This window comes from Typha latifolia, chromosome 13, assembly GCF_019914945.1.
Source record: "Typha latifolia isolate L0001 chromosome 13, TyphaL0001v2, whole genome shotgun sequence".
Lineage (NCBI taxonomy): Eukaryota > Viridiplantae > Streptophyta > Magnoliopsida > Poales > Typhaceae > Typha > Typha latifolia.
This window is the reverse complement of record NC_133098.1, coordinates 7,685,494-7,808,202: the sequence shown is the minus strand read 5'-3', so window position 1 is coordinate 7,808,202 and position 122,709 is coordinate 7,685,494. Positions and strand designations below refer to the sequence as shown.

Sequence of the window (122,709 nt, the reverse complement as noted above, 5' to 3'; positions counted from 1 at the left end):
CCTTATGTTATAACTAACATTTTATATTAATAATATAATTATAGTATTTGAATCGTATCTATATTATAGACCTAGTTATGTAATCAAAAATAAAGAAAATTGATTCTAAACCTAATAAACCTTTATATTCTAATTGAATTAATTCTAATTAGATAAACAGCTAACATTATACTACTTAAATATTTTCAAATCCCGAACCCCCTTATGTGAGACCCTGTGGACCATAACAATGAGTTGATGTTTGACTGATTGACGTGAGAGATACGTGGTTTGTGTCTTTTGATCAAACAGTGAGTAGTTTTATCCCCTAGACGTCTTTCTCAAATTATGTTATATTATATATTATATACATGCATGTTTTGGCATCCAGCATGATTATATGATTTTATCTAGAGATGATTACAGTCGAACATATTTTATTATGCATTTGATTATGAAGATCTGGAATATGAGTACATTGGTGATATATATAGAGATGATTGGAGATGATTCTACTGTTATGATTGTATACCAAGTTGATCTGTAGCATGAGTATGCATGCAATAGATTAGCATGAGTATGCATGTGTTGACGATACAGTTGGAGACTACATTGCATCATTTTCTCTTAATTTCTATTCCACCTAAATTCCTGTTATGCACTGATTTATTATCGTACTAGATATATGCATATGATTTGTTATTTAGAAGGAAAACATGAAATGTGATTGATAGGATAGTTGATAGAAAGCATGAGAATACCCGAGTGGGCACGAGGGTTAGGACGTGCCTGGAGATGATTAATCACTCGACATAATCATGATCCTGTTGGCCTTACGTCTGAGGTCGTTAGTCTATGTGCGCAGCAGATATTCGGACACATGCCGTTCGCTAGGATATATGTGGCGAGTTATCCTCATGAGGTTCCTATCAACTATGTGAGTGCCCGGTCTGGATGGATGTTGATACCCTAGCGGGTGGCGGGGTATGGTTATATTTGAGATACTCTTGCGGGTGGCGGAGTATGCTCTAAGCGTTCGGACATGATGTTAAGACCGGGTACTGGGTGTTGACTGTGCACAGTGGATTAGCATGAGTATGCATTGTATACCGAGTTGATCCGTAACATGAGTATGCATGTAATACATTAGCATGAGTATGCATGTGTTGACGATACAATTGGAGACTACATTGTATCATTTTCTCTTAATTCCTGTTCCACCTAAATTTTTGTTATACATTGACTTATTATCGTACTGGATATATGCATATGATCTGTCATTTAAAAGGAAAACATAAAATGTGATTGATAGGATAATTGATAGAAAGCGTGAGGATACCCGAGTGGGCGCGAGGGTTAGGACGTGCTTGGAGATGATTGATCGCTCGACATAATCACGAACCTGTTGGCCTTACATCTGAGGTCGTTAGTCTGTGTGCGCACCAGATATTCGGACACATGCCGTTCGCTAGGGTATATGTGGCGAGTTATCCTCATGAGGTTTCTATCAACTATGTGGGTGCCCGGTCTGAATGGATTTTGATACCCTAGCGGGTGGCGGGTTATGGTTATATTTGAGATACTCTTGCGAGTGGCGGAGTATGCTCTGAGCCTTCGGACATGATGTTGAGATCGGGTACCGGGTGTTGACTGTGCACAGTGGTCTAGTGTGGTGATATTATATCGAGATGTTGGTGATGTTTATGATGTTGAGGAATGCATATGATTGCATTATCATTTGGTTACCTAATTATCGAGTGATCAATATGCATCATACATGGTTGCATTTGATATCATAGCATGGACATGGTCGGCATGCATCATGTGTCATATTTAAGAGAAAGTTGTGATGATAATATATCATGGAGATCTGTTTATTCATTGTCGAGGATTATATACTTTTATCAGTTATGACATATTATCTACTTTTAATTTATATATTATTGATGATACATCCATATACTCATTCATGACATGATGCTCTTGCTGATTCATATTATCCAGTACATGATTTACTCTCTGTTTGGCATCACTAATTCGGGGTAAGGTATATTCATTGAGCCTTTTGCTCATGACTCTCTTTATTTCTTTATTTTAACCCCCACAGATATTGTGGTACGTAAAACCGCCTTGAGATACCCTGATGAGATATTTTCGAACAAAGATGAGGTAAACTATAGATGATAGTTTATATAGAAATTGAGTTGTACTAGTATTTGATATTTGTACTCTTTTGTATTAGACGATGATCTGTATGATATAGGTCGAATCATGACGTACTCTTATATTAGTTGTTTTAGTTATATCTTGATAGTTTGTTGTGGCCTATGTGGGTCCTACCAGATTATGTAGTGGTTTAATATATATTATTGTAGACTAGGATATTCATATGTTAACAGGTTTATTTGGTTGATAGTATGATTTATCTAGTGATGGATTATGTGATCATGGATATGTTAGCAAGTTTTATTTGATGATGTCATGATTGTATGTGCACAATAGAGTATCTATGCGTGACGGGCCCCGCCTGACTTGTCGTGTGCGCCACGCATGCTGTGTGGGCGTGCACGTGCCCGTGCCGGGAGGGGGCATTACATCCACAGGCAGCGAAATTCATTATGCAATTGGATTATTGATTTTTTGCCTCTTATCTTCTCTCTAGACTTCTCCATCCTCCCTCTTCACCAACCTTCCACCTCTACTGTTGGCAAGGCCTCTCTTAACTTCTAATCTCCCTCGACTATCGAGCCACCCCTCTTCTTTGGGATCTCGACCACTTCGTTCTCTTCATCTACATCCTTTAACCACTTCCACAATCCACCTTCATCTCCATACCCATCCATAACCCTAACATCCACTCCACCCGTCACCACTACCATCACCCACATTATTCCGTGTTTTAGTCTCTGCTAAATTTCTAATCTGCGAAGGGAGTAGATATGAAAATTGTAGATCAAGAAGTTACGGATCTAACACAATAGGTTTCATAATTTTCTGACTACCGGAGAATATTTGATCCTATAATATATCTAGATCTTGAAGGAATCATTGCGTAGCTTATCTTTGGTTCCAGATCTTAACACGTGGTATCAGAGCTTATCAATTGGTATCAGAGCCTAACAATTGGTATCAGAGCTTAATAGTATCAGAGCATAATATTTGGTATAAGAGCCTATCATTAATATACCCTTTAGCGGATGGCAAGGTATGCTTGAGCCTTTGGGTATGATGATGAGATCGGATACTAAATGTTGATCATGCATGGTGGTCTAATACGATGATGTTATTCATAGTTGACATTGATGACTGAGATATTGAAAAATAAAGTAATTCTTTCATATGTTGATATATATGATTATCAAGTGGTCGTTATGCATCATATATGGTTGCATTTAAAATTGTCATACCATGGTCATGGTAAGCATACATTACATTATGATGAGCCCAAATTACAGTAGCTCTAGATGAAGGGAAAATAGGGGTATTAAGAAAAGGGATTTCTTGAGGATCTAAAACATGTTGATATATATTCAAGGAAGTTATAGTATGTTTGTATTATCAGAGACATATATAAGTTATTTAGGATATATGTACATGATCGTTTATGACATAAAATATTATCTATTCATATATTATTAAGGATATTTATATATTTATTCATGACATGATGCTTTTTTCTGATTCATATTATCCAATATATGATTCACTCCCTATTTGGCATCACTAATTCGAAATAAGGCTGAGCCTTTAGCTCATGACCTCTATGTTTTCTATTTACAAAAAGGATAGATGAACAATTTGAGTAGGATACTATATTAGAGACCTTGCCAGCATTTGAAAAGTAGAGTGCTGTTAGCAGTGTACGTTAGATGAGTTTATATTATATGATGTATCATATTTTATAAAGTGATATTTTTATCCTTATCATTACTATAAACATGTGACTTTGTACTAGATGTATATATATATGATTTGTATATATAATAATGAGATGCTCTTGATGTATGTAGTGGCCTATATGGAGCCCTTTTAGGGTGGCTAAGGACTAGGTGTTACACTTTATGTGGATGATATGATAATAATGGGTAGCAATATTAATATCATTAAAGCTATCAAGAACATATTGGCTAGCAAGTTGGACATGAAAGATTTGGGAGTTGCACATTTGATTCTTGCTACAAAGATAACTAAAAAAAAACGAAAGGTTATGTTATATCTCAATCACATTATATTGAAAAATCGATCAATAAATTTGATAAAGATAATAATAATCTAGCCAGAACACCAATAGATGTGAATCTTCATCTCACAAAAAATATAAGTGAATGTATATCTCAGCTAGAATATTCTCGGATAATAAGCAATTTGATGTATCATGAATTGCACTCGTCCAAATATTACGTATTCTATTACTAAACTGAGTAAATATATAAGTAATCTAGAAAATGACCACCGGAATGCGATAGTTAGGATAGATACCTAAGATACACTAACTTTGAATTGCATCACTTAGGATATACAATAGTACTCGAAGGGTATAGTGATACAAACTAGATTTTTAATATGAAGGACACCAAATCCACGAGTGGATATGTCTTTATACTTGCGAGGGGTGCATTTGTATCATGGAAATCTTCTAAATAAACATGTATAACTAAATCTACTATGGAATCTAAGTTCACCGAGTTACTTCAAAATTTCTTAGAAGATATATTTATGTGGTCGAAATCTGCGTTAGCAATTTGCATACATTGCAATAGTCAATCAGCTATAGGAAGGGCACAAAGTAAAATATCCAATGACAAGTCTCGACATATATATCATAGACATAATACTGTGCAATAATTGATCTCAAATGGTATAATATATATTGGTTATAAGAAATCAAAGGATAATGGTTTAACAAGAGATCAAGTGTATGCTCATCGAGCGGAATCGGTTTAAAGTCTATCACCTAGAGTAATTGTAACAGCCCTACTCGGCATGGGCACGTGCAAACCCATGTGCCCACTTGGCACGCGTGGCGCATGTAATAGGAAGGGTGGGGCTCGTCACACATAGATATACTTGTACTCAACATAGTTCATCCTAGGGATAAATCATACTATTAACCAAACAAATCTGTTAAAATATAAATATCTAAGTCTAATATAATATACACTAGACCACTATATAATCTGGCATGACCCACACAAGTCACAACAAACTATCAAGATATAACTAAAACTACTAATATGCAAGTACACTATAATCAAACATGTATTATACAATTCATCGTCTAATACAATGGAGTACAAATATTCAATAACTATACAATTTAATATCTAGATAAACTATCTTCTATACCATCTCATGACTATAGCTCACCTTATTTTTGCTCTAAAATATCTTTTCAGGATATCTTAAATTGCTATTACGTACCACATATCTTTGGGGGTTAAAAAAAATTAAAGAGTCATGAGCTAAAGACTTGATGAATAGACCGTACCCCAAATCAGTGATGCCAAATTTAGAGTAAATCATATACTAAATAATATGACTTAAAAAGAAGTATTATGTTATGAATGAGTAAATGAATGTATCCATAATAATATATAAATATATGGTAGATATCATGTCATAACTAATAAAGTATATATTATTCTCGACAATATATAAATTAATCTCCATGTCATACCATCATCATAACTCTCTCAAATATGACACATATTATGCATGCTGACCATGACCGTGCTATGATATCAAATGCAGCCCCATATGATGCATATTGACCACTTAATAATTAGGTATATTAGATGACAATAAAGTCATATGTATTTCTCAACATATCAGTCATGAATATTGAATCTGAATAATATCATCATACTAGGCGCACTATCAATACTTGAAATCCAGTCTCATCATTATGCTTGAAGGCTCAAAGCATACCCTATTATTCGCAAAAGATATCTCAAATATAATCATACCCCACCATCCACTAAAGGTATTAACATTTATCCAGATCAGACACCTTTCTAGCTAATAGAAACCACGTGAGGATAACTAGCCACATATGCCCTAGTGAATGGCATGTGTCCAAATGTATGTTGCGCACACAGATTAACAACCTCAGACGTAAGGCCAAAGGATCGCAACTATGTTGAGCGATCAATCATCCACCAAGCACATCCTAACCCTCATGCCCACTCGGGTATCCTCATGCTTTTTATCAACTATCATACCAATTATATTTCATACTTTCTTTCTAAATGACAGATCATAGCATTTTATCTAATACTATAATAAGTCATGCATATTAAGAATTTAGATAGATATAATGCGATATAATCTCCAATCATACATCTATCACATGCATACTCATGCTAGTCTATTACATGCATACTCATGCTAGAGATCATCTCGGCATAAAGTCATAACAGTATAGTCATTTAAAATTATCTCTATATATCACCAGCATACTCATATCCAAAATCAGTCTAATCGAATGAATGATAAAATATGCTAGACTGAAATCATCTCTAAATAAGATCATATAAACATGTTGGAGGCCAAAACCATGCATATATATAATTATATAATATATCATAATTTAAGAAAGACGTCTAGGGGATAAGACTGCTCACTATCTGTTTAGAAGACATAAAACACGTATCCCTCACATCGGTTAACCGAGTGTCAACTCGTCACTAGTAAGGTCAACAAGATCTCAAATAAGGGGGTTCAGAATCTAAAAAATATTTAAGTAGTATGACATTAGCTGTTTATTCAATTAGAATCCATTCATGTAATATATGATAATTTATTAGGTTTCATTAAATAACTAATTTATATTATATATATGATTATGATAACACTAATATGTTAATACTATAATTTTATATCTATTTATTAAGGACTCTAGTTTTCTAATCATATATTACCCATATAATAATTAATCTCTTTGATACAAAACATAAAAGACCACGTACTACCACTATTGTTGGGCTTGGCCCAGCATTGCTTGCTACAGTGTTGTGCCGAGCCCAACAATGTTGTAGAAAGAGAAGGAGAAGAAGCTGAGGAAGAAGAAGAAGAAAGAAGAAGACGAAGAGAAGAGAAGAAGAGAAGAAAGAGAGGAGGGGACCGGGCTAGTAGGGAGGGGCACGGCCAATGCTGGCTAGTCAGCGGCCGGCCTCTCACCGGCGACTCAGTTTCAGTGAACCCGAGAGTGAGAGTGAGAGTGAGAGTGAGAGTGAGAGTGAGAGTGAGAGAGAGAGAGAGAGAGGGAGAGGGAGAGGGAGAGAGGGAGAGAGAGAGGCTCGCCTTGGTGGCGGCAGGCCGACGGCGACACAAGGGAAGAAAGAGATAGAGAGAGGAGAGTGAGAGAGGGAGGGGGAGAGAAGAAGAGAGAGAGAGAGAGGTGGTGGGGGGGGCTATTGGCGGCTGCTACGAGCCCCGCAACACCTAGCTAGCCAGGCTGGGTTGGCTGGCCCGACGGTTAGGTGCACGTGGCGCACCCAAAGCTAGCCACGCCAGGTGAAAAAACTTCTCACCTGCTAGGCTTAGCTTGGGCACGAGGCCGGCCACAATGTGGTCGGTCATGTTGTGCCCAAATAGATTTTTTTAGGGCTGGGTTGTTACATTCGTGGCCTGTGTAAGCCTTGCCAAATTATGACCTGCTAGTTTATGTAGCTGTCTTATATGGCTGTTAAGGATCTAGATGTAGATATGTTAATAGGTTTAACTTGATGATGCCATAATTTATTTTGTGATTGATTATGTGAACACAAGGGTGTATCTGTGCATGGCGGCCTTGCCCGTCCTATCATGTGCGACCGCACATGTTGTGTGGGCGCGTTGACGTGCACGTGCCGATGCCGAGTGGGGGCGTTACAATTCAGGTGGTATCAAAGCTTAGGTTTAAGAATGATCTAGCAAATCATCAAGTATATTAGCTGTCAGTTTATTTTAGGATTACGTACTTGATCTTTACAAGTTGGATATTAATTGGTTAAGATAGAGGTCTAGGTTGTGATCTTGAGTTTCTAAAATTTTGATACTTGATGAAAGGAAATATTATTATATCATGCATTAATGTACTATAGACGATAGGTATTGATATTGATGTGTTATAATTTATGGAGTGTAATATTGGAGATGTATACATGTTCATATGATGTAGTCATGATACTGTGGCCTAACGTTCGAGGTTGTTAGTCTGTATGTGCAGTAGATATTCGGACACATGTCATTCGCCAAGGCATATGTGGCGAATTATCCTCGTATTTCTATCAGCTAGAAAGGTGCTTGGTCTATATAGATGTTGATACCCTTAATGGATAGCAAGGTATCATTATGATTGAGATACTTTTTGCGAATGGCAGCATATGTTCTGAGCCTTCGAGCATGATGTTGAGATCGAATACCAAGTACAGGGTTTTGACTATGCACAATGGTCTAGTATGATGATGATATTCAGAGATGATATTGATAATTGAGATATTGAGAAATGCATATAATTTCATTTCTATCTACTGTACCTGATTATCGAGTGGTCATTATGCAAGATATATGGTTGCATTTGATATCATAGCATAATCATGGTCGGCATGCATTATATGCGTCATATTTGAGAGAGTTATGCTGATAGTGTGACAGAGATATTTGTTTACACATTGTCGAGAATTATATACTTGATTAATTACAACATGATATCTACTATATATACATCTGATATTATCGAGGACATGATTATATGCTCATTCATAGCATGATGTTTTTTTCTAACTCATATTATCCAGTATATGATTCACTTTCTGTTTGGCATCATTGATTCAGTGTAAGGTCTATTCACTGAGCATTTAGCTTATGGCTCTCTTTATTTTCTTTTCTAACCCACTTAGATATGTGGTACGTCATAACAACTTGAGATATCTTGAGAAGATATTTTAGAGCAAAGATGATGTGAGCTATAGATGTGAGATGGTATAAAAGATAGTTTGTCTAGATATTGAGTTGTACTGTTATTGGATATTTGTATTCCATTGTATTAGATGATGAATTGTATAATACATGTTTAATTATATTGTAATCGTCTATTAGTGGTTTTAGTTGTATCTTGATGGTTTGTCGTGACTTGTGTGGGCCCTATCAGATTATAGCTTGTTATTCTATTTAGCTTTCTTGTATGGTTGTTATGGATCTAGATATGGATATGTTAAAAGGTTTCACTTGATTATGTTATCATTTATTTTGTGATAGATTATGTGAGCACAGGGGTGTATATAAGCGGCCACGTCCGTCCTGTCATGTGCGCCGCGCATGCCGTATGGGCACATGGGTGTGCACATGCCCGTGCCGGGTGGGAGCGTTACAAGTTGTGAGTTGATAATTATCGTAGAATTGATCATTGATTTTATTTATTTTATTAACTCATTCTTATCGTTTATCATCCGTCTTGACATCTTTCTCAAATTATGATATATTATATAATTATTTATATGTATGGTTTTGACCTCCAACATATTTTTATGATCTTATTTAGAGATGATTTAAGTTTAGCATATTTTATTATTCATTTGATTAGACTGATTTTGGATATGAGTATGCTGGTGATATATAGAGATAATTTTAAATGACTATACTGTTATGACTTTATGTCGAGATGATCTGTAGCATGAGTATGCATGTGATAGATGTATGATTCGAGATTGCATCGCATTATATCTCTTTTGACTCCTCTTCCACCTAAATTTTTGATATGCGTGACTTATTATAGTATTAGATAATATGCATATGATCTATCATTTAGAAGGAAAGTATGAAATCTAATTGATAGGATAGTTGATAAAAAGAGCGAGTATACCCGAGTGGGCGCAAAGGTTAGGATGCACTTGGTGGATGATTGATTGCTTGACATAGTCGCAATCCTGTTGCCTTACGTCTGAGGTCGTTAATCTGTGTGCGCAACATACATTCGGACACATGCCATTCGCTAGGGCATATGTGGGTAGTTATCCTCACGTGGTTTCTATCAGCTAGAAAGGTGTGTGATCTAGATAGATGTTAATACCCTTAGTGGATGGCAGAGTATGATTATGTTTGAGATACCCTTTGTGAATGATAGGGTATGCTTTGAGCTTTGGGACATAATGATGAGACCAGATTTCAAGTGTTGATTGTGCATAGTGGTCTAGTATGATGATATTATTCAGAGTTTATATTCATGACTGAGATGTTGAGAAATGCATATGACTTTATTGTCATCTAATATACCTGATTATTGAGTGATCAATATGCATCATATGTGATTACATTCGATATCATAGCATGGTCATGATTGGCATGCATAAGATGTGTCATACTTGAGAGAGAATGATGATAGTATGACATTGAGATTTGTTTATATAATATCGAGAATTATATATACTTTATCAGTTATGACATGATATCTACCATACATTTATATATTATTGAAGATATATTAATATATACTCATTCATGACATGATGCTTCCTTTTAAGTCATATTATTTAGTACATGATTTACTCTCAATTTGGCATCACTTTTTTGGGATAAGATCTATTCACTAAGTCTTTAGCTTATGACTCTATTTTTTTTTCTAACCCTCTCATATATGTGGTACGTCATGATGACTTGAGATATCCTCAGATATGTGGTACGTTATGGATCTAGATATAGATATGTTAACAGGTTTAACTTGATGATATCATGATTTATTTTGTGATGGATTATGTGAGCACAAGGGTGTATCTCTACATGGCGGCCCCACTCGTCCTGTCATGTGTGCTGCGCATGCCATGTGGGCGCATGGGCGTGCACGTGCCCATGCCAGGTGGGAGCGTTACAAGTCGTGAGTTGATAATTATCTTGGAATTGATCATTGATTTTATTTATTTTATTATCTCATTCATATCATTTATTTCGACCGTTAGATCATCATTATCTTCGTAAGAATAGATCATAGTCGTAGAACCTCCCAAGCTTTCAAACCCTAGACACCATCTTTATCCATGAGCTACCCTACTCTACGGCTATCCACCACCACCCTTTATCATCCGCCACCCTCTAACGACCACCGCAATATCGGATAATTATAATTCTGCCCCGTTCTGATCTTCCTTCATCTTTTATTTTAACTTTTTACCCGGATCTCAGGCTACCACCCACAAAAATATCATAATTTTCTTATATCCAGATCAATCTAGATCTAATTCATAGCTTTAGTATCAGAGCAACCATTACTCGGTCATTGGTGAACACGTGATCCAAGACAAATACGAGGGAGATTGTTGCCAAGGAGGACCAAGAGCTCATCTCCATATAGACTCGGTCTTCTCTGACGTGGCGATATATAAAGAATTTACGACCAAATAACTCGAAGGAGATCCAAATCGCCCTCAAGGACTTAATCCTGGCCTTGATAGAGGTCCTACTTGTAGCCCTCCACCACTGTCGGCCACTGCAGAACAACCACCACCTCCACCTTCAAGCACTAACAATGGTGAAACCGTGGAGACTATCCAAACTGCGGCAACCACCCCTCTTGCGACCTCAGCGAAGCACCCTCCATCCCTGCAGGTTGAGCCCTCCATCATAGCAACACCAAAGTAGCCCCCAGCAAACTCGTGACGTCGTCTTCCCCACCTATGGTGGAAGCTAGGGTCGAAAACCCTAGCTTTCCAGCGGGAGCAATCTAGGCCTTACCAACCCAAACCATCATGATCGGTCACTTTCTTGGACCTTCCGCACTCGAGCCATGGCTTAAACCACATGCATTAATACCTCAGCTCAAACCACCCATGGCTAGGGCAAACTATCGCTCAAACAAGTGGGCCCTAGAGTAGAATCCACCATGGACTCCTCCATATGGCAGACGAGACCCACACAGAGTTCAAGGACATGCATTTCAAGAGTGACAAAAGGTATGCAAACCACCATGGACACCTTAAGGGCAAGGTGGTCAAAAGCATCATGAATTGTTATGGATCACATGGGTTAAGTCAGTCAAGTCGAATCAAGTTAGTAAGTTATATTTTTTTATGGTTATTTAATTCAAATAAAGTGACTAATCCCCATGTGGATTCGATGTGCTAAAATTTTACTCCTATAAATAGGAGTTGACATAAGTTGATAATTATCGTGGAATTTATCATTGGGTTTAGTTATTTTATTATCCCATCCCTATCTTTTATTGCAGTCATTAGATCATCCTTATCTTCGTAAGAGTATATCGTAGCCATAGAACTTTTCAAGCTTCCAAACTATAGCCACCATCTTCCTCCACAAGCCACCCTACTCTATGGTCGTCCATCACTACCCTTGGTCATCCAGCACTCTCCGACGACTGCTGCAACGTCGGATAATTACAATTCTACCCCATTCTGATCTTCTTTCACTCTTTTATTTTTAACTTTTTACCCTAATCTCATATTTCTATAAAATGAAAGCCATTAGAACTCTAACTTCCAAGAGTATTACCCACAAAAATATCATAAATTTTTATATCAAAATCTGATTTGTAACATATAAGCTAGTGTTATGCTAAAAAGAAAATTCACAAAAGAATAGTATAAAAGAATATGGAGGCCTCAGTGAACCATTCATAAAAAGTAAAGGTAGCAAGAAGAGAATAACAGGAAGGTGGAAGAAAATCCATATACAGAACTACTTATTTTGTTCCCTCACAGCTTTGCCTTCAATCGAGAGCTATTTTTTTCCTCCTCCGCACCTGCTCCGGATCATTTATCATCTATCATATTGGCCAATCTCATGGCTTGCATTGTAAACTACAAACGACAACATTGCTGATCTGACCAATTGAATAAAAGAGCAAAGAAATTAAAATTGGAAGTTCTAAAATATATTTACTTAGATGCCAATTAAAGTATATCAGAAAAGTAGGAATTTTCTTATATGCATGCTTGTGAGTAGGGCTGTCAGGCTTGACGAGCGGCTCGGGCTTGGCTTGACCTCGGCTCAGGTGAAGATCGAGTCCGGCTCGGCTCGGTCAGAGCTGAGCCGAGCCCGAGCCATCGTAACAGGCTCGAAATTAATATCGAGTCGAGCCTGAGCTGGAGCCGGCTCGCTCAGGCTCGACTTGATAGGCTCGATAGTCTGACTAGCTATAACTAAGGACACGTGGGTGGCATAAAGAAATATTGCCACGTGTCCCTCACTAACCCATCCTCACTCTCACCTGTAACCCATTCAATATTCATCACCCTCACCTACCCCACCCTCACCCATCACTTCACCCTCCCCCCATCACGTCAACTTCCCCATCCTCAATTCCCTCACCCACCCCTATTAAGCTCTGATACCAGATGATAAGCTCTAATACCAGTTGATAGGTTCTTATACCAAAAGATCGGCTACGAAATAATTCCTTAAGATCTGAATTTATTGTACGAAATAGTCCGCGCAATCATGGAAAAATATTCTTCAAATATTTTTCAATAGTCATAAAATTATGAAACAAATTTAGTTAGATCTGTAACTTCCTTATCTATAACTTTCATATTTACGCCCTTCGTAGATTCGAAATATAACTAGGATGAAAATACAAAATAACGTGGGTGATGGTGGTGGTGACGAGTGGAGTGGATGTTAGAGTTATGAATGGATATGGAGATGAAGGTGGATTGTGGATGTGATTTAGGGATATAGACGAAGGGAACGAAGTGGTCAAGATCCCAAAGAAGAGGGCTGACTCGATAGTCGAGGGAGATTAGAAGTTAGGAGAAACCTTGCCAATGGTAGAGGTGGAAGAATGGTGAAGAGGGAGGAGGGAGATTAGGGTAGATAGATGATAGAGAGGCAAGAAATCAATATTCTAATAGCATAATGAATTTTACTGACATTCACATATATATAGAAGCTAGCCAACAAGTCCTAAAATAATAAGTAACCCTAATTCTAGAAGATTCCCGTCGATCGCGTTCGAATGCGCCTGATCACGTTCGAAGGCACCTGATCACATTCGAATGCGCCCGATCGCGTTCGAATGCGCACCATGGCATTTGAACATGCCCGATCGTATTCGAACGCACAAAATATGTTATCTGTATGTGCAAACGCGATGCAGTCGTTTGAACACAGGTGTTTAAATGCGACTTACAGGAATTTTATTTTAATGAAAATAAACAACTAATGCAGTAAAAAAATATCCTAAATAAACGTATCAGCCCACCACGCTTCCCCTACTTTGCTCTCAAGGTGTGAAGTCGGGGAAACGCTCCAAGATATTAGTCTCCAACTCCCATGTCGCCTCATCGGATGGCTTGCCTAGCCACTCGACTAGAATCTTTATCTCTAATCTGGTACCATGTCGTTGTTGGTGTCTAGCAAGTACACAAACTGGCTCAACGATCTCTATCTCCTCCAATGGCTCTAGTCGAGCTGATCCAACGATCTCATGAAAGAGAGGATGAACTCTCGACCCCTCCGGCAGCTCCAAACGATATGCAACCGGACCAATATGCTTCAACATCCGAAACGGACTAAAGTAGTGATAAGCTAACTTTTCTTTATGCATCGGATGCAAGGGCACCTGCCGATATGGTTGCACCCTCACAAACACCCAATTGCCGATGTTGAATTCCTGCTCCCTATGGCTACGATCATAAACTTGCTTCATGCGGCTTTGAGCAACTTTAAGATGAGCACGCAACCTCCTCAATGTGGCGTCTCTATCCATCAAAGCTAAGTCCACCTCCGTACGATATACAGATGCCCACTAGATCATAAGCGCGTAACGTCGGAGCCGTGCGTCCATACACCACCTCAAATAGAGTCATGCCAATGCTACTATGGTAGGCGGTGTTGTAGGACCACTCCGTCCATGGTAAGAACTCCAACCATCATCTTGACATCTCTCCCACAAAGCACCTCAAGTACTACTCAATGCCTCGATTGACCACCTCGGTTTGGCCGTCTGTCTGTGGATAGTAGGCCGAACTGAAGTTCAATTGAGTCCCTTGCAATTTGAAAAACTTAGTCCAAAATTCACTCATAAATACACGATCATGATCCGAGATAATCGTGCATGGCATACCATATAACCGAGCAACATCTCTAACAAAAGTTTCAGCCACCGACTTGGCTAAAAACAAATGTGACAATGCTAAAAAGTGCGCATACTTGCTCAATCTGTCAACCACCACAAAGATAACTGAATAACCACGTACCAGCGGAAGACCCTCCATGAAATCCATAGAAATGTCTTCCCAAACATGGTCCGGTATAGGTAAAGGCTATAGTAATCCAGTCGGTTCCAATGTGGTTGCCTTAGCCCTTTGACAGACTTCGCAAGCACGGACAAAACTCCTCACATGCCGTCTCAATCTTAGCCACGTGCAACTTTGAGATATCCTCCTATAAGTCCTCAAGACACCTGCATGACCAATCTCTAGAGTTTGGTGAAAGTGCTTCAACAATTTCTAACGCAATCCATCATTTGCGGATCCGCGGTCTAGCAGCAAACCGCCTCAATTCTCTAATTTTGGATGGCACTCCGGATCATCCAACACCTAATGCAACAACCTCAAAATATCTGGGTCAGATGTACATGCATACCTCAGCTCATCAAGGAAGGGAAAGGTAGGAGAAGAATAAGTTGCAAGCTCGGTAGTATTGGTTTAGCGCGATAGTGCATCCACCGCTTTATTTTCCGTTCCCTTTTGTATTATATTTTATATTCATACCCCAGCAATTTTGTGACCCATATCTGCTATGCCGAAGTGTGTATACGATGTCCCATAAAGTATGGAAGACTCTTTTGATCGGTTCGTATAATGAATCGTCTACCGATCAAATAAGGCCTCTACTTTGTCATCGCATGGAGAATTGCCAACATCTCTCTGTCATACATCGATAATTGCTAAGATTTTTATGATAAAGCCTTGCTAAGATAGGCTATGGGACATCCTCCTTGCATTAATACAGCTCCTATGCCAACACCCGACGCATCACATTTCATAATGGACTCTATGGTGCAGTTCGGTAGCACTAGAACGGGCGATGTCGTCATTGCTATTTTTAGTTTTTTAAAGGCTGAATTGGCTTCATCCATCGATCTAAAAGAGTCCTTCAACAAAGAAGTAAGAGGAGCAACGATCTTGCCATATCCGGTGATGAATCGCGGATAATATTCACTCAGCCCCAAAAATCCTCTCAATCCGGTGGTAGTAGTAGGAATAGGCCAATCGGTCATGCATGCAACCTTTTGAGGATCTGCCGCTACGCCTTCCGCTGAAATGATATGGCCTAAATACTCGACTTGTGGTACTCTCCATAGGCACTTGAACTTTTTAATCTTCAATTGGTTTTGCTTCAACAAATTCAGCACGTCATCCAAATGCCTCCAATGCTCCAATTCAGTCCTGCTATACACTAAAATGTTGTCAAAAAATATCAAGACATACCTTCACAAGAGAAGCCAAAATATATCATTCATGAGGCCTTGAAAGGTAGCTGGAGCATTGTGAACCAAAAGGCATCACCTGGAACTTGTAATGCCCGTCCAGAGTTCAAAACGCAGTTTTGTGTTTACCCGCCGGGTGAACTCTAATTTGATGATACCCGGCCCTCAAGTCAAGCTTGCTGAATATAGTCGCCCCTACAAGCTTGTCCAGTAGCTCCTCTATAACCGAAATAGGATACCGGTCCTTAATGGTAATAGCATTTAGTGCCCGATAGTTGACACAAAAATGACATATCCTGTCCTTTTTTCGCACCAATAGCACGGGGAATGAGTATTAGCTATGACTTGGTTGAATGAGACCTTGCTCCAACAGCTCGGCTACCATCTTTGAGATAACTTCTTTTTGCACATGTGGATACCGATATGGCCTCGCGTTCGCCGGTGCAGCCCCGAGTACAATCTCTATGCGATGATCCGCTGCTCTCCTCGGTGGCAACTCCTGTGGCTCCTCAAACAGTCCAGAAAAGTTATTAAATAAATTAGACAATTTAATGATAGTATTTGAACTCGTTTGAGGCTCATCTCCTACTGGTCCTAACTAGAGAAGATAAGCCAAATCATACGCAGAAGACTGTCCCACCATAGGCTGCATCGCAGGAATAGGTGAAGACCAAACGCCATCAAGCCGCACATCTTTGTTTCCTTGTTTAAATTTCATCCACATGCTCCAGAAATCAAATATGACGGGTCCCAAACTTTGTAACCACTGAGTACCAAGGACAATGTCCGCTCCTCACAATGCCAACGGATACAAGTCCACAATGATGTCGTGTCCTTGCACCCGTATACCGACCCGACAACACTAGCTCTCTGCCTTAATCTTTGTGCCGTCTCCAATAGCAATGTCAAATCCCGTGGTCGATTCAGCATCCAAACCCAATCTCCTCACTAACCTCTTATCTAGAAAGTTATATGTACTCCCCGAATCAATGAGGATGTGCACACAATGCTTTTTAACGAGTCCGTCGACTTTTAACGTCCTTGACGTGGAAGTACCCGAATATGCATGCATCGATATTTTAGCTTAGATATCTTCCTCTGCACCCTCCACAACGGCCTCCTCATGGACCTCCTCTAGACACTCTCCTTCATCAACAACCTCATCATCCTCCTTGAGACCATCGATGAGCATCACACTCCCGATCGGTTTAGAACACCGATGACCGGGGGTAAAACGCTCATCACATTGAAAGCAAAGGCCCTTCGCTCTTCTGTCCTCCACTTGGCAGTTGTGAAAGTTCGAATGGGGGGTCTTGTGCCTCCTCTAATATCGGAAGAAGGTCGCAAAGGTGGTCATGGTCGTGGCCTAGTACTTGTAGTCGCTGTCTTTGAACTTGCAGAATTTCTAGCTGGTGTTTTAGGTGCAAACCGCCCATCTCGGTTGCCCCAATTGGTTTTTGCTACCATCTTTAGAGCCTTATGCTTTTGCTCCATCCTCAAGGCCTTCTCAAAAGTCTCTTCAGGAGTAGTAGGACAAAGAGTATGAACATCTGCCTGAATCTCATCCCGTAGCCCTGAAATAAATGTGCTCATTAATGTTGATTCGGGCCAAGGTGACTCACAACGACTACTCTCTTTCAAACTCAGCTTGGTACTCCAATACGGTCATCCTCTGAACCATCTTGCTTAATGTGGCATAAAAATCTTCATATGCCGTTGTCCCAAATCTGCGTGTAATCCTCCTATAAAAATTAGCCCATTCGGTAAATCCTCCACCACGAATTACCAATCTATACCAATGCAATGCCATTCCTGGGAGGTGAAAGCTTGCCATCTAGGCCTTTGCATCTTCCACTGTACCTTGACAATCAAAATATTGTTCAACTTGAAACACCTAATCCGTCGGTTCTCCCCCGAATAGCATTATTGGGTTCGCAAAAGATTCTTAGTTCAGATCTAAACCTTTGTGCAAGTTGATCCCCTTCTCTAAATCTTTGAGCATGTCCATCACTATCTCCAAAGGGATTAACCTTATCATCAAAGTGCCAATCCTCCTCATCAACGAAGCGCACTAGTGCCGCACGCCTCTCGGGTTCCACTACCATCGGTCTTAGGTTTTGCAACGGTGGTGGGGAATGATGTGTAGGCATAGGTAAGAGGGGATCATTGATACTCGCATGACGCACCTGGACCTGTGGGGTATCAGTTTGATGAAGTCCAACCGCTGGTCCTTCTTGAAACTCTGATTGCCATCAAGGAGATGACGAATCAAATCGGTTCATGACATATTCCTTGAAATTATTGTGATCCTTTTGAATTGAGTCAACTCTATGCATCAATATATGGAACATGCCCCTAAGTTCATCCATATTCGCACTCATGGATGTTGGTTAACTCGGTCCTACCGTGGTTGCTCCAAAGGAATAGGCCTCATGGTTAGGGTCATCATGGATTGAGTCTTCCCTTGTCGATGTTCTCTCCATAGGTCTCCTTGTTGATGTCATCTTCTGATACCAATTGTTAAGCTCGGATACCAGATGATAAGCTCTAATACCAATTGATAGGTTCTTGTACCAAAAGATCGGCTACGGAATAATTTCTTAAGATCTAAATTTATTGTAGGAAGCAGTCCGCACAACCATGGAAAAATATTTATCAAATATTCTCTGTTATTCAGAACATTACAAAACTAATTGGGTTAGATCTGTAACTTCCTGATCTACAACTTTCATATTTATGCCCTTTGCAGATTCGAAACGCGACTAAGACGAAAATATAAAATAACGTGGTTGATTGTGGTGGTGATGAGTAGATAGATAATAGAGAGGTAAGAAATCAATATTCCAATACATAATGAATTTGGCTGCCATCCATATATATATAGAAGCTAGCCAAAAAGTCCTAAAATAATAAGTAACACTAATTGTAGAAGATTCCTGCTGATCGCATTCGAACGCGCCTGATCGCGTTCGAATGCACAAAAGACATTCTCTATATGTGTGAACGCGATGCAGGCGTTTGAACACGGGCGTTCGAACTCGCCCAACCGCGTTCGAACGCACAATATGCATTCTCTGTATTTACAAACCTGATTCAAGCGTTCGCAAAGGCGTTCGAACGCAACCCCACCTGCGTTCGAACGCGACTTACAAGAATTTTATTTTAATGAAAATAAATAACTATTGAAGTAAGAAAATTTCCTAACTAAACGTATCAACCCCACCCTCACCCTCACCCTCACCCTCACCCTCACCCTCATCCTCATCCACCCGATCACCACTCATAGCCTCACCCCATGCGCCGCCACCTCCTCCTCCTCCGTTGGCCTCCTCCTCGTCCACTCCGTCGGCTTCCTCCTCCTTCATTCACCATCTCCTCGTCATTCCCTCCTCCTCCATCCGTCTCCGACTCCTTCGGCAAGCCGCCGTCCATGTTGCCATCGCCCACACCGCCATCGCCTCATCCTCTAATGAAGCCCGAGCTTTGCTCGGGCTCGACTCGGGCTCGGTTAGGCTCAGCTCGAGCTCGGCTCGAGTTGAGCTAAGCCAAGCCTGAGCAAAATTATGAGACTCAAAAGTAATTTCGAGCCGAGCCTGGCTCGACTCGTTTACACCCCTACTTGTGAGGAATTTAATACAATAGTTTTAACATGTCTAGTTTTAAAACTCAAGTTAAATAGGGAATAACTAAGACTCCATATAAAACTTAATATCACAGCATTAAGCACTCTTCGTTGTATGACTTTCCATAAAAATAACATCAGAACTAGGAAAAATGAACTTTTTTTTGGATAATCTAATAGTTAGTATTTATTTGAGGAAGAAAATTCTCATGTTAGTATGGCATTATACTGGTTGGGCTTGATACTTTTTTTCCATGTTGTGCCGGTAGTGAGGCTTCTTAAAATATCTCCCATTTCTTTTCTGTGTATCAAGCTTCTTAAACTTGTTTGGAATTAACAAAATTATCAGCCCATGGATTTTCACCAAAAAAAAAAAGATAAAAAGAATCTCATGCATTATCCAAATTATTAGTTATAATCCTCCATTACAACCCTATCTAATATTATATGAATCATATACAACACTTCATTACTTACGATCACCATAATGTGACTAATTTCATATGAACTCAATTACTAGACGCCTATAAAAAACAAATCGTCACAAAAGCACCAAAAAAGAAGAAGAAGAAGAAGAAGAATTGAAGCAAAGTTGTCAGAAGTGTGTTATCTCACCATGGCGGCATTTGGATTCTTCTTCGGTCTAAATAGGTCTTAATCGAACCGATACCGCAACATTCTCAAACATGATTCGATCCCAAGAGTATTGAAAAAGACCATCTTCTTCTTATAGGCGACGATCTCTCCTCCTACTTGGACTGGCGTTTCACAGCCTTCAGGCTCCCAGTAGCCAAAAGATAACAGCAAATACTTTTTACACTCTCTTGCTCCTAAAGATCAAACGATACAAGCAAAAAAAGACCCAAAAAATACGAAGAAAAGATTGACAGACACGAAAGGTTTTCTGGGTCCAAGCGATAGACGTTCAAGATCTCGACGAGATTGGCCAGGAAGGAATGGCCAAAAGCTCGCTTGATCAGATAATGCTCGACTAGTTCTTGGTTGGTGGGCTAGAAGCGAAATCCTGGAGGAAGACGAACAGGCTTAACAGCATCTGGAGGAGGAGGAGGAGTCATTGATGATGACATAATGGATTTAGGTTTGTTTAGCGATATTGATTGATTCTAAGCTCCAAGGAGGGGAGATATGTATGAATGTATATTATAAAGGCAATGGTTGGATGAGTAATCAATCACTCCTATATTGTCTCCCACTAGGGCTATATTTGGAAATTGCCATACCTCATGTATGGAGATATACTAAGACCGAATCAAATTAATAATTTTCTATGCGAATAGTGCTTCTACTTTCGTGAGCGATTTTAATTTAGGAGACATTACGAATAATACTCTAAATGTTAAATATATTATAGAGATAATTCCACTTAGACTTTTGAATATTATTTAGTTTAGAGGTTTGTATTGTTTTTTTTTTTTCTTTGTTTAAGGGAGATATATATGGATATTTTTCTTAATTTAGGATAGATGTGAGTAATTAAAAAAGTTCAGTATATGAAAAGTAATAATAGTTCCTATATTCTACTCTAAAGCCCCTCTCACTTTGTTAAGAAATATCTGAGTCAAACTCTAAGTCAAATAAAAACTGTAATATTTTCCGAATTTACTGAAAGAAAAATTTAAAATTAAACTTAAGATTAAAGATCTTGCCGGATACGGTTTAAATGTGATTTTAGGTTAAAATTAAATTTAAGAATAAAGATCTTGCCGGATACAGTTTGAATGTGATTTTAGTTTCTAAAGAGTTGATTTAATATTCCATTCTATCGGAAATCGGTTATCCCATTTGTTTTGTTTTAGAAGCTTGATTTGGTCTATGATTAAGTAAGCATAGCCAAGTTAAAGGTCTATCAAACAGTAGGATGTGAGTTAGTATTCTTTCCAGTTTCATACGGGATTCAAAAGACTAAAGTTTACATGAGCCAGGCTGAACTTGGCGCAACTCCTGACTATTATCCAGCATGGGTTGGCTCATGTTTGGTTCATACAGATGAGTTTTTGATCAAAATACTGCTACAATAAAATATATTTCTCAAATTATAACATGGTTTAAAGTATTTTAGAAAATAGTACAATAAAAAAATTGCTCTCCCAGACAGCGACTCTCGTTCAATTACAAACCACAACATTCTTCAGTAAGGAAAGCTGTTAATAAGTCGCTCTTCAGTGAAGCAATTATATATATGCATCATACGATTCATTAAATGCTCTCAGAAAAAGCGATTTGATATTGAATCATGCTTCCAAAAAACATTTTACCAGCATATGAAATTTGCCATAAAACCAAAATAATATTTAGCAAATTTTTTTAAAAAAACAATAATACATCATAACTCCCAAAGTATCTATAAGAATAGGTCAAAATTAAAAATGACAATTAGATTCCTTGACTATCCTCTTGGTATATAAAAATGAATATGCAGTGGCTTCTTTCTCTTGTAAACAATAATTCCTCGTGTAGATGGCTCTTACATTAGTTTGGATGTAGGACATCTATCTTAGAAGCCTCTACCTCTCGAGAGGGTTTCCACTGAGAGAGAGAGCGCATGAGAGCTTACACTAAGAGAGAGGGAAGGAAATATCATAGTGATCGCCGCTAGAAAGGAATACCGTAGTGATTGTAGGGAAAGCCATGTAAATGTGCCAAAATTGTGATCATCGGGACAGCCGTGGAAATGCCAACTAGTCGTCGATAACTGGCCAGCAAACCACGGAAAATATGAGAAAGAGGGCAGACTTCGATTTAACCGGTGTGAGAGGAAGATGATGAGTTTTTTTTTTTGTTAAAATGATCAAGTGTCGTGGGCTTAGCTCGGCTGAGGGTTTATATATAAGTGGAAACGCTTTACGGGAAAGCGATTATTAAGTCCCTTTCTTGTTAAGTGATTCATTAATCGCTTTTTGGTAGAGTGATCCATAATCGCTTTCCGGTAGAGCGATTCATTAATCGCTTTCTGCTATAGCAATGCATAATTGCTTTTTGGTAAAGCAATTCATGAATCGCTTTTCCCTATTATACTACTTTCAAAAATACTTAAAATAGTGTTATAATTAGGAAATATATTTTAGTGTAGCAATACTTTGGTTAAAAACTATCCAATAGATAGATAAAGAAAGAGTATAGAATGACTTTTCGTAGTTGCATGATAGCTAGTTTATGCAAATGATATAAGACTCTATTTGACTAGGATATTTTTTTATCCTAGATATCCACAAAATAGAGATGGATTTAAACTTTAGGAGATGTTCTTATAAGAGATGACTTTTATGGGCTGTTTTACATGAACCAATTAGAGAGTATTCATGAGTTTTTGACCAAAAATACACTATTTGAAATTTATTTTACCAAAATGGACTACCACTGAAACTTATTATCAAAAGGGGTCAATCAATTGTAGCCGGATAAGGTAAGGGGTTACATTTTAATTTTTTGAGAAAAATGCTGATAAGGTAAGCATTTTCTCTGAAAAGTGAAACGCTAATCATCTTAACATTTCTCTTTATGCACTTTAGTTAACAATTGTAGTTAAGTTTAAGTAAAATGTCAAAAGTAAAACGCTAAAATTATTTTAGCGTTTTACTTATAAGTTCAGCGTTTTACTTATCTATGTAAAATGCTGAAAAGTTCAGCATTTTAGTTTGTAATAAGGTGAAGAGTTCAGCGTTTTGGCACATGGAGTGTTCCGAAAAACCTTCATATTACATGCTAGTTCAATTGCCAACAATTCTTCAACCTGACTCATTTGTTATTTTCATGTACAAACATATATAGCGCTAATGTACAATAATTTGGTACTATTTAATTTTGAGCATAAGCATCTCTTGTAGTAGGTGCACAGAAAAAAAATAAAATAAATAAATCTGTTTTTACGTTTCATATCACCAATAAGAAATTCTGACCAGTTTCCTTATACTATTTTTCACAACTAAAGCAGAACTTCATCGCAATATTCTAGCAATTAATATAACTAAGAGCTAACACTGAGAAAAGGGAAGGCTGATGGTCCAGAACTACAACTAAGGTGCAAACAATGAATTCCCACAATCATGATAGTATTGAAACAGCTTAACTAAAAAAGTTCAAGGGAACTAACAAGAGTACCTTATGTTTAAGAATATTAATTATCACACTGCAGGAGACATATTCTCTAGCATATCTCCTTCAGTCTTTCTTTATGCACTGCCACATCTATAAAATCTGACCGAAATTTACTACATAACTAGTGCCTAAGATTGCATTTCCGAAATCTCTTTTGTTGCAACTTCTTTATTTTTATCTCATTCTAGAAGGTAAAACTTGCATACTTTCTTTCTCTCCCTCACGAAAATAATAGGAAGGATAAAGTAAAGGTGACGATTCATTGAACCCTATGTAATACAAGTTGGAGAAAAGATGGCATTGGGTAAGTTCAAAAGCAAGAAACACATACTCTGCTCATTTGAACCTGTGGTAATTAATCAAAACGATATCCTTCAAACTATATGGGCAAACGAGAAAAGCATAATGACAGGAGGAAAAAAAATCAAAAAGGAAGTTGCAGCTTCAAGTAGGAAGTAAACCATAAGATACTCTAACATAAATGCAGCAGATAGGAGCTCTAAGCACTAGTGTAACAAAAAAAAAAAAAAAAAATCTGAGAAACATAATGTTTCTGGAAACTAAGATTAATCCAACATGTGAATCTGACATTCAATTACTAAAATGAAACACTGAAATAGAAACTGAAACTTGAAATACAAAATAAAATAATCACAAGTGATACTAAATGAAATAACATATAAATACAAAACCATATCTAAACTAAAACACTAAATTCAGATACTAAATGAAATTTGTTTATACATCAAAATATTCCAGGTTTATAAATAAGTATTTATCCTTTCAGTACATAAAATCGAATATGTTATGGTTCTTTTTTTTTCCTACCTGGGCAATCTTAGGTCATAAGAAGTAGAAGGCTTCTGCGTGAGTTGCGAAATAAGCATGTCTACATCTGCTCGTTGCTCATCTGTAGTAGTCGCCTCCCCTATAGCTAACTCCATAGTAGATATAGCATGCTCCACAACCTCAGTAGCATGCTCCGTAGTAGATGTAGCATGCTCCTCTGTAGTCTCTCTCCCCCTCCCTCCCCCTCCCTCTCCCTCTATCCCTTGCTCTGCCTCTATCTCTACCTCTACCTAATGGTACTAATTGATGCACTGTGGGAGCTGGTATTGGCTGATGCATTAGAGGAGCTGGTACTGGCTGATGCATTAGGGGAGCTAGTACTGGCTGATGCACTACGGGAGCTAGTACTAGCTAATGCTCTGTAGGAAGAGCATGTATACGTCACGACTCGTCAACCATATCTAATGCGCTAAGCACATGTCAACAATCCCGCGTGTTGATGTTCGACCACCATTGCTACTCTATGCAGTAAGTGCATTTGAACATCGACGGTGAATATCCAATAAAGTATGAACCTACACTAAATATATAATAGTTAAAACCTTTGATAATATAAAAAGATATGAACATAAAATATTTTAATTTGTACTAAGCATACCATAGCCTCAATAGTCGTGTTAGAGGGTGAAAACCGTATTTGTGGTCTATCTGATAATGAAGAAATGAACCGTCATGTGATGTATCTATACCATATCATGTAGAGATCACGATAGCTAATGGCTGCAACCACCTGTAATAAATCTACTAGCCTGACTTTATATTGCTCCCACATCCCAATGTATTTTGTGTGGTGTGCTTGCCAATCATAAGTGTTCTTACCACACTTATTGATAGAGTGGAGCTTGTCTTCTGTAGTACATAGAGAGGATTTATTGACTCCAGCCAAATTGGCACATCACTCTATCTGAAAAATGCCACTCAAGAAATACCAAAGTAGATGAGTGATACCCTCGTCCTCCATATATTAGTATCTTCTCTACATATCGTAGGTAGTCCAACCAATATTTCTTCTGTGCATACCTCTCATATAATCTACAAAAAAGTAAAACAAGTTTAATGTTTAATGTTACAAGTATTTTTACACATTTACAAATATTATCTATCATTGTCTTGCTAGCCTAGTTGATCTCAATAAAAATGCAACATGTGTGGTGCTGAATTTTGCTCATAAATTTGCTTGCACTGCTACTTGGCACCAAACTTGCAATTATTTTAATAAGATGAGATATATAACTACATCTTGTACTGCTAATGATATATGAACATATAAATATTTGTAAGAAAACAAATGGCCCAACTATCTCCCCCGCATCATGCCGACTAGTTTGACATAGCTTCCAGTAAAGTACTACTAATGTGGCACTCCCCTAACTAAGCATGCTAGTGTAGGCGAAGTCTCGTAGTAGACATACATCAAATGTACTACATCTCCAAACTTATTTGCAAATGTCAACCTCCCTATGATCACCAAAATGTAAGCCCTAGTGTACCATCGAATCATTTGATCATCATCATCTATAGGAAGGGCACCGAATGTCTCTCTCAACCACTGTATGGGTAACGACAAACCATGCCTTACTGTTTGAGGTGATACTTGTGGTACTCATCATGGTAGGTCCATGGATGCATAGACCTAACAATATCACAACATCTTGTAATATAACAATGATATCCCCAAACTTCATATGCAAAATTGTGAACTTAGATTGGAGACCATTTATTCATTATATATATATGGTGTAGACATATGTGAGTACATGGGAGCCTAAATTTCATCCTCCTTGTGACAAAGATTATTGGTCACCTTATGAAGATCCAAAATTATTACTTATACGACATCTGTAGGCAAAAAGGGCACAATCAACATAGTTATAAGGGTAAAGTACTCGGCTTTCCTAAATCATTTGTAAGGTGTTACATTATGTACATTTTTAGTTTAGAAAATAGTTATGATTAATTACCTTTTACATAACTTATTTCAATAGTATTTTAGTAAACTTATTATTCACTTATATTATCTAGACTTATGATGGCTGCACACGAGGACCCAGGCCAAGTTGATAATTTGTGTTGAGGTTAAAGAGATACTATAGGTCCGAGGTGATATGGAAGGGCGAGGTTTGTATTTATGATTATGCCTAACTTTTATTTTAGGGCTCAATTTTCTTATTTATATTTCATTCTAAAAAACCAGGGCATCTGGCATATAGGCATCACTTCACTCGTACTAGTAGACAGTGGAAATTTGATATCTTAGTGTAGATAGAGTTCTATTATATATATCGACTCGCTGGGATACACATCGATTGGGTATTAATCACTATATTAGTCGAGCATTTGCAGATAGAAATGCATACATTCCATGCCGCAAATACATGGGTGTATAGATATTTATATTGTTGCATTTTGTCACACGTGCAAGTCTGACTATTTAGATCAACAATTTGAGATAGTTCACCTCTCAAGTTGCACAAATTAGACCGTGTAGTGTTAATCCTAAAAATATCACTACAATGATTGAATTCATGAAGTGTATGCATTCTAGCATCCTCATCAGAACTTGCCATAATAGCGGTGATAGAAGGAGTAAAGTCTTGATGGTTGGTCATTGCTGCATCTCCTAATTTTTGTCTAGTATATGAGAAACTTACTGCACAATATTAAGACATTTCTACTAATGTCATTATTGACAAAAAGTGTGCATCTTTGATTACTTTGATAATTATCTCTGAAAAGTTTGTAGTACTAACACCATACCAATGACCACCGCCGTGACCTAAAGATCACTTCTCTAGCGGAATATCATCAAGCCATTTTTTTTCGTCTGGATTACACTAAGCTATTCTATCCATGTGAAAGTTAAACTTTCATATTTGAACATAGTTCTTTAAGCTTCTATCCCATAATTTCTTATTAATGTTGCTAACCATATGTTGGAGACAAAAAAGGTGATAGACTAACGGCTCAATCCATCCATTTCTTTCATCATTGATTGCTACTATAATTCTAGCATGACGATCTGAAATCAAACATATATTTTTCCTCTAAAGTGCAATCTAGAGCGCAAGCAAGCAAGGAACAAACCCTATCAGTATTCTCACTCTCGACAATAGTATATACAAGAGGAAACACACCATCATTCGCATTAGTGGCGACAATAATAAGCAAAGTCCATTTATACTATCTATAGAAGTGTTTAAATAACTTTAGTCCATTTACACTGAATTATAATACCAAAATCTCTCAATGGAAGAACCACGACCAAAACATATGTTTAAATAACTTTGTATTTGGTTCATCTGAATAGACTTTTTTCCACAACACAACTATACCCGGATTCTTACGTTATAGTTCACGTATGAATGATGACAATTGGTTATAAAAATCGGCACAACCACTAAATACAACTTCTATGGCTTTTTGTTTTGCATTCCAGGCCTTTCTATATGAAATTTGATAGATTTGATGGCAATATTTTTCAAAAATGTGAGTTTGCAACTAAGCAACACTAATGGTTGTGTTGTTATTGACAAACATTTTAGTCTCATATGCGACAAACTTTATATCCAACTAACAGTGATCTTTATTCAAAGAAAGATTGAGCAATTATGTGGACCTTTATTTTTAGTAATTTCTCACATTCTATGGCTCTTACGTAACACTGCTCGTAAGCTCCATTGGCATATATCCTCTTATTCACATTTAACATATAAAATGTTAGATTTAGAAGTCTTAACTTTGAATGAATGATGTGTACTAATTGTATTTCTCTTTCGACATATTTATACTCTTTACTCATAAATAGCATTCCAACACGCAAATCACTACCAATATACCTCGAAGGAGTAGGTAGGCCGACAAGTGGATTAATAACATCAACACTCTACATTGTAGAATTGCAACATTGGGTCAAAACTACTGATTGGATCGATTGCAATTCCATCAGACTCGTCATCAATTGAATCACCTACTAATAATGCATCAATATCCTCTTCATTAGGCATTTCAAACTGTTCGCTATCCCATAATATATTATATAATAAATCAATCAATAATGCGTGCAATAGCTATATCAACAGATTGATTATCTAAACCTATTTGTGATAGTTGACAACAACCTTCCTTACTTATATCAACAACTTCACTACAAATCCATGTGGTTCACTAGGGCCTTCATGGCTTGGTTGAGAAGACCCTCCATTAATTGGTTGACTTGGGTCCTTCATTAGATATTCATGTAACATCAACTGGTGTATCAATATGGTTGTACAGTGGAGCTTTAATTGGTATATCAGTATAGTTGTTTTCTTTGTTGATAATTGATGTTCTTGGGTCTGATTGGAACCCTACTAAAAATGCTTAACTTATTAGTATTTATTAATTAAAAACACTTAAATGATGAGCGTCTCATCTTATTTAAGACGCTATTAAATTCAACATTTATTTAGTATTAGACCACTATATAACATCGACGCACGAGAAAGGAAGGTGTCGCGTTGGTTGGATCCCTGATTAATACACCTAACTATTGAGTATCTTATGTAAATGAAAATGCTTAACTGATGAGCGTCTTATGCTAATAAAAATTCTTAACTAATGAGCATCTTAATGGCAACCAATACTGCTAAACCACCTGTCAACTAGAAATCAAGCCAAGGTAATGATTGGTAAATGCTGAACTAGTCAGTGTTTCTTTTTGCAATAAAAACGCTGAAGACTTCAGGGATTTATCAGGAGTAAACGCTAAATTAATAAGCATTTTTATTAGAGTTAATCTAACTCTTTTTGGTAATATATTTGGGCAATAGTCTATTTTGATAAATTAAATTTCAAACTGTGCTATTTTGATCAACTCAGTATTTGTTGCTACTTAATCTATTATAATTTATAAGATAAAGAGTTTCATAAAGGGTGTTGGTTGTTAAAAAGTTAAAAAAAAGGTCATTTTTAGAAACTTAACTATTTCTGATATTTGATCATAAAAGTAAATCAAAAATATAAATTCCTTACCTATCAAAAGCAGTTACACTTCTTCATTTGGACTTCCTTTTAGAAAGGGTCACTTTGTTGAAGTCTAACACACAGTCAACTACGTGCACTGGGGATTAAATCAGAACACAAAAGTTGAAAAAATGAACAAAAATCCTGGCTCATGTTCGGCTTCTTAAAAAGAATTCGAGCTCGTTTGCCTTGAAAACACCTCATCTCATTTAAATCCATTTGGTTATAAAATAAGCATAAATTTATTCTAATATAATAAGATGATTACTAATTTAATAATACACATTTCTCCCTCCCATTACTTTTGACTACCAAATTAAACCAATATAATAAAAAAAGTTATTATTCTACTCTTATAAAGACATCAGTACATCACTTCAATTAACTATTTATTTCAGTTCTCCTTCTCTCCTCACAAATTTTTTTTACTAAAATATCTCTTAATCCTACTTTCCTATCCTTCATGCGCATACATCTGCCACCAGTGACACATAAGTCTTTGTAGCTCATACCTCCCCCGGCAAAAGTAGATGGATTAAGCAAATACCAGGGGAGGAAGAAATACTGACCATTAAGAAGACTATTAGGTCACTGGTGACCAAACATCTAAAACTTGTATTCCTACGCCCTAGGATTTCAGTATAATATCTAATGTCATTCTACTTGCAGCCTACTACTTATCCAAAACTAATAGACAAGAATAAAAGAAAATGCACATCGCTCTTTCATGCAAACAATGGATACAACAAAAGTAATCTGTTTACAACTCAATCGTCCTTGTACTAGTGATTACAGTTGTATATATTAGATAAGTGCTTTTAATCATTCATATGGGTTTCTGAAGCTCTTGAGGAGTTCCGGTATGTCATAACCCAGCATATCATCAACAGCCTGTATCATCTTGGGCTTAAGTTTCTCAAACTTGTCGATGCTGTAACCACCCAACACCTCTCTGAAGTGGTCCACGTTGGGGAAATCTCCTATTGGTAGATGATATTCTCTTTGAACCTGTTTCAACAGCTATCAGTAAATATGGTTCAAATTATCTTATCCAAAATAAGAGTTACATGCTGGTTGATCTATGGTTTTCCAGAAACTTATTCAAAAACTTGTTATTAACACAATTAACAATAGTTGACAAATTAAAACTTGTGGGTAGCTGAAGGACCATCAGAAACTTAATTCACCAACTACAGATTTGCAGTTAGAAAGCAAAAGATGTTTGTGGACTTTTTATGCTGACCAGTAAAATATTTGATTTGAACGGGAGACGGCTTGGTGTGACGGTAAGGCCTGCCTCTAGCATCAATTAGGTCACTTATGGGTTCAAGTCATAGAAACAAATTAAGTAATAAAGATAAGGATGTGTATATATCTTCCCTCACACCTGCATAGAAAAGGGTACTCTGAGATGGCCTTTTTCAACAGACAGCTGAAAAAACTATATGTACCAGACAGGCCCACACAGAAACATGTACAGAGCAATTAAATAAATGGTATTATTTTGTTGTGGAAATAGAAATTTATGCGTAGGTGTCCCTTCTTGTTCCAAAACCATTCCTAATTCTCTATCGGTAATAGGGTTAGTCCATCAGCAGCATGCTGGTTCTCTTTGCCCCACCTCCCAATCTCTCACAACAGCTTCTCAAATCTAGCTCTTATAGTGTTTAAAAAAAATTTCTAAAGCAGAACTATTCACCCACTCAGGTTTCTATATCACAATCTGATGCGGGACACCAACAACAGCCTCTTCCAGAGCATAAGCACCAAGCTTTGGTGGTGATTATTATGTGGCTTCTCAACCACTCCCACCCACTCATTAATGGAACGTATGATAACATAATGCGGACATCACTGATAGGACTCGATAGCGTGTGTACCAGCACAGGAGGCGCCAACAGTTGATGATCCCCCTATAAAAATTTGGTTATAATCAATTTTGTATTTTTATTTATTTATAGTGTCTTTTGTTAATTTCCTATTTAGGATGTCTTTTGCTTAATTCAATTGTAAGTTTGTATATAGATCTGTTGTATTTTGTTTTGAGGTTAATGAAAATTATTTGGCTTTGTTCTTTTGAGAACCTTGGTGTGATACCATTTTTAGGATGGAGGTGTAAAACCCCATTCCTTTCTTCCCTTTGTTTGCTCCTCCATCTCTCTCTACCACGTTTTGCATCATTTTAGTATCAGAGCGAAGGATTCCAGTTTATGGATGTCCCTCGAATTCCACATCGTCTCACATTTATTTTTAGCACGACCTATCGCTCTACGAACACCGGAACGCCAAAAAATCCGACACACGACGTGCGAGGAGATTACCGTCAATGAGGAACAAAAGAAATCCGTTGTCATAGCGAAATCACCACATAAGATTTCAAAAGTTAATTGCTCTTGCATCATTCACTGATCTACTACTTAGATCCATCTTTATTTTTGTCATATATTGAAAAAAAAGAGAAGGAATTCTAAAATTTATTGAAATTTCAAAATTTAAAATTTTGAAATTTAAAAATTTACCTTTCTAGTAGAATCCCAACAAATTCCCTCTTTCCCTAAACTTCCTATCAAATTTCTTTTTTCTTCTCAACATCCCAACAAATCCTCTCTTTCCTAAACTTCTACCAAATTACCTTTTTTCTCCTCCCTCCAATATTCCAGTATTCCTAAACTTCTAACCAAAAACCAACCTCAGCCCAAACCCCCTCAACTTAACCAAACCTTTACCCAATAGACCCAACCCCAAAATACATTTACCAAATAACTCAAACCTAATCCAAACTCACTCAAACCCATTAGCCACCCAACCCAAATTCACTCAAACCCATCAAACAAATACTTCAAATCCAGCCCAACTCCAATAAACCCATTAGTTTGCAACCCAAAACCCATTAATCAAATCCCTTAACCCGTTAGCCATCTTCATCCTTAACCTTCCCTCACCTCACACCAAGCCCTAACCCAACTCCCCACCGATGCCGCCTCGACGTCGTCACTTTCCCGGCGATGCCGCCCCGACGTTGTCGACGATGTCGCTGCCTCAATGCTTTCCATCGACGATGCCGCTACCAAAGCTTCAGACTTCTTCGAGCTTCTCGACGACGACACCCTCCTTCTCTACCGCCATCACTCTCTACGCCGACACCCACCGTTGACGACACCAACCCCGTGCCTTGATCTCCCCTCCCTCACCTTCTCAACGATCGATCGCCGCCGCCAACACTTGTAACTCCAACGACCCCAACACCACTGGAACCACCGCCAATGCTCCCTACTGACGTTGCCTGCGACCATCATCGCGGATCCTTCTAGCCTCTCCACTACCCTAGATATTGCAACCGTCATTGCTGTTGTGCCACTCGTTGGTGCTGACAAAAATTGCGCAAGTAATAGAGTATAGAGAGAGGGGAAAAAAGGGTGAGGAATTAAATTTTATTTTCAGGAAAACAGGTACACGCTCTTTTTATAGTAATAGATATTTTCAGGTCATTCTTCTCTAGTATTGTCTATAAACTCTTATTGGTTCCTACTGTCTACATATAGTAAGAGATAACATAAATGCCTTACATGCTTTAGTCCTAGTATTAAGAGATGAATTGTGCCGAATAAAATATTAGCATTACATTAATTTTTGAAAAGAGGTTTAAAGGGTTTGACAATGACTAAATGCAACTTTTGTTTAAAAAACCATTAAATCTTGGCATTAATCTTCGAATCTCCATATTAGAAATTTTAATTTAATTAATTATTCAATTTAAGATATTTTTTTATCTGCATAGCATATCACATCAATTAGATTAAGACACTTGCATTTAGATCAAATTTAGTAGACATTTGCATTTTCTTAGGATAGAAAACTATTTATTTCTGTTTAAGTTGGCAAGCATAAATAAAATAAAATAAAAACAAAAAAATTAACTCATTCATTGCATGTTAGTGTATAACAACACGTAGAGGTAAGTTTTGTCTCCTCAATGAATCTAGTCCTCAATGAATTTATTGAGTCCAGCAGTAGCAGTATGGATCCCGAGCTTATTACGAAACTCGACGACATTATGAGTCAACTAGGTACCTTAACTCAACAGGTCAGAGATACTCAGGACACTCTGCTTAGGTATCAACGAGTGACTAATGAACGATTATATAGAATAGAAAGACCCCGTGACCCCGTGAGCATACCGCTTTAAGAATTTTCTATAATGACAATGTTAAGAGAAATGTGACAACTAATGCTAATAATGCAATGATATGGTAAGAGATGGCAGCAAATCTCAAATACTAAGCAACCAAACAAACTAAGTCCGATTTTACAAATTTTTTAGATGGGAAAAATATCAAAAAAATTTAGTTAATTGTAATGCAACAGCACATGCCACATAATCAAAACGACATTCCAAGTGTTACATAATCAAAACGACATTCCAAGTGTTAAAAGATTTTCCCTCTAATCAAGCTAGTTACACTATTAATATCAAGTTTAGTATTTCAACAAAAATGTAAAACAAAGGACTTATATTTGGTGGTAGCGGCACTCAATTATGCTTTCTAGGTTCAAAAGAAATATTTCCACATTAAAATTAAGATAATAGCTGATAAAGATGATTAAGTTAGGTCGAGGCAGCGCAAGTGGGGAAGTGGAGGAGGTGGTGGAACTGGATTAGCGGTTATCGAAGTCCTTCCGCAAGATCGAGCTCCAGGGGAGCTTGCTCGAGGTGCAGTTGTGTGAACATCACTATTCAACATGTTAACTCTCGTAAGCGCTAGAGAGCTGCACCCATAGCTCTCTAGCTTAATAAGGGTTTTGAATAGCCTTACGGAGCTATTTTTATCATTTTTTCTTATTAGACTATTTTTGACACTTACTTATTAGGGCATTATGGTAAGTTTGGTCTTTTCCTTTGCTTTGCCTGTTGATGGATTCCAACGTCAGTGGATTCTGACACCTCGGCTAGTGGATTCTCTGAATTGGTTACTTTTGTTATATTTTTTCTCAAATCTATGATCAAAGATTGTCTTGCATCAGCTTTGGTATCAAAGCCAGATTATTCCTAGCTTATGGATGCACCACCTATTGGATTCTATGTCGCACCGCATCTATTCTTCACCCAATCAATCGCTCCATGAAAACCGGAGCACTACGAAGTCCGACACACGTCGACATCGAGTTTTGTATTCAAGTTGCACGAGGAGATCACTATTAGTGATGGACAAAAAAATCTGTCAACATCACTAAATCTCCACGTGAGGTTTGAAAATCATCAAAAGTAAGTTGTATTATTCAATAGATCACCCCCTCCTCTCATTGTGGATCAAAAAACAAAAAAACCAAAATTTTGTTTTATTATTTCCTTTATATCTCTAAGTTTTGAATTTCGAAATTAAAATTTAGAATATATTTTTCCTTATTTATCTCAAACAGTTTCCTTAATTTTGGGGTTAATATCTATTTTCTAGTAAGTTCCTAAATTTCCCAAACATCCCATTTTTTAAATTCCTTTTTCAAATTTTAATATACACTCTTTTCCCTCCAAATCAAACCCAAATCCACTAACCTAAACTAAACCCAATCACCCAATCAAACCTACTAACCCAAACCCACTAAGCCAAACCCATTAACCCAAATCCTAAACTCATTTACCCAATCCCTTCTTTTTGCTGCTTCTACCGCCTACACCACCGCCACTCACCGCATGCCTCCTGCGGCCTTCACTAAAACTACCGCCGTCGCTGCTGCCTCGCCACTTTCCCACCTGCGGCTACACCACGGCCTCCACTGTCACTGTCACCATGCACTCCTCCATTGTTGTTGTTACCACTGTGCCTCCACTGTTGTCGGCCTTCTATTGGTCACCAATCTTTGCTGCCACCACCACAACTTCTACCACCACGCGCCCCTCCACTATTGCTGGTACAACCGTGCCTCCATTGTTGTCAGCCTTCTACTAGTCACCAATCTTTGATGCCACCACCGCAACTTCTACCAATGCTGCTGCTTATTGTTGTTGCTGTCGATATTGGACTACTACTGTCTTTCAGTGGATTTGCGAAATTCGGTAACATCCTTCATGTATTTAGTGTTACTTATCTATCTTTAATAGTGACCGTCTTTCTTTTAGTGTGGATCATAATCTTATACCTTAATTCATCTTAAGCTTGAGCTTGCTACTGCCTACCTGATTAATTTGCTTATTCAAATCAAAACAATTCATATTAACGGTAGAACTAGCTAGGTTAGAAGAAAAATCTTGACAAATCCGAGTCACTATCTCGATCTCGATTTGCAACTTTCTGTTGAATCTAACCAACTTTTATCAAAAACTCCATAAATGGGTATAAGTTATTCTGTCTATTACTCAGTGTTCGCAGCAATTTCCTAATTTGCATTGCATTATTCATTATATGCATTTGCTCCCTCACTAGTGAAACCACATTGCATAAACCTTCAAAGATATAGGTTAGTCTATAGCACACCATCCCAAATTGTTATGGAACCCAATGCTATGGAAGAATTTCGTAGATTTTTACAAGAATCTATTGAAAATATTACAACTAGATTGGAAGATTTCAATACCCGCCTTGAGGCTATTGAGCTAGGTCGAGAACAACCTGAGAACAACGGTGACGTTAATGCATTCAGCACGTGCAGTAAGCGTGCTGCCCTAATGTCGACACCCACCAACAAGCCCCTTGCTATCCTCACTATGAGAGAGGCCCTGAAAGAGATATCTCTAAACTAAATTATCATGAAGATGCATTTGATTTTCACATAGACAGAGGACCTAGAGGTAATACTGCCTTTAGAGAATTTTGAAATCCTAAATATCAACTTATAAAAAACATTCAAATGAATGCCCCTATGTTTGATAGTCGTTAAATCCTACTGTGCTTAATGACTGGCTCCGTGAGATGGACCGCTTCTTTGAGTGGTATGATATGCCAAAAATTTGAAAAAATAGGTTTGCCCAAATAAAGCTAATTAGTCAAGCCAAATTGTTTTGGCAAAGTATACAGCAAATCTTAGTGCGATGGAATCAGCCCCCAATCATTCATTGGCATGAAATAAAAGAAAATTTATAAGAAATATCTGCCACTCTTATCATGGTGACTTTTGGATCAGTGAAATAATTTAGATAAGAGAATAGGTATGTGAGTGATTATGTCTCCCAATTTAAGTATATGTTAAGGTGCAATGTTGTGAAAGATAGAAAATGACGATGAGTCATTTTAGGCATGGTCGTAACGATGACATCCGGAGAGAGCTAATTTTTCGAGAAGGTATCACCTTGGATCAGGCTTACATTCTTGCATTAAACCACGAGATGTAGTAGGTAGCAATTGCCTAGGCGATGAATTGAATGCACACCTCCCACTTATGCACCTGTTGGCACAAAAACTCAAGCAATACCTTTTAAAGCTATCCAAACAATTGCCCCTGTACAATTTGACAAAGAAAAATAGTCCCTCTACGAAGTTGCACATGTCAATGATTCACGTTGATGTTACAAAGGTAGGCACATTGGTCATGTAGCCTCAAACTGCCCTCAATGAGCAAGTTTATGAGCCTAACCCCAATAACGTGCGCGATGATAATAACGACCGTAGTTACGAAAACCAATACTGTTGGTGTCGTTTGTTGTGCTTTGACACAACCCAAGGAGACCAATGATTGGCCAAGAAATGCAATATTTGATACATACATCAAATGTGGGACTAAAAATTTCAAAGTGGTTATCGATAGAAGCTGTATTAATGTCGTCTCTTTTAGCATTGTATCTCGCTTGACGTTAAAATCCACATCTCACTTGAATGCTTATAAGGTATCTTAGATCAATAATTCTTCAATTGCAATCAGTGAGAGACTATCACTTTCTTTTCTTATAAGGAAGATGTGTGGTGCGATATTGTGCCGACGAACATAGAGCACATTATTTTAGGCCGCCCCTGACTATTCAATCATGTTTGACCATCTTGGGAGTTCCAACTCGTGCTCCTTCACTTTTGAAGTCAAGAATATTAAGATAAATCTTAAGCATCCTAAAATAACTCACAAGGATAACAAGAAGAATGCACCTAGTAAAAAAGGGTCTATACATAATAAATTCCAGAGAATTTAAGGAGGCAAATCAAGGCTCTTTTGTGTTTGCCTTGTTAGCTCATAAAGTTGGGAGCCCTACTCTCACACCGTCAGATGAAGAAGCTGCTCCCATACTAAATAAGTTTCAAGATATGTTCCCGGATGATCTTTGGATCAATTGCCTCGTTTGCGAGATATCCAACACGCAATTGACCTAATCACTAGAGCTTCTCTCCTAAACTTGCTACACTATCAAATGAGCCCCAAGGAACATGCTGAGTTGCATCGTCAAGTGCATGAACTTCTTAAAAGAGGTTTCATACATGGGAGCCTGAGTCCTTGTGATGTTCCCGCCTTGCTCACGCCAAACAAAGATAAGTCATGGCAAATGTGTGTATATAGTTGAGTGATCAATAGAATAACAATCAAATATCATTTTCTTATCCCGCGATGTGATGAAATGCTTGGCATGATGACGAGAGCTTCAATCTTCTTCAATGATGACGGGAGCTTCAATCTTCTCCAAAATCACCAAATCCAAATTCGCCTTGGAGAAGAGTGGAATGAATGGTTTGTGATGCCTTTCGGTCTATCTAATGCACAAGTACTTCCATGCGTGTTATGACATAAGTGCTTTGACCATTCATGGGTACATTTCTTGTAATCTACTTCGATAACATTAATTTATAGTCGATCGAAGGAGCTTCACTTAGACAATTTGTATTAAATCTACCTTGCACTTCATGCTGCACAACTCTATGCCAATAGGAAGTGCTTTTTTCTTGTGGATCAAATCATCTTCCTAGATTTTTGGTTAAATCTGAAGGAGTCTACCTAGACCCTAAAAAGATTAAAGCAATCATTGACTGGCCGGAACTGCGAAACATCTATGATGTGTGTAGTTTTCATGGTCCAGCTACTTTTTATTGATGGTTCATTCGAGAGTTAGCACTATCATGTCGCCAATCATTGCTTGCTGAAAAAAAAGGGTTTTCATTGGGGTAATTCTACAAGGCTTTTGAAGAAATAAAAAAAAAAAGAGATAGTAGCGCATGTAATGCGTCTTCCTAATTTTTCTAAAGCCTTTGAGATGGAACGTGATGCGTAGTGTTCTTAGCAAGGAACGCCATCATGTTGCCTATTTCAATGAGAAAATGAATGAGACCAAACAAAAGTATTCATTAGATCATTAGAACCAATTCTTAAATTCTTAGAAAAACTAAATACGGGACATGCTCGTTAGATCGAGTTTTTGCAATACACTTTTTTACTCAAGCAGAGTTAGGGTTGAGAGGCAGCCAATGCACTTAGTTGATGGGATATTCCAATATTATTTTAAGGAGCTCAGAGCTAGAAGTTGGATCACCAATTGAAAGAAAAACTAAGAAATCTACTCTCATTTTGGAGGAGTTCTCTAATTTAATAACGGAATTTATAATCCAAACTTGAATAAGGAGACTTCTTCAAATATTTGATTGCTTAAGCTACAACTGAGGATAATCAGGTAGCATTGAAAAGACCTGAAATGTCCGTCGACATCAAACACATCAAGCAGCGATCTTTTTCATAAGAGTAGTTACTCAAGCAGTTCATATTCAAGAGGTTGCTTAAACACTATAATCCTCGAGTGTTGAGAGACATTGTAAGTATTATTTTTATTGCTTAGTGAAATCAGATCGATCGACTTTAAGCAAGTCCGTAGTTTTTTTTCTCTTCACTATGCAAAATGTTTTCCACGTCAAAAAAATGTGGTCTTGTGTTAGTGAAATCAGATCAATCAGCCCCCTCCTCTCACCTTTTAGCATCGAGCAAAGTGATCAGAGGATGCGAGTAATGGTGGAGAGCATTGCTATGGAAGCCATCACCCTCCTCTTGCCTAGCCGCCTTGCATCGTCGCTGCCCTCTCTCTCTCTCTCTCTCTCTCTCTCTCTCTCTCTCTCAATGCCCTAATGAAGGTTGAAGATGAACTTTCAAAGCTATTAACGAGTCAAAATAAAAGGAACCGCAATGAGGATCTAACTTAAATTAGCAAATATTTGCTACTTAAGTCCGCAGCAAATCTTTTTTATTTCGACCCATTTGAGTCATCTTCCTCTCAAAAGCTAGGGCATGCTGGACAAAGGCAAGGGATAGCGATGATGGCCCCCTCAATCTTCTTTCTCAAGATGGCTATGGCACACAGGGCGAAGGCGGGGGACAATAGGGTGACTAATGATGGCACGATAGGTAGTCTCCCTCTTTCCTTTCTCTCTCCTCTTTTTTTCTCTCTCCTTTCCTTTTCTTCTCTTTCTTCTTAGCCATGCAAGCTATGTTGTCCAGGTCATGCTTTGTCACATTCCAAAGGCAAGGCAATTCTGTGTAATGCACTGTTAAATTTTTTATACATACTATATGTATATATCATATATGATTATTTTTAATTTTTTTATATATTTAAAATGCTAGACCATATAGCAAATTCTTACAATTAAGTATATATGTTCCAAAATTGCTTAATTATTAAGTTGGACATATTAAAAATATATTTATATTCTAATGTTTATAATTTTTTTCTTTTACTAAATAAATAAAATTCAACTTAAAAGTATAAATATTAATAATATAATATTCCATGAAAATGAGTACATTTTAAAACGTATTATTATCGTCTATGAAACACGAACACTTCAAATAGCATGCCGTGTCCGTGTCCGACACTTGTCATAGCGACACTCGTCGAACACTCATTGGACACGTGTCGGATACTTCTACGGCATATCCTATATTTAAAAAATTATAGAATAAATTTAGACACTCCTTAGACACTTTTAGACACCCTTGAGAAACTTTTTGGACATAAGATTTATCATACACTATAAAAGTTGATAACATAAATTATCAATTTTAGGAAATTCATGCATATGCTATAGAAATATAATGCAACAATCACAAGTTAGTACATACAAGAAAATTAATATTAATGCAAATTATTGTAAAATCATAGATTTGCCTATGGCATCCAGGTAGTTAAGTAATGGTAGTTAGTTATTTATTCTCAGGTAGTTAGATGTAAGAACCAGAAAAAAAAAGGAGTTGAAAGAGAAGGGTGCACGTGCACGTGCTCTGCATGTGCAACCCCCTCCCCTCTCCTCTCCGGCACGCAACAAGGCGCAGGGAGAAAATCTCGCTGAATCCAAATCCAATTCAGATTTGGGATCTTTGCTCTATAAATTAAACCCTAAAATTTTTCTCTCCCCTTAATCCCCGTCAGCCCCCCTTCTCTCTTCTTCCTCTCCTCTTTCAATTTCTTCTTTCTCACCGTCGGAGTCACGCAATGGAATCGGCTAGCCAGAGTGTCGCCGGAGCCATCGGAGACCACCACATAACTCCTTGGTAAGCCCTCTCCCACCCCTCAATTTTAATTAAAGTTTAATAAGGTAAAATAAAAATACCTAATTTTGGGTTTCTCGACTTTCTCGGCAAATCAGGCCGACCGACAGCTTCGGGTCGCTGCCGCCCCATCACTAGAAGCATATTGCTGTTGGCCTCGTGCCGTGGGTGTTCACCTTTGGACCCCTCGTGGCTCCGGTCGCCGTCGGCCATGAAATCGATCACTGTACGCGGGTTCTCCACCTCGCGAGGACGGCAGCATCATGTGGGTGTCAGGGAGCTAAAGGCGCGGCCGACGAACCGTCGCCCGCGGTGGCCGCCGACGTCTCTCTCTCTCTTCGATTTGGAGAAAACAGACTCAAACAACCCGAGTCTAGCCAAGTTTTTAGATTCTGGTCGGGTTGGATCCGAATCCAAGGGACCCAACCCGGTTCCATTAGTTTAATAGGATTGGGCCTAAGCCCAATCCATTTAGGAATTGGTTGGGTGGGCTACGGGCCAACTGCAGTCCAGCCCAACTGATTTGGGCTTATTTTTGCCCAAATTATTAATTTTTGGGTTAAATTGTAGAAAAATTTTAATATTTTTTTATTTAAAAATGTTATTGTTATTTATTATTAAAGGTGGTGATTTTTAGCACGTGAGCTAGAGATTTAAGATTCAATTGTCTTACCTAGACTCAGGTGAGTGGGTTCACTCACATATTTATTTTTATTATATTTCATACCCTTGTCAAGACCATGTAAATTTTCGTATACAAATTTATTTATTTCATCCTTACATGTAAAAATTTAATTGTTACATTTTCTGTGTGCATTTAATTATTATATTCAGTGCATCATCATACTTTGTGCAAATATTAAATTTAGTGAAAAGAAAAATGAGACTAGGTATAAATCGCTTGCGATTTTTCGTGGTGACTCAAGTCTATATGGAAGTCCAGGGGAAAGTTCTAAATCAAATCACTACGATGACTGTCTTAGGTGACTCTAGCGGGTTAGAAAACATTCCTAAGATGAATGAGAAATATCCTAGGTGACTCTAACTTCTCTCAATAGTTAGTGGAAAAGACAGAGTGTGTTGATCACATAGTGATACCATCTGATATACAGATCGTTGAATGATCCATTTAACACCCTTCCTTTCCCCTCCCCGAACCCCTACCATTCCCTTACTTTGAGGAAAATCGTTGGGTTTAGACATTACTTCAAGGATCCTTATTCCTCTGGATCAGCCATGAAGAAAAATTCCAAGCGTCATCTCGAGGTGATTTCAAATTGATGTGGATCCACAGGGAATAGACCCATTGAGACATATGACAGTATAAATATTGAAAAGATGTTAATATGTTGAAACTGTGCAAGGTCACAAGTTATGACTCGCTATTGTTATCATTGTCATTCTTTAAAGAGCATGCATATTGCAAATTGTTATGGATATTGTGGATTTAGTTTAATTTTATTCAACATTAATATAATTTAGAATTTATTTGGTTTTCAAGTGGATTCCACTCACTGAGCTATAGTTGTTGGCTCATAGATTTGTTTATTTTTTATTTTTTATATCTATCTCAGGTAATAGTCAGCGGGCGACTAAGCGAGACGTACCCGGACTCCACCTCCACTTAGGATCCACCTATTTACTTTTCCGCTCTTTTAGATTTTATGCTTTAGATTAAATGTTAAATTTTATTTCGTTTAGAGACTCAAAAACAATAACATTGTTTTATGTTTATTGCAATTAGTTTTAAATTTAATAAAGTAGATCTTCGTTTATTTATTCTTGCTATTGTACACTTAGAAAGTATTAGTAAGACTTCGTGTATCTCAAGTATATTGAGGTGCATGGCCGGTCATGATTCCTATCTCGGATCGTGACATTAGATATTTATTCTTATAATATAGAATTGTATTATCACGTATTAGCATTATCATTTTTGGCTTTATAGTATTGTATACGTTTTGTTTTTCTCTCATGAATAATTTATGCATGCTTGTGTATTTATACTATAAGTTTAGAAAAATATTTCTTTAAACGTATCGATAATATATATAATGCTTTTATTTATTTATTTTGTCGTGTCCTAAACGTATCGTGTCCTATTTTTTTAAGATTTGTCGTATCCCCGTGTCCGTATCGTGTCATATTCGTGTCCCGTATCCATGTCTGTGCTCCTTAGATTATCATTAATACTTAAATATAAATATAAAAATATCAAAAAAAACTCTTAATAATATAATATCTACTTGATATGATAAAAATTTGTTGTAAGTGTGAGAAAATGTTAAGTGCTGAATAACTATTTGTAATAATTTTGGAAAATGTTTCTGTCTATATCCACTTTTATGATGATATTCTGTGTAATTTGTATGGTTAAGATGATTACTGTGTAGTAGTGCATACTTAATATCTCTAGTATTACACACCAAGGGCGTTACAATTGCAAGTTTGCAACTGTATTGGCATTACAACATTACCAACACCGCATACATAGCGGACATGTATTGCATATCTGATTGTGAAACAATTGGATTGTTAGGATTCTAGGAACGATGATGGTAAAAAAAAGAAAAAAAATGGGGCTCGACACCTCCATTTTCAACTAGAGTTTCACACCCAAAACTCACATTGGAGATCTCAAAAAAATTTCATTTCCTCATTAACCCCGATTGAGTAAAAAGCTAGCTTATATCTAAACCTTATAAATGACAATAAGCAAATAACACCCCAAACAATTGCGAAAGAAATAAGTATAACCCTAAACACTGCAAATAGCAAATATATAATAAAAATAATTAACATAGGACTAATTTCTTGAAGGAGAAACTATATTGATTCATGCGCCTGTGTAATCTGTCACTGATGTCCGTATCATACTCCCAGAGTGGGAGATAACTCGACTCTGTCTAGTGTGTCCGCTACAGCATTTAGATTACTCTAGCCTCAATTTCTTGACACTCCAAGTAACTTTGATCGAATCAAATATCATCAGATTCAGGGATAGGTTTCACATCTCAACCCTCAAACAAGGGTTTTACACCCAAGCTTTTCTAATGATAAGACTTGTTCTTAGTGACTTCGAATAGTAAACTGAGATTTTCCTCATATTGCTCTAGCCCATTGAGCTCTTACCATTTTTAGTAAAGCTACGTATCATCATGCTTAGGGATAGGTTTTACACATTCACCCTCAAGCTAGGATTTCACACCCAAATCTTCATGATGTTAAGACCAAGGTTCCCAGTTTCGGCCGATCCCGATTTTGGCTGCGGTTTCGGCCGTTTCGGCCGAAACGACCGATCCCGACCGAAACGGGTGGGAACGGGTCGGATCCGGGTTGGATTCGACCCGGGGGACATCAATAATTGATGTCCCCACCCCCCACCTGCCTCTCTCCCTTTTCTCTCTCTCTCTTTCTCTCTTTTCCTCTCTTTCTCTCTTTATCTTTCTTTCTCTCTTTTCTTTCTTTCTCTCTTTCTCACGGATCTCTAACTCTCTTTCTCACCGGTGACTGAATAGTGAGTAGATCTCCATCTCTCCGGTGATCTCGACCTCCGGCGACGTTCTCCGACGACCTCGATCTCCGGCGACCTTCGGTAAGTTTTTTCTCAGTTTTTTTTTTTCCATTGTGCAGCAGCTGCACCTGCACCTGCAGCAGGTTGTCACGGACTAAGTCTTTGCGATAGACAAAGACCGCGCGGCACTCAACTTTCAAGTAGCAAAGTTAAGTCAGCCGTTCGCTTCACAAGCGATGCACCTGTTTTGGATTGCGACAAAGCAAAGACAAGCAAAATACAATGTATGGCAAACAAGTTTGCGATTCTCTATTAATTGGAAAAGAAGTTACAAGACATGCCAACGACAAGAATTTAAAGGGCGGGATAGCCATCGAGGGCAAAATGAACACCATTGAACCGGTGGCACTTCGGTTGCGAAGGCCGGCTCACTTAATGCTTCTCAATAGTTCTCCTATACTACTAAGTATGAGCATCCCCAATTCCGCAACCCGGGGTTCAAAGGTCTTGTGGGCGTTACGTTTTGAAAGTAAGCCCCGTTTGGGTTTTGGCCTATGAGTTTTATAGGCACGTGCGGGGAAAAACCCAAACTAGTGTTGCGACGACACTAATATTGCGATCCCAAGGTTGCTTTACAAGGAGCTCTTGAAGGAAACCAAAAGACACCCAAAAACATACAAAAGACATGGGGTTGGCATCCCATTTACATACTCAAAAAGTGAAAAATACAATAGGACTGACATTGCGAACAAAACAGTCCTAACAGACTCCCCCACTTAGACTCTCGGCGTCCTCGTCGAGGTGATCTTCGGCTGCTACCAAGTGATGTTTGTCTTCATCTTGACGTGCTTGCCAAGTTCTTCTTTCCGGAGGCTTGAACTTTGTCTTCTTCATGCCGCGAGAGATTCTTCAGTTCCCAACTTGCTTGAGACATTGGAAGTTTCTTCCATTTGACCAAGTATTCGGTCTCCGTTGCTCCATTGGGTCAAGTTCGCACTCTGTCCGCTAAGATGGTGTCAACCTGCCTTTCAAGCGACGCCGTTGTGGGGTTTGGCCGGCTTGACACATTGCGAGAAGGGTCTTCGCGATCGGCATGATACGGTTTGAGGCAACTCACATGGAAAACCAGATGGATTTTAAGCCAAGCGGGGAGTTGCACTCGGTAGGACACATTGCCTACTTTGTTGATGACAGGAAAGGGGCCTTCATATTTGCGAGCAAGTCCTTTGTGTACTTTGCGAAAGAACTTGAGCGATGCCGGTTGAAGCTTGACCAGCACCAAATCGCCTTTCTTAAAGTCTCGCGGCCTTCTATTCTTGTCCGCCCACTTTTTCATCTTTTGTGCTGCCTTCTCAAGATAGGCTTTGGCAATCTCCGCATTTCGATGCCACTCTTTAGCAAGGTGATATGCCGAAGGGCTGCTGCCTGTGTAACCCACCACCAAGGTATGCGGTGTGGAAGGTTGTTGTCCCATGATAACTTCGAAGGGGCTTTTGTTGGATGCGAGCTCATTTGCAAATTGTACGAGAATTGGGCAATGTCAAGTAGCTTGACCCAATCTCATTTGGTTGGCACTAACAAAGTGCCGCAAGTATTGCTCAAGAAGAGCATTTATTCTCTCCGTTTGGCCATCGGTTTGGGGATGAAGGCTTGTGGAGAAGAAGAGTTTTGACCCCAAGAGTTTGAACAACTCCGTCCAAAACCGACCCAAGAACCGAGGATCCCTATCGCTCACGATATTTTGTGCAACTCCCCAATACTTGGCCACATGCCTTAGGAACAAACGAGCTGCTTCATCGGCGTTGCAATGCGCGGAGCCGGTATGAAAGTCGCATACTTTGAGAACCGATCCACTACCACCAATGCGAGCCAATGTCCCCCGACCTTTGGCAAGCTCGAAATGAAATCCAAAGAGACTTTCCCATGGCCGCTCAGGAACGGGGAGCAGTTCCAACAACCCACAAGGCTTCGCGCGCTCCACCTTGTCTTGTTGGCAAATGAGACAAGTGCGCACGTACTCTTCGACGTCTTCCCCCATCTTTGGCCAATAATACGCTCTTTCCACAAGAGCTAAGGTCCGATGTATGCCCGGATGACCTGCCCACAAGGTGTCATGACACTCTTTGAGCAGTTCTCTTCGCAAATTGTTCGCCCGTGGCACATACACGCGGTTTCCTTTTGTCATGATGAGTCCCTCCTGGACCCAAAACCGTCGCGTCTTGCCTTCATCTACAAGCTTCGTGAGGGATTCCGCCATTGGATCACTTTGCATCCCCTCGCGAATCTTCTTCAAAAGCGACGCTTGCACTTGGCTTATACTCTCGTTTGCCACCGCTTTGAGAGTAGCCAATTCTGCCTTGCGGCTTAAGGCATCCGCAACTTGATTTGTTCGACCTGGTTTATATTCCAAAACCATGTCGAATTCCGCCAAGAAGTCTTGCCATCTTGCTTGCTTTGGAGAGAGCTTCTTTTGAGTTTGAAAGTAGCTCAAGGCCACATTGTCGGTCTTCACAACAAAGTGAGACCCAAGGAGATAATGCCTCCAAACACGAAGGCAATGTACGACCGCCGTCATCTCCTTTTCTTGCACCGTATACCTCCGCTCCGTATCATTCAACTTGCGGCTTTCATAGGCAACCGGATGTCCTTCTTGCATAAGAACTCCTCCGATGGCATAATCTGACGCATCCGTGTGAACTTCAAACGGAATGGAGTAGTTTGGCAACTGCAATACGGGTTCCTCCATCACCGCTCTCTTCAAATCAGCAAATGCCTTTTGACATTTGCTAGACCACTCCCATGAGCGGTCCTTCTTCAAGAAAAATCGTCGCCGACGCAGCCTCCGCGAGTAGCTTGCGATGAACCGCCGATAATAGTTGACAAGCCCCAAAAATGAGCGAAGTTCTCAGAACCTTCGAAGGGGCTTGCCAATCATAAATGGCACGAACTTTCTCCTTGTCCATGCGAATGTGTCCTCCGCCAACTTGGTGTCCAAGGAACATGATTTCCTCTTGTGCAAAATAGCACTTCTCCTTCTTCACAAAGAGGGAGTGTTCCCTTAGCACTTTGAAGATGGCTTTGAGATGTTGGATGTGCTCTTCCAACGTCTTGCTGTACACCACGATGTCGTCGAGGTAGACCACCACGAACTTGTCAAGATACTCATGGAACAGCTGGTTCATGAGTGTACAGAAGGTTGCAGGGGCATTCGTCAAACCGAATGGCATCACCAAGAATTCGAATGCGCCATAATGTGTCACACACGTTGTCTTTGCTTCATCGCCTTCCGCAACTCTGACTTGCCAATACCCCGACCGCAAGTCCAATTTGGAGAAGTACCGCGCTCCTCCAAGTTGATCAAACAAGTCCGCAATGAGAGGGATTGGGTACTTGTTTTTTATCGTCACTTTGTTCAAGGCGCGATAGTCTACACATAGTCGTAGACTTCCATCATGCTTCTTTTGAAATAGCACCGGCGCCCCAAACGGTGCCTTTGAGCTGCGGATCAACCCGCCTTTAAGCAACTCATCAAGTTGCTTCCGAAGTTCCGCCAACTCCGGAGGAGACATGCGATATGGTGCACGAGTGGAGACTTTGCCCCCGGTTCCAACTCGATCTTGTGATCCACCGCTCGCCGAGGAGGCAAGGTCTTTGGCAATTCGGGCGGCATGACATCCCCAAACTCCTTCAAAACCCTTGCGACCCCAAGAGGAATTGGGCCATTCACCAAAGGATCCGCCTCAAGCTTCAAGGCTGCCAAGAAGGTTTGCTCCCCTTCTTGACACCCTTCTTGGTGAAGTCTTGAAAGTTGCTTTGTCTCCTTTGTCGTCGTCTTCGCCACCTTAGGGACGACACAAGGGGACTCATCCCCCATCATGCAAAGAGCATTCAAAAACGGCATTGGCACTCCTCTCGCCGTTTGCAGAAATTCCATCCCAAGAATGACTTGGAAGTCATCCAAAGGAACCGCCATGAAGTTGGCCTTGCCCTCCAAGACCCAACCGCAACATGTACGTCCTTCGCTTGCCGGCGATTGGTTGAGACTTCGAATTCACCGCCTTCATTCGACTTGAGTCCTTTGAAAGGAGCAACCCAAGTCGTTGTGCTTCATGGTCCGCTATGAAGTTATGAGTGGCACCAGTGTCAACCAACGCCTTCGTCGACTTTCCATTGAGCTCAATGTCGACGAACATTAGCTCATTTGGCTTTCGGTTCTTTGAAGGCAAAGACTTCCGCTTCTCCCCCACTTGAGCCTTGAGTGCATTTAGAAGTCGCAATGCCCCCCCATGCGAGGGCCCTCCGTCGACTTCTCATCGTCGCTATCCGAACTTTGCTCTTGGGCTTGCACTGCATTGAGCGACTTCCTTTGCGGGCAATTCTTCACAAAATGCGGCCCTCCGCAAAGGAAACACCCCTCCTCGGGACTCTTGTTCGGTTTCGCACCCTTTTGCCAAGATCCCTTCTTCTCGCTTTGCATCACCCCTTTGCCTTTCGGCCTTTGGGGCTTTGCATTGCTCGTCGAAGGTTTCTTCTTTGGATTTTCAGGGGTTGAATAATCCGTCAAGCGCTCCGCCGCAGCTTGGGCCGCCGCTAAGTCAGGAATGTCCCGACGTCGCAACTCTGTTTGTGCCCAAGGCTTCAAGCCTTCCAAGAAGTGGAAAAGCTTGTCCTTCTCCGACATGTCCCGAATATCCAGCATAAGCGTCGAGAATTGCTTGACATATTCTCGAATCGACCCCGTTTGTGTGAGATGTCGCAAACTCCGTCTTGCGATGAACTCCACATTTTCGGGAAGGAACCGCACCTTGGCTCACTTTTCGAGATCCTCCCAAGTATTAATGTTGCGGCCACCTTGGATGTCCTCATAACGAGTCCGCCACCATAGCTTGGCATCCCCGTCAAGGTACATCGTTGCAAAGGTGACTTTGGTTTCTTCCGAGTCCGGTCGCACCACTCGAAAGTATTGCTCAACATCAAAAAGAAAGTTCTCCAACTCCTTCGCATCTCTTGCGCCCTTGTAGCAGCCGTGATTCCGGCACTCGACCCTTCCGGAATGTCCTCTCGTGTGCGCGGCGGGTTGCACGGTGCTCATGGCTCTCGTGAGTACCGTCACCCTTGCGGAGAGGTCCGCTAGATGCTCCTTGAGGTGTTGGACAGCTTCCTTGGTATTGTCTCGCAACGTCTCGACCTCGTCGTCGATGTGCTGCTGATACGCCTCCAAGTGATCCACCCTATCGCCGAGAGGGTATATTTGAGCAACACTAGCACTCAGTTGCGAGATGTGTCCCTCCATGTCGTCAAGTCGCTCTCTGTTACTTCGATGCCTTTCAGAATCGCTCAGATGTGGCTCCGTAATCAGCACCGCTGGTCCTTTGCCCAAATCTGCTGTATTTGCTGCTTGACTTGTCTCTCCGCCTTGCTTATGGCGCCCCATTTCGCAAGGATGTTGCTCTTATCGACCTGGCTCTGATACCACTTGTCACGAACTAAGTCTTTGCGATAGACAAAGACCGCGCGGCACTCAACTTTCAAGTAGCAAAGTTAAGTCAGCCGTTCGCTTCACAAGCGATGCACCTGTTTTGGATTGCGACAAAGCAAAGACAAGCAAAATACAATGTATGGCAAACAAGTTTGCGATTCTCTATTAATTGGAAAAGAAGTTACAAGACATGCCAACGACAAGAATTTAAAGGGCGGGATAGCCATCGAGGGCAAAATGAACACCATTGAACCGGTGGCACTTCGGTTGCGGCTCGGCTCACTTAATGCTTCTCGATAGTTCTCCTATACTACTAAGTATGAGCATCCCCAACCCCGCAACCCGGGGGTTCAAAAGTCTTGTGGGCGTTACGTTTTGAAAGTAAGCCCCGTTTGGGTTTTGGCCTATGAGTTTTATAGGCACGTGCGGGGAAAAACCCAAACTAGTGTTGCGACGACACTAATATTGCGATCCCAAGGTTGCTTTGCAAGGAGCTCTTGAAGGAAACCAAAATACACCCAAAAACATACAAAAGATATGGGGTTGGCATCCCATTTACATACTCAAAAAGCGAAAAATGCAATAGGACTGACATTGCGAACAAAACAGTCCTAACAAGGTGCTGCTGTGAGCTGCAGCAGCACCAGCTCAGCAGCAATGCTGCAGCAGAGACTTCTCTGCTGCTGCTGCACCAGAGATTATATTATATTTTAATTTTTATTTATGTTTTTTAATTGCAGAGCTAAAATATCAATGGCTCCAAAAGAGAAGTCATATGATACCGACATTGGGTGGCAACATTGTAGCACTATTGGGCAAGATTAAAGGCGCGTTAAATGCAACTGGTGTGGAAAGGAAATGAGTGGTGGTGTCAGCCGTTTGAAAGAACATTTAGCTGGAAGACAAGAAAATGTAGCAGCTTGCACTCAAGTGTCTTTGAAAGTTAAAAAGCAGATATTGGCTCATTTAATTGGCAAAAGGAAGGATAAACAATCTGCACAACAAAGAGAGTCAATGATTCGTGAAGAATTAATGCATAATCCTGTACACATTGGTGATGATAGCAGTGAGCAAAGTGAGGAGGATGAGGAGGACAGACAGATGAGGAGGGCAATGAAAGAGAGCAGAAATATGCATAGAGAAGAGGAAGAGATGAGAAGAAGCACTGGTGGTAACTTTCAGAGATCTAGATCAGTTAATATACGAAGAGAGAGAGAATATGGGGGCAGCAGTTTTACCCATAGGACTCCTGGTGTTACAGCAGAGTCTGAAAATATTGGACCAATGGATAAATATCTTCAAAAAAAAAGGGGTCGTACACAAACTTCAATCAAGACAGCTCTCAAAATAATTAAAAATGCAAAAAACACATTGGTAAAACTATCTCTAAATTTTTCTTCTACAACCATATCCCTTTCAATGTAGCTGATAACCCTTACTATCACACTATGATGGATGCTATACAATCAGTAAGACCTGGTGTTCCCCCTCCTAGTTCAAATGATATTGCTACTAAATATCTTGACTTAGAGGTAGATGAACTTCATACTTATATTAAGACATTTAAACGGTATTATGATGAATTTGGTTGTACACTAATGTGTGATGGGTGGAGTACACAAAACAGAAGAAATATAATTAATTTCTTAGTGTACTATGGCATGGGGGCAATATTTTTGAAGTCTGTGGATGTTACTGCTCATTTAAAAAATGCAGATTATATTTGTCAGTTGATGGATGAGGTGGTACAAGAAATCGGTGAAAAAAGAGTAGTCCAAGTGGTTACTGATAATGGGGCAAATTATAAAGCTGCTGGAAATTTACTAATGATTAAAAGACCTCATTTATATTGGACGTCATGTGCTGCACATTGTATTGATCTGATGTTAGAGGATATTACAAAAGAGCCTGAAATTGACATGGTCATATGTGAAGGTCAGAGGTTAACAAATTTTATATATAACCATGGTTGGGTTCTTAATTTACTCAGACAGATTACTGGTGGTAGGGAGATCATCAGACCCGGCGTCACTAGATTTGCCACTCACTTTTTAGCCTTGGAGAGCATCATGCGCTACAAGGATGATATTATGTAGATGTTTACATCACAGGATTGGTCTATGAAAATTAAGAATATGAAACCTAAAGATAAATTTTTAGGTGAAACTTTGAAAAATATGGCTCTTGGAAATACATTTTGGGATAATATTACAATTGCCACCGCAGTATTTGAGCCTCTTGTCAAAGTATTAAGACTTGTAGACAGTGATGACAAATCTGAGATGGGTTTCTTATATGAGGCAATGAACAAAGCTAAACAATCAATAAAAAAAATGTGGGCCAAAGTTATAGGAAGTGGTGGAAGATGATTGATTCTAGATTGAACAAACAACTACATAGAGATATACACGCTGCTAGTAAGCATGCTTTTAAGTTTTAAGTTTTAATTTACTTTTATTTATGAATATTTAAAAATTTGAATGCTTACAAATTTTAAATTTCTACAGGGTATTTTCTTAATCCAAGATTTCAATTCTCTAAAAATGTCAATAATGATAGTGAAGTCTTGTTGGGGGTTAGAAAGGTAATCAGCAAGCTTGAGCCCGATATTTATAAACAAATCATGTGCGATAAAAAAGTGAGTTATGATTCAATTAAATAATTTTCTTATTATTTGTTTCAAGTTTTAACTTTCAATATAATCAATAAGCTAATAATATATTTCTGATTTCAGGTGGAGAGATATAGAATGAGAGCTGGGCAATTTAGTACTGCTAAAATTGTTGCAGCTATATCTCATAACACTCAAGCTGAATAGTGGTCTATTTATGAATGGGAGGAGGCACTAAATTTGACGCCAATAGCAAAGAAGATTTTAAGTCAAACTGTATCTTCATCACAGTGTGAAAGAAATTGGACTACTTTTTCCTTAATCCACACAAAAACACGCAACCGATTGATAATGGAAAGATTGGAGAAGTTCGTTTTTTGTCATTATAATATGAGATTGAGGGAGAGAAATTTAAGAAGAAAGGCAGAAAATGAACAAGCGATTGATTTAAATCATGTTTTTGATGAAGAAGACCCCTTGACTCCATGGATCGAGAGAAATAGAGGACGAGTTATTAGATGACGAGAGATAACCCATGGTTAGATGAAATATTAGGAGAGACCACGACGAGGGCAGAGGCTGGTACGAGTCATTCAGCAGCGAGAGATAGTATACCTACTAGTACTAGTCATAGTCCTGATGATACATATGGTGGTGAGATCGTTCCATCTACATTTATTGAGGAAAGTCAAGGAGGCATAAGGAGTGAAGACAGAGAAACTGAGGATATATATATACATATCAGCAACGTCGTCATGAGATGCATTTTGGTTCCTATGATTATGGTACATCGAGTATTTATTGTTTGGAGCCATCACAAGATCCATATGCTAGTTATTATCCTCAGTATTCTCAGGCACAAGATCCAAATGCTGGTTATTATCCTCCTCAAATGCAAGTCACAAAACAAGATCCATACAATATGACTAGTATGATGGAATCACTTTTTGGAGCATCAGGTCCCAGACATCAATATTTACAAACTTATAGTGATTATGATGATGAAGACTATAGAAATTTACAAGAACCAGCTCGGTATTTAACAAAGTTTTAAATTTTGAGTAAGTTAATACATTTTTTTTAAGTTTTTAGACTTCATATGTTAGTAATTTTTGTTTTCTTATTTTTTGTCATTTTTTCTAAATTTTTCTGCATTTTTAAATAATACTTAGAATTTTCTATAATTAAAAAATAGTCTGATACGGCCGATACGTATCGTTTTTCTGGACGGCCGATACCGATCCCGATCCCAATACTGGGAACCTTGGTTAAGACCTCTCCTCAATTTTAAAAAGAGCATCGATAAAGGAGATAAGAGAAAAAGTTGACAGGAACACAAAAGTGATGGATAGGAGTTGGCGTCTATAAGTAGGCGACAATAGGTGGTGGAGTTCAGAGAAGATGGCGTTAGCGATGACGAAGGGTGGGTCTAGCGATGTCGGCATCGGTGCATAGCGACACTGGCAATGACGACATTAGTGAAGAGCACTACTGGTGGCAATAATGTCAATAGAGAAATTGCTGGCTATGGGGAGTTTGGTAAAGGAAGGAATTGGGTTGGGATTAAGGTAGTTATAAATATGTTGAGGTTGAAGATGACTCAAGTCTAAGGTGGGAACGAGGTTGGGGTTAAGGGTAATGGGTCCGACTGGGTTAGGCGCTAATAGATTTGGATAAGGTTGAGTTGGTAAGTTGAATTGGTTTGGGTTTAGGTGGGTTTGAGTTCAGGTAGGTTTAAGTTGAATAGGTTGGAAAAGGTGACAAGAATTTGGTATTTAGGGGGAAGTTAAAATGTGAAATTTGAAAATTGAATACATGAAATTTGAAAATTGAAAAAATTTTAAAATTTGAAAATTCAAAATTCTTTGAGATGCAATATTTTTCTTTTTTTTCTTTTGCTCATCTATAGCAAAGAAGGTTAATTTAAGGTGATGATGGACTACTGGATGATGCACGAACACTCCACGTTTGATTAGATCTTTCTTTGCAATTTCATAATGATAACTAATTCATCTCGTTCCTCCGCAACGGCGATCTCATGCGACGATAATCCAGCATTCGTGATGCAAGTGTCGAACGAAGGACCGACTATACATGGTGGAACTGGTGATAAAGGTAGGAGAAGATGAGTAGCACGGGTAAATTAATCGATGACAAAGATAGAAATATAGTTTGGAGAAAATTTGAATCTTAAAAAAATATTACTCTAACATCAAAATGATGTGAAACAATTGGATCGTTTAGGATTCTAAGAACAATGATGGTGAAAGAAAAAGAAAAAGAATGGAGTTTGACACCTCCATTCTCAACTAGGATTTCACACCCAAAACTCATACTAGAGATCTAAAAAAAATTCATTTCTTCATTAACACCAATTGAGTAAAAAGCTAGCCTATATATAGACCTTACAAATGACAATCAGCAAATACACCCTTAACAATTGCGAAAAAACAAATATAACCTTAAACGCCATAAATAACAAATGTATAATAAAAATAATTACTTTACGACTAATTTCCTAAAGAAGGAATTGCACTATACATGCGCCCGTGTAATATGTCACTGATATCCGCATCATTATCTATCGCCCTAGCTTTACATACCTATATCCCTACTTTTGCATCCCAAGCATCCACGCTATAACATTGCATATGTAGTGCTCTAGCATAGCAAATGTATCGCCTGCGCCCTTGCATTACATACATACCTCCCTACCTTTGCATCCCGAGCATCTATGCCCTAGCATTGCATATGTAGCATCATAGCATTGCATATGTACCGCCCTAAATTTGCATTGCATACGTACTGCCCTAAATTTGCACACCAAGAACCCTAGCACTACGTACCTAACAATATTGCACACCTACCAACCCTATAATGCATTGCATATATATGTAATGATAATACATTTTTGCATGCATGTATTGCATAGATAGAATATCGTAATTTCTATTTTATCTATCTCCTCGATCTACTTTAAATCAAATCGAAAAGTATTTCAACAGTTTTTCCTTATTTACCTTCACTTTATATCACATTGAATACAATTATTACACCCTTCTTCTAGAATACAAATAAACATAGAAATAATTATTCCTAGAATAAATCCCTCATTTTGATAATAACAAATAGGAATAGATTTTCCTATTTCAACCCTATTCCACATGTGAACGAGGCAAAAGTTTAGAGAAAATGATAGAAACATAAGAAACTTCAAATTACCTAATTAAAGTATTGCATATGTGGAGTTGGTTTGTGGTTGCAACCACCACTATTGCCAGCAGTGGCCACATCCACCTAGTCCCAACAGGAAAAAATTGAGAGGAGAAAAATGACTCACATGGTCAGAGCTTAGAACACTTAGATAGAGCTTCAAACTCGTCAGGTCTCCCTCTAAGTTGGATCTACTTGTGATTTATTGTGTTACCCATAATTGGTCAAATTCTGAGGTTTGTACATGGAGAGAAAATAGGGAATTGGAGAAAGGACATATTATACATTGATCACTTGATGTCTCAGGTAGGATCCCCATCAGATCCAACACAAAATCAATCAAAATTAGCCCCAAGTTCACTTCAAGAATAATATATTTTTCTTCACTTTATATCACATCAAAGTTAATTATTATACCCTTATTTCATAATACAGGTGAACATAAAAATAGTTATTCCTAGAATAAAGACATCATTTTGAAAATAACAAAAAGGAATACCTATTAGAATTGACTTTATTCTTAAAGTAAACGAGGCCTAAAGAAAAAATAGTAATTTGGCCATTTCGGCTCATATGACCACCGAACATCACTAGTATCAATCAATAATACCGAAACCATTCCGAAACAGCAGACGACCATGCCTAGTATCGATTAATACCAAAATCTATTCAAATTAGAAACTTATCCAGTTCAACTATGATCAATTGTTAAAACCAATATCTCCGTGAAAGTTCCATAACTGGGACGAATTAGGCTATTTTTTCGACCCAACCTCCAGAGTAGCCCCCACAAAAGTGTGGATGTAAGATAAGTTTAGGAAGGCTCAAGAGATAAGTTGCATGATGGAGTGATAGAGCTTGGAGAAAAAAGCATGGCCTTCACAAATGAGTGAAGGAAGCCTATGAGTGGGATAAGAGAGAGAGGGAAGAAGAAAAGAAGATAAAATCTAAAAGATAGTTGTTAGGTCATGAACTTGAACACCGATCTTCCCTGATGGTCAAGCTAAATGAAGATTGCAAAAAATAACAGCGCGTAGAACTTGCTTCCTCTATTTAGGAATTTTGAAAAATCTGTCAATGCCAAATTATTTCAACATGTGATAATGATCTGGACCAAGCCTATAAAAATAAAATGTTCACATAAATTTAGTTTTTATTTCTTGATAAAAACTATTTGGACGAGTGAGTTAGTCTAATATAGGAATGCAAAAATTGATGGCACCTGAATATGGACAATTATAGTCCTTCCATATGCTTAAAACCAAAGTTTCAAAATCCGATATCGCGATTGAAATCGGCCGTTAGAAAAAATGATACATATCAGCCATATCGGCTGTATCGGTCGTATCGGTTGTTCGTATCGGATCGGACTATTTCTAATTACGTAAAATTCTAAATATTATTTAAAATTCAAAAACATTTCTAAATATTTATAAAACATACAGAAAAATAAGAAATAAAAATTAGTCACATATGAACTTTAAAAACTAAAGAAAAAACTCACTCAAAACCATACTAAATTGACTTGAATTAGACATATTTTTATACTCATAAATTATTACTGCAGAATTACATGAAGAGATAGATATCTCTTCATTGTTGTTCTATAGCAGTAAAAAGGAGTTCAAAATGGGTGAGAAAAAAAGGAAACAAAAACTCATCCGAGCTCACCAAAGTGTGGACTAAGGGGGCTTACCAAAACGGCCACCAAATGAACTCGGTGAAGTGTGAGAGTGAGGGCAGTGTGTGAGAAATAGAGTAAAAACTAAAAATTTAAAAAGAAAGCAATCGATGACATCAATTATTAATGTCACCTAGATTAGATACACTTAAGATTCGACCTAAATCTTAAAAAAAATTAATTTCAGTTGACATTGTTGTTTTCAGCTGATATAGCCGAGTTTCGGCCGATACAGCTGAAACTAGCCTATACTGGCCAAAACCGGTCTGATTTGGATCGGTTATTGCCAATCCCAATCTGGATCAGCCGGTCCGACTCAAACTCGGCCGATTTTGGGATCAATGCTTAAAACCCGCCAAAAGTGTCGAGCCAAAGTCTCAACAATAACATAATCTATATAACAAACATGTCACCTAAATCATTTTCTCTGTTTGCGTTTGTTACTTGGAATTTCAAGAGTAATGTTATATAGTTCAGTAGCCCAATACCTTCGCGAACTCCTCTTCTAGGTTATCTATAAGTCGTTGTTGAACCTTAGCCTTGCCCATCATTGCCGGCATCTCTTTCCTTAGGTGGCTGACTATATAAGCATGAATTTTGGCTGCTCTTGCACGTTTAACAAACTCATTTATCTGCAACGGAAAGGAGGTAAAGATTCATTCTCTGACCAGTAGTTCAAAGAAATATTTTATAAATGACAACTGAAAAAGTTTACCCTGCGGTCACAAGCCTTCTTAGGAATATCTTTCAAATCAGAAAGGAGGTCATCTTGCTCTCTCTCAAAAAGCTCCTTTCCAAGTGGGCCAACAGCTGCTTCATTCACTGGCTTGTCATTGAATGATCTGTAAATTATAAAATAAAATGCAGAATTAGTAAAATAGAATGAAGATTTTAATGTGACACAAGAATCTACTACTAGTATGTAAACCAATATAATTGAATGACCTATGAGTAACAATCATGAAGTGTGGAGTACGATATATTTTGAAGGTGAACAAAGAAACTGATAACATTTAGCCTGCAATTACAATCATCTTTTTTGCAGAATCAAGAATATTTCTGTAATCTTAACAAATTAAAGCATTCTCACGAAACAGATAACTACTATAGATAATAGAACGTAATAATTGCACAAGAAACTTTTTGTACCCAATATAAACACGGACAACTTCAGGAGTGTTCAGCACTTTTCCAAGGGACCACATTAGTGCACCATATACTCTCATAAGCTGTAACAATAATGTAAGAATTGGTATATATGAGCAATATTCACTGATAAACAAACAAAATCATCATATAATCCCATACCTGCTGAGTATCAACCTGGTCTGCCTTATTTAAAACCACACGTATCTTGTCATCATGGCCACGGAGAGACGCAATTACACGTTTGAACTCATCACTTATATCAAGTTTATGAGGATCAAAGAGAAGAAGAATAAGGTCACACTTAGCTGCAAACCATGATGTAACACCAGTAAAATCATAGCTTCGTTGGGTCCGTTGCTTTTCTCCAGAAAGAACTCCAGGGGTGTCAACAAATGTGATATGTTCCAGTAGCTTCAGAAATACAGAGTGACTATTAATCCGCATAGCATTTGAGAACATTTCGCAACCAGAATTATTCTTACCGGATGTGGCATCTGGGAGCACTCAAACTTCGATAGGAATGCAGTTCCAAACATTGTAAGTCCACTATAAGGCATATCTGCTTGCACAGCAATAGTATTTCCAGGAATACTCCGTTCATCAGGTCCTGACTGGAAAAGAAATGAGAGAACTTAGTTATGCTAGATATCCTTTCAGATGTTTCAAACACCATTATACTGTATATTCATCTAGATATGAAACGAGGTTTTTAGATTCACAGCACATGCCTGTCCTGACAAACCACCAACATGAGATGCCAATATGCATCATGTCATATCAACATAGGCATGATAAAGAGGGACAAACAAGAAGGGAGACATTAGGGAAAGGGATACCAGCAGCGACAGAGTTCCATCACATATCAACATCTAATTTAACTTGTTAGTATTTAAGCCATATTTGCAAAAGGCTCTTCCTTTTCCAAAGTTTAAAAGTTGTCTCCTTTTCCAGATTTAGTTCCAATAAACAGCTCCTATTCATAAGATATTCTTTTATTGGACAAAAAAAAAAGCCATTTAGGTGATTTTTTCACAACCGCACAAAAGAGTGTGAAGTGCATTTCAGTCAAAAGATTGTATATCATGGTTCCTGAAAATTTCATTCTACACCAATTGATGGTGGCTTTCCAAATGTGCCTGATAATGAGTCAAATATGGAAAAAGTAGGAGATTTTCTGCAATTAGATCAAAATGTAGGAGATGATAAGCAAAGACCTACGTATTTATAGTGAAAGTAAGAATATGGAAATGTTGAATTTCCCCAACAAGAGAAGCTAGTTCGGGAGCAAAATTTTCATTCATATCCCAATTTCCCTAACTTTACATGCGTAAGAAAAACTCCCATCTCTTGGAATAAAAATCTTCCAAGAACTAAGCTATCAATCAGCAATTTTATAAGTGCCACTACATGCTTATTAAATAGCACTTACATGAATAAAGTCCAACAGGCTTACATATATCAATGTCATATGTAAACAAAGACAAAAAAACAGCAACCGAGAATTATTTTTATTAAAATTTTCTTCAAGAATCCTAAATTTCATATGAAAAAAATTCATCAACAAGGAGCTTCTTCAGCCTAGGACAACAAGGTCTGCCACAAATTTTATTGCATTAAACTCTATGCTGCAAAATAAAGTAGAGCTAAAGGTCAGGTTAATTCCCAAGAGTGGAATAATTGTAGAGCTTAAGGTCTGGTTAATTTCCAAGAGTGGAATGACTCTTGAATTTTACAATCACAAGATGGCAAGATCACTTAAAGTACTATATTAGTCATTAAATTTTGGGACGCAATTTAAGAAATTGTTCGCATAATAGAACCCCTTGATATTGTTTTAAGAATGTTTAGCAAAGAGAAGAGACTGAAAATAAAAATATCCCTAGTACTTCCTGTAGCAAGCAAAGAAAGAAATTATGAGGATTGCTAGAGAGAACAAGACTAAGCCCTTCATTGATATAATCAAGCAATGCTGAGATTTTCATATGAGCAAAGAGCCAAATATTACACATGGCAAGTATATATAATTATGCACTGTATAAAGTAGTAATAAATATCTACTTACAAGTTCTTAAAAAAATGGCATGTTATTACCTCAATCCAAAATACCATTATCAATATAATTTTGCCGGTGAAGATGACTTGCTTTGTGCACTACAAAATTGTATTTTTCAACTATAGAAAGATCCTCATGAAGCAGAAGTACATTTAAGAGGCCAATGGAAGTTTTGGGAGGTCTCCAATGGAATATACAAGACTAATATTGATACTTAACTAAAAAACCTACTTATACTAAGCTTTAATCTCTTAGACCTCTACCAACTCTTTGATGCATATTGATGTCACAATTAAATGGTAATTGAAGTTTAGAAGAAAGCAAACTTATTGTCCACATCCTTTCCAAGATGACTCCATATAGTGGATTTTTTGCCTCTTATCTTCTCTCTAAACTTCTTCGTCCTCCCTCTTCATCATCCTTCCACCTCTACCGTTGGCAAGGTTTCTCCTAACTTCTAATCTCCCTCGACTATCGAGCCACCCCTCTTCTTTGGAATCTCGACCACTTTGTTCCCTTCGTCTATATCCCTAAATCACATCCACAATCCACCTTCATCTCCATATCCATCTATAACCCTAACATCCACTCCACCCGCTACCACCACCATCACCTGCATTATTTCGTGTTTTCGTCTCTGCTACAGTTCGAATCTGTGAAGAGCATAATACGAAAGTTGTAGATCACGAAGTTACGAATCTAACCCAATTGATTTCGTAATTTTCTGACTACCGGAAAATATTTGACGAATATTTTCCCACGGTTCGCGAACCGATTCCCGGTAATATATCTAGATCTTGAAGGAATTGTTGCGTATCCTATCTTTGGTTCCAGATATTATTAATTTGGTATCAGAGCAGGCAAACCTCAAATCTCCATTAATGGTTGAAACAAGGAAGATAACATCAACAAGGAGACCTATGGACATCACACCGACAAGGGAAGACTCAATCCACGATGACCCTAACCGTGAGGTCGATTCCTTTAGAGCGACCACGGCAGGACCGAGTCAACTAACGTCCATGAATGCGAAAATGGATGAACTTAGGGGCATGTTCCATACATTGATGCATAGAGTTGGCTCAATTCAAAAGAATAACAATGATTTCAAGGAATATATCATGAACCGATTTGATTCGTTATCTCCTCGACGGCGATCGAAGTTTCAAGAAGGACCAACAGTGGGACCTCATTGAACTGATACCCCACAGGTCTAGGTGTGTCATGCGAGTGTCAATGATCCCCTCTTACCTATGCCCACTCATCATTCCCCACCTCCGTTGCAAAACCCAAGACCAGCGGTGGTAGAACCCGAGAGGGGTGCGGCACCGATGCGCTTCGTTGATAAGAAGGATTGGCACTATGAGGATGAGGTTGATCCCTATGGAAATGGTGATGGACGTGCTCGAGGATTTAGAGAGGGTGATCAACCTGCACAAAGGTTTAGATCTGAACCAACGATCTTCCGCGAACCTGACAATGCTATTCGGGGGAGAACCACACGCTTGGACTTTCCAAAATTCCAAGGCAGTGATCCAACGGAGTGGATGTTTCAAATTGAACAATATTTTGATTGTCAAGGTACAGCGGAAAATGCAAAAGTACAGATGGCAAGCTTTCACCTCCAATGAACGACATTGCATTGGTATAGATCGGTTATTCGTGATCTCCCTCATCCGGTGGATTTACCAGATGAGCTGATTTTTGTAGGAGGATTACACGCAGATTTGAGACAGCAGCATATGAAGATTTTGCTGCCACATTAAGCAAGATGGTTCAGAGAACAACCGTATTGGAGTACCAAGCTGAGTTTGAAAGAGTTAGTAGTCGTTGTGAGCCACCGTGGCCCGAATGGACATTGATGAGTGCATTTATTTCAGGGCTACGGGATGAAATACAAGCGGATGTTCGTGCTCTATCTCCCCGGTCATCGGTGTTCTAAACCGATCGGAAGTGTGATTCTTATAGATGGACTTCAGGAGGATGATGAGGTTGTTGATGATGGAGAGTGTCCTGAAGAGGTCGTTTTGGAGGGCGTGGAGGAAGATATCCAAGCTGAAATATCGATGCATGCATATTCGAGTAGTTCCGCGCTGAGGACGTTACGAGTAGACAGACTCATTAGAAAGCATTGTGTGCATATCCTCATTGATTCAGAGAGTACACACAACTTTCTAGACGAGAGATTAGTAAGGAGATTGAGTTTGGAGGACGAATCGACCACGGAATTTGACGTTGCTATTGAAGACGGCACGAAGCTTAAGGCAGAGAGCTTGTGTCACCGGGTCGGTATACAGGTGCAAAGACACGACATCATTGTGGACTTATATCCGTTGGGATTGCGAAGAGCGGACATTGTCCTTGGTACTCAGTGGTTATAGAATTTAAACCTATCACATTTGATTTTCGGAGCATGTGGATGAAATTTAAACAAGAAAACAAAGATGTGCAGCTGGATGGTGTTCAGTCTTCGTTGATTCCTGCGATGCAACCTATGATGGGGCTGCCTTGTGCGTATGATTTGGCCTATCTTTTTTAGTTAGGACCAACAGGAGATGAGCCTCAAACGAGTTCAGGTACTACCATTGAATTGTCTAATTTATTAGATAACTTTTCTGGACTGTTTGAGGAGCCACAGGAGTTACCACCGAGGAGAGCGGCGGACCATCGCATAGAGATTATACCCGGGGCTACACCGGCGAATGTGAGGCCATATCGGTATCTACACGTGCAAAAAAAAAATTATCTCAAAGATGGTAGCCGAGATGTTAGAGCAAGGTCTCATTCAACCAAGTCATAGCTCATATTCATCCCCCGTGTTATTGGTGTGAAAAAAGGACGAGACATGGCGTTTTTGTGTCGACTATCAGGCACTAAACGCTATTACCGTCAAGGACCGGTATCCCATTCCGGTTATCGAGAAATTACTGGACAAGCTTGCAGAGGCGACTATATTTAGTAAGCTTGACTTGAGGGCTGAGTACCATCAAATTAGAGTTCACCCGGCGAATATGCATAAAACTAAATTTCAAACTCCGGATAAGCATTACGAGTTCCAAGTGATGCCTTTTGGTCTCACTAATGCTCCAGCTACCTTCCAAGGTCTCATGAATGATATATTTCAGCCTCTCTTGCGCAGGTATGTCTTGATATTTTTTTACGACATTTTAGTGTATAGCAAAACTAAATTAGAGCATTGGCGACATTTGGAGGATGTGCTGAATTTATTAAAGCAAAACTAATTAAAGATCAAGAAGTCCAAGTGCCTATGGAGAGTACCACAAGTGGTGTATTTAGGCCACATCATTTCAGCGGATGGAGTAGCGGCGGATCCTCAAAAAGTTGCATGTATGACTGCTTGGCCTATTCCTACTACTACCACCGGATTGAGAGGATTTTTGGGGCTGACCGGATATTATCGATACTTCATCGTCGGATATGACAAGATCGCTGCTCCTCTTACTTTGTTGAAGGACTCTTTTAGATAGACGGATGAAGCCATTTCAGCCTTTGAAAAATTGAAAACAACAATGACGATGGCACCCGTTCTAACAATACCGAACTTTACCAAATAGTTCATTGTGGAATATGATACGTCGGGTGTTGACATAAGAGCTGTCCTTATGCAAGGAGGACGTCCCATAGCCTTTTTTAGTAATGCTTTGTCACAAAAATCTCAACAATTATCGACTTATGAGAGAGAAATGTTAGCAATTCTCCATACGGTGACAAAGTGGAGGCCTTATTTGATCGATAGACGATTCATTATCTGAACCGATCAAAGGAGCCTTCCATACTTTATGGGACAGCGCATACACACTCCGGCACAGCAGCGATGGGTCACAAAATTGCTAGGATATGATTATGAAATCCAATACAATAAGGGAATGAAAAATAGAGCGGCGGATGCACTATCACGCCAACCCAATACTGCCGAGCTTGCAACCTATTTATCTCCTACTTTTTCCTTCCTTGACGAGCTGAGGTATGCATGTACATCTGACCCAGATATTTTGAGATTGTTGTAGGAGGTGATGGATAATCTGGAGTGCCATCCCGAGTTGGAGAATCGAGGTGATTTGCTGCTGGACCGTGGATGCATTCGGGTGCCTGCAAATGATGGATTGTGGCAGAAATTCTTAGAGCACTTCCACCAAACTCCAAAGGTTGGTCATAAGGGTGTCTTGAGGACTTATAGGAGGATATCTCAGAGTTGCACATGACCAGGATTGAGGAGTTTTCTCTGCGCTTGCGTAGTCTGTCAAAGGGCTAAGGCAACCACATTGAAACCAATCGGAATACTACAGCATTTACCTATACCGGACCGTGTTTGCGAAGATATTTCTATGGATTTCATAGAGGTTCTTCCCCTGGTACGTGATTATTCTGTTATCTTTGTGGTGGTTGACAGATTGAGCAAATATGCGCACTTTTCGGCATTGTCACATCTGTTTTCAGCCAAGTCTGTAGCTAAAATTTTTGTTAGAAATGTTGCTCGGTTACATGGCATCCCACGCACGATTGTCTCGGATCGTGATTGTGAATTTATGAGTAACTTTTGGACTGAATTTTTCAGATTGTAGGGGACTCGATTAAACTTCAGTTCGGCCTACCATTCATAGACGGACGGTCAAACCGAGGTGGTCAATCGAGGCATTGAGCAGTACTTGAGGTGCTTTGTAGGAGAGATGCCAAGACGATGGTTGGAGTTCTTACCGTGGGTGGAGTGGTCATATAACACCGCCTACCATAACAGCATTGGCATGACTCCATTTGAGATAGTGTATGGACGCGCGTCTCCGATGTTACGCGCTTATTATCCAGTGGCATCTGCAGATCGTACGGAGGTGGACTTAGCTTTGATAGATAGAGACGCCACACTGAGAAGGTTGCATGCTCATCTTAAACTTACTCAAAACCACATGAAGTAAGTTTATGATCGTAGTCATAGAGAGCAGGAGTTTGACATCGGTTGTTGGGTGTTTGTGAGGGTGCAACCGTATCGATAGGTGACCTTATGTCTGATACGAAACCAAAAGTTAGCACATTGCTACTTTGGTCCATTTCGGGTGTTAGAGCGTATTAGTCCGGTTGCATATCGTTTGGAGCTGCCGGAGGGGTCAAGAGTGCATCATATTTTGAATGTTTCATTGTTGAGAGAGCGCATTGGAGATCATGAAATTTTTAGATCGATTCTACCGGAGCCATTGGAGGAGATAGAGATCGTAGAGCCAGTTCGAGTACTTGCTAGACGCCGACGATGACATGGTACCAGATTGAAAATAGAGATTCTAGTTGAGTGGCTTGGCAAGCCATCTGATGAGGCGACATGGGAGTTGGGAGACGATATCTTGGAGTGTTTCCCCGACTTTTCACCTTGAGGGCAAGGTAGGGGAAGCGTGGTAGAATGATACACTTAGTTAGAAAATTTTCTTAATACATTAGGTGTTTATTTTTATTAAAATAAAATTTCTGTAAGTCGCATTCGAACGTAGGAGGGGTCGCGTTCGAACGTAGGAGGGGTCACGTTCGAACGCCCTTGCGAACGCCTACATCAGGTTCGCAAATACAGAGAACGCCTATTGTGCATTCGAACACGGTCAGGCGAGTTCGAATGCCTGTATCACGTTCGTACATATAGAGAACGTCTTTTAGTGCGTTCGAATGCGATCGCGCGCGTTCGAATGCGATCGCGCGCGTTCGAATGCGATCGCGCGCATTCGAACGCGATCGACGGTAAAGTTCTAGAATTAGGGTTTCATATTGTTTTAGGACTTGTTGGTTAGCCTCTATATATATGTAGATGACAGCCAACTTCATTATGCTATTGGATTATTGATTTTTTACCTCCTATCTTCTCTCTAGACTTCTCTCTCCTCCCTCTTCGCCATACTTCCACCTCTACCGTTGGCAAAATTTCTCCTAACTTCTAATCTCCCTTAACTATCGAGTCACCCCTCTTCTATGGAATCTCCACTACTTCGTTCCCTTCGTCTATATCCCTAAATCACATCCACAATCCACCTTCATCTCCATATTCATCCATAACCCTAACATCCACTCCACCCGTAACCACCACCATCACCCACATTATTCCGTGTTTTCGTCTCTGCTACAGTTCGAATCTACGAAAGGTGTAAATACAAAAATTGTAGTTCAGGAAGTTACGGATCTAACTCAATTGGTTTCATAATTTTCTGACTACCGAAAATATTTGACGAATATTTTTCCACGGTTGCGCGGACTGATTCCTGTAATACATTCAGATCTTGAAGGAATTGTTGCGTAGCCTATCTTTTGTTCCAGATATTATCACGTGGACATAGAGATACTTAGATGGAGCACCATGAGGACTCAAATTAGGGTTTCAAGCATCTCATGTTAGCTGAGGTCATCGAAGTCTGACATGGAATAAGAATCTAGAGGTTGAACTAGTGGGTCGTCTAAGTATTGGACGAGGTACTAGTCGAGTTGGATCATTTTTGTGACCAATTGATCCCTTAGATGTAGTCGATAACAACCATTAGAAGACAAGTCCAATATTGCTTCTCCTTTCTACAATGATATGCCTCGATCTAGAGATGATAATAGTGATGACAATGATGAGACTCAATCTGACTATGATGACGGTGATGGGAGTGAGACATACACCCCTCCCTCATACAAAGCTTCTCAAAGAGGCATTGATTTTAGTTTCAATCATAAGCATATTTTGTGCGGGATGATCATGCCTCCCGATTCCTAGAATCAAAGATACCAAAGCTATAGCAGCATCATTATATTATGCATGAGCCTATACTTATCATAGCCTATCGTTTGTGTGTGTTCAATATGATTATCATGTCATATGAGAATTGCACAATATATGGAGAGTCAATGAGGCATTACAACGAGCATTACTATCAATGGATAAGTTTTGAAGATTATCGACAGTATTTGATGCAACATATCGTCTCATTTTTATGCCAACAAATAAAGTTTTTAATCATCCTCATTATTTTAATTTCAACTAGGTATTTATTCTAATTTTGGTTTTTAATTACTAAATATTGTCAATTAATGAATGTGCTCAGTCATATTATATGTTCAATCATATTTTTAATTGATTAATGCTATATTTTTAACAAAATAAGTCATTTACAACATTATCTAAAAAGATTCTAACATTAGAACTTAATATATATATATATAAATACTAAAGAATGTATTTAGAGGCATGCCAATGTGCCAATAGCACATTAGGGCATGCTTAGTCAACATGAGACTTACCAACCAGGTGGCATGGCACGTGCCACTGGCATCCACAATTAACATAAGGATCATATGAATAACTCAATACTCAATGATGATTAGGATAATCTTAGGATTAGATCCATGTAGTAAACGTGTTTAAAGCCTAAGTTGGAGTCTATAGAGTTTTTTCATACTTCACATTATTAGTTATATTTTTTATTTTTTCTAAAATAATTGTAGCAATTATTGTAAAATGATACTAATTGTGGTTCTATAGCAGGTTAGTTTATTATTATTTTCTCAATAAATCTTAAAAGTCCATATTAAGGTTTGTTTCAATTACTTCAAGAGTCTGACAACATTAAAAGTTGCTATTCTTAGAAGTTAGGATTTTCTTAGAAAAACACCACTACAAGCTAAAAACACTATTTTCTCAAGAAATCCTAAAAGTCAATAGGCTCAATACTAAAGTTTGTTTCAATTACTTAAAGAATCCTATTAGATTAAAAAGTTAGTTCTCTTAGGGAATAAGTTAGGAATTTCTTGTAAAAATGCCACTACAGGCTGAAAATTGTCAAGGGAACAATGCATTTATGAGAAGAAAATTCTCTTCTTTTTTTGCAAAGCATGTCATGTTCTATATCTCTATCTATTCTCTCTCTCTCTAAGAATGATATACTTTCTCTCTTGTTCGGTTTATCTTCTACCTTTTCTCATCTTTCATTCATATCCATCTGACGATCCATCATGACCATCGAATTCCTAAATTAGATTAATTTCAATTGTTTACCAATTAAATTAGAATCATGGACATCTATAGCAATTTTCTTTTTATTGAAGTATCAAATATTTGGAAAACCTATACATAGTAGAGATATTATACTAATTTGGTCGATAATAAAGATATGTAAATGTTTGAAGCTCCAAATATATGGTAGGTTATATAAACATAATGATAGCTGACTCCTTAAAAGCCCTACACAACATCATCATAGAAAGTACATTTTTCCCTCAAATTCCTATGTTTACTGCGTCAACCCGTTTCTTTACTCATGTGCATCTTTTCCAGTTAAAAAGCCAACAAATTAAAATTTCTACATTATTTAATTAAAAGACAGTCGTGCCCAGATATTTTCTTGTAAATTAAGTAAAAGAACAATTTCAAAAGAACATAAAAAATAATATAACCCAGAGTAGTCTTATTTTATTGGTTTACCATGACAACTACAAATCTGTCAGTTGTTGGCTCTGGTCCAATATGAGCGCCTGCATTAAGTAGCACAAAAAAATATAGCATTAGCAAGCCAAGTTTAGCTAAAGTAATCAATATAAATATAGGAAAACCAGTGGAGCTGCCAACTACTCAACCTGGATAGTTAGATCTAAGTAGATGTTTAATGAATGTTGTTTTCCCAGTAGAATATTGACCCAACAGCATAACCATGGGTTTGGCATCAAAATCACTGTTTGTCTACAAAAGGGACCAATGAGAGGAACTAGATTATACACTGTTGACTGAACCAAATAAGCTACTAATGATACAAAAAGAAACTAGCACTGCTACTTAAATCTCAACAGAAACAATCTCTTATTACAATGAGTATCAGTAGTAGATGTCTACTTACTAACAATGGAGATACAAAATCGTTGAATCGATATGTAACTTCCAAAGGCTTCAGCTTTTCAATGTATAGTCTCTTTAAGCCATCAATGATTGAAGTAACTGAGCTCAGAGGTATCTTGGCATCACAAAATCACAATTAAAATTAGCACATACGCTAAATGTAGGCATCAAGCATAAGTATGCCATCACAGAATGCTGCCTCATACTGATGAAAAAAGTGTTTTGACATACTTGTTGTGACAAAAAAGAATCCCATAATCCATGAGTTTATATCTTTTAGTGATACTCGATAATGCTAGCATCATCTAAGAAAGTTCCCCATGTATGTCCATGAGTTTATATCTTTTAGTGATACTCGATAATGCTAGCATCGTGTAAGAAAGTTCCCCATGTATGCATATGCTTAACAAGACAATTTCAAAGATAATGAAAGCAAGTTCACCTTTATCAAATGATAAATATATTGACAAAGCAATTTCTCAAAACCCTATCATCAACGAACTCTACTACTGATAAAAGGATGCTTGAGATAACTAGTTAAGATTTCTCAGCAGTTATAACCTTGGAAAAAAACAATTTTATACACATTTAATCACAAATCATGAATAGAAGATATTCATAATAATAAGATATAATAACAAGTGGATAGTAGAGTTATTAGGATTTGAAACTTCACAAACAATAGCAACATTTGCTAGAATGTATTTTTGACTTGCTAACGGTGATATATATGCAGCTTACTGGGCTCGAAAGTGAAGGTTAAAGGACCATCGTTCTGTTTTGGATCAGCCATGAACTAACATAGAATAATCTCAGAATTGTAATTCATTAACTCCTCTCAAATACATGTTACCTTGAAGGCAAAAATTCCAATCCAAATGTAATAAATGAAGAGTAACATCAAGCAAAGAGTAATCAGTGAAATGAATGATTTTGGAGAGTCCAAACTCCAAGTCTTATTTAAACTAAAGATGAATTCTCAACAATGCGTGTTAATTATAGGGAAATAATCAGCATAAGACACCAAGAAAACTTGTACTTTTGGATTTCGGTAAAACAAGACACTTCTTTATAGATTGATTTACAATTGTAGGAAGGAAACTCCACCTGTTTCCTTCATTTTTTCTAAAAGAGAATGATTCCCATCTTGTCTAGATGACTTCAATAAAAGGCTTGAGGACATTGCAATCATTGTACTGGGATCCCAATAGGAACTAAGATGTCCATGAAGCCTAACATTGTGACTCTATGAAGATTGAATTAGCATTTCAAAGGAAACAAAAACATGGATCTGCGTCACAAGTTCACAACCTGTCAACCTCTAGAACAAACCAAAAAGCTGTCAGAAAAATTGACAAGCTTACAACACAAAGAGTGATTAAAACTCAGTAATGCATCAAAAATTCAACAAAAAGAAAAATATGATGAATGTGGAAAACTATATGAAACGATAAATAAATTCAAGGGTTCCACACTTAAAGATGAAAATCGATGCTCAAACCCTGAAAGATAAAAGTGAAATAAGATGACAGGCAAGCATAGTACCTTTTTTGCAGATTTTGAGCTAAACCACTGAACGGTTGATGGTGCTTGGGGCTGATAACCAACTGGACCAACCAGAAGAAGTTAAATAGCAATAACAATTCAACAAACTCTATTTCTAGTGCAGTGAATATCTTTTATACCATCCAGATCAGGATCAGCTTTCTTTGGTGAAGGCTTAGATTTCTGGAAAAGAAAATGATATACAACAAGTTAAACTCTCAAGTAAGATGGAAACAAATCAACAATAACAACACAATATTATTTAGATATAGCATTATCAACTTACAGCCAGTAGAATATCCAGACCTTCCATCACAGGTGTGTTCAGGCTACTCAAATCTGCAGAAATAGTAAAGAATTGGTGAATTCAAGTTCACATAATTATAAGCATTCTAGTGAATAATTAGATCTTTAGTACTGCAATTAGAATATTTTAAATAAATCATTCTATCACCTGCATTATGAAGGGTATATTGGGTAATCTCATGCCCTACTTGTGCTAACGCAACAAGCTGTACAATTGAAAGGGATCTTAGTGATTACGCCACATTGATTCTACTTCGATCCAAATATACGACAGGAAGTAAGGGGTTAAACCTGCATTGCTGAAACAAATTCATTGATACCAAGGAAACCTTGCCGTTTAGAGTCTGCAATGGCCCACACCTTCAAATATAATTTGACAAACAATTTATCAATCCACATGTAAATACAATCACAACAATAATCAGAATAGAGCTAAATGGAGATCATTGACAAAAAAAAATATTGACTACTAATTATAGAAAGAGAAAGTATGTGCTAAAAAGAAGTAGCTTATTCCGTAAATTATTATCAACAATGAGAATGATAGAACAAAAAAAGTTCTACATTTCAATTCATGATCTCTACATTGCGTTCCCTTTTTTTTTACGATCCTTCTAATAAGAAAAAAAAATATACTGACAAGATAGGTCCTAAGAACATAAGTTCCAATATCTCCTATGGTATTGGATTTTTATTTTCTCTACTAAGCAATAAGGAGCTTCCTAGGGGTTATATAACTTCTAATCCATCCAAAGGGGTCATTTATGACGAGCTCTTATCAACTCAATCTGCTAGACTAGAAGTGCCTTGACATCCTTTCCTAAAAAACAAACATGGTGCTAAAATAATTGATCAGAAAAAGTAATTTTAATTAGATATTTGTGTTGTTGTTGGCGTCAAAAAAAAGCCATGTCCTCCGGACTACAACGAATGTAGCCCTAGATATTGCTCAATGGCAGAAATGATTCCCAAAGACATCAAACACTCTTCTTTCATTTTAGGAATCAATGACATCACGTCGGACCAACCAAAGCACAAGAAAAGTAAGACAATGCATCAAACCAACCAAAGAAAGAGCATTGTACCTGTTTGAGTTCGGGGCGCGATAGATTCGACATGCCGAAGAACTTGATGGCGTCGGGACCCGTGATGCGCCCATCTCCATCTACGTGGGAATAATGGAGGAAAAAAAATAAGGAAACGGAAGTAGATCGCAATCGCTGGAGAGTTCGAGAGGAAGAGGACGAGCAGTAGAGATGAAACCTGAGTCGGCCAAGGAGAACCATTCCTGATAGATCTTCTTGTGCTCTCTCGAGCAACTACTGACCGGAGAAGAACCGATCTCCATATCTACTCTTAGAAATTTAAGAGAAAAGAGAAGAAGATCTCGATCGAGATAGAGAGAGGAGACTCGAGAATAGTAACTGGCCTGGTCAGAGGATTTTGAAAGATGGGCTTTTGAATTTTTTTCTCTCCTTTTATTTTATTTAATATATAGTTTTCTTCACAAATCTGGGAAAGGAGTCCGAAGCGAAGAAGATCGGGCCCCGCTGTCAATATCAGTTGTCTGATCAATAATTATATATGAAATAATGCATTTATCGAAATTTTAAATTCAAAAGTTAGAAAATTTGAGTTTTTGGGATAATTTGCGCAAAAAGCTCTTGTATTATCCGAATTGCTATTTTGGATTTTTTACTGATTTAGCCCTAACAAATTTTAAAAAGACTATCGTATCTTAAAACAACAGTTAATCAGTTAGTTAGTTGGTTGAACCCGACCCGAAATGGTGCATCCCTTCACAATATAATTGTTAATTAATTTCAGACCTAAAATGGTGCATCTATTCGTGACTAATTGCATTCTTTCATCGAGCATATTTAATTCTATAAATAGGCTGTCAATATGAATAATTTCATACACTGAATTTTGGTTCATTCATTCTAAGTCTGGTTCGAGTCTTAAGTATTCTACGAGATTGACGTCCACTGTTTTATAAGCAATTGGTGGAGGGCGAATTTGTCTTAAGAAGATAGTGTCCAATACTAGACTCGACTATGTAAAATTTTATATTCTATAATTTGTAAATTTATTTAATTTATTTACTTTTTTCGATCGGGTTTTTTTTGTGACTCTTTAGAATCAAATTGTTAACGTTAATAATCTTAAGACTAATTTTGGTCGTTATCTAATTCCTGTCAATGTTCTTTTCTTCTGATTGGATTTCTATTTTTCTTTCATTCTTTTAGATGGTTGAAATAGTAAAGAGTATTATTACCCCTATGATAGGTTACGAAACAATTCCTTCAATATCTAAATTTATTGTAGGAAGCAGTCCACACAATCGAGAAAAAATATTCCCCAAATATTCTTTCATAGTCAGAAAATTATGAAACTAAGTGAGATCGATCCATAACTCTATGATCTACGTTTTTTGTATTTATGCCCTTTGTAGATTTGAAATACAACTAGGACGAAAATATGATATAGTGTGGATGATGGCGGTGGTGATGAGTGGAGTGGATGTTAGGATTATGGATGTGCTAACTTTTGGTTTTAAACTTGTTTCATGCAGTTTTGAGCAAGTTTAAGATAGGCACACAACCTCCTCAATGTGGCATATCTATCTATCAACGCTAAGTCCACCTCCGTCCGATCTGCAGATGCCACTGGATTATAAGTGAGTAATGTCAGAGTCGTGCGACTATACACCACCTCGAACGGAGTCATGCCAATGCTGCTGTGGTAGGCGGTGTTGTAAGACCATTCCGCCCACGGTAAGAACTCCAACTATCGTCTCAACATCTCTCCAGCAAAGCACCGCAAGTATTGCTCAATGTCTCGATTAACCACCTCGGTTTGGCCGGACGGTCTATGGATGGTAGGCCGAATTAAAGTTCAATCGAGTTCTTTGCAATTTGAAAAACTCTATCCAAAAGTCGCTCATAAATACACAATCACGATCCAAAACAATCGTGTGTGGCATGCCATGTAACCGAGCAACATCTCTAATAAAAATTTCAGCCACTAACTTGGCTGAAAATAGATTTGACAATTCCGAAAAAAGTGCATACTTGCTCAATCTGTCAACCACTACAAAAATAATAGAATAACCACGTACTAGTGGAAGACCCTCTATGAAATCCATAGAAATATCTTCCCAAACACAGTCCGGTATCGGTAGAGGCTGTAGTAATCCAGCCGTTTTCAATGTGGTTGCCTTAGCCTTTTGACAGACTTTGCAAGCACCAACGAAACTCCTCACATCTCGCCTCAATTCTGGCCATGTGCAACTTTAAGATACCCTCCTATAAGTCCTCAAGATACCCTCATGATCAGCCTTTGGAGTTGAGTGAAAATGCTCCAACAATTTATGTTATAATCTATCATTTGCGAGTAGAATTCATGATCCAACAGCAAACCACCTCAATTCTCTAACCCTAAATGGTGCTCCATATCATCCATCACCTCCTGTAACAATCTCAAAATATCTGAGTCAGATGTATATGCATATCTTAGCTCATCAAGAAAAATAAAAGTAGGAGAAAAATAGGCTACAAGCTCGGCGGTATCAGGTTGGTGCGATAGTGCATCCACCGCTCTATTTTCTGTTCCTTTCTTGTATTGAATTTCATAATCACACCCCAGTAATTTTGTGACCCATTTCTGCTCTGCCGGAGTGTGAATACATTGTCCCATAAAGTATGGAAAACTCCTTTGATCAGTTCAGATAATGAATCGCCTACCAATCAAATAAAGCCTCCACTTTGTCATCGCATGCAGAATTGCCAACATCTCTCTCTCGTAGGTCAATAATTACTAAGATTTTTGTGATAAAGCCTTGCTAAGAAAGGCTATGGGACATCCTCCTTGCATTAGTATAACTCCTATGTCAACTCCCGACGTATTAGATTTCACAATCAACTCTTTGATGAAGTCCGATAGAGCTAGAACGGGTGCCGTTGTCATTGTTGTTTTCAGTTTTTCAAAGGCTGCAGTGGCTTCATCCGTCTATCTAAGAGTCCTTCTTCAGCAAAGAAGTGAGAGGAGCAGTGATCTTGCCATACCCGGCGATGAAGTGGCGATAATATCTTGTCAGACTCAAGAATCTTTGCAATCCTATGGTGGTAGTAGGGATCAGCTAAGCGGCCATACATGCTACCTTTTGAGGTCCCATCTAGACCTTTGCATCCTCTTGTCCTTTGACAATCAAAGTATTGTTCCACTTGAAATACACAATCCGTCGAATCACCGCTTTAAAATTTTGGGAAGTCCAAGCGTGTGGTTCTCCCTCGGATAGCATTGTCGAGTTAGCAAAAGATCCTTAGTTCAGGTCAGAACCTATGTGCTTGTTGATCTCCTTCTCTAAATCCTCGAGCTCGCCCATCACCATCTCCAAAGGAATCAATATCATCCTCTAAGTGCCAATCTTCTTTATCGACGAAGCGTACCAGTGTCGCACGCCTCTTAGGTTCCACCACCGCCTGCTTGGGTTGTGTATCAGAGGTAGGGGATGATGCATAGGAAAAGGTAAGAGAGGATCATTGACATTATCATGTCGCACTTGGACCTCTTGGGTATCGATTCGGTGTGGTCCCACCGCTGGTCCTTCTTGAGGCACCGATCTTTGTCGAGGGGATAACGAAGCCGGTCGGTTCATGACATATTTCTTTAAAGCATTATGATCATTCAACATTGCGTCAACCCTATGCAGAAATATTTGGAACATGCCCCTAAGTTCATCCGACAAGCCCATGTTCACACCCATAGACATTGGTTGACTCGGTCTTGCCGTAGCTGCCCCAAAGAAATCGGCCTCTCGATTAGGATTATCGTGGATTGAGTCTTCCCTTGTCGGTGTGTTCTCCATTGATCTCCTTGTTGATGTCATCTTCCTTGTTTCCATTATTAATGGAGGTCTGAGATTTGCCTGGCTCCGATACCAATAATAGATTACAGAACAATTCTTTCAAGATCTGAATTTATTGTAGGAAGTAGTCCGCGCAACCGAGGGAAAATATTCATCGATTTTATGGCAATTGACCATGCGGTTGGTAGTAGACATATTTGGTCTGAACATTTGCCCTTCCATTTTGTAAATTTAGTCTCCTATAGTCAAAAAATTACTAAACTAAGTGGGATCGATCCGTAACTCCTTGATCTACGTTTTTTGTATTTACACCCTTCACAGATTCAAACTAAAATAGGGACGAAAACACGATATAGTGCGAATGATGGTGGTGGTGATGGGTTGAGTGGATGTTAGAGTTATGGATGATAATGGAGATGAGGGTGGATGGTTGATGTTGTTTAAGGAATAAAGACGAAGGGGAAGAAGTGGTCGAGATCCCAAAGAAAAGAGAGGACTCGAGAGATGAGGGAGATTAGATATTAGAAGAGACTTTGCCAACGGTAGAGATGGTAGGTTGGTGAAGAGGGAGGAGGGAGATTATGGTAGAGAGACTAGAGAGAAGAGAGAAGCAAGAAATAAATATTCCAATAGCATTTTGATTTTAGCTGCCATCCACATCCTTTATAGAGGCTAGCCAAAAAGCCAAAATAATAATTATTAACCATAATTCTATTGGACACTCGTCAATCACGTTCGAACATGCCTGATCACGTTCGAACGCACAAAATGCGTTCTTTGTCGATGCGAACGTGATGTAGACATTCGAACGCGCTCGACTGCATTCTAACGCGCCCGATTGCTTTCGAACGCACATATCACATTCTCTATTTTTGCGGACTAGATGTAGACGTTCGAACGCGCCCCCAACCACGTTCAAATGTGACATACAGAAAATTTATTTTAATAAAAACAAATAACTAATATAATAAAAAAAGATTCTAACTAAGTGTATCACCCTATTACTACTCCCTAGTACCTATAGTTTATGGAGAAAAGCTTAAGAAGTTCTGTGATGTAGAATTTAAGAGATGGCATCATAAAATGCTCTTTTATCTAACCATTTAGAACTTGGCTAAATTCTTATATGAATATGTGCCTAAACTCCAAAAGGAGGAAACTAATAGGCTAGTAGTTGCTGAAGTGGATGCTTGGAAGCATGCCGACTTTCTTTGTCAAAACTATATCCTCAATGGACTGGACAATTCGTTGTATGCCTTTTGAATTTCAGATTTATCTTCTACAGCTGGTAACATATCCTGATCATTTGTACTATCAGTATCAATAACGGAATCAATATTAAGTAGAGAAGAGGCAAAAGCTACAAAGTTTTCTTCGTCTTTTCCAGAATCATCATCAGATTCATCTGAGTCATCCCAAGTAACTTTCATAGCTTTACCCTTCTTCTTAAGGCGATTAGGGCATTCTTGTCTATTTAATCTCCACCCAATTCCCCCTCGAGTTCTTTCTTTTTCAAAATCTTCTCTTCTTCGCTTTTCCCTACTCTCTCTTTCTCTCCTGAGCCGCCGAAGTTTCCGTCACGGGCAGCGAGTCACCGGAGCGCCGGCAGCCAACCAAAACCCCTCACCTCGATCGTCAGGTTAACCTTCATCCCCTCTTTATTTCAATTTGAAAATAGCCTAGTTAAGCATGCGTAATTAGGATTTTATCTTCGTCTTCTTTCACCGGAGAAATACGCCGACCGGCGACCTCGGGTCGACCACCCACCGGTTTAGGAAGTTTCCCTGTTTTCCCCCCTTGCTGTAGGTACCCAAATTGGGTACCCACGGGGCGCGAGGGAGGCGATGTCATGTCGCCTCCCACCATCGGGTTTCTTTGGCACCTGCGGCCACCACTGGCGGTGGTGGCCTCACTCGTCAACCTCGGCCGACCCACCTCTTCACTTGAAAGACGTGGGTACCCGAGAAGAAGGCTTCGAGCCCACCTAGCTCTGAGTTGAAAACTCCATGGCCGCCGGCCATGGAGTTCCTCAACTCTTACCCCTCCGGCCACACTAGCCAGAGGTTCTATCCACTCCTGCGCCCAAGTCGAACTAGTCAACTTGGGGAGAAGTTGCTAGAGCTTGGGGGGCTGCCGGTGACGAGGATCACCGGCAGCAACACCCCTCTCCTCTATTTCTCCTTCTCTGTCAAGGAGACGAGGAGAGGGTGGAGGTTGGGCCCCCCACCGCTCTCTCTCTCTGTTTTGGCTGTGGCGTGGGCTGCGTTGCAACCCAAGTCCACTGTCCCCTCTTATTTATTTTTTAAGGTCTCGGTGTACTGGGCTCCAGTCCACCCCTTGGTTTCTGGTGGGCTGCGGGAGGCCCCGCATCCCACCTCCTTATTTGTTGTCTGACTGGGCTCTTGAGCCCAGTCCATTACCTCTGGTCCAATGGGATGCAGGTAGGTCTGCAGCCCACTCTCTCTCTCACTCACTCTCACTTAATTTGCTGGGCCTTGAACTCAGCCCAATCTTTAACATTTTAACCCTAGTCTAATTAATTTTGAGTTTGTTATTTTTTTTAAATTCTGTTAGCTACCTAAATTGTAATTATTATAATTTTTCTCAACCATGTTATTAATAAAATTAGGGACTATACAAAATTAAAATAGTATTTGAATCTATTAGTCTTCTCAATTATCTTCACATGTACAATGTGAACGGCTCTAATGACCATTATTATTTTAATTAGGACAAATAATATCTCAGACCTAGAGAATCAAACTTAATTATACACAACAAGATGGTTAGTTTATAAGTCCATTAATTTTATGTCTATTTTATTTATAAATTATTAGATTCAGCATTGTGCGGGAAGGATCTTAAAATTCAAGAAGAGCCGACTGAATAGGAGAGTAAGACGGATTCCAGAAATACCCCAGGCGAATAGAATTTTATAATAGTCTTTAAAAATGCATGCTTATGTCATATTTTACCTGTGATAGTTAAATGTCGTTTTCTTATGAAACTTATATGACATCTCATATTTGTATTTAATTACATGTCAGTTCTTACTTGTATTATTTATCACTTAATGCACATGTATGATAGACTATATGTTTGTTTATAATATCTGTTATTGTGATGATTATGTTAATTAAATAATAGAAGTCATGGCACCACGTGCACGTATCACTATTAGTCAAGTCCCAGTTAGGCAGTGCCCTTTTACCTACTCAACCCGGGGTTAGGGGTAGAGTGTATATTATATAGTATCATATTAGCGGCCTAGACCTGAGGTCGGTAGCAGGTGGAGCATTCAGGTGATTACACTGCCATAGTTGGAGACTTGACTAGTATGATATTAGAAAGATGATTGAGAGAAAATGATTGTAGTTCTAGCGGTACCCGAGGACGCAGGGTCAGGGCGTCTATTGAGCTGTGTGCTCTTACCAGCCGTATGTGATGATTTCGCTCTGTGCGATAATTACTAGAACGGTGTTGATGGGCCTACGACTGGGTCCTTAGTCTGATGGCCACAGACAACCGGTCATATGCATCATCGCCAGGCATGTATGGGCGATAATACCGCTAGTTGACTAGTCCCCCTCGATTTTTATGATGCTATGTGAGATATGTTATTGTGACTCGACTCCTGTGTGGATTTCTATGTAAAATAAGCTATAATGATGAAAACTATTAAAAGTCATAATGTACATTTTTCCTTGACATGTTATGAGTTGCATTTTTACTTATCATGTAATATTCTTAGATTATTATTAGATTTTACTTGCTGGGCCCCGTGCTCACCGCTATTTTTGGTGGAAATATTTCAGAGATGATTATAGAGGATGTGGACATCGAGGAGTAGCAGATTCATTCCTTATTTTTAGCATTTGTTTATTCTATCATTTCAGTTGGACTTAGCCCCTGCGAGGGTATTTATGTTTTAGCAAATTTGTGTTGGACTTGTATTCCTAGAGGCTTGTTGAGGCCTGTGATATTATAATTCAGAATTATTGTTGGATTATTATGGTATTTCTTGACTTATTCAGATACTTTGTGAGATTATTTCACTGACCGATCAAGTGGGAATCACGTGGACATGCTCCACGTGAAGAACACGTGAATTTTTGGAAGTGGGTGTTTCAGAATGTGAAATTGATACGATCTCCCCTTTTTGGCGAAGGCTTGATCTATTCCGATTTTCAGATCTGGATAGTATTTGATACGGAACTTTAGAAATAGATCCCGAAATATTCCATTGTTGGATCAATGTGATATTTTGATATGTTGTAGCCCCATAAAAGATCTTTCCAACCAATCAAGTTTTAGGTGAATCGAATATCGGGATCTCGAGATATCGTCCAATTAGTAGATGAACATTGGGTAGTCTTTTTTAGGATCCGTGGATGAAGGCACGAGATCTTAGATGATTGGATGGTGGAGGACCGGCGTTAATGGGGTGGCACCGATGAGTACGTGGTGGTGGAAGGGTTATGGATGATGAAAGGATTAGGGCAAGTGATGGATAGATTGGAAGAAGGGGGAGAAGAGGGCCGCCCCAAGGGACTAGGGTGATTGGCCGGTCGAGGGAGGTTAGAAGCGGCGCCGCCGCGGAACGAGAGAACGGGAGAGAAGAAGACAAAAGAGACAGGGCAAAAACTCAATTCATCAATAATAAATCCATGGTTGCCATCCATACCTTTAGTGGCTAACCAAACAATTCAAAAATAGCAATTATTAACGTTAAACAGTACATTTTTGCCGACTGCGTTCGAACGTGCCCGATCGTGTTCGAACGCACATATTTTGCACTTTTCTGGATTTGCGAACGTGATGCAGGCGTTCGCAGGCGCGTTCGAACGCGGCGTTCGAATGCACATTTCAAACTCTCTGGATGTGCGAACCTGATGCAGGCGTTCACAAGCGCGTCCGAATGCATTCCACCCACGTTCAAACGCGACATATAGAAAACATATTTTTTTAGAATTAAACACCAAAATAAGAGACAAAGACACCCCTAAAGTGTACCCATGCTCGAGACAACATCGGTGAAGTTAGAATCGTATCAGAAATGTGCATTCGAATGTGATCGGGAGGATTCGAACATCGTGCTTGCATTAGGTTTGCATTGACAGAGAACTCTTTTTGTGCGTTCGAACGCGATTGGAGAAAATCCACCGTTTTTAGGGTTAATAATTTTCATTTTTGAATTATTTGGTTAGCCTCTTAAGGTGTGGATGGCAACCAGGAATTCATTATTGAATGAATTGAGATTTTACCCTAATATTCTTCTTCTCCTTCTCTCATTCCCTCATTCCACGTCTCCGCCGCTTCTAGCCTCCCTCAACCAGGATACTCACCCTAGTCCCTTAGGCACGGCCCACTCCTCCCCTTCTTCAAATCTCTCTACCCTTACCCCCTTTCATCATCCATAATCCTATCATCCTCACCTTACTCATCGGTGCCACCCCATTACCGCCGGCCCACCACCTCCATAATCACCTAGGATCTCGTGCCTCCATCAACGGATCCATAAACGGACTCCCTGACGTTCATCTACTTATCTGATGATATCTCGAGAACCCGCCGTCCAATTTTCCTAAAATTAGATTCATTAGAAAATTATTTTCCAAAGCTACAACATATCAAAATTTCACATTGATCTAACTTCTATAATTTCTGAAATCCTCTCCTAAAGTTCCATGCCAAATCCTATTCAGATCTGTAAATGGGATAAATCAAACCTTAGCCTAAGGGGAGATCGTATCATGTAAACTCGGGTCCCCATGTGTTCATATATGTTTTAATTGTATACATCTTATCAACAAATTGCATCTAGTCAAGATAAATAGACTTGCAAGCAGCCAGTACATGCATGCAAGGTTATTGATATTGTTGCCATTTTCCATAAGTGAAAGTCTTTTTGCTTAGATGAACTATTTGGTCATGTTCATCTCTTTCTATAATTTTAACAAACGTATAGTGGTAACGCCAAAAATACTTTGACGATGATGAAATCCACGCACGATGTGTAAGTTTGCTCTCTTAAGATCCGCACTCATAGTAGCAATGATGTTAGGAGTGAACCATTGGTTGCACTAATTAAAGTTATCTCGTTGTTTGCACCTCCTTGTTTGCACCTCATTGAAGTAATAGGCTCAGTGATAAAATATTACTTGCACTAAAGTTGTTATTGGCAAGAATTAAGCATTAAACAAAACATTTTAATCCCTTCAGATAAATGAGTAGTCATGAGTCTATAATGATGTCCACCATCGTTAGCTAAAGCTCACTTTTCAACTGAAACCTCATCAAACCATTTTTTCGCATCTGGATGTAATTGCTCAATTTGTGACATCCGAAAGTTAAACTTTCAAACTTAATTTTTTATAGCAGTTTGATCAACAAAATTATTCAAAGTAGTATTGTGAAAATATTTATTAAAATTGCTAATCGTATAACGCAAACAAATCCGGTGATAAATCATATTGGCTCCTTCCAACCATTGCTGGAGTCTCTCATAGCTACTAATATCCCAACATGCCAATATGAAATCAAGTAAATTCCTCAACTTTGGTGCACAACAAGATGACGCAAACATGTAAGAAACCAACCCCAACTCGATGCATTCTAGCTTGCTACAATAGCAAATGCAAGAGAAAAATGTCTAATCATTTCCATAGGTGCTTGTAGTAATATTGAAGTCAGCTTTATATTTACCATATAGATGTGTGCCATCAATACTTACTACAAGCCTACAATATTTGAATTTATGAATTGAAGCTCCAAAGGATCAAAAACACACCTAAAAATCTCAATATTTGGGTCATCCAATCTGATTTTATCCTACTAAATTACTAAATTAGGATTTTTGTTTTTCACTTTTATCATATATGAAGGCAATTGCTTACATGATTCTGCCAAACCACCAAATAGATTTGTCATAATCTTTTTGTAACAACCCAAACCGAAAAAAATAAATAAACAAATAAATTTGGGCACAACGCGACCGGCCACGCTATGTCCGGCCTCGTGCCCATGCAAGCTGCGCATGCAGCTTGTGTGGTGGGGGCGTCACGCGCCCACTGCCACTGCCGCAGTGAAAAACACCCCTAGACACACGTATGTATCTAAACACTAGACAATGATCTCGCTCGTTCGCTTAAGTAAAAATTGGAAGAAATATTTAAAACGAAAGCACAGATGAACACCAAGATTTTAACGTGGAAAAACGCAAATGGGAAAAAACCACGGATCCAAACTCGGATCAAAACCAATCACTAGAATAGTAGCAGTTACAAGACTGACTCTAAAAACAACCCGTCAATCCAAACGACTTTGTTCCTCTCAGTCTTGATCGCTAGAACCCACGATTCACTACTTCTTGTGATTGAAGTCCAATCTCAGTAACCCTCGAGATTGATCTTTCGTCTAGATAGCCCTTAAGACGAAAAATTAACTTTTGTAGATGAGTGGAACCTTGTTAGTTGAAGAACCGATGTAGCCTCAAGAAGTCTCCTTCAATAATGATTCTTCAACTACCCTAGAGATAGGGTTTCACAATCCATATATATGATCTCCAAGATAGAGCCAAATCCAAGTCTTATCCGTACTCACGAAAGTCCAATTTTATCAAACTTCGTTGGTGCGTTCGAATGCGGCCCGGGTGCGTTCGAACGGCATGACTTGAACTCAGGTGCGTTCGAACGGGCCCGAGTGCGTTCGAACACGACAACTTGAATTCTTCAGGTTGCGTTCGAACGCGTTTGTGAACGCGGCTCTCGGTCTGTGTGAACGCAGTACCCGCGTTCGAACGCGTTTGTGAACGCGGCTCTCTGTATGTGTGAACGCAGTACCCGCGTTCGAACGCATTTGTGAACGCGGTTCTTTGTCTGTGTGAACGCAGTACCCACATTTGAACACGTTTGTGAACGCGGCTCTCTGTCTGTGTGAACGCGGTGTGAACTCGACGGCTTTTCTCCAATAATCTTGCAATTCTTCAAACCAGAGATATTCTAGACTTGTGTAAAGCTCATATACATGAAAAAATACACTTAGAATATTTTGTACACAATTGCCAACAAATAAAAACCTAACAATCTCCCCGTTTGGCAATTTGTGACAAAACACCTAGGTTACAAGTTATTACACAGACTTCAAATGAGCAATCAACAAGACTAGAATATTTTGCACATCAATCCCTGCAAATAAATATATACCAATCCAAGATCAAGTGAAAATAACTTGAAATGAATAAACAATCCAACCACAAGTTATCAATGGAGCATAAGTTCAAAAGTATTTAAACAAACAAAGTTCACAATTTCTCCAAACAAAGTTATAAGCAAGATTAGAAAGACAGAAAGACTCTAATAAACTCCCCCTATTACCATGCTCCACCCTACACACTTAGACACCTAGACACTCTCCCCCTTTTTGCCACAAATGCCAAAGACTAGGAACTCGGAGGAAACTGACGCTGAAGAATCATCAACACAGAGTCAAGTACAGTCCCCTAACGAGCTTGCTCAGCTCGTAAATCAGTCACTGCCGAATAGAGATCCCGCACTTGAGTACTAAGCTGATCAAAACGAGTAGAGTACTTTGGTAACTCCCCCTCAGAGTGAGATGTGTCACCGTTAGAGCTATCATCAGAACTGTCAAGATGCGATGAGCGACCAGCGGCGGAAGAGGACGGCTTGAGAGGAGACGACTAGTCGTGAGCTTGACTCCGCTTAAGAGTAATCCGATCCAACGATTTGTGCGAAGTAATGGAAGGTTCCGAAGCATCCACACGCACCCCACTTTAAATGCACAAGTTCGTAATAAAGATGCCAAATGGTAACCCTTCACGAGGTGCTTCTTTCTATGCAGCTCTGAGAATCGAATCATAAATCACCATAGCCAAATCAACAGAGACGCCAGATAACATTACATGAAGAAGGAATGCACGATCCAGACTGATACTGGAATGTCGAGTCTTGGGAGTAACGTTGGACAAACAAAATAGGTGAAGCATGTGAGCCACTGGTGTCAGTTTCGCATGCGGCATCATGTTTCCCTTCCAACGTTCCCCTTTGATCAGTATTGTGCCAGCATATTCATCGACATCAGGAAGTGGAGCAGACGTGGGATACTGGAACTCACCATCAGGAAGACGAAGTTCAGCGCGAATAACATCAGAGTCCAAGTATACAGACACCCCACGAACAGTAGAACGAATACAACGTTCTAAAACTGTGGCATTACAAAAGAATTTGCGATTGCCAACAAATAAAAACCTAACAATCTTCCCCTTTGGCAATTTGTGACAAAACACCTAGGTTACAAGTTATTACAAAGACTTCAAATGAGCAATCAACAAGACTAGAATATTTTGCACATCAATCCCTGCAAATAAACATATACCAATCCAAGATCAAGTGAAAATAACTAGAAATGAATAAATAGTCCAACCACAAGTTATCAATGGAGCATAAGTTTAAAAATACTTAAACAGACAAAGTTCACAATTTTTCCAAGCAAAGTTATAAGCAAGATTAGAAAGACAGAAAGACTCTAATAAACTCCCCCTATTACCATTCTCTCCCCCCTACACACCTAGACACCTAGACACTTAAGCACCTAGACACTCTCCCCCCATTTTGCCACAAATGCCAAAGACTAGGAACTCGGAGGAAACTGACGCTGAAGAATCGTCAACACAGAGTCAAGTACAGTCCCCTAACGAGCTTGCTCAGCTCGTAAATCAGTCACTGCCGAATGAAGATCCCGCACTTGAGTACTAAGCTGATCGAAACGAGTAGAGTACTTTGGTAACTCCCCCTCAGAGTGAGATGTGTCACCGTTAGAGCTATCATCAGAACTGTCAAGATGCGATGAGCGACCAGCGGCGGAAGAGGACGGCTTGAGAGGAGACGACTAGTCGTGAGCTTGACTCCGCTTAAGAGTAATCCGATCCAACGATTTGTGCGAAGTAATGGAAGGTTCCGAAGCATCCACATGCACCGCACTCTGAATGCACAAATTCGTAATAAATATGTCAAGCAGTAACCCTTCACGAGGTGCTTCTTTCTGTGCAGCTATGAGAATCGAATCATAAATCACTGCAGCCAAATCAACAAAGACTCCAGATAACATTGCATGAAGAAGGAATGCACGATCCAGAAAATCTTGGAATGTCGAGTCTTGGGAGTAACGTTGGACAAACAAAACGGGTGAAGCATGCGAGCCACCGGTGTCGATTTCGCATGCGGCATCATGTTTCCCTTCCAACGTTCCCTTTGATCGCATGCGTGCCGCATATTCATCGACATCGGGAAGTGGAGCAGACGTGGGATACCGGAACTCACCATCGGGAAGACGAAGTTCAGCGCGAATAACATCAGAGTCCAAGTATACAGACACCCCACGAACAGTAGAACGAATAAAGCGTTCTAAAACTGTGGCATTACAAAAGAATTCGCGATTACTGTCAAGGACCGGTATCCAATACCGGTGATCGAGGAGTTGCTAGATGAGCTCACAGGGGTCGGCCTACTTAAGTAAACTTGACTTACGAGCGGGATACCATCAAATCTGAGTCGACCCTGAAGATGTACACAAAACGGCGTTCCGAACTCACGATGGCCACTATGAGTTCCGAGTCATGCCGTTTGGGCTCACCAATGCACCGGCCACCTTCCAAGGGCTGATGAATGACCTCTTCTGCCCACTCTTGCATCGGTACGTGCTCATCTTCTTTGACGATATTCTAGTATACAGCAGGAATTGGAGTGAGCACTTGCGGCACGTGCGGGAGGTATTAAATATCTTGCGACAAAACCAGCTAAAAGTTAAGATGAGCAAGTGTCTTTGGGGAGAGTCAAGAGTGGAGTACTTGGGGCATATAATCTCTGTAAAAGGAGTGGAAGCCGACCCAAGCAAGATCAAGAATATGGTGGATTGGCCGATTCCTACTAATAAGAGGGAATTGAGGGGATTCCTTGGATTGACAGGGTACTACCGGTGATTTGTTGCCAACTATAGCAAAATTGCTGCCCCGCTGACCTCCTTACTCAGAAAAGGTGGGTTTCAATGGACGGGCAAAGCGACGGAGGCCTTCAAAGCCTTGAAGACAGCTATGTCTACAGCTCCGGTTCTAGCACTACTAGATTTCCGCAAGCCCTTTGTGGTGGAGTGTGACGCTTCGGGTGAGTGCATTGGAGCAGTTTTGATGCAAGAGGGCAGACCCGTGGCATATATGAGCAAAGCATTGTCAAGTCAGTCTGATACGATCACGCCTCTGGCTATGGAGCTCTGATACCAGCTTGATACAATCACGCCTCTGGCTATGGATCGATCTCTTTCGATTCACAGATCTGGACTGATCTTGCACGGAACTGTGAAATAAGATCCCGAAATCTGCCGCCGTTGGATCGATGTGAAATTTTGATATATTGTAGCCCTCGAAAAGAGATTTTTAACAAATCAAGTTTCAGGCAAATCGGATTTGGGGATCTCGAGATATCGTCCGTTTAGTGGACGAATGTCAGGATGCTCTGTTTTGGATCCGTGGATGGAGGCACGAGATCCTAGGTAATGGTGGTTGGTGGAGGACCGGCGTTAATGGGGTGGCACCGGTGGAAAAGTGGTGGTGGAAGGGTTATGGATGATGGAAAGGTTAGGGCAAGTGTTGGATAGATTGGAAGAAGGGGGAGGAGAGAGCCACTCCTAAGGGACTAGGGTGATTAGCCGGACGAGGGAGGTTAGAAGCGGCGTCGCTGGGGATTGATAGAACGGGAGCGAAGAAGACGAAGGAGGCAAGGCAAAACTCAATCTCAATAATCCATATTCAATTTGGTTGCCTACCACATCCTTTTATAGGCTAACCAACACCTCAAATTAACCCTAAAAACACAATTTTCGTCGACCGCGTTCGAACTTGCCCGACCGCGTTCGAACGCACCGAGTTCGCTCTTCTGGATTTGCAAACGCGATACAGGCATTCGAACGCGCGATCGAACGCGCCTGTCGGTATTTGCGAACGCGATGCATGCGTTCACAGTGCGTTCGAACGCACAGTACATTCTCTTCACCACGTTCACAATCCCGTTCAGAAACCGCGTTCGAACGCGACTTATAGAAAACTTATTTTAATGGAAATTAAACACTAAAACATGAAATAAAAACACTCCTAAAGTGAATCCATGCTCGAGACAACGTCGGTGAAGTCTAAATCGTATCAATCCACCACGCTTCTACAACCTTGTCCTCAAGGTTTGAAGTTTGGAAAGCGATCCATGATATCTGACTCTAGCTCTCAGGTAGACTCGTCTGTAGATTTGCCCAGCCACTCAATTAGCACTTCAGTCTCTAATCCGATCCCATGGCGTCTTCTCCCGCGCCTAATACTCGGACCGGTTCAATGGGGCCATCCTCCTCCATTAGTTCGGGTAAGGCCGAACCCACCACATGGTTAGGCCCGATCTGGGCCTTCAATGCTGATACGTGGAAGACCGGATGTATCCTGGTTCCTTCAGGTAGGTCCAACCGGTAAGCTACTGGACCGATTCGTTGTAGCACTCGGTACGGACCGTAGTACTTGTAACCCAACTTATTGTTCAAAATTGTAACTCAACTTTTGGTTCCATGCCGATGCTAGAGTGATGAGCAGTATTTTATGACCACTCAGCCCATGGAAGGAATTTGACCCAATCCTTTGGTCGTTCCGCCACAAAGCATCGCAAGTATTGCTCCAGTCCGCGATTCATCACCGTAGCCAAATCAACAGAGACGCCAGATAACATTGCATGAAGAAGGAATGCACGATCCAGACTGATACTGGAATGTCGAGTCTTGGGAGTAACGTTGGACAAACAAAATAGGTGAAGCATGCGAGCCACGGTGTCGATTTCGCATGCGGCATCATGTTTCCCTTCCAACGTTCCCCTTTGATCGCATCTTTGTGCCGGCATATTCATCGACATCGGGAAGTGGAGCAGACGTGGGATACCGGAACTCACCATCGGGGAAGACGAAGTTCAGCGCGAATAACATCGAGTCCAAGTATACGAGACACCCCACGAACAAGTAGAACGAATACAACGTTCTAAAACGTGGCATTACAAAAGAATTTGCGAACAACTTCCACATAAGCGGTCCCGCTCATCCGACACACCGATAACCATCCTCGCTCAGTAAATATCTGTTCGATCCCCAAAGATGAAAAATCGGAAATGACCACGGGTCATTCACAAATAATAGGACGGGTGCCAAAATTATGTTTGTATTGTCCTACAGCAGTTAAAGTAGAAAACTTTGGGGCCGAAGATGGTTACGAAGGCGGCCTAGGTTTCTTGGAAACTGCAGCTTTCCTAGGCATTCTTGAGGAAAAAACAAGATGCAAGTTTCAATACATGCCCAAAACAACAAAAAAAAAACAAGAAATCAAAAATAAATCAAGAAACCATGAAGGCCCTAAATGAAATCCATCATCCACTTGAAAACACTAAGATATCACGTTCAATCACACAAGAAACATCAAGATAGTAACTTTAACGTGATCAAAACTTAAAAACGCACGAAATCAATTAAGATCAAAAGACTTAATTGAATAAAAAAATAGGAAAATTGATGGATCATCATACCTCGCAAAAGTGAAGAAAAACTCAGAAATTCGGCCGAAAGATGCAAGATCCGGAGGAGAACTACCCTCTAAAAGGGTTTGTAGTGAGAAATTTGATGAAAAATATCAAGATCTTGAAGATTTGAGAGGGAGGAAATGATGGGTTTCTAGGGTTTGGAAGATGGAAGATGAAAAACCTTGGGTTCAGACGCAATATTTAAAGAATCCTCGAGTGCGTTCGAACGCGCCAGTCACCGCGTTCGAACTCAAAAATCTGCGTTCGAACGCCCCCTTTTTTTTTAAATTAAAACTAAAACAAATCAAAAATCTTTTTGGAGATGCACTTCTAGAAAATTCAAAATAGATTCAAGACATAGAATATGACAATCAAATGAAATAAGTCATATACAGATCAATCAAATCATCAAGAGTATATTATAATCAATTCTAATGCATCACTCAAAATTAAATTAATCTTTGTTGATCATAACAATATACATATGCAAGGTGAGCATAGATAATATGAAACATTCTTCTTAAATAAACTTTCCTATTTAAACAATGATACAGCACAATAGTCAAACCGACTTAGTATTTAAATTTGCACTTTTCGACTTATTCGCCATAACCGAAACAGAATTTTTCCTGTATAGGTGTAATGATGACTTTCACACATGAGTAGGTAGCCCTTTTCTTATAGTACAAATCAAACAATGTGGGAGAATATATACACAAGTAGCAAAAAAATTTATTTAATTTGCAAGTAAAGTACTGAGTCAAACTAGACTCTAAATAAGATGGTTTTCACACAAACTCATTGTAGCCCTTTTCATTGATCTTTTATGAACACATTTGTGATGACTAAGCATGAGGTCAAACTGTGCAAATCAAGGTCAATAATGAGCTATTTAAAAAGAATTTCATGATGTCATGCTCACTCAAGAATATACACACGTTATGAGTGCATTAATTTCAATATAATTATCATAAAAGTCGAGATAGTGAATAACTTAGAAATAATACAATATACTACAAGATGACAAAATTGACTATAATAACTCATAATCAAGAGAAAAATCATATTTATATGTCAAGAGTATATTATTGAATCTAGGAGTGCATCAAATTTTTTTATTTTTTTTTATGACAAACACTCTCGACAAATTTGAAACTAAAAACAAAAGAAAATTTTAGAGTAAAGAAAACCTAAAAAAACGAAAATAAAATAGTAAAAAATGAAACATGCAAACCAAAACACGTAAACCAAAATAAAAAGAAAATCAATCCAAATCACAAATGCCTAAAGAAGTACGAAGATACTCAAATCTCTGTAAATCCAAAGGTTTGTAAATAGATCACCCAACTGTTTCTATGTCTCAACATGTTCTAGTGCTATTATTTTGTCTTCAACTAACTCGCGTATAAAATGATGTCGGATATCAATATATTTAGTACGCGAGTGTTGAACAGGATTCTTCGATATATTAATAGCACTCATGTTGTCACAATAAAACACCATAGTATCTTGTTCAATACCGTAATCTTTGACCATCTGTTTCATCCATAGTAACTGAGAACAACAACTACCCACTGCAATGTACTCGGCCTCCGCAATAGATAAAGATATTGAGTTTTGTTTCTTACTGTGCCAAGCAACCAGATTGTTTCCAATATAAAAACATCCACCAGAGGTACTCTTTCTATCATCACATGAACATGCCTAATCAGAATCTGTGTATCCAGATATGATAGCTCCCGAGTCATAAGTAAACCAGATACCTAAGTCAACCGTGCCACCGACATATTTTATGATACGTTTCAAAGCATACAAATGTGTCTCCTTAGGTTCGATCGAAACCTAGCACACACACCGACGCTAAATGCAATGTCGGGTCTACTAGCGTTAAGTACAAAAGACTACCAATCATGCTCCTATACAGTGTTTGATCAACACTTTGTCCTGAAATATCCTTACCTAGTTTGGTAGTTGTACTCATAGGAGTTCTAGCATGTTTTGCATTTTCTAAACCAAATTTAGTCACTAGATTCTTAGCATACTTGGTTTGAGCGATAAATATCTCTCTTTCCAATTGAGTAATTTGAAGTCCCAAAAAGAATTTCAACTCACCCATCATGCTCATCTCAAAATAACTATGCATGAGATCAGCAAACTCCTTAGCTAACAATTGACTCGTTGCCCCGAAGACAATATCATCCACATATATTTGTGCCAAAACTAAACTTCTGTTCGACCGTCTAATGAATAATGTCTTCATTCAGGGTACCATTCAAGAAAGCACTTTTAACATCTATTTGAAACAATTTAAATTTTAAGTGACAAGCAATACCAAGCAATATACGAATAGATTCTAAACTAGCAACAGGAGCAAATGTCTCATCAAAATCTATACCCTCAACCTGAGTATATCCCTGTGCTACGAGTCGAGCTTTATTTCGAACTATATTGCCATGTTCATCACTTTTATTCTTGTAAATCCATTTTGTTCCAACGACGTTCACATTCTTAGGTCTAGGAACTAAATACCAAACATCATTCCTAGAAAATTTCTCTAATTCCTCATGCATAGCATTAACCCAAGAATCGTCTAACAATGCTTCTTTCACATTTTTAGGTTCAAAAGAAGATGTATAACAAGTAAATGATACCTCACTTTGGATTTGTTGTCTTGTCTTAATTGGTTCATTTAGTCTCCGATCACTTGTGACAAGTGGATGATCCGATTTCACTCTAGCGAGATAGTTAGAGACGTTGCGGTCATCTTTGTTCATTTCAACTTTCTCCTCGTCCTGATTCTCAATTTCCAGATCAAGCTCCTTTCCTATTTCTTCATCATATGTATCTGCAGAAACAGAAATAGGAGTAGCTTCAGTTAAATCAGTCGTGGATTCATTTATCATTACATTAACAGATTCCATCACAGTAGAAGTGTTAAGATTAAATACTCTGTAGACTCTGCTATTATTCGAATATCCTAAGCATAGTGATTTAAAAACTTCAAAGGTTTCAGACTTCTCACGTAGAAAGGCAACCCAGGTATATCTGGAGTAATCATCGACCATTAAGAAAATATAGCGTTTACCTCCAAGACTTTCCGTTTTTGTTGGACCCATCAAGTCCATATGAACTAATTAGAGCACACAGTCGGTGGTAGCTGCATTTACCTTCTTGTGTGAAATCCTAGTTTGTTTTCCAATTTGACACGAACCGCAAATCCTTTTTGACATTTCTTTCATCTTAGATATTCCTTTTACCACTTCTTGTTTGGACAGAGTAAATAATGCCTTGTGATTCATATGTCCAAAACGTTGATGCCAAAGATCTGCAATGTCAAAAGAGGCACTATTATATTTTAGTTTATGTGAATTTCCAACAACATAGCAATTATCAGATGTTCTAGATCCATAACATATAACATTACCACCATGATCTAGAATAGTACAATCATTTTTGGAGAATTTTATCTCATAATCTTCATCACAAAATTGACTGATGCTCAGAAGATTTGCTTTCAAGTCCTTAACATAAAGAACATTTTCAAGAATAGGAACACCTGGAATAGTTACCTTTCCTTTACCTATTACCTTAGATGAATTACTATCTTTGTATGTCACAACTCCCCCTTCATGTTTTTCGAAATTAGAAAATAAGAATTTGTCGCCTGACATATGTCTTGAACAGCCACTGTCTAAATACCACAAGTTAGAATTTAAAGCTTTCAAGGCAGTATATACAACATAACATTTCAAATCACTTTTCTTGACCCATATGGCCTTTGTTTTCATCCCATAAATAAAAGCACTTCTAGGTTTTTGCAAAAGTTTGCAATGAGGTCGAATATGACCTAGAATGCCGCAATGAAAGCATGTCGGAACAAACCTTTTTCTACTCACCTTTTGTCGAGGAGTGTGATTAGAGTTTACCTTTGGTACCGTCAAAGTTTCACTAGTTTGTAGATTCAACTTCAGTTTAGAAGCATTCATCCAGGATTGCTTTTTAAATGCGGTTGATGGCTTCAGGTATTCTTCCTTTTGTATATCTCCAGAAACAAAGACAGTTTTGTTATTATTTGAATTACTAGTGTATCCAACACCATACTTGTCTTTTCCAGAGATCTGAGCTTTTAGAATCTCATCAAGTTTGTTCTTCACTTCCTTATTCAATCGCTCTAGTTCAATTTCATCAGCCTTCATTTTATTTTTCGCATTGTCAAGTTGTTCAGAAAGGTCTTTGACACGTTCAAGCTCCAATTTGTACTTCTCCTCAAATTGAATTCTTTCTGGTTCAATTACCTTGAGTCGTTGATGTAGTCTAAGATTGCTTTTTTGAGTTTAAACGACTCGAGGTACAGGTCATGATATGCCTTTTGAATTTCAGATTTATCTTCTTCAGCTGGTAACATATCCTGATCATCTGTACTATCAGTATCAATAATGGAATCAATATTAAGTAGAGAAGAGGCAAAAGCTACAAAGTTTTTTTCGTCTTTTCCATAATCATCATCAAATTCATCTGAGTCATCCCAAGTAACTTTCATAGCTTTACCCTTCTTCTTAAGGCGATTAGGGCATTCTTATGCTATGTGACCAAAACTAGAACATTCAAAGCATCGAACTTTATTCTCAGAATTCTTAATTTTTTGTTTGACACCATTGTTGCTCACACCTGTGTTCGAACTCATAGTATTCTTCTTTTTCACAAATGCTTTGCTTTTCTCAAGTTTTTCAGCATTCAAATTGTTTGGCTTCCGAAAGAATTTATTGAATTTTTTGACGAACATGGCCAACATCTCAACATCTAAATCACCTTCATCATCAGACTTCTCTATACTTTGTTCAACTGTGGATAGGGCAATCTCTTTGGACTTCCTTGGTTTTGAAAGGCTGGACTCAAATGTTTGTAGATTTCCTACCAATTGTTCAACTTTCATAGAATCGATGTCCTTACTTTCCTCAATAGCTGCAACTTTCGCATGAAACCTCTTTGGAAGAGACCTAAGGATCTTATGGACAATTCTGTTTTCAGGAATTTTCTCTCCTAGGTTGAAACTGGAGTTGACTATATCATTCAGCTTTCCATAGAACTTATCAAATGTCTCATTCTCCTCCATACGTAGAGTTTCAAAACTAGTAGTCAACCTCTCGAAGTTTAGAAAGTTTTTTGACCAAAGTTCCTTCGTGAGTAGTTTCTAAGATCGTCCAAGCTTCTTTTGCTATCTCACAAGTAGAAATTCTTCTAAATTCTTCCGAGAAAACACAACTAAAAATTTCATTTATTGCCTTGCTATTCCATCCAACTTTTTCATAGTCTGACCTATCCCATGACTCTATCAGTTTATCAGCAAGTTTATCATCCACCATGTACATTGGTGGACTCCAACCGTTCACAACGGCAAACCATTCTTGTGCTATGTGACCAAAACTAGAACATTCAAAGCATCGAACTTTATTCTCCGAATTCTTAATTTTTTGTTTGACACCATTGTTGCTCACACCTGTGTTCGAACTCGCAGTATTCTTCTTTTTCACAAATGCTTTGCTTTTCTCAAGTTTTTCAGCATTCAACTTGTTTGGCTTCCGAAAGAATTTATTAAACTTTTTGACAAACATAGCCAACATCTCAACATCTAAATCACCTTCATCATCAGACTCCTCTAAATTTTGTTCAACAGTGGATAGAGCCATCTCTTTGGACTTCCTCGGTTTTGAATGATTGGACTCAAATGTTTGAAGATTTCCTATCAATTGTTCAACTTTCATAGAGTCGATGTCTTTACTTTCCTCAATAGCTGCAACTTTCGCCTGAAACCTTTCTGGAAAAGACCTAAGAATCTTACGAACAATTCTATTTTTAGGAATTTTCTCTCCTAGGTTGAAACTGGAGTTGACTATATCACTCAGCTTTGCATAGAACTTATTAAATGTCTCATTCTCCTCCATACGTAGGGTTTCAAAACTAGTAGTCAACCTCTCGAAGTTTCGAAAGTTTTACAGCCATAGTTCCTTCATGAGTTGTTTCTAAGATCGTCCAGGCTTCTTTTGCTATTTCACAAGTAGAAATTCTTCTAAATTCTTCCGAGGAAACACAACTAAAAATTGCATTTATTACTTTGCTATTCCAGCCAACTTTTTCATAATCTGTCTTATCCCATGACTCAATCGGTTTCTCAGCAAACTTATCATTCACCATGTACATTGGTGGACTCCAACCGTTCACAATGGCCATCCATACACGCTCATCTATAGACTTCAAGTATGCTCTCATCCTAGCTTTCCAATATCCAAAATTTGATCCATCTAGGATAGGAGGTCTAATAGATGATGGTCCATCTCTATGAAAATCCATGCCTATCCGATCTCTCTCAAAGGTGAGAGAACCCGCTTCCGATACCAAATGAAAAACCCCTAGACACAAGTATGTATCTAAATACTAGGCAATGATATCACTCATTCGCTTAAGTAAAAGTCCGTAGAAATATTAAGAACGAAAGCAGAGATGAACGCCAAGATTTTAACGTGGAAAAACCCAAACGGAAAAAAACCACGGATCCAAACTCGGATCAAAACCAATCACTAGAATAGTAGCAGTTACAAGACTGACTCTAAAAACAACCCGTCAATCCAAACGACTTTGTTCCTCTCAGTCTTGATCGCTAGAACCCACGATTCACTCCTTCTTGTGATTGAAGTCCAATCTCAGTAACCCTCGAGATTGATCTTTCGTCTAGATAGCCCTTAAGACGAAAAATTAACTTTTGTAGATGAGTGGAACCTTGTTAGTTGAAGAACCGATGTAGCCTCAAGAAGTCTCCTTCAATAATGATTCTTCAACTACCCTAGAGATAGGGTTTCACAATCCATATATATGATCTCCAAGATAGAGCCAAATCCAAGTCTTATCCGTACTCACGAAAGTCCAATTTTATCAAACTTCGTTGGTGCGTTCGAACGCAGCCCGAGTGCGTTCGAACGGCATGACTTGAACTCAGGTGCGTTCGAACGGGCCCGAGTGCGTTCGAACGCGACAACTTGAATTCTTCAGGTTGCGTTTGAACGCGTTTGTGAACGCGGCTCTCGGTTTGTGTGAACGCAGTACCTGCGTTCGAACGCGTTTGTGAACGCAGCTCTCTGTATGTGTGAACGCAATACCCGCGTTCGAACGCGTTTGTGAACGCGGCTCTCTGTCTTCGTGAACGCAGTACCCGCGTTCGAACGCGTTTGTGAACGCGGCTCTCTGTCTGTGTGAACGCAGATTTTGTGTTCGAACGCGTTTGTGAACGCAGTGTGAACTCGACGACTTTTCTCCAATAATCTTGCAATTCTTCAAACCAGAGATATTCTAGACTTGTGTAAAGCTCATATACATGAAAAAATACGCTTAGAATATTTTGTACACAATTGCCAACAAATAAAAACCTAACACGCAGCCAACGGGCTGCGGCCAGCTGGCCGCGGTGGGCCCCGGCGCTGCTGCAACCCCCCTCCACTGCCTACTCGCTCTCTCTCTCTCTTTAAATCTCTCTCTCTTTAAATCTCTCTCTCTATCTATCTATCTCTCTCGGTCTCTCTCCCTCTCTCTACCTCTCTCTCTCTTTTGCCCGAGCTCGGGCTAGTCGGAGCCGAGCCGCCGACGAGAGGCCAGCCACTGGCTTGCCAGCAGCGGCCGGTGCCCTCCCCGTCGGCCCGGGTACACAAAAAGTGTGCATACTTGCTCAATTTGTCAACCACCACAAAGATAACGGAATAACCACGTACCATCTGAAGACCCTTTATGAAATCCATCGAAATGTCTTTCCAAACATGATCCGATATAGGTAAAGGCTGTAGTAATCTGGCTGGTTTCAATGTGGTTGCCTTAACCCTTTGACAGACTTCGCAAGCACGAACAAAACTCCTCACATCCCGCCTCAATCCTGACCACGTGCAACTCTGAGATATCCTCCTATAAGATCTCAAGACACACTCATGACCAGCCTCTGGAGTTTGGTGGAAGTGCTTCAACCATTTCTGCGACAATACATCATTTGCAGGCACCCGAATGCATCCGTGGTCCAGCAGCAAACCGCCTCAATTCTCCAACACTAGATGGCGCTCCGGATCATCTATTACCTCCTACAACAATCTCAAAACATTTGGGTTAGATGTACATGCATACCTCAGCTCGTCAAGGAAGTGAAAGGTAGGAGAAGAATAAGCTGCAAGCTCGGCGGTATCGGGTTGGCGCGATAGTGCATCCATCACTCTATTTTCTATTCCCTTCTTGTATTGGATTTCATAATCATACCCTAGCAATTTTGTGACCCATCTTTGGTGTGCCGAAGTGTGTATACGCTGTCCCATAAAGTATGGAAGGCTCCTTTGATCGGTTTGGATAATGAATCGCCTATTGATCAAATAAGGCTTCCACTTTGTCAGGGCATGCAAAATTGTCAACATCCCTCTCTCATAAGTCGATAATTGCTGATACTTTTATGATTAGTACAGATCCTATGCCAACTTCTGACGCATCACATTCCACAATGAACTCTTTGGTGAAGTCCGGTAGCGCTAAAATGAGCGTCGTCGTCATTGCTGTTTTCAGTTTTTCAAAGGCAATAGTGGCTTCATCCGTCCATCTAAAAGAGTCATTCTTCAACAATGAAGTGAGAGGAGCAGCGATCTTGCCATACCCGGTGATGAAGCGGCGATAATATCCGGTCAGCCCCAAAAATACTCTCAATCTGGTACTGGTAGTAGGAATAGGCCAAGAGGTCAAGCATGCTACCTTTTGAGGATCCACCGCTACACATTCCGCTGAGATGATGTGGCCTAAATACTCCACTTGTGGTACTCCCCATAGGCACTTGGACTTCTTGATCTTCAATTGGTTTTGCTTCAACAAATTCAGCACATCCTCTATATGCCGCCAATGCTCCAATTCAGTCCTGCTATACACCAAAATATCGTCAAAAATACCAAGTTATGTCTTCGCAATAGAGGTCAAAATATATCATTCAAGAGGTCTTGAAAAGTAGTTGGAGCATTGGTGAGACCAAAAGGTATCACCCAGAACTAGTAATGCCTGTCTGGAGTTCGCAATGCAGTTTTGTGCACATCCGCCGGGTGAACTCTGATTTGATAATACTCGGCTCTCTAGTCAAGTTTGCTGAATATAGTCGCCCCTGCAAGCTCGTCCAGCAGCTCGTCTATAACCGGAATGGGATACCGGTCCTTGACAGTAATAGCGTTTAGTGCCCGATAGTCAACACAAAAATGCCATGTCCCATCCTTTTTCGCACCAATAGCACGGAGGATGAGTATGAGCTATGATTTGGTTGTATAAGGCCTTGCTCCAACATCTCGGCTACCATCTTGGAGATAACTTCCTTTTGCACATATGGATACCGATATGGCCTCATGTTAGTCGGTGCAGCCCCGGGAAGAATCTCTATGCGGTGGTCCGCCGTTCTCCTTGGTGGCAACTCCTTTGGATCCTCAAATAGTCCAGCAAATTTGTCTAATAAATTAGACAACTAAATGGTAGTATCTAAATTCATTTGAGGCTCATCTCCTGCTGGTCCTAACTGAAGAAGATAGGCCAAATCACTCGCACATGGCAGCCCCACCATAGGCTACATTGCAGGAATCGGCGGAGATTGAACACCATCAAGCCACACGTCTTTGTTTCCTTGCTTAAATTTCATCCACATTCTTCAGAAATCAAAAGTAACGGATCCCAAGCTTTGTAACCACTGAGTGCCAAGGATAATATCCACTCCTCGCAGCGCCAATAGATACAAGTCCACAATGATGTCGTGTCCTTGCACCCGTATACCGACCTGGCGGCACAAGCTCTTAGCCTTAAGCTTCGTGCCGTCTCCAATAGCAACGTCAAACCCTGTGGTCGATTCAGCATCCAAGCCCAATCTCCTCACTAACCTCTCATCTAGAAAATTGTGTGTACTCCCCGAATCGATGAGAATGTGCACACAATTCTTTCTAATGAGTCCATCTACCCGTAATGTCCTCGGCGTGGAAGTATCCATATATGCACGCATATCGATGTTTCAGCTTGGATATCTTCCTCCGCACCCTCCTCAACGGCTTCCTCATGGACCTCCTCTCGACACTCTCCATCATCAACAACCTCACCATCCTCCTTGAGACCATCGATGAGTATCATACTCCCGATCGGTTTGGAACAGTGATGACCAGGGGCGAAATGCTCATCACATCGAAAGCAAACACGCTTCGCTCTTCGCTCCTCCACCTGGGCAGGTGTGAGAGTTCGAACAGGGGATCTTGTGCCTCCTCTAATATCAAAAGAAGGTCTCAAAGGTGGTCATGGTCTAGTGCTCGTAGCCGCTGTCTTTGAACCCACAGAATTTTCCACCGGCGTTCTAAGGCACAAACTGCCCATCTCGGTTGCCCCAATTTGTTTTTGCTGTCATCTTGAGAGCCTTATGTTTTTGCTCCATCCTCACGGCCTTCTCAAAGGCCTCCTTAAGAGTGGTAGGACAGAGAGCACGAACATCCGCCTCTATCTCATTTCGCAGCCCTGAAATGAATGTGCTCGTCAATGTCGGTTCGGTCCAAAGGGGCCCACAACGACTACTAACTATTTCAAATTCAGCTTGGTACTCCAATACGGTCGTCCTCTGAACTATCTTACTTAATGTGGCAGCAAAATCTGCATATGTCGCTGTCCCAAATCTGCGTGTAATGCTCATACAAAAGTTAGTCGAACCGGTAAATCCTCCACCACAAATAACTGATCTATACCAATGAAATGCTGTTCCTTGGAGGTGAAAGCTTGCTATCTTCTATACCATCTTGCGTCTATAGCTCACCTCATCTTTCTAAAATATCTCCTCAGAATATCTCGAGTCGGTATCACGTACCATATTATCTATGGGGTTTAGAAAAGAAATAAGGAGAGTAATGAGCAAAAGGCTCAGTGAATAGACCTTACCCCGAATAAGTAATGCTAAACAGAGAGTAAATCATGTACTTGAATAATATGAATCGAAAGCAGCATGATGCCATGTATGAGCATTTATATATGATCCTCAATGACATATATATGAATGAAATCAATTCTCATGAATGAGCATATTATATGCTCAACCAAAAATATATCACATGATGAAATTACCATATAACAACATATTATGTATAATAATTATGAGCCAATGATACTAGTCACATCAATAATGATGCATGATGCATGCCAACTACTAGATAATCGTATATGTCAGAGCCAGATATAATCCACATATATTTCACTATCACAATCATCTCTCTCAACTCTAAATATCATCCACCATGCTGGACTACGGTACCCGGCCCCAAACTCGATACACATCATGTCACAAGCTCAGAGCATATTCTGTCATACACTAAGAATATCTCTGTAGATAAATCATACCCTGTTATACGCTAAGGGTATCTCTGTAGATAAATTATACTCTACCATACGCTAAGGGTATCTCAGAAGAAAGTATACCCTGCCATACGCTAAGAGTATGTACAATACCAATCCGGATCAGATACCGTTCCAGTCATCACATCATATCACATCATATCACATCACATCACATACACATGTACTTTTATGATTTCCTATACATGATATATCACATGCAAGATATCCAAACTGCAACAGATCATGCAACTCAAGAATTTAGGTGGTAAAAAAGCCAAGAGAAAAATGATGCAATGCCGACTCTAACCATGTATCTAATATATGTATACTTTTGCTAGTCTATCACATACATACTCATGATAGAGATCATCCCGACATAAAACCATAACAGTATAATCATCTCTATATATCACCAATATACTCATATCTCAGATCAGCCTAATCAAATGCATGATAAAATATGCTTAATTAAAATCATCTTTATATAAAGTCATATAATCATGCTGGAGGCCAAAACATATGTGTACATAAGATATAATATATCCTAATTTGAGAAATGCGTCTAGGAGATAAAACTACTCACAATCTGATTAAAAGATACAGATCACGTATCTCTCACATCCGTCAGTCAAACATCAACTCATCGTCAAGGTCCACAGGGTCTCACATAGGGGGGTTCGGGATCTGAAAATATTTAAGTAGTATGATGTTAGTCGTTTATCTAATTAGAATTAATTCAATTAGAATATAAATGTTTATTAGGTTTAGAATCACTTCATTTTATTTTTGATTACATAACTAGGTCTATATTATAGATATGATTCAAATACTATAATTATATTATTATCATAAAATGTTAGTTATAACGTAAGGAGAAGAGGTATGTTAGAGTATTTCTAAATATATAATTATAAAAAATAAAATAAATTAAAATAAAAGGCTAAATAACTATAAGTATAGACAAGGTCTAATTATAATTAATTTTATAATTCATACACTATCTTGATTAATTAGGGACAATGCAATTTTTACTCGATAAAATAATAAATAAATAACTAAATAAGCTTAGTATTTTATTTGTTGCAAAATAATCATAAAATTAATAGGAATACTTAAAATATATATAATGAGGGTATTAGAATATAAATCTAATAATTATAATTTACAAATCTATTTATTAATCTAATAGATATATAAATAAATAAATAAATAAATAAAAGTATTACCTATATTTATAACTAATTAATATTAATTATATTAATTATCATTAATAAAATTTTATTGAAGAATATATAATATTGTTAAAATAGTTAATGTCTATATAATCTATTTGCATTAATTAAGAAGAAAAATACCTAAATAAATAACATAAATAAAATAATTAATTAATTAATTAATTAAAATTTGCCATTAGTGCTGGGCTCGGCCCAGCACTATGCAGAAAGAAGGAGAAGAAGCCGAGGAAGAAGAAAAAAAGGAAAGAAAGAAGAAGAAAAAGAAGAAGAGAAGAGAAGAAGCGAAGCAAGAGGAGGGATGTGCGGATCTGGGCTGGTGGGGAGGGCATCGGCCAGCCAGCGGCCGGGCCGGCCTCTCGCCGGTGGCTCGGCTCCGACAAGCCCCAGCTCGGGGCAAGAAAGAGAGAGGAAGAGAGAGGAAGAGAGAGAGAGAGAGAAAGAGAGAGAGAGGAAGAAAAGAAAAGAGAGGGGGAATAGGGGATCTCACCGGCGGCGGCGTCTTCAGGGGAGATGGCGGTAGGCCGACGTCGGCAACGAGGAGAGGAAGCAACGCGAAAGAGAGTGGAGAGAGAGTGGAGTGAGAGAGAGAGATAGAGAGAGGGGGGGAGGCGGTGGAAGAGGGGTAGCGGCGGCACTAGGTCCCGCCGCGGCCAGCTGGCCGTAGCCGGTTGGCTGCAACTGCGACAATGGGCGCGTGGCGCCCCCACTACGCAAGCTGCATGAGCAGCTTGCATGGGCATGAGCCCGGCCATAGTGTGTATCATATAGATCATCGTCTAATATAAAAGAGTACAAATATCAAATACTGGTACAATTCGATTTTTAGATAAACTATCATCTATACCGTCTCGTATCTATAGCTTACCTCATCTTTGCTCTAAAATATCTCATCAGGATATCTCAAAGCGGTATCACGTACCATAAATATTTGTGGGGGTTAAAAAAAGAGAGTTATGAGTAAAAGGCTCGGTGAATAGACCTTACCCCGAATCAGTGATGTCAAATAGAGAATAAATTATGTACTTAATAATATGAATCAAAAAGAGCATCATGTCATGAATGAGTATATGAATGTTCCTCAATAATACATAAATGAAAAATAGATAACATGTCATGTCATAACTAATAAAATATATAATCCTCGACAATGTATAAATAAATCTCCATGTCATACCATCATCATAACTCTCTCAAATATAATACATATGATGTATGCCGATCATGATCATGCTATGATATCAAATGCAACCACATATGATGCATATTGACCATTCGGTAATCAAATATAACAGATGATAATGAAATCATATGCATTTCTTAACATCACGATCATCACCGACAACTCGGTATAATATCATCATACTATACCCCTATGCATAGTCAACACCTGGTACCCAGTCTCAACATCATGTTTGAAGACTCAAAGCATACTCCGCAACCTGCAAGAGTATCTCAAATATAATCATACCCCGCGGGTATCAACATCCATCCAAACTGGGCACCCACATAGTTGATAGAAACCTCGTGAGGATAACTTGCCACATATGCCCTAGCGAATGGCATGTGTCCGATTGTCTGTGCGCACAGACTCAACTAACCTCGGACATGGGCCACGAGATATCGCATATCAGCGAGCATAATCATAACTCCAGGCACCCCTAACCCTGACGCTTACTTGGCTATCCTCATGCTTTCTATCAACTATCATATCAATCACATTTCATGCTTCTTTTCTAAATGTCAAATGACATACATATATCCAGTACGATAACGAGTCAATGCATAATAGGAATTTAGGTGGAACAGGAATCAAGAGAAAAATAATGCAATGTAGACTCCAACCATGTATCTAACACATGCATACTCCTACTAGTCTATCACATGCACACTCATACTAGAAATTACTCAGACACAAAGTCATAATAGTATAATTATATCTAATCATCTCTATTTATCATCACCATACTCATATCCAAGATCAGCCTAATTCTATGCATAATAAAAATATGCTCAATTATAATCATCTCTAGATAAAGTCATATAATCATGTTGGAGGCCAAAACATATATGTACATAATATATACTATAACCTATTTGATCGGTAGACGATTCATTATCCGAACCAATCAAAGGAGCCTTTTATACTTTATGGGACAGCGTATACACACTCCAGCACAACAATGATGGGTCATAAAATTGCTGGGATATGATTATGAAATCCAATACAAGAAGAGAACGGAAAATAGAGCGGCGGATGCACTATCGCGCCAAACCGATACCGCCTAGCTTGCAGCCTATTCATCTCCTACCTTTTCCTTCCTTGACGAGCTGAGGTATGCATGTACATCTGACCCAGATATTTTGAGATTGTTGCAGCAGGTTATAAATGATTCAGAGCGCCATCCCGAGTTGGAGAATCGAGGCGGTTTGCTGCTAGACCGCGGATGCATTCGGGTGCCCGCAAATGATGGATTGTGGCAGAAACTATTGGAGCACTTCCACCACACTCTAGAGGCTAGTCATAAGGGTGTCTTGAGGACTTATAGGAGGATATCTCATAGTTGGACGTGGCCAGGATTGAGGCAGGATGTGAGGAGTTTTGTTCGTGCTTGCGAAATCTATCAAAGGGCTAAAGCAACCACATTAAAACCGACAAGATTATTTCAGCCTTTACTTATACCGGATCTTGTTTGGTTAGATATTTCTATGGATTTCATAAAGGGTCTTCAACTAATACGTGGTTATTCCGTTATCTTTGTGGTGGTTGATAGATTTAGCAAGTATCCGCACTTTTCGGTATTGTCATATACATTTTTAGAAATGGCCGCAGCGGGGCCCACCGCGCTAGCTGGCCCAGCCAAGTTGGCCTGGCTGGTGCCTGGGGCGCGTGGCGCCCTCCCAATCTGCCACTACATGGCACGAAGCCGACCATAGCAAGTTATTTTTTTTAAAGATTGGGTTGTTATATTATCCAACTAGTTTGATAATATTCGAACATCTGTGAAATATCCTATGAATATTTTTCCGAAACTGTAGAGTTGAATTTAACTAATTAAATAAATGCCTAATCTACTAAAACTCTAAGTAAACTAAATAAGCAAATAAGATAATTAGACTCAATCTATTGAGCCCAATGTCCCCTTGATGTGATCCGAGGTAACCCGATTCACATCAACGACATGAAGAATAGAAAGTTCAAGCCTACCAGAAAAAAGAACTTGACTAGCATGACGAGTCTGAAGTGTCGATTGGTAGTAGCCAAAGAAGACCTCAACGAGGATGTTGAGATTCCAACCCTTCTACCTGTAGAGAGTCCACTAGAACCTTTTTGTTCACAATGTCAGCCTTATTTGTATTTTCCTGCTTTTGAGTATGTAAATGGGTTACCGATCCTATATCTTTTGATTCTTTTAGAGTGTATTTTTTTTTTCCTCAAGAGCTCCATGTAAAAATCGCAACATTAGTACCTTCACATTTGCCTATGCGCCTACACATAAGCCAAAATTCAAATGATGCTTAATTTTAAAGCATAATACCCCACAATACTTTTGAACTCCTTATCCGCAAATCTACATGAGAATTATCAAAACGTATTAAGTGAGTTGGCTTTACCAAGTTAAAATGCCATTGGTTCAATGATGTATATTTTGTTGTTATTCTACCCTTTAATTTTCTTATCATTGGCACGTATAATTTCTATTTCAATATATAAAAAATTGCAACTAGCAATTGTGTATTTCAATTGTCAATTGTTTTATTGTTATTTACTGGAATTGTACTTACAAAGTGAATGGGCTGATTTAACTTTGTAAATCGAAAACCGAGTTCTACGTATGCTTGTCTATCTCAAAAATTTAGTCCATGTTGGCACACCACAACATCTGATTTATTAGGAGAAATCGGTGGAGAATCGAGATAAAGAGCGCGATCACGAGGAAGGGGGAAGGGGGAAGGGGAAAGGGGAGAGGGGAGAGGGGGACTGAGGAGGAAAAGCCACCAGTTCCCCCCAATTACAATAAAGAAAAGAAATGAAATTTGTTAATTAGCAATTAATTCCCTGCGCTGGATATGGGGTGACGACTAAAAACGCTCGCCACCAATTCCACTAGTAGGCCTGCACAGTTTTTCTCACACGTGTGCAGCTGCCTCCAACGTGTCGAAAACGTCACCAAGCTCCATGGCATTTGACGGCCTAAGATATCCCCGATTCATCTGGATCGGACGGTCCTGATAGCATCTGGAGAAGCTAGGGTTTCCTTCCCCTCGGAGGAAGTATATACATCGATCAGGCCGCCATGAGCAGGTTGCGGTGCAGTCCCCGCTGCCCTCCCAAATCTTCTCCTCTTCCTTCGATCTCTTACTTACCCCTATTTTATTACCAAAAAAAGAAAAAATTCTCCCTCAGGAATCAAAAAATCCAAAAAATTCTTCGGAAGGAGGAAGGTTTGCTGTTATCATTGCTGCTACTGTTGTTATTCTTGGTATCGTTAGGAAAAAAAGACCAAAAAAAGAGAAAGGAAAGGAGAAGAAAAGGAGGAGAAAGCTATGGCGCAGGTGCAGATAGCGGCCAATGGCGCGGCGGCGAACAGCGGCGGCGGCGGCGGAGGAGGAGCAGGAAATCAGTTCCCGATCACGTCGCTTTACGTGGGGGATTTGGATTTGAACGTGATAGACGCCCAACTGTTCGATCTGTTCAGCCAGGTCGGACATGTTGTGTCGGTGCGCGTCTGCCGCGATGTCGACACCCGGCGATCGCTCGGTTACGCTTACGTCAACTATAGCAGCCCCCTTGATGGTGAGTGTTTGGAGTATTGTCTCACATAATTTTATCTGAAATTGGTAAATTTTTGGTTTCTCTTTGTATTCATTTGGTATTTTTAGTCTGATAAAATATTAAGGAGTTTGGTTTTGTTTATGATGGTTGGAGTCGCTGTCTGAATGCTCAAATAATCTCTTTTGTAGTATAAAATGCTTGGATTGCCACAGAAAGTGTCCCTGATTTCCTTTTCTTGGTATAGTGTGATATATCATTTCTTTTGGTTGCTATAGCAGTTATAGGAATTTGGGAGAATATATTTTAACCATCTGTGGTTAGGCCAAATTTCTTAGTCCCTTATAAGACTTATTTCTGATACTTAGCACCCTTGTGGCGCTGACCTATTTAGAACTAATTGATATACAAATTATTTGAGGTAAATGAACATATAGCTTGACAAAATGCTCATGGCGGTTTTAGGTCATCTCCCCTACAATATCTAAGCCAAAATCAACTATTGTCATGTTACTATCATATGCGCTAGCTATGGGGTTGGCACATTACATCTTAATTTACTGGTTTTTTCCCCCTGTTTTCTCTAGAGGATATTAGTTGATAGATGATATTATTTCTTAAATTAGTGGCATCTTTTTCATATATTATTTTACTTTAATATATTTCACAAAAATACCAACATGAATCTTATAGATTTTAATAGCCCACTTTAGGCACAAGGCACCTGCTATGGAATCCGCCATCTTGTAAGCGCCATGAACCTTTAGATCTGCCTAAACTCTTTTCAAAATGTCAAATAGACCAAAATGCACCATTTATTTTGCAACAATTACTTGGGGAAAAGGTCTTTTTGTGAAAGCCAATGTCTTACACCTTTTTTTTTAATGCCGCCCTTTTTTAAATTTTGGGATTGCACTCCAAAAAAGATGTTTGACTTGCTAGAAATTGCCTTCTCCTTTGTCTTTTGGTAGAGAAAAAGGAAGAGATAACTACCATACTCATTTTGGCTTGTTGAAATGTCATCGTGGGTATTAGTCAGACCAATCAATGCATCCTCAAAGGGGAAAAAATAAAATAGCTTCTTAACCATTGTTTCAAGGAGTAAGGACATTCATCTGATTTCTCGATAAGAGTTGAATGGATTCATATTTTTAGTTTGATTATGTTGGAGGTACCTTACCGACCAAGCAACTAAGATTTTCATGTGGGGTTGGCCAAGAGTAATAGACTAACTCATAACATGTAAATAACACTAAAAAAGGACATATGCCAACTATTGTGATAAGGAGTGAAATCGATTTTGCTATACTAGAAGACCTTAACTCAAGCCTAAATCAAGACCAAGTGCAAAATTTACGAGAGTAAAAGACTCAAATGGCTCAAATCTTAACTTGTTTTAAACACCAAAAACCAACTAAAACGGCTCTCTAGTTTGTAAATCCACATTAATTCTTTTTGGTCTTGCTTTAAAGCAGAACATAGAGTTATTGAAATAAAAAATGGTTTTTTTTTTGTAATCCATCTAGACTAGTATTTTAGGAATTACAAACAGTAACATATTATTATTGAAATCATTTGCAAGAACAAGTGAAAGAGATGTAGTTATGGAAATAGTTAAAGGAAGAAAAAAGAATCCAAAGAACCAAAACTTATTTCTTATTTTAAAGATTCAATACTGAAGGCATTGGGACTCCAAAAGTCCCAATTCTTATACAAAAGAAGTAGCAGTATAAATAGTTGCAGTTAAGGTTAGTCAGTTTTGGTCACTGTTTGATAATTTGGATCAAAGGCCAATTGATTTAGATTTTATCTTGAGCTAAACATTTCAAACTGAAGCGGTAGCAGTTGAAAATTGAAGTCATGCTTGAGTGTAATCCATTCATCCTTTTGTATTTTGATATGTTTTTCAGAAGAGAAATGTTATACTGAAGTTTTTTTATATAGTTCATGGTGTTTCTCTTCTTAGATATCTCCTCAGTGTTGACCTTTTGCTAACAAATTCTTTGGGTGTTCTCCATTCTATTGAAAGTCTTTGTCGAATGTTGTAACTCTTCCATTTATTGGCTTCAAACAATTGATTTTTTTTGTTTACTAAAACAATTGATTATTCAGTAGATATGATATAAATTAACTTCTCATCTGTTTGAACAAGATTGAGGAAGGCAGAGAGACAAGTAATTGGGGAATATGGAATGTGGTTTATTTTGGAGACCTGGGTTTATTTTGTTATGAAGAAAGACATCATCTGAAATTTGTCATCAGCTAATATCTGACACATCATAATCTAAGAACTTGGCATTTCACAGGGAATTAGTAACACATTGTTTTTTGGGACATATATTTTTTCCTTTTCCTAGTAAATAAAAATTTGTTTTATCAGGAAATGCAACATGAATGGCATCATGCTGTTGATAAGTCATTTTCCTTTGTTTCTTGTTTCCTTTTCTGCAAGAGCAATTTGCTAGTTTAATCATTTTGGTTTTACGATTATTTTGCTATCATGAGCTTCATGTTTAGTAAAAGAAGAAAGGCATGAGGAAGAATATGAGAGCTGCTATCAAGCTCTTGTGTCATTCACTGCTTTTTTTAATAATTGTATCATTAATCTTTTCTCCCTTTTTGGATAATTCAAGTCTCCGAAGCATAACTCAAAGGCAATTTTGGTTTTCTTTGAGAATGTCATGAATCTCAGGTTAGGATGAAAATGGTTTTGTAGTTCATCCTGACCTTACCATATGAGAAATCACTTTTTGGGTTATGGAAGTATTTTATCCTGATCTCAGCTTTTACTAGTCTTTACATTTTGCTATGTTGTGATTTTACAGCTGCGAGGGCATTGGATATGCTAAACTTCACTCCCCTAAATGGCAAGCCCATTCGGATTATGTATTCAAACCGTGATCCAAGCAATCGCAGAAGTGGGTCTGCAAATATATTTATTAAGGTGCTTTTGGCTAAATTTGTTTCACAACTTCTTATTTGCTCTTTACGAGGATTTGAGTAGGCTTCTTCATTCCTTTACAATTTTATTATCTTGCTGTTCTTTGGATACTTATCTATTGCTTATATATTCAGAACCTGGATAAGACAATTGACAACAAGGCATTGCACGAGACTTTTTCTGCATTTGGTAACATTCTCTCTTGTAAAGTTGCTACAGATCCATCTGGTCAGTCAAAAGGGTATGGTTTTGTTCAATTTGAACAAGAGGAGGCAGCACAACATGCAATAGAGAAACTAAACGGCATGCTATTAAATGATAAGCCTGTTTTTGTTGGACCTTTTCTTCGCAAGCAGGACAGGGAGAACTCTGTAGACAAGACGAAATTTAACAATGTTTTTGTCAAAAATATATCTGAGTCCACCACAAAGGAAGATTTACAAGAAATTTTTGGTAAATATGGTACTATTACTAGTTCTGTAGTAATGACAGATGGTGAAGGTAAATCAAGGTGCTTTGGGTTTGTAAATTTTGAGAATTCAGATGATGCGGCTCATGCAGTTCAAGAACTTAATGGAAAGAAATTTAATGATAAGGAGTGGTATGTTGGAAAAGCACAAAAAAAGTCAGAAAGAGAGGTAGAATTGAAAGTAAGATTTGATCAGAGTGCAAAAGAGGTAGTGGACAAATATCAAGGACTGAACTTATATTTGAAAAATTTGGATGATAGCATTGGAGATGAAAAGCTTAAAGAATTATTTTCTAACTTTGGTATGATTACCTCATGCAAGGTAATGATTTACTTCACAATAAATATTATACCACTTGATTCTTTCTTCATTGCTTGTCTGAAGACTCTAAACTTGACATGATTGATACTTGTAATGATCTCTAAGGTCATGAGGGATCAAAATGGCGTAAGTAGAGGATCTGGCTTTGTTTCTTTCTCAACTCCTGAGGAAGCATCTCGAGCTGTAAGTAAGCTCTTGTATTTATGTTATGTTTGGTAATTACTGACTGACACATTTATCCTTATTTTGTCCTCTAGCTAGGAGAGATGAATGGGAAAATGATTTCTGGCAAACCGCTATATGTTGCCATCGCACAGCGTAAAGAAGATAGAAGAGCTAGATTGCAGGTAATTTCAGTATTAAATTAAATTAGAGTGATTAGAAAAATATGCTACTTGTAGTAACTTATCAGTGCCTCAAATGGCTATTGGTAGCTAAATTTGTTGCCATTCCAGTTAAAATTTTAATCTGTCCCTTTGTGTACATGATCTTCATCTGTGTAGCACAAGCCATAGTTTTATTGTAGTACAGACTTCAAATAAAAGTATTTAATGAAGAATCCTACTTTTTAGCTGCTAATTTACAGTTGCGGAAGTAACTGCTAGTCTTTCTGCTGACGTTAATATTCCAGCTCTGATGATCAGGACTTTAACTTTTAGTACCTGATGTATGCTCCTCATTTTCTTTCATGTCGGATATACTTTTCTTCTTGCATGCCAGACATTTGGTCTTAATTTTGTAGGGATATTTTATATGTAGTATCATCTCAAAAGTTTGTACTTCTAGGACATGACAACATGTTTAGTCAGTTTGCACTTAGTGGTACTGTATACCATTCAAATTGCTTGCTGTTCATAAATAAATGCACTTCACCCTGATTCATAGATAAAGGTTTTCTACTGTTTAGCAAATATTGGTTAGGTAATGTGCATGCTTATTTCAATGTTATGCTTTATGATTTGTTTATCATGGGACATCCAATATTGGATTGTTTGCTGCCATTTTCATTTTCCTGGGTCATAATAAATTCTCGTTTTCCAGGCACAGTTTTCACAAATGCGACCTATAGCAATGACACCTGCTGTTGCTCCTCGTGTTCCCATGTATCCTCCTGGTCCCCCAGGTCTTGGACAGCAAGTATTCTATGGTCAAGCTCCACCTACCCTTATGCCCCCTCAGGTAGCCACTGTTGTTTTCACTAACAATTTTCTGAAATGATTGTTGTCTTCATAAGGGGGTCTTATATTCTCAGAGGTGATGTAATGTAACATGAACACCTTTTATTATATACCTGTTATCATCCACACGATTAGTACAAGTGAATGCTAGTGTGTTTCTCAAATTTCTGGCAGTTTTGTCCAATGCAATTCATCGAATGCAGGCTGGAGTCATTTCATGACCAAATGCGCCTCATGGCTCTGATCACATCTGAAATATATCAGCATGTGAAAATGTTAAAAAGTTGTTAAATCATGAAATTGTGAAGCCTTTTCAGTTATTTTGTCTTCCAATACTTGTGAAATAGTGCACTTCCTTGTGCACAAAGCTACTTTTAATGGGGTTTGAGGATGGGGCATGTACTACTCAAGATATGGAAGATGTTCTTTCATCTCGTCTCCTCTAAACAAATTTAAAAGCTGTGAAAATCTGCCTGTATCTTGCATTATTGTGTCAGCACTGATCCAATAAGCAGTTCACATGCCTACCTAGGCAGCCACTTGGGCATTTGTGTTCCTGATCCTGTTCGGCATAGGGATATCCTGCATAAGACCCACATATGACTTATTAGAGCCTCTCCCAACTATGCTAGACATACACAAGGTCTTTTTATATGAAGAAATGCTTTATCTTCCATATTCACATCATGAGTTTTTTAATTTCTTCAATTACCAATTTGCTTTGCCTATACTTTTAATTTAAGTACTTTTAGTATTTACATCATATATGCCTCTGCATATCACAATATTTTTTATGGAATATGTATGTTTCGTTTTACCAAATCGCTTGGAAGAGATCAGTTGGCTACAGCTTTATAAACTGTAAAAAACCTATTGAGGTTGTTATCTTTGTATATAGATAAGATGCTCGATGATCTTATATCATTCCTTTTCAATCTGAAAACCAGTAATAATTAGCATACATTTAATAAAATAAAATTTGATATTCTGAAAATATATACCTATTTATGGAACGAAATGGCACTTACATGGAACATGAGCAAATTTCAGGCATGTTTTCTTCCTGTTCGTATTATAGTTTGTGTAGTTTACAATTTATTATACTGTTAGCCAATAAATATGTAATAGTTGGTGAGATATATTCAATCAATTACTAAATAGATGTACCTTTTAAAAGAATTTGTCATCATTTCACTCAGGGTATGCTTTACAATGTTTCTATATGCCGCTCTGGAAGTAGTACAAGGGCCGGATAAACTACTGCTCTCTTTTTATAATGCCCATTGGTACAAAAGGTGTTCGATGGGTATTTATGTCACAGGTTGTAAGGCTATGGTGCTCAGCTGATGCCTAGGTATGCTGGGTGCCTTGAGCCTAGAGCAACTTTGAAATGTTCTTTTATATATCTAAGACATCATACTTTTTGAGATTATGATCACCGACAATTCAACTGAGAGCATGAAATTATAGGTCTGCTTACAGTAGACCCAGTTTTGTGTCTGGATTATCTGTAATATGATACGATTCGGACTTCACCGATGTTGTCTCGAGCATTGATTCACTTTAGGGATGTTTTTGTTTCTTGTTTTAATATTTAATTCCTAAGAAAATAAGTTTTCTGTAAGTTGCGTTTGAATGCGGTTGTGAATGCCTGCATCACGTCCAGAGAGTGAATTGTGCGTTCGAACGCGCTGTGAACGCCTATATCGCGTTTGCAAATCCAGAGAAGTGGGAAACAGGTGCGTTCGAACGCGTGCATCGCGTTCGCAAATTCAGAGAAGAGCGAACTAGGTGCGTTCGAACGCAAGCGGGCACGTTCGAATGCGGTCGGCGATAATGTACTGTTTAGGGTTAATTTGAATTATTTGGTTAGCCTCTAAAGGATGTGGATGGCAATCATAGAGTTATTACTGAAGAATTGAGTTTGCGTTGCCTTCTTTGTTTTCTTCGTTCTCGTTCTCTCGATTCCTGGCGACGCCGCTTCTAACCTCCCTCGACCGGCCAATCACCCTAGTCCCTTAGGGGTGGCCCTCTCCTCCCCCTTCTTCCAATCTATCCAATACTTGCCCTAACCCTTCCATTAACCATAACCCTTCCACCACCACTTTTCATCGGTGCCACACCATTAACGCCGGTCCACCCCCAACCACCATCATCTAGGATCTCGTGCCTCCATCCACGGATTCTGATTAGACCCTTTGATGTTCGTCCACTAATCGGACGATATCTCAAGATCCCTACATCGGATTCATCTAAAACTAGATTCATTGAAAAGCTCTTTTTCGGGGCTACAATATATCAAAATCTCAGGTCGATCTGACGGCGGCATCTTTCAGGATCTATTTACAAAGTTCCGTGCCAGAATCAGTCCAGATTTGAGAATTGGAAGAGATCGAACATTAGCCAAAAGGGGTGATCGTATCATAATATAGGTCTGTTTTGTACCTGTTTTTTAATCCAGAAACTATTAAGAGGGATTGAGTATCTAACAACCATGCCTGTAACTATTAGGATGGAATGAGAATCCAGGTAACAACCAGAAGTTCATCCTCATCCTTATTTGTTCTTCAAATAGCAACAATTGAGAATTAAAGATCAGTTTCTTTCAGAATGTGTATGTCAAAAAAGTACATCTGATTGAGATGTGTCGTCCGATTAAAGTTGCATCATGAATTCGTACTAAATCTGGGTGTAATCTTCTAATGAGAACTTTCTCTTCTATTGGTTATTTGGATCTCCCATAGTTTCTCAACTAGTTATATCTATAGCCTGCTGAAGCTCACTTCTGTTTAATTTTTTTATTTGATGTTAGCATTGTGAAGTTTTCTGAATACCGTTGCTTTATTATGTTGTATACTAATTAGGGTCTTTTTAATTGGTTGAGAATGACTACTTTTACCTGTACAGACTGGATTTGGCTTCCACCAACAGCTTGTTCCTGGGATGAGGCCTGCGGGTGCTATGCCCAATTTCTTTATGCCATTTGTTCAGCAAGGTCAGCAGGGCCAACGACAAGGTGGTCGACGCACTGGAACTGGACCTATGCAACAGACACAGCAACCTATGCCAGTAATTCAGCAGCAGGTGTGATATATGTTCTCTACCGTCAACTTTATCCTTACTTTTGTTGCAACTATTCTCACCATTATCCCCACCTCGTATGCCAATGTTATATGTAGGTTTATATATAAATAAATCATTTGTGGTGATACAAGGGATGTCTCTGGTGTAGGGGTGAAAAGGAACCGAGCTTAAGCGAGCTAAGCTTGGCTTGACAGCTCAGCTTATGATTGTTAATAGTCCAGCTCGAGCTTGAGGAGAGCTTATAGTTGCTGGATTGCAATTCAAGTAGATTTCCAAGCTAACTTGGCTAACTTTGCTTAGCTCTGAGTTAACAAAATATTTCATTGCTTTTGCTGTATTCTCTATTGGAATAGCTCCACATTAATAAATTGTGGAAACAGCTCATTGACTTCTGGTGTGGACCAAAGATTATGAATTTAGAATGAGAATTAGTACAAATGGGACAAGTTACCACTTGAACCACTAACATATTGTAGAATCTAAGAGCATCTCCAATCGGGCTCTAAAACTCCAAATTTGGAGCCCGGTGGAGCTTCGCTTCAAATGGGGCTCTAAATTTGAAGCCAGCTACAGTGGAGCTCCAAATTTGGAGCCCCATCTAAAAATTTGGAGCCCATCTCCAATACTATTTAACTTTTAAAAATGTCAATTTTATCTTACAAAAGCTTAATCCAAAAATTTAAATTATATATGTATCCTTTATTAAATAATCTAATTAATTAAACTGAATTTATAATTATTTTTGCTAATCAATTTTTAACAAAAGTAGTACTATTAGAATGCTCTCATCGAGATCTTTAAAATGAGTCTAATATTAAAGTATTTAAGTTATTTTAAATATTTTATTTTTATTTTGTGTAATATAATTTTGATGTTTTTAATTAAAAAAATAGTAATTTAAATTAATTTTGGAACTATTGAATATTAGTCTTATTATAAAGATATTGACAGAGTTTTCTAACCATATATTTTTTATTAAAAAATAATAATATTAAGAGGACTTATTAAGTGATTTAAAATATAATATATATATATATATATATTATAATTAAATAATAAATATAGAGCCCGGTGCACTGGAGCCTTGGCTCTATATTTGGAGCCTTGGAGATGCTGTAAGGGGACTAACCAGTTGGCGAGCAACCTTAGTTGCTAAAGCCTTGAGCGATAAATATAACATAAATATATATATCCTCCTTTGGTTTCCTGTTAAGGAAAAATCTAAAGTAGCTATTTTAATTTTACTCTTAAAATTGTACTAATTTTGAGTAGGGTAATTTGTTGTTAGGTTTGTAAACTATAATAGTGGTATAACAATTATTTTTGTTGTGACAAAGTTGAGGTAAAAGAACAAATAAGGAGTGGAAATTGACTCAAATACCCTTGATTTGACATAAATTTAAATTAAAATGTGTTGGTCTCTTGTAGGTATGTAATGTATCCTTGAGTAAGAATGATATGTGGGTTGCAGGAAAGAGGAGAGGTGAGAAAATTTAGCGGGAACTGTTTGTTTGTGGAATGAGATAAGTGAGTAGGAGAGACGAGAGAGGATTTTGGAAGTATCTTTAGTCAAATCAAAGTTTTAAATTATAATTGGGCTAATGTGTGAGATAATTTGAATAATGTTTCTAATCTAGAGTATGGATAATTTGATATTTGATTCAAATCTAGAGTGGTGTTTCTTAATCTAGAATAAAGAAGATAACCCATAACCAAACCAGTGCTATAAATCCAAGTCACACACTCATAATCCATCCTCTCTTTAGAAAATCCACATCAACTACTCAAATAAGGAATACAATATTTCAGAGTTGAAGTGAAGTATCCAAATAATGTCTTTTTTTCAATAACCCATATTTGTAGCAATGACGCTAAACCAATTATCAAGCTAATTTGATCTGAGCTTGAGCGGCTCATGTGCCAACACCGTACTTGCATGTTCTTTGAAGAGATAAGCAGTTGCAGTTAAACTGGTTTTTTGTGATACGATGTTGTAGATCAGAGTAGCCAGAGTGGCCTTCTTTTCGGGACAGCAGTGGGTGCAAGGTCCCATTGTTCTTTCAACAACTCAAGTTTTATACACACACACACATGCATACATACATATATATGTACACACACACACACACACACATACATACACACACACATACTGACATACATATATATATATGGTGGAAGTAGGGTTGAATTATTTCTTATGGATGTCTCTGATGTTTAGACAGAGCCATCAGGTAGTTTGTGTTTTGTTTGATATACTTCTGACATAGTTGATCGGGGATTTATGTCATTGGAGAAAGGTGGTAGGTTATGTTGTCCTTTGTTTTTCTAAACCTGAATAGAGAGAGCCCGCTATAAGCCCGTGATCAACCCTTCTTACTGGTCAGACGATTTTGTTTTGCTGTAACATAGAGTGGCAGTAAGAACTCTGACCTGATTAGGTTTTATTGTGTAAATTGGCACAAGTGACTATACTGTGGAAGTGTGGAGTTCATTTGTATACATGTCTTTTTTCCTTGGTCTATCTTTATTTGGAAATAGTTTACAAGTCACAGAGTTGCTGCTTCTGCTGCACTAGGTTTTCAAGGGTTTCATATATTTTTTTTCTTGTCATAAAATTTGGATTATTTTAACAGCCTAGGTGGCTATGATTTTAGAGAACTAAATGCAGATAGCATTTATTTTTTCTTGTCTGTGTAGCAGATGTTTCCAAGAGGCCGAGTTTACCGCTATCCTCCTGGACGCAACATGCCTGATGCTCCGATGCCTGGTGCTGCTGGAGGAATGTTTTCTCCGTATGATATGGGAGCTTTGCCATTACGTGATCCTGGCATGTCCCAACCTATTCCAATCGGGACTCTGGCTTCAGCCCTTGCAAATGCTACTCCTGAGCAGCAAAGGACGGTAATGCTTTTTCTGCAGTGTATCATAAACACGGTCACTGCTTATCTGCAGATTTACCTTTCAATTTTTACAATGTTTAGATGTTCTGCCATGCATATAGTGCAAGAACAATCGTTACAAATTCAACTTTCCAATGCATAAATATTTTATGTTACGCATACCTTTCAATCTTTTCAATGCATAGATGTTCTGCCACGCATATAGTGCCAATTCAATCATTACAAATTTAATCTTTCCATTGCATAAATATTTATGTTATGCACACAGTGCAAGGCCCATCAAACAGTATCATTACTGCAATGGTGGGAGTGTGCAGTTTATAACTCTAGATGTCTGATCGTATAGTTCACTTTGCAGAACAACCTATATATAGTTGTATTTCATTTGAGCCCTATAAAATCTTTTCAATTGTACAAGTACTCAAGAATATGTACCAAACATGATAGTTGCTATTTTCTTGACAAGATTCATCATTTAGTAGTTACTCTTTTTACTGTCACAAGTGGTTTACCAGTCCAACATTAGTAATAAATTGCTTGTGGTCATGTAGATGCTTGGCGAAAACCTCTACCCACTCGTGGAGCAACTTGAACGTGATCATGCTGCGAAAGTCACAGGAATGCTCCTAGAGATGGATCAAACTGAGGTCTTGCATTTGTTGGAGTCACCTGACGCCCTAAAAGCAAAAGTAGCAGAGGCCATGGAGGTTCTTCGGAATGTAGCCCAGCAGCAGCAGCAGCAGCAGCAGCCAAGTGCACCAACTGATCAGTTAGCTGCACTATCTCTGAATGATGGGCTCATTTCCTGAATCTATCCACATCTTTCCAAGTTTGCAAGTGTGGTTCAGTTTGAAAAAGTGATGACTTACAGTAAATTTGGCTTTATTTGGAGTAAAGCATGTTTGGTAGTTTGCCAATTAGCTATATTATCAGCTACTTTAATCTGTTAGTAGGAATTGTGACTGAATTCTGCTGCTTGTGTTTCTCTGTGATATCTATTTCTTAAATTTGTCTTGCTGACTGTTTCTTGATCATCGTTTTGTGATCTGTTGCTTTTTAACTTGTCTTGGTGTTTCTGTTATTTGGCGCTTATGCACTGCCAGATCTTTTTAGTGAGGTGATATTATTGATGGATTGGACTGTCCAAGCTCTGCTCATGGTGAGCAGCATTTGGTAAGTCCGAGATGTTGATGAGCCATGTTGGGAATTATTGCACACAAGATAGTTTAAGCTAAGCTAGGACTTTCAGCGATGGCTTTTCAATTTGCAAATCTTTGGCTATGAGCAATGTGGCAACTCCTGCGAACTAAGCATTCATATTCTTGCCCTTGGAAGCCCTGTAAGTAGAACACGTCCATTAAGAGAGATAAATCCAATGCCATCTCTCGACGAGCCTTTGCATGAAGATAAAAGTACTTAATGGGTTTTCCAATATACATGGCATCTGCTTTAAGCGAAAGGGTGATTGCCCTACAGATATCAATTGTTCCTACCTTCAGGATCACTAGAGAATTAGCAACAATGACCGCCCTTTGGTCTGATCGCGCGTCATCTCCAGACAACCAAAGGCAAACCACAACCACAATACCAATACTTGCGTTGTTCCAAAGGCGTCATCTGCATCAATGGGTGTGTGATTCTTCTTTTTGGGTGACCAAAGGCGTCTCTGCACATCTCTTTGCTATCTTTCAAGAAATTCTAAAGATGGTGGCAGGCTTTGACACCAACTTCATTGTAGCAAAAACTTCTGATGACGGGGATTTTGGCGAACTCTATGTTTTCAAGGGGACTATTGTTTTGATTCCAGCAACAACTCTTCTTGTCATCAGTCTAGTAGGTGTAGTTGTTGGGTTTTCCGATGCATCGAACAACGGTTATGAATTTTGGGAGCCTCTTTTTGGGAAGATGTTCTTTGCAATGTGGGTGATACTCCATTTGTATCCATTCCCCAAAGGTCTCGTAGGAAGGCAGAACCGAACTCCAATCATCATTGTCCTTTGTTTAGTGCTATTGGCCTCGATTTTTCCTCTTCTTTGGGTGAAGATCGATCCATTCTTGAGCAGCTCAGATAGCGCTATATCGCAAGGCTGCATTTCTATTGATTGTTGAGCTTAATTTAAACTTCAAAGTGCAGTGCATTTTGGTCAACACCGAGTAATATTTGCACACTAAAAACGCTTATCCTTTTAAGCATTTATTTTTTTCATTTTAGGAGAACGCTCAACAGTTCAAAGTTTTATCCTTAAGCTTTAATTATCAGAGAAATAGAAAACTCTTTATAGTTTTCGTTTTTGACTAAAACACTTGTCTCGTGAGTGTTATTCTTAAAACATTAAATGCTGAAATTTTTAACGTTTTCATTAAGACTACATTGACTTAGACCCCCCTTTGGTAATAAGTGAGGAGTAATCTATTTAGTAAATTAGGAATTTATATATAAGCGTTAGCATCGACATGTTCAGAACTTGGAAAGGGTCCTGCACTACGGGCATGCAGCTTCTGAACGGCTTCCGAAGGAATCATTCGGGTGGGTCTGAGACGAATCATAACATAATCTCTAACATCGAACTCCTTGGCACGTTGGTGCAAGTCGGCATTTATTTTATACTGGTGATTACTCGCCTCAATTCGCTTAGTGATCTCTTTATGTAAAGAATGAACATGATGTGCAAATACTTCGGTAGACTCAGAGACTGTAGAATGAGATGACATAGGCAACAAATCTAGAGGTTTGTGTGCTTTAAAACCATGAATAACTTCAAATAGGCTCATGCCAATAGACCTATTAATTGAGTTATTATATGCAAATTGGGATATAGGAAGAATGACATCCCAGTTTTTGTTATGATTATCCACGAGACAGCGCAAAAGATTTCCAAGACTACGATTAACGACCTTGGTTTGACAATCGGTTTGAGGATGATAGGCAGTAGAAAATTTTAATTTTGTGCCAACCATGTGCTATAAGGTTTTCCAAAAATAGCTTATAAAGCGAACATCCCGGTCGGAAATAATAGTTTTTGGAAGACCATATAACTTGATGATATGGGCAAAGTACAATTTGGCCACTTGTGACGCATCAGAGGTCTTAGCACAAGGAATAAAATAGGCCATCTTAGAGAAGCGATCCACAACCACGAGAATTGAATCATGTTTTCTAAATGTGCGAGGCAATCCCAGGACAAAATCCATACTAATGTCTTGCCACGGGTGATCAAGCACAAGTAACGGAGTGTAAAGTCCAGTGTTTTATTTTCTGTGCTTTGCTAATTGACAAGTCCTACATTGACCCACTAATTTTGTGACGTCACGTTTGAGACTTGGCCAGTAGAATTGGCACTCCACTTCCTCAATGATTTTATCACATCCAAAATGACCCAATAGGCCATCGGCATGGATCTCCCAAACAAGGAAGTCACGCACGGATATACAGGGAACACAAAGCTTGTTAGCCTTAAACAGATAACTGTCTTGGAGGGAATAACTATCCAAAGCTAAGTTCAGATCAGTTAACAAAGTGAGAATGATTTCGCCAAAGTTCGAACAAGTTGTATAATCGTCCTTCATTTTGTCAAACCCAGTGACTTTGATGCTAATGGCAGACAGAAGGTTAACCTTTCGGCTAAGCGCATCAGCCACCTTATTCTCAACCCCAGCTCTATATTTGAGTACAAAAGTGTACTCATGTAAGAACTCGATTCAATGAGCATGTCTCGAATTTAGTTTCTTTTGAGAATTTAGGAATCGAAGAGCTTCGTGGTCGGAATAAAGCACGAATTCATCCAGAAGTAAATAATGGCGCCAATAGTGTAAAGCTTGAATAACCGCATAAAATTCCTTATCGTAAGTGGAGTATTTTTGCTTAGCCTCATTTAGTTTTTCGCTAAAATAAGCAACAGGATGGTGTTCCTGGCTAAGGACACTGCCGATCCCGATGCCTGAGGCATCACATTCTACCTCGAAAGCTTTAGAAAAGTCAAGATGACGCATTACAAGCGCTATTGTCATTTTCTTCTTAATCTCCTCAAAAGCCTTATTTGCTTGTTTAAAATTATTCCATTGATCCAAAAGGTCACCAAGATA

General features: G+C 38.8%; 3 protein-coding genes across 4 annotated transcripts; 2 read left to right on the top strand and 1 right to left on the bottom strand.

Annotated features, from left to right (window-relative positions):
- Nucleotides 1–30,691: 30,691 nt before the first annotated feature.
- On the bottom strand, nucleotides 30,692–73,315 carry LOC140800300 (EH domain-containing protein 1-like). Its single transcript, XM_073155013.1, has 16 exons — nucleotides 73,104–73,315; nucleotides 72,926–73,005; nucleotides 72,132–72,200; nucleotides 71,989–72,046; nucleotides 71,821–71,873; nucleotides 71,675–71,717; nucleotides 71,535–71,596; nucleotides 69,991–70,104; nucleotides 69,734–69,836; nucleotides 69,582–69,631; nucleotides 59,562–59,690; nucleotides 59,239–59,490; nucleotides 59,080–59,159; nucleotides 58,646–58,772; nucleotides 58,419–58,562; nucleotides 30,692–30,998 (listed from the first exon to the last, which is right to left on the bottom strand). The coding sequence occupies exons 1-16, from the start codon at nucleotides 73,186–73,188 to the stop codon at nucleotides 30,813–30,815; spliced, it is 1,635 nt and encodes a 544-aa protein (XP_073011114.1). The 5' UTR covers nucleotides 73,189–73,315; the 3' UTR covers nucleotides 30,692–30,812.
- Nucleotides 73,316–107,149: 33,834 nt separating this feature from the next.
- On the top strand, nucleotides 107,150–119,660 carry LOC140799849 (polyadenylate-binding protein 2-like). 2 transcript variants are annotated; one of them, XM_073154351.1, is made up of 9 exons: nucleotides 107,150–107,753; nucleotides 110,555–110,673; nucleotides 110,805–111,461; nucleotides 111,567–111,644; nucleotides 111,719–111,808; nucleotides 112,503–112,640; nucleotides 115,547–115,723; nucleotides 118,427–118,627; nucleotides 119,178–119,660. In XM_073154351.1, the coding sequence occupies exons 1-9, from the start codon at nucleotides 107,504–107,506 to the stop codon at nucleotides 119,433–119,435; spliced, it is 1,968 nt and encodes a 655-aa protein (XP_073010452.1). In that variant the 5' UTR covers nucleotides 107,150–107,503; the 3' UTR covers nucleotides 119,436–119,660. The 2 variants fall into 2 exon arrangements, with proteins under 2 accessions (XP_073010452.1, XP_073010451.1); XM_073154350.1 differs by having other exon boundaries at nucleotides 118,424–118,627.
- A 403-nt stretch (nucleotides 119,661–120,063) lies between these two features.
- On the top strand, nucleotides 120,064–120,735 carry LOC140800190 (cellulose synthase A catalytic subunit 4 [UDP-forming]-like). The gene has a single exon (XM_073154858.1). It carries the CDS (start codon nucleotides 120,064–120,066, stop codon nucleotides 120,733–120,735), a length of 672 nt encoding a protein of 223 aa, XP_073010959.1.
- Nucleotides 120,736–122,709: the final 1,974 nt, after the last annotated feature.

Excerpts from the sequence above, each read along its gene's own strand:
- LOC140800190 (XM_073154858.1), top strand. The coding sequence starts at position 120,064 with ATGGCATCTGCTTTAAGCGAAAGGGTGATTGCCCTACAGATATCAATT.
- LOC140800300 (XM_073155013.1), bottom strand. The coding sequence starts at position 73,188 with ATGGAGATCGGTTCTTCTCCGGTCAGTAGTTGCTCGAGAGAGCACAAG. Across the intron at positions 71,874-71,988 it reads ATATACCCTTCATAATGCAG|ATTTGAGTAGCCTGAACACA; the intron begins GTGATAGAATGA and ends CTATTTCTGCAG. Across the intron at positions 71,718-71,820 it reads GTCTGGATATTCTACTGGCT|AAATCTAAGCCTTCACCAAA; the intron begins GTAAGTTGATAA and ends TTTCTTTTCCAG.
- LOC140799849 (XM_073154350.1), top strand. The coding sequence starts at position 107,504 with ATGGCGCAGGTGCAGATAGCGGCCAATGGCGCGGCGGCGAACAGCGGC. Across the intron at positions 115,724-118,423 it reads TGCCAGTAATTCAGCAGCAG|CAGATGTTTCCAAGAGGCCG; the intron begins GTGTGATATATG and ends TTGTCTGTGTAG. Across the intron at positions 118,628-119,177 it reads CTCCTGAGCAGCAAAGGACG|ATGCTTGGCGAAAACCTCTA; the intron begins GTAATGCTTTTT and ends GTGGTCATGTAG.